The sequence below is a fragment of the Onychostruthus taczanowskii genome, unplaced genomic scaffold (genome assembly GCF_017590055.1).
Source record: "Onychostruthus taczanowskii isolate IOZ18803 unplaced genomic scaffold, ASM1759005v1 scaffold57, whole genome shotgun sequence".
NCBI classification, from domain to species: Eukaryota; Metazoa; Chordata; class Aves; order Passeriformes; family Passeridae; genus Onychostruthus; species Onychostruthus taczanowskii.
In genome coordinates this window covers 2626315-2770127 of record NW_024503346.1, presented here as the reverse complement: position 1 = coordinate 2770127, position 143813 = coordinate 2626315, and the positions used below count along the sequence as shown (strand labels likewise).

General features: G+C 44.2%; 4 protein-coding genes across 5 annotated transcripts in view; 1 reads left to right on the top strand and 3 right to left on the bottom strand.

Annotated features, from left to right (window-relative positions):
- Nucleotides 1–13225, bottom strand: part of RBM38 (RNA binding motif protein 38) — a 14881-nt gene extending 1656 nt beyond the window's left edge. The window contains exons 1-3 of the mRNA XM_041417759.1: nucleotides 12908–13225; nucleotides 12056–12179; nucleotides 11376–11430 (exon numbers count right to left, since the gene is read on the bottom strand). Coding sequence (XP_041273693.1) covers nucleotides 11376–11430; nucleotides 12056–12179; nucleotides 12908–13075 — 347 coding nt within the window. The 5' untranslated portion in view covers nucleotides 13076–13225. The remainder of the gene's footprint in view (nucleotides 1–11375; nucleotides 11431–12055; nucleotides 12180–12907) is intronic.
- Nucleotides 13226–25684: 12459 nt separating this feature from the next.
- RAE1 (ribonucleic acid export 1) lies at nucleotides 25685–33180 on the bottom strand. 2 transcript variants are annotated; one of them, XM_041417874.1, is made up of 12 exons: nucleotides 33073–33180; nucleotides 32594–32690; nucleotides 32358–32462; nucleotides 31702–31794; nucleotides 31222–31308; nucleotides 30710–30796; nucleotides 30401–30472; nucleotides 29793–29900; nucleotides 29384–29490; nucleotides 29203–29278; nucleotides 28486–28680; nucleotides 25685–27007 (listed from the first exon to the last, which is right to left on the bottom strand). In XM_041417874.1, exons 2-12 carry the CDS (start codon nucleotides 32681–32683, stop codon nucleotides 26921–26923), a joined length of 1107 nt encoding a protein of 368 aa, XP_041273808.1. In that variant the 5' UTR covers nucleotides 32684–32690; nucleotides 33073–33180; the 3' UTR covers nucleotides 25685–26920. The 2 variants fall into 2 exon arrangements, with proteins under 2 accessions (XP_041273808.1, XP_041273807.1); XM_041417873.1 differs by having other exon boundaries at nucleotides 33102–33176.
- Nucleotides 33181–34255: 1075 nt separating this feature from the next.
- SPO11 (SPO11 initiator of meiotic double stranded breaks) lies at nucleotides 34256–45230 on the bottom strand. The gene is made up of 13 exons (XM_041417872.1): nucleotides 45133–45230; nucleotides 42955–43068; nucleotides 40491–40579; nucleotides 39831–39897; nucleotides 39508–39616; nucleotides 38829–38915; nucleotides 37484–37520; nucleotides 37151–37260; nucleotides 36180–36279; nucleotides 35639–35676; nucleotides 34925–35001; nucleotides 34623–34734; nucleotides 34256–34375 (listed from the first exon to the last, which is right to left on the bottom strand). Exons 1-13 carry the CDS (start codon nucleotides 45228–45230, stop codon nucleotides 34256–34258), a joined length of 1158 nt encoding a protein of 385 aa, XP_041273806.1.
- Nucleotides 45231–69396: 24166 nt separating this feature from the next.
- On the top strand, nucleotides 69397–109374 carry BMP7 (bone morphogenetic protein 7). The gene is made up of 8 exons (XM_041417766.1): nucleotides 69397–69425; nucleotides 70218–70669; nucleotides 94235–94427; nucleotides 104294–104442; nucleotides 106020–106217; nucleotides 107451–107527; nucleotides 108178–108288; nucleotides 108791–109374. The coding sequence occupies exons 1-8, from the start codon at nucleotides 69397–69399 to the stop codon at nucleotides 108938–108940; spliced, it is 1359 nt and encodes a 452-aa protein (XP_041273700.1). The 3' UTR covers nucleotides 108941–109374.
- Nucleotides 109375–143813: the final 34439 nt, after the last annotated feature.

Below are 143813 nucleotides of genomic sequence, written 5' to 3'. Positions count from 1 at the left end.
ACAGCCCCTGGTCCCCACGGCTTGTATCCCCAGCTATCCAGGCTGCTGAAATCCAAAATAAGCTCTCTGGAAGGCCGTGACGCAGCCTCTGGCTCACCTCAGTTCCTCAGCCTCCACACACCCTGCCAGTCTTTCTGCCTACTGTATTCTCCATCCAAATTTGGGTGGAGGGTCCTGAGGAGCCACAGCCCCTGTGGGACATCTCCTGGCAGCAGGGACAACGTGTCACCCTCCCCGTGTCCCACCAGGAATGACCACTGACCCCAGGCCCTCCAGCCTGCCAGGTGTTATCAGTTACTACACACTTACTCCATGTTTCCACAACACTGCATGTTTAGGGAATGCTACAGGGTGTTTGTTGTAAAACACGAGATATTAATGCTGCTTTCCTCCCCCCAGTAGCTGGCAGGGCGGTGACACTCCTGTGTCCATGAGCTGTCACATCTGCCCCTGGCATCTCCGCTGCCCTTTCCATGAGGGCCCGAAAGTGCAGCTTGCCCCTGCCCTGAGGAGCTGTGCTGCTGAGAGGAACTTAACAATGTCACAGTCAATTAAAGTCCATAGATGGAGAGATCCTGGAGGTGATTAATGCAGGGGTGCCTACTAATTTGTTAGAAACTGCTAATGAGGAGGAAAGGGGAGGGGGGGGGGAAAAAGCATCAAAATGAAAGGGCTGTATTTTCCAAAGGGCTCATGTCAAGTCAGGTCTCAAACAAGGCAAAAATGGGGAATTTATGTGGCCTAAAGAGTGTGGCAGAGTGACACATCTGGGGTTTGTTTAAGAAATAGGGGGTGCAGGCTATCACCAGCAAATGGCCCAGTACCACAGGAAGATCAGAGCCACCTGCACCCCGGGGAGAAGGTCCCTTCGGCCACTGCTTGCTGAACTACATAAGGCCACAGATAAGGCAAAGCCATCTCCTAAAAACTTGTGCCACCCTGTCCCCAAACCCAACTCATTTTGGCCAATTAAAAAATCCCCAAGGCAAAACTCTGCAGAGAGATTATGCAGATTCAAATATTTTGGGGATTTTTGTGTGGATGTGTGTGACAGCACATTTTCAAACACAACCACTTTTAAAAGCCTCCCACATGCTCTTCACAAGGCACAGGGCTGTACATGGTTACCCCTCATTCCACCTGAGCATCCTAAATCTCAGCCACCACCTGCAGCATGCTGGGGTCCACTTGGGGCTGGTCCCTCCTCCCCAGCACCTACAGGGCTGTTCCCACTTGCTTTACAACCAGCACTGGATGGTTTAATCTGCTCTTCAGATAGGAGAAAGGCTTCTCACAAACAAGGGCTCATCTGAACCGCGTTTTCTCTCCTTTTCCCACTCCCATATGCAGTTTGTTTTTGCTTGTGACAATTTGCATGACAAGAGAATGACTGCTCTCCTCTCCCCACACAGCAACACTGCCTCTGAAATCAGGGTCCTTCCATATGCCCAGGGAGGATGGATGGTGGTGAGCAGCACCTCAACTTTTAATTCAGTGCAAGACCTTCTTCTGAGGCCAAGAGACACCCCTGACAGCAAGAGGGACCTCACAGTCCTTCAGCCCATAAGCACACCATAGCCAGCATCACCCTGTGGGTAACAGGAATGAGATGAGGCAGCAGAAATGCACAGAATCCCTTTTTGTTCAGCTCTGATCTAAACTGAGGCCAGCACAGCTGAATCAGAGCTGGAGCTTAGGCACCAGCTCAGCCCAAGGGCACTTCATGTCACACACTCACACCAGGCAGTGGCAGCCACCTCTTGGAGGAGCAGGGCTCAGTCCCACCCAGAGGTTCCTCACGCCTGTCACTGGGGGATTTTCTCTTTCATTTTGTTTTAAATAACTCTGAGGTGCAATGCTGCTCTCTGGGCCTGCCAGGGTCTGGGGAAAGGCTCTGCAGAGGCACCCCTAGGCCCTTGGGCATGACATGAGCAGGCTCAGTCCATGCTTACTGCTCCGGCCCTCGTAGATCAGCCAACATCCTGCATCCCAGACCGGGATGGATGCTCTGGCTGCTCCTCACTTCTACCTGCCCGTCACACCATGCCACCAGGCTTCCTGGTACTCCAGGGCCCAACAGAGTTAAAATCACTCCACAAATGCAACAAAAAAATGCACAATCCACTAAAAACCACCCGGTGGCAGAATCAGAGGAAGGGTCTGCACTTTTCCTGCCCACAGGAATTCCACCTGTGCTCACCAAAGAACCAGGACAGTTTGAGAGACTCCTGGCAATCCTGCCTGAGCAGCTCCTCTACGTCCCTTCTGCCACCCAACTGCTCTCCTGAGCTGGCACAGCACATGTGGGGGACGTGGTGCCATCAGGGTGAGTGGACATCCCCAGCTCATCCCAAGAAATTCCACACTGTTGGCTTTGTTTTCAAACATGGAGCTCCACAGTGGGCTCAGACTGCAAATCTGCAACATCCTGCACTACATTTTTCCTTCAGCAAGGAAAAACTACAGCTTTGCAGTGCTACTTGGAATAAAAAGCACCATTAGCTTGGAAGGCAGAGTGTACTCCTGGACCCTGCTCTCAGAAATCCATCCCACCAGCCCAGTGCATACTCAAGCATACATCACTCGCAATAGCTGGTACTGCACTAAAAAACCACACTCAGCAACTCCATGATCTGCTTCTAAAGGGAATGTAAATGTAAAAGGGAAGGTTCTTTTGGTCTGTAGGATTTCAATAATTCAGCTAGAAATTTCAATCAAGATATTATGCAATTTGGTCTTCTGAATTAGGTGGATAGATGGCAATTCATCAATCAAAACAAAACACACAACCCAAAGTAAGGTCACTTTGATGACTTGCAGCTACAAACAAAACAAACCAGTGCAGTAGGATGAAGTTCTCTTCTGGCTACATTTAGCATCCACAGAAAATCTTAAAATATTTCCCCCTCTTCCATTATTCCTGAACATGATTTTCAGGAGATCAACTTTTTTAAAAAGCAAGCTGTTCTGGAGTTCTCTTTCTAGAAAACAGCAAACTCTAATCTGAATTTCTACAGGATGAGTCACATCTGTGTTTTAAGATGCCTTTCCCTTCCTCCCTCCCTGCAGTTCTCCTCCATCCCCCACGATGGGCCCTGCCAGCCAGAAGAGAACTTCATCAAAAAACACACACGGTGTGATTATAAAACACCAACCAAGTGATCAGCCGTGGCCACCACACACCAAAGTCACCCTGTGAACAGCAGATGGACGAGATGCTGCTGGCACCACAACGAGCCACGGGCAAAGGCCACCCAGCACAAGGAGCACGGTCAAACCCAAGCCCAGAGGCAGCAGTGGCACAGGAGGGACAGCAGAAGGGACAGCAGGGACTGGTGCCAGCCCACGCTCCTGACCACGTGGCACCATGCCCCAGCAGCCAGAATTGAACCAGAACAGAGATGGTTACAGAGCCGCTGGCAGAGGGACACAGGCTCTGTCCTGCTTTGGTGGGGGACACAACTAAAGGGTGGTGCAGGCCTCGGTGGAGATGTTCAAACATGTCAGGGGAGGCACCCGTGGCTCCAGGCAGATGAAAATGTCCTTTTCAAAGCCTGCCATCACCCAGGTCTCCCCACCACATCAGCAGGGTGGGCTGGCTGAGGGGCAGCAAGAAAAAAGGGACAAGTCAGGAGGAAATGTGCACCACTTCTCTCCCCAAACACTGGGGAAGAGGAACAAGCTCTCATCAGCAGAGCTCATCTCAGAGACACTTCATGTATTTGACTATTTTGTATCAGATTTACACCTAAAATGTGCTTTAGCTGCACCTTCTCAGCTCTCTGCCATCCTGCAGGACTTCCTACACATGAAGCATGAGCCGTTCCTGCAAGCTGCCCCTGCACACTGCACGGGTTTGGGAGAGCAGCAAGGTGGGAGTTCCTGAGCCCTTGATCTCTGCCAGCCCTGCTGGGAGCTGGTTTTGTCAGCTCTGAAGAGGTGGAGACAGCTGCACCCCTCTGTCAGGAGGGACACGGCATCACACAAACATTTGGGAAACAAGGAGGGGCACAGGGCTCTTGGCAGCCTCACAGAGATCAGCACACAAATGCCACCACCACGACCAGCCTTTTATTCCTTGAAGAATAAAAGAAACAGAGCCCTTTGTGTCTGCCAGTGAAGGCACAAATTCTGGCATTTGACCCCAGGAATTTGGCCTCCATTTCCACTAGAGCTGACCCATTGGCTGCCACAGGGACACCCACACTGCCACAGCACGTGATGGCAGGAGGAGCTGAGCACAGTCCCTGGGGATGTGACACCTCCAGGTGACACTGTTGTATTTTCTGAAAAAATCCCTTTGCCAGGATTCTTCTCCTGGGAAGCTGAGAAACTTTAGAGAAAAAGGAAAATTATATTATCTTATTTGCTTCTCCTGTGTTTTGCTACTTTGGAATGTGGTTGGAGATTGTTTATCCAACAGGTAATTGTTTCATTGATTTTTGCTGTGAATTATTTTGACTTATTGGCCAACTGGGGCCAAGCTGTGTCAGACTCTGAAGAAAGAATCATGAATTTCATTAATATCTTTCTAGCTTTCTGTAAATAATCTGTAAATTTTTTTCTCTATTCTTTAGTACAGTTTAGTGTACAGTATAGTATTCTTTAATGTACTATAGATCATAAAACAATAAATTAACCTTCTGAAAACATGGAGTCAAATTCATCATTCCTTCATTTGTCTAAAAACCCCACAAATACAAGATCCAGGCACTGCCTGCAGGGCAGATCCAAAGGTGTATTTTGAGGTGGGCTCCTGAGTTTAAAGCTGCTCTGGGAAGCACACCCCACACTTGCACTGGCAGTGCCAGGGCACCACGGCACAGCTGGAGATGCAGGCACACATCCTGGTGCAATTCACACTCCAAGGAATCGTTCCTGAGGGACACTCCCAAGCCAGCAAGCACTCACCTCGAGGAGACACTCAGAAAACGTGTGTGGAGTGCAGGCAGGGCTGGCCACAGGTATCATACGGGCCCCAGCCACGATGACAGGCTGTGGAAATGTCAGAAATTCAGGTGCTGTTCCCAGTCCAGACATGAGGAGGAGGCTGCAGGATGTCCCTGCCTGCCCACCAAGACTCTCACTCCAGGAGGGGATCACAGTTTATCCACTCACACCTGGGTGCAGATCAGGACATTTGCTGTGCCCTGACCATCCCTCATCATTCCCTGACAGGGCTGGGTTCTAACCACAACACAACAAACCTCCAACTCCTGAAATGTCCCTACTAAAGCTGATTTAAAAATGCACTGAAATGTCAACAGCTTCTGCCTCATCAGCCAGCTATCCCAGCCAGCTCAAAGTCACACAAGGGTGAACTCTGCAGCTCCATGGGATTTATCATCACCTGCTGCAAGACCACACAAACACAAAACAGCAAAGCAGTCAAGACAATTTCTGCTCCTCTTGTAACCAGTTTGCCTGTCTGCCTTCTCCTCACCCTCCTCTGTCTCTCTGAGAAGATTTACACAGCAGCCTGTGCAAACAGGTACAGGACTGAGTCTCCTGCTTCCCTGCTGGGAGCAGATGTCACCACACCAGTGGCAATCACCAAGGCATGATGTGCCACAACAGACTGTCCCAGACTGCAGTCAGTGGGCAAAAAAACCAAAAAGGAGTAAAAAAAAAAAAAAAAAAAAAAAGGCTGCAGACTACAGATGGGAGTACATCTCCCAAAGATCTAATACTTTTTCTCAGCTCAACCAAAAGTCTGAGATCAACATGCTGAGCTCCATCATGAGTTACAGCCAGGCTCAATAGCTTTATCCTCTGCATCTTGCTTCCCCCACACCCAAAGGAAGAAGGAAAGAAAAAAAAAAAAGAAACCCATGATCCCAAACAAAGGCATGCTGGGCCAGACCAAAAATAGTTTTGGAGAGAAGCAGGCTGAAAAACACTCAGGTAGCAGGAGATAACATCTGCCTGAAACAAGAGCCATCTGGCACCAAGGAAAAAGCCACATGGAAGTTTATCCACAACTAGTCAGCTCTCCAGAGAAGGAAAAACCCCTCCCCTTTCCAGTTATCAGCACAGCCAAACCAGAAATTAACTGACAGAAGGAACAGGGACTGTTTCACACCAGTGCAGGACAGGAACCTGAGTCCTTCCACATCGTTGTGTAGGATGGTAGGGAAAACCAGGGTCTCCAACAGATCAACCCAGGAAGCCCCAAAATTCTGCCTTTGACTGAGCTTTCCAATTTTCTTCTGCAATTTAGAGAAAATCGATGGCAGAAACATCTCTGAAGTACCTGACAAGTTTTGGAATACACATTATCAGTGATTACTTTCAACAGGTTCCATTTTTAATGGACTTTCTTTCTTTCCACATGATCCCTTCCACTGACCTACAGTTAAAACCATCCACTCATTTGATTTATCTAAACCCCTTTCTTGGAGGGACAGAGTATTTTGAAGTAGAATGCTTCAGCTATGGAAAAAGCAATTAAGTATCTCTTTTTGATAAAAGAAGGCCTGCACTTGATAAATAATTAAGTAATTTCTCAGTCAAGAAAGAAATTCCATGTTAAGAGTTTGTGATCTCAGCTACCAGTTGTGCCTTTGTGGCAGTAGAACATTTAAGACATCTCAATCTAATCTCTTCACACCTTCCTGCAAGCTGGAATCTTGGGAATGCCTGGATGCAGCGTGGTTTTTCCAGCATATCTGCTTTGGTCAGGGCAGCTCAACTTTGACAGAGGAGAGCTAAAATGCTCAAAGCTGGTGACAGGGAAATTGCAGGGGACAGCACAACTCTGTTTACAGCACTTGGAGACTGAGAAACAGGAGACTGAGTTTTAACTCCGAGGTCCAGGACTTTTCATCTTTTGTGATCATGGAGTATATTTAGCTCTGGTATGCAGCTTGCTCCCATCCGTGGGGAACAAGTTCTTCATAAAAGTCGTATTTAGAAGTGACCCGGTGTCCTTGCTACCAAATTATCAGCACAACAACTGTCTGGTTCCCTGGCTGGTGCCCTCAGAGCCAGGGCAGGATGCCCAGGGCTGCATTCATCATTCGAATTACTGAGCATGTGCTTAATACTACGAGTTGGGGCCCATATGCCAACAGCTGCTCAAAGGAAACATGAGATCAAGCACAAGCTGAGCTGCTCTGCAAATTCAGACGTGTGCATCAATCTGCCACATTGGGACTCTGTGGCACCAGCCACAGCAGCACAGGTGAATTTTGGATCTGCCACTGCCCAGCTCCTGCACCCACGGGAAAGGACTCAGGTCTGCTGCTGAGGAGGATGGAGAGGAAATCCACCAGAGGCAACGGAATCACACAGAGAAGATGGCATGACTCAAGCCATGTGCTGTAAAAACAAAACTAGAGCCAGCTCAGGCTGTCTCTCCATCACACAAGCCCATGCCCTGACTGCCCAGGACTGGCTCAGATCCTTCACCCAGAGCCTGTCCCTTGCAACAGGTCTGAGCTCACTCATCATTCACATAGCCAAGGGTGAGGTCACTGTATCAGACCACGCTTTTGTATTGTTTTACAGGTAGAACATGAGCAAATTCTGCCCCAACCCAAAAAATAGGCACACCAAACCCTTGGGTCTGACCCCAGCATTTGGCACCCTGAAGTAGATGGTCAAGAAAATTCTCAAAGCTGTCTGAGCTGCTAATAAATACATGTTTACTCTTAAAAAACACAAAATAAAATAATAAAAAAAAAAACAAGAAAAGGATTTCTTTCCGACTGGCAAGGATTTGGTCTGAACAGCAGTCACCATGCATGAGAACCAGCAGCTGAAGCCGTTTGGAAAATGGATTTGGACATTTCTTAGGAAATGCCCCCTTTCCCCCCCAAGCTTTCATGTTCCTGGCACAGGATAACACCAGGTGCCGGGTGCTCCATCCACATGAGCCTGGCAGAGTGGGATGGGATCCTGCAGCCTCCAGCTCTGGGTAAGGGGGCAGTGGAAAGCTGGAGCAGGGGGATGCCAGCTGACAGAAGCTGGGCACAGCACGTGCCCTTTTTTAAGCATAACCACAGAAAAGATGAAAGTTTGTTGCCTTTTATTTTTAACCCAATAGAGAAATTTTAAGGATAAACAGCTGCAAGGGAGGCTGGGCTGACACAAAGAGAGACTTTCTTCACTTCCTAACTGCAGCAGCATCAACGCATGAAATTTTAAACTCAAAGAGATTTAACTCTTTGTGACGTTGCTGAGACCAAATGTGGGCCAGAGGCAGGGGGCCACCAAAACAAGTAACTACACATGGATGGGGTCTCTGGAGCAAGGACATCCAATGTGCAGCTATGGAAAGAGCTGGATCCTGCCACAAGAGACAGCTTCATGTTTGCAAGAGCTCAGTCACTTACTCAGTCACTGGTAGATCTCCCACACAGATAGCTCCTTCGCTGAGGCACAGCCACAGGAATGCATCTGCCATATGCTGTGTCCAGAGCAGCAAGCACAGAGGAGAACCAGGGAATCCCCACTCCCTGCACAGACTCAAACCTGCCTCCACCTCCAGAGTCCCAGAGGAGGGAACCACCAGGTGGGACCAAGTAGCTCTGCCACATCACCTGATCACATGAAGCATGGCAGCTGCAGGGACACACTGGCACTGCCAGGTGCCTCCAAGCAAAGCACAGTCTGCAAGCCCCAGGCTGAGCCCCAGGCCCAATGCTGCTTCTCTAAACTCAGCAGCCGGATCTCCAAGTCACAGACACGTCCTTTGCCTTGCATTACTGTTAAGATCTCTGGTTACAACAAGCTAGAAACTTCTTTTCCAAACAGGATTTACTACTGACTCCGTGCTGTCTGCTGTGCAAGCGCCTCCCCTGCCAGGACAGCAGGAGGAAGGAGAGAGGCTCCTCGTGGTTTCTCTTTCTGTTCCGCATAGCCCTGGCAATATTTACAGCTGCATTTAGGTGTCTGGGGCTGGGGGGGGAAGCTTTCAGTATATAAATAATCCTCTCTGGTGTTTGAGTAATTTTCATAGTTTCCATTCATTTCAGGTTTCACCAAAACCTGCGTTTTGCGGCTTGATAGCTGAGACATGACTGGCTGCTTGCTCTTCGTTAACTGCCCAGGAGTTAACGGCCCTTCATTCATTCCTGCCCTGCCAAGCCAGCTCGCTCACCAAAGCACCCTGTGCCCCGTGACAATCATCTTTTGGAAACCACAATGCCAACCCCTGGGCACAAACACTTTGCAGAGACAGGAACTGCAGGAGGGAGAGCCAGGCAACATCTCACACCAGGGGCAAAGCAGCCGAGCCACTGAGCTTGCTTTGGGAAAGGTCGGGACCCACCCGGCGTGGTGCAAACAGACAACAGCAATTCAGTGACAGATCCTGACAAACTCCTCATCTATCCTCATATCCAACTGAGGGCCAAGGAAATTGTGGGTCCAAGGGAATGCAGGAGTGGAGCTTGGCAGGCTCTTAGTTTTGTTGGTCTACTGAGGAGACAAAGATGAACTGGCAGCTGAGCTCTGCTGCTCAACTGAGCACCTGAGGCTTTGCTCAGAAGCCACAGAGCAGCCCCAGTTGTGGTGCTCAGGTAAAGGTGGTGCTCAGGTAAACACAATCTGCAAAACCCACATTTCCAGTGATTCTGCTGCAGCAATGACTGAATTCAATTAAATTCTTGTTTACTGATGCTTGCAAATAATGATATATAATCCCCTGCCTCCAGCCCTCCATTCTCCTGGTTCCTGTCTCTTGGCAACTGATAAATAATTTATAATGTTCTCCACTGTATGTGCTAACTGCAGCTCTGCTGGTTTAATGATGAAACCAATGCCTAAGAACTGCAACAGGAACTGTCTAGATCACAAGGAACATGTAATCAGTCGATCCCACACTCCTCTGGATGTGAAAAAGCAAACTGTTGGGAAAAAAAAAATGTTTTCAAGAGCTGCAAGGTAGGAAGGGCACCCAGAAAACTGCAGATAATCTGCAAGGTGCTCCTGCCAACAAGAGTTTTAACGGGCTTCACCATTTTGCTCTTTGCTCCTATGCGTGGCAGGACTCGCCAGAGGCTGCTTTTATTGGCAACTTCTCTCCTGCACTCCCATGCAAAAGTCTCCGGGTTCACATCTCAAGGAGCTGCTGCTTTGGGGGCTGTGAAAGCTCTTGCAGCCCCCATGCAAGGAGAACTATTAAAAAGCAGCATTTTGTCTATGCAGACTAATGTGGCTCTTGCCCCAGAAAAGGGGAGACTCTTCCTTTCATGGCAGATGTTTTTCAGGGCCTTCCAGCAGAGCTGTACCCGCTTGCGAGAAGCGGCGTGTTTGAACCACACACAGCACACGTACACTGGGCGTGCACTATTGTGGCAACACAGCCTCTTACATCCACAAACTCAGCAGAATGAGATTACCCAGGCAGTTGGCAACTGCGGCCATAAGGGAAGAGGAATGAAAGTTTTATTGTTAGCAGGTTTGTTTTTTTTTTTCTTAAAAAAAAAAAAAAAAGAAAAAAAACCCCAAAAAAACTAGCGGAGAGCAGGGAAGGGATGAAGTATTGCTGTTGACAAAGGCCAAAATCCCATCTATTTATATTAGAGTCACACAAAAACCACACCAGGGCAGTGCTCAAAAGCTTTAAAAAATGCACCTACTTTCTTAATGCTCTTAGAAAATAATAATAAAAAACCTTATCAATATTCACTTTCTGAAACGGTGTAAAAAAAGAGCTGCATCAATCATTAAACAGTTAAATGAGGGCAGTATGACAGTCACTATTGTTCTCGTGAAGCACACTTGTCTTTTGCCGAGCAGCTGCCAGATCCTATTAGATGTATAAAAAGAGGACTTTTCTAACCGAGTAGGGATGGTATAAGCCATTGAAAACAGCAGACAAAAGCCCACTTTTGCAGACTATTCAAGCCTTGTATAACATCTGTCCAAAATCAATTTTTGACCTAATGTTACTTTCATTAAGTAACAGACTTTGTTTCCAATGCAATTTGTTTTCTAGGATAAAACTGTATCCTAAGCGTTATTACGTGGGAAATGGCACAGAGGAAGCAGGATCTGATTTGAGAAACAGGAGAACAGAATTTGCTTAATTGTTTTGACACCTTAAGTACTATAATACAGAAACTATTTTCCATTTATTTGAATTCCTGTGAATTCTTGAAGCTGGCAAAACAGAGAGCAATGCACTGGGTTTATTATGACTAAGATTTACTGAGGATAAAGAAGGATCTTTGGGAATTACATTAAAGCTGACAAATGCACAAAACTTCTGAAATCTCCACCAGAAATAAAGTACTCTGAACATTAACAACAGCTGTTGAAACTGTCCACTCTTGATGGCGAAGGCTTTTTTCACACATTTTAAATAATGAGGAAGTTGATTTGTGAATCTGATTTCAAACAGACCGTTAGGAAACATTTCCACTTACCCAAAGGGTCTCTGAATGAAGGCTGGATGTAGCTGCTGCACACCTATGGTAAAACCTAAAAAAAAAAAAAAAAAAAAAAGTTCAGAAAAAAAAGAAATATTAATGAATGGCATCCATTGTACCATTCAACTCCTAACACACAGGCAGAATTACAGCACACGTCTTTGCATTTGATCTGCTATGCATGTGAGCAAATTCAGAGCCCCATTTAGAAACAAGTTAAATTTAACATGCATATGTGATATGCACGAGGAGCAGATGGGAATTCATGATGAAAGCCCAGTGTGAACGTGCTGTAATGGAACAGACAATGGGGTATAAAGCCTTATTTTACACACTGGGTACTGTGGTCATTAAACCAAAGGGAGAAATGACAAAGTGGATCTTACTGTTAATTCTCATGTAACAAAGAGGTTAACGGGCAAACAGATCTGCCGTGGAAGGAAACAGCTTTAACAGAGTAAAATTAACTTTTTTGAGTAACATTAGTGCAGCAGGGCTGAGGAAGAAGATACAGCAGAGAGGTAACTGGACCATGCAGTGTCCTCAGCCAACAATCAGAACTATGGGGGACAGATAAATGTGCATCGTCAGATCAGATGACTCCAGCCTGAGGAACTCGTTTCCTTGTCTTGCAAGTTATTCTAATACAGAGAGATGGGATCTCCCGGATGCCTCACCAGTTTGAATACTCCTTGGTTTTGCTCCCAAATACGCCAGGTTCACATTTGCTTTCCTGCCGTCAATGATGGGGTTTGGGTCTTTGCAAGCTCTTTCAGCAGCAGCTCTGTCTGCCATGGTCACCTGGAATCGAGCACAGCCTTGTTTGTAGCAACAGCGCTTTGTAAACACTCCAGCAACAGGCACTAAAGTGGAGTTTATTTATTGTTCTATTTTGAATCGGGAGCTGAACTCCCTTCGTGCAGCCTCGCTTGCACGGCGAGATGGGAAGGGCTGCCGGGACTCGATGGAAAAGCGGGCGCTCCCCCGCGCCCGGTTTCCCCGCTGGGCCGGTGCCAGCTGTTTTCCCCTGCCCCTCCACCTCCTCCCCGTGCCTTTTTTAAGAAGCCGGTGGAGCCCTTCCCGAAACCCCCGGCGCACTGCGGGCGGGATGCGGGGACCCGCACGGGCATCGGGAGGGGGGAGCAGGTGCTGAAACGAACGGCACGGCCTCGGCCAACACGGGGGGCTCCTCCCGGGTCCCCAGCGCAGCCTTTGTCCTGACCCGGCCCCTCGTTCCCGCAGCGGGCACAAGCTCGGCGGCAGCCACGGCACGGGCGGCGGCTCCGCAGCGCCCGGCACCGGGGGGGGGCCCGCCCGGCCACACCGGGACTTTGTGCGGGAGTTTGTCCGGCCACACCGGGACTTTGTGCGGGAGTTTGTCCGGCCACACCGGGACTTTGTGCGGGAGTTTGTCCGGCCACACCGGGACTCTGTCGCCAGCCCGGGGCTCCGCTGCCGGCCCGTTCCCCGGCGCTCGGGGGGCAGCGCCCGTCCCGCCGCGGAGCGGAGCAGACAGCAGCGGCACTTACAAAGCCGTATCCTCGGGATTTGCCGGTCTGCCGGTCCGTGATCACCACCGCCTCCTCGATGTCCCCGAAGACCTCGAAGTACTTCCTGAGGGAGGAGTCGGTGGTGTGGTAGGGCAGCCCCCCGACGAAGATCTTGGTGAAGGTGGTGTCCTTCTGCACGGTGTGCATGGTGCCGGCAGCGGCCGGCCCCGGCCGGCATCCACCCCGAGCAGAGCCGCGCCCCGCCGAGCCCCCCGCGGCGGCCGAAGGCAGCGGAGCGGCGGCGGGTCCCGGGGCCCTACAGGGGGCCCGCGGCCGGACCCTCGGGCTGGGCCCCGCGCACGCTGCGGCTCCCGGGGAGCAGGGCCCCGCGGGCGAGGGCAGCGCTCCGGCGGGAGCCCGCCAAAGATCCCGCCCGGGCAGCGGTGTCCCGCAGCCCCAGCCCGCTGCTGTTGCACAACCATCGCAACGGCGAGGGCTTGGTCCCTGCGAGGCTCGGGCACCGGGACAAAGGCGGCAGCCGGCAGCCTGTGTGGCGCGCAGGGTGGCAAAGGCGCGGTCCGAGGCAGGGCAGGAGGAAGGGCTGGCGTTGAACGGAATCGCCGAGGGGAAACAGCCAGGGACGGGGTCAAAGAGTGAACAAAGGCTCAGAACTGTCTTTATCTAGCAGGTTCTTAAGGCTCCTGCTTCTCCACTGGGCACCTGGATATGTACCTGTGCAGCCTCTCCGGGGACAGGGATGCGCCGGTCCCGTTCCCACGGTGTAGCCTGCAATGGGGTTTTCCTCCATCCTCCTTTTCAGTTTTGTTCCATGAAAGGACAGGTAGCTCCTGCTGTGAAGTGCCTCTGCCTATGACCTGACCTGCAGGTTTCTGCCCTGACCTGCGATTCAGACCTGGGAGAATTGTTACTACAGCACAGCCCCATATCTGCTGCATGTACCCCTTGGTCCATAACTGCAGGAAAACAAAAGCTGAAAAGCTGCTTGGTACTTCAGAACCCACCACTGGGGAACTCCAATGCAACGCTTTAATTCCTCCTCTCCAGCATCAGTTGGAGTTTGGCGTGTGGGAGAGGATCCCAAAAATCATTATTTGTTCATACTTTCCATCACTCAGAATCTCAAGAACTGCCCCTGTGCCTTAGGTTTATCATTTCTCAGAGAAAGAGATTTTTTGCAACATGATAAATGCAGAGATAACATTTTAGGGGCGGGGGGGGGGGGGAAGCCAGTGAAGTTCTAAATCATCATCTACTTTGGCTTCTATACAGCAGGTTCAGACTCTGCAGACACTTTTTTTTGTTACAGACCCCACAGAGAAAAGCCAATTATTTCAAGAGAAAGGAATGCATTAATGTCTGCACTCCATAGTTATTCATTAATATTTTTCTTGCATCGCTTCCATAGTTCTAAACACCCTATGCTTCATAAAAGAGAGAGGAGGAAAAAAAAGCCAAGGAAAGCCATTAAGCTTTCAGTCCTGAACCACCAGACTTCAAGACTAGGGTGCATTTCCTTTGATTACTGTGGAAGAAAGATGGAGCAGGGCCAGCAGCACCCAACATCACCGAAAAATTGACAGCAAATGGATGGTCCATGGAGCCTTTGTGAACTGTGAAGCCACCAGCTGTGCCTGGTCCATCCAAACAGCAAGCCTGGAACACACCTTTGGGCTGGGGCCTCTCCACCCCCGAGTCACCCCTTCTGTCTGCATGGCTTCCACCACAAACTGCACATCAGCTGCTTCCTGGGCTGCCCCAGCTAATGACAACCCAGCTGGCATTCAGTCACTGTCCTTTTACAGAGCTTCATTCTGCTCCAAATGATGGCAAAGATTCAAATCATCCAACCAGACTCTGGCAGAGTTCTCCAGAGAGACCAGCAGCATCTCTGTTCTCCGTGCTTGTCAGGGGGGGAAAAACAGCACAGGCCTTTTTGTTCTTCAAACACGAGCCCCACGTCTCTCAGAGGAGAAATCCCAGCTCCTCTTCTTCCCTCGAGGCAGGAACAGGAGTTTCTTACAGCGGAACAGAAGAAGGAAGGAGTTCAGGCTGAACCTGTGCTCGGTGAGCAGCACAAAGCCCCCGGTAGTGCTGGCCTGGCCTCGGTTCTGCCACATCCTGGAAAGCAGGAGGGGAAATGAAATCTCCTGTCTCATGGTGCAGCTATTGCAAACACAGCTCTAATGAGCTGTTACCACAAACACAGCAGGAAAGGGAAGAGAAAGTGAGTAGGGATAACTTTATGGAAGTTAATTAGTTTGCTTTTATTTTTTTCCGCCTCGTTCCTGTGAAAAGCACTCATCCTCCTCAAAACACCTACAGATAAAATCCAGCCATCAGATCAAAGCTGCAGGAGCTTGGCAGAGCCAGTTTGCTGACACATCCCTGTGCTTTTACTGCAACAATAGGAGTACCTGAGAAGAGAAGAATATATTTCAGCTTTCTTTGAGTTCTCTCAAAGATAACTCCTGTAAAGGTAAGCATATCTCAAAGTTTGAAGCAGCCTGGGGGAAGGCAGGACATTGCTTAGCACAAATCTAAGAGCAGACTGCAAGCAAGAAGAACACAGACCTGATATAAGCCATTGTAGGGGTGCATTTAGTCCTTTGTTATTAAATAAAACTACACAGGTCAGTCAGTGAGGAGGCTGGGAGAAAAGTCATCTTTTGCAGTGGGTGTACAACCATCCATATCCTTAATGTACAGGATTTGTATTGCACATCCAGAGCATCCTATTCTCATTCAGACTGGGAAGATTAATTTTATGATCATTCAACACAGTTAAGAGGACTCACTGGGTTTTTACTTACATTTTAATACATTCCTCAAGGCTTATGCAAAGTTGATACACAAAGGCTCCTTCTGGTGGACTTCAGCAGCCTTATCCAAGAGGTGGAATGGAAGAGCTGCAGGTCACCAAACCAATGTGCTGGATTCCACTGACAATCCTAGAGAAGGTGGCACTGCAAGATGATCCAGGTACAAATCCATATAGAAATGGTCCCTGCCTGAAGGATGAAAAACAGATTATAGTAGAAAGTTATACCTTTGGGAGCACAAGAAGAGGACAAAGGTGGGGAAAGAGCAGCAGGGAAAATGTCCCCTGTTCCTTGACCTCTGCAAATCCCTTCTGTTCTTGTCCCTCCTTGGCAGTGAAGCTCTGTGGTGCTCTCCTTGTAGACTTGTCTGAGCATTTTCCTTTCTTCCCCAGTGTCTTTGGGAAAAGGAAAGGAAAATGTTGATTTGAGACATCCCAGGTCTGATCTGCGAGCCATTGAAGAACCTGCCTCATTTCTTAGCAAACTGATGGGCTTTATTTCTAAAATGGAGCAGGGCTGCTGTGGAGCTCTGACCTTTTTTAGTTCCTGCTGTGCTTAGCCAAGACTTCATTGCTGTAGGGCAGTGCCCCTGGGTTTTGCCATGGATACCCGCTTATTGCAACAACAGCAGATGAAACATCCCCTTAGAAGCTCCACAGTTAAATAAGTTAACTGGAGAGCAAGGGACTTACTGTGGGAACTGTTTGGTTTGTTGGTTTTACTAATGCTCAGTCTGGATGCTGGCCACCAGCGAGGCTGTGAACAGGGAGATCTTGAGGGAGCTGCATTCAGTGGCATTTGGTTTAGGTTATCGCAGGGAATTCTGCATCTGGGCCCTCTCTCTCAGATTTTTTGGTTTGGTGCCCTGAGCACACCATAACAATTGCTTAACCCAGAGCTGCTGCTGCAACAAGAATTGAAAAATGAAAATCGTTCTTCTTTGGGCCACTTGTAACAAAATAGTTGAGCAGAGGAGGTTCTCAATCAGGGCTGCTTTTTGGCTTTGGTTTCTGTAGGAATCCTCCAACAGGACTGTTTCCTCTTCTGAATATTCCAGAACTGGGCATGCTGAGTGAACTCTTTTTCCTTTTGCTGACTACACTGGTTACACAGAAGCAGATCATCAGCTCTAGTGGGCATCTAGAGTGATCTGATTTAATGTTCCAGTAACCTGCATTAAAAAAATATATGGATATGGACATTGATAACTCTGGGACTGAGAGAACAACAAATGGATCACCTCACTCAATTCTGCTGGACCACAAGCATATGTTAGAATGTGGCTAAAGGAAATGTCATGAAAAACCTAATTCTACTTCCCCAAACTTTCCTGCCCTCCCATTTGATCTCCCTTCAGAAAATGAAAATTGCATATGTGTGCCATGACAAAGGACAAACAGAATCATGGTGATTGCAAATAAGATTCCTGAAAAAGAGGAGGCTTGGAGGAGACATTGCAGAGCCCAGAACTGCTTGGAGGAGCTTGCCACAGGAAGTGCACTGCAAGCCTTGGATAGAAGTATAGATGAAAATAAAGGCATAAAATATGGCCAAGGAAAGTAAGAGGCTGTGCCATCACATTGCTCATACCTCTGCAACTGCCAGCAGGGAGAATGTCTGATATTCAGGAATCTTGTGCTTTGCTCTTTGTGCCGCCATCACCATTTCCCAGGAGTTTCTCAGGGCACAGCTTGGCACTTTTCCTTCCACATGCCCTTGTGCCAGCCCTGTGTGTCAGGGGGAGGATGAAGCAGCTGTTTGGCACCAGCAAGGACTAGGTCAGCAAGGAAAGGTGCTTCAGTGGACCCTGTGGTGGTGTCCCCTCAGTGGTGAAGGTGTGCTGCAGTGGGCACACCTACATTTCTTGGTGCTTTTTACTCTGCCCTTGGGGAATTTCTCCTCTGGCATCCCCAGTTCACTGTTTATCCAGGTACAGCTCCTGGGAGCTGTGTGTACAGACTCTCCCCAGCCCTGGCAAAACACTCTGGGGAGCTGGAATGACACTGGGCTGGGGATTGTCACAGTGTGACAGCAGGGAGCTGGGCTGGCTCTCTGAGCAATCAAAATACTGCCCTTGATTAGGATGGTGCTTGTTTTCTGGCATTGCTGGCATCTCTGCCAAATAGTTTTGTCATCATCAGTATTGTAATGTCTTGGCCTAGAGCAATGGTAACCCTTGCCTTTCCTGTGACCTTGGGGATGATCTCTCTTTGCCCCCTCAGAGAGTGACTAATGAAAAGTGTAGATGTTCATACTGCAGCTAAATTATGCAACAAATTCAGGAAATCCTTCACTAGCTGGTGTTAGTTTCTTCTTTACTTCATAGAAGACAGGAAAGGGATGATAAAGGGTTAGAAGCAGAAAAGGACCAGGGCAAAGCAAACAGTTCATGGTTTCTGGAACAGAAATATCTCTCCAGATTTTCTACCACAACTCCTCCACTGGCAGTAAGCACTGGGGAGCAGGAGCTGTGAGATAGATCCAGAAAACATTTTCCTGCTATGACAGCATCTACATCTCAGCAGAACAGTAAATATGTAGGCCAAAATACTGCCTGTTTCTCCATGTTTGCCTTTGGTGATGTCATGGAGGAAGAGTCTCTGTATCCCCAGATCTGCAGGGCACTGGGAGAAGGGAGAGAAGGATAAGGAGATGAAACCACTTGTTATCACCTACTAAACACAACCTCCAATAAAGATTCTTTCCTTTCCTGAATTCCTGCACAGAAACTCTGTCTCTCTTTAGTGGAAATATCATCCCATCTCTCTCAGGCTGGGATTTAATCATCAGAAGGGTTTACCTCCCTCAAAAAGTTTTTTTAGAAAAAAACATTCCATTTGAGTCAAACATCCAAACTACATCTCAAAATAGTTAAACAAATATTTTTGCTATTTCAATTTTATGCTGTACTTTGGGAAAATATTAATTGTAACTTCATACTTCTGAAGTTTGAAAACCATAAAACTACATATTAAAATGAACAAGAAATCATTTAATATTCTTTAAAGGAAGGAAGCAGAAAAAGCAAGGCCTTTTGAAACAGCATTAATAATTATATTTTTTTCAAATATTTATGGAGTTATGTTAAAACTAAGTGGTATTTTCTGATTTAAAAAAAGAAAATGCCAGAGGGCTTCTAACAATCTCTGCCAAAGCTGCCAGGGCCACATCTCATGACCTTTTCATGGGAGTGCATGTGACACTGGTAGCACAAACTGAGCAGGAACTGTCCACCCACTCCAACCAGGGAACAGTCAGGACACAGAGGAGCATTAAACAGCTCTGGGATGTAGAGCACAGCTGTATGGACACAAATATTCTTAACAGCAAAAAACACAAGTGACTCCAGAGCTAGAGCACATCCATAGCATTGGGCAGACCCAATTTCTATCCCCCTTCCCACAGGTGAGCACAGCCAGGTCCCACCCATGGATCCCCTCCTTAACCCCATGGTCCTTTTCCCCTGGTTGCTGTATTTTAGTCCTCACTAATCCAGACTCTTCTGTCACATCACATCCAGTGAGATAAATAATCCATCTACTATGATATCACTTTTCCAGTTGTGATACTTCTAGAAATTATTTAATGCCCACGATGAAGCTGGCCAGAAGAACATACACAAAAAGAAAAAATATTATCATGGCAATTAACCTTCCTTAAAGGTTTTGTTTGAAACTCTTAGAGCCTTCTAGTTACCATGTCTACTCTATTTAAACACAAGGCAGTAAAGGTTGGTTGCAGTGGCTCTGAACAGGATATAAACACAATTGGAATGTCAAGACAACAAACCAACATATCAGCACTGGATGCAGAAGCTTTTGCCACGGAGCCTGGAAAGGTATTTAAAAAGAAAAACAGAGTTACCTGCACTGAAATCTGGGCAGGATGATTCCAGCTTCTGCATGATCTCAAAAAGTCCAAAATGGGCCTTTGACAAAACAAAAAGGATCAGTTATGATGGTGCCACAGCAGGGCAGCACAATCACTGACTGCTGGGGTCAGAGCTCACATGGGCTCCTGACAGTCCAACATCCACATCCAGTCTGCTGGAGCAGAGATTCCTGATGGGGAAAAGCCATCAACAGCTCAACAGGCAGCAGCACGATGTCCCCAACACTGCAGCAGGACAATGAATCAGCTGAGCATGACAAGAACAAAGGCAGGCCAGTTCCTGCTAAATCACACAGCCCAGTCAGTGCCCATCCTGCCTCTGGTTAGTGGGGAAGCACATAGAGAGAGGTGCAAGGCAAGGAGGAGGGCAGGTTTTGCATCCTCAGGAGAACAAAAAGGCTGATGGTATTTTGAAGTCAAGCTCGTGGACGAAGTGTGTGGATCAGTACTAAATCAGGAAATCCATTCTGCTGCTTGGAGTATGGTTTTGATTTTGCCAGTCCTGGGGTGCCAGGGCCAGTCTTACCTCAAAGGACATTTTCATCAGCCTACAAAGAGAAAAACCACTCCTCTGTTTCCTGACCAGAGGTGTGGCTGTGACAGCACCATCCCTGCTAAGTAGCAAGCAGGTCACTGGTGGGAAATGTTACCCTGGGCCAAGCCACATTCAGAACAGTTTGGAGAGTTTAATCACCCTCTCTCATCTCCCTGCTGCTGTTTGCAGGAGCACCAAAGAAAGGTGCCCAGATGCTGAACTGGATGAGCTCAGTCACTGTGGCAGACACTGCAGGTCAGCACTGCAGAATTGCTCCAACACACAGCCACTGGCTGAACAAAAGCTGGAAGAGCTCAATGACAAGGTTTGGCTAAGCTGTTCTCTTTAAATAGACTACCTTTCTGTGTTTTTTTGAAAGCTGTTTCAGCCCAGTTAAAGTGTTTCTGAAATGCTACATACTCGTGTTTGAAGCCTGACAATGTTCCTGACAAATGTAGATGTTCTTCTTTACAATTATATAGATACTGCTCTTTAAATTAAACATTAATGCCTAAACAACCAACTGCTGTCTGCAGCCCTGCTGCTACAGACCAGGCACGAACATTACTTAGGAAAGGGAGACCTCCAAGGAAAAGAGTCAGGTATCTGCAGAAAGCAATTACCTGTCAGTAAGTGATACCTGACTCCATATAAATCCCACTGTTACAGCAGGAGCATGGCAGACAGCTGTCCTTCCCAAGAAAAAAAAAGGTTGTAAAGATTGTATTTGAACTCCAGTTTAGTCATTTGAGAGTAGTTTGAGCTACTGCATTCTCTCTGCCCTTTACTGACTGCAATAATCATGGCATATTCTAAACCAAATGGATCTCCCTTTGCTGTAGATCAGTAGTGAGCTGCATTTTACAGGCAAGGGAAGGAAGGTGATTGAACCAGTTGGCAGTGGGTCAGAAAAGGACATTTGAGCTTACACCCTTCTGGGAGATGGCACAACTGTGAGGAGGTACCTTGGGAAGGGTTGAAGAAAATCCATTACCTGAGTTTTATTTCACAGTGTTCCCAGGAGCTGAACATTGCCCCTCTCCTTGTCTGTCCAGCAAACCAACAAGCTGCATTTAATAAACATGAATGGCAGAAAGCATTCCCTGTCAAACTACAAAGCATTTGTTATGCACCCCCAAGGACAGGCTTAGCTGACCTGGGTGTTTAACATGCAGTTTGCAGCATTTTCCCATCCCTACAACAAGCTCATTGTTGGATCTCAGCACATCCACATCTCCCACTATAAAGCAGTTACTGCCTGCAAAAGACACCCTGGGCAGCAAAGGGTAAACTTTCCCTACACCCCGGGAAGAGCATTACCTTAATCTCTTATCTGGGCCTGCTTGTCAGTGGCACTTGATACAGGAGCTGTACCAAACACTTCCTTGAAAACATAAAGCCAGGGATTGGGTTACACACAACTGGAGATCTGTGCCACCAGTAAGACAAAAGCTCCTGTATTACCTGGCACATGCCTGCTAAATTATTGAAGTGTCCCTTCAAACTGAATATATTCACTGCATAATTAGTCAACAGAAGAAAACGGTCTCTCTTTACACAGCTAATGCTGGCAGGTATTGTATCTTTTATGCACTGTAACAAAAAGCATTTGCAGAACTGATGCAACACAAACATTTGGAATTACTCTGTCCATGCACAAGTGTTCCCGAGGCACATGCTCCCCTTTGTGGTGCTGCCTCAGTCTCACGTTGCCTTGCAACCAAGACCTGAAAATGTGAAATACTTTTCCCAGGTGTAGCACCATCCCCATTTCAGAATCAGGTAAACGGTGCAAACACCTGAAGTTTGCTTTGCCCCTGAGGAAGGAGTGAGATCAGTTTGGCCATTCAGTCCCATTCTGCACCAAGGGGCTGTGCATCACTGCCACTCTCAGCTCTCACTGCTTGCAGCTGATGCCACTCCAGAGGCTCTGCTCTCCTGGGCTTGTTCCTGCTGCTGAGTTTTGGAGCACTGCTGCTCCACGTGCACACAGAGCACAGTGGCAGTCCCTGCACTTCTGCTGGAAGCACCACAGCAGCCAGCTGGTGTTGCTTCGTTTGTCCTGACCTGGCAAGGGAAGAACAGCAGCAGCTTCCTCTCATGGAAGGGCTGTGCTGCTGCTGAGAGCAGGATGGGCCCTGCACTGCAGTATATAAACCTAAGCTCACCTGGAAATGCAAAGAGATGGCTTCCAGCTGTTTGAACACCAGCTGCAGGATGAAATGCAGTTCTACCAACTCCAACCCGGAGCCCGAGGTGTGCAAAGACAACATTCTGTCAGTGAAAATTCTACCAGGTTTTCCCCCTTTGAATTACACCTGTTACACCTGACACTAAGGGGACAGATGGGTTCTTTTAGGAGTCTTTGGCAGAATAAAGACAGCACTAAACTGTAGTTACAATCAAGGTTTTCTCAGCAGGATATTCTGATTAGCATAGCACAGAATTTATTATTAGTATGGCACAAGATTTCTACAAGTAGCATCAATATGGTGCTGTAAATAACAATCTGTAAATAACACAATAGAGAATGTATCATTTCCTTATAGCCTGGACCCTCTGCAAGCCTGAGGATCCTAACACATGGTTTAGTAAATCAATGTAACAATCACATAGACTTGGAAATCATGTCACAGAATGAGCCACTGAGTCCTGAGGAAGCAGAGGACAGTGGAGGCACCCGTGGCCATGAGGGGTCACGGGTCACTGCCCAGCAGCAGTTTGGGTCCCAGCTCTCCCCTGAGGATTTCTAACTCCATAATTTTACAGACAGAGCCCTGGGTGCTCAGCAGCAGCACCAGGCTGGCCAGGAGCCTGGGAGCTTCAAGGCCAGCAAGGAAGGGAGGAAGGGGCCTGGAGCCCAGGAACCGTGAGGCCAGCAGCCAGGGGAAGAAGAAACTTGTTTGGCTGACTTGGTTCAGGGGACCTTCAGAGCCTGATAGTGAGAGAAGGGGAACAAATACATGACCTGCTCGGTCAGATGTCTCACTGAGCAGCTAAGAGAGCATTGCATAGCTCTAAAGACTTGGTTGATATGTATGGATACCAGGTACACTCCTGAAAAACTCAAAAATAGACATTCTTTCCATCTTCTTCTGAGCATTTTGGGATAACTTGCTTTTACAAGTAACTGTACCTTGTATTCCAGCAGCACTGCAGCTCCGTGCAGAGCCCCGGCTGCAGGGACAGCTCTGCTCAGGAGGCATCAGCACTGCCATCGCCTGGCACCACAGCAGAGTTACAGCAACGGCTGCAAACTGCTGCATTCCATGCATCCTGCAGCTGCCGGGGTGGAGAAAGTTGCTGGGGACTTGTTCCTGTTCTGAGTTTGTTCCAGTCGTTATTGTGTGCTGCAGCTCCAGGTGATGATGATCATCACCTGGCTGCTGAAGCTGAATAACCCAAGGGAAATGCTTTACACGGTGAATCTGCACCAGAGTTTTGTGAAATATATCAGTCTTACCCAAATGACTGCAAGTGGCACTTAATTAGCCAATCTGGAGATTTAAAAATTAACAGCCGTTTCATTTTGCTCAGGTTCGTCTCTGCAGAAAGCAAACAAATTGGAAATCTGTGATTTCTATCATTTCAAAGGCTGGGGAGTGTAAAACCTCGTGACAGGGATCTGACACAATTCCTTGCCCAGACACCTCATCTGCAAACAGCTCTTCCTCACCATTAAACTGAGCCAGGCCAAAGCAAGGGCTTTGTTGAAATATCCCATGCACACCTAATCCCACCTGGACCTCAAATCCACTCCCCTCTGCAGAACAACTCAGTGACCAGTTTTTCTGGCCTAGGAGCTAAGCTGGAGTACTCACCAATTCAAGGCTGCATTTCCTGTGGCAGATGGTAAATCAATACTCTGCCTGCCATTGTGCAAACATGTCTTGTTTCACCTGTGAAAGGCTTCAGCAGACAAACTTTGCCAATTATTTCGTTTTCTGAAATACATTTCATGAAACCAATGTGCAAAACCACTGACACGTGAGAGCAGCAGCAGGAAACTCATCTGAAAATGTAAAATGTTCCCCTTTTGAGGGGTTTAACTGGGCTGCTCTTTATGCCAAAGATTATTTGCCTGCAATAAAACACATTGACAGCAAACTTTCAGAAAACTAAAAAGTTTTTTTATAAATCATATGAAGCATTCCTATGGTTAGCTTTGGGTACATGCTATCATTTTACATTATTCACTCAGTTTTTTTGGACAGGTAACTGCCACAGAATAGCAAGTTAATACATTTCCAGAAATGCAGTAACACTTTAAAGGGTGTGAATAAACTCTCATTTTTGATGCTTGAAGGGATACAGCTGTGTGTACTTTACAACAGAACCTCACAGTAGTTCCAGGGAAGAGCAAATTGCCAATGTGCTCTCTTAACTTGGGTAATGGAAAACAATTCAGTTCAAAGCCTGACTCTCCTCCCAGCTGAACACATCTGATGTGCACAGCAACATAATGGAAACTATGTCCTTCTAAAATTAGTCTGAACAAGTAGCAAGTGATGATTCAATAATCCTGACAAAGAAAGTTCTCACTGACAAAGAAATTCAGTCCAGCAGAGTAAGTACTCAACATATTAACACATAATGTGTTATGAAACCAGACTCACCAGTGCTGGCCTCAGTGGCCACTGCAGCAGGTGCAGCTCCACTGCATCCCAGAGAAATGCACCTGCTGAACTCATCTCTTTTCTCTCACTCATTCACACTGTTAGGTATTTAAACACAACGAGATTTTTTTAAAGCAGGAAACAATGACACATTCCATTCTTCCCTGTTTACTCCAGTGGGAGTCCTGCACACTTCAGTGATCACTTACACCTGATCTTGAGCCTGCAGTTGCTTGGTGGCTTTCAGTTGACTGGGAAGTCTGGAAAAATGTGCTAACAACCAAGATTGCTGGATAACAATCACAACCTTAGGGAAAAAAAATCAACAGAAACCAAAGAAATGTTTGAGCAAATGATCAGCTACTGATTGAAGTGCTGGGAACTCTTTCCTACCTTAAAGAAAACAAATTGTGCATGAATGTGAAATCGAAAACTATGTAAAACATAGAGATAGCAGAAAAAAAACCAAACTATCTTGAGAAATAAACCAGAAAATCCCTTAACAAAGCAGAGTTGGGTGTATTTAAAGGATTTTCCTCCATACCAAACAAGAAATACCCATCCAGCAAAAAACTGATGAGCACAGGGGAGAGTCTGGAGTGAAAAAGACAGTGGGCTGGAGAGTCTGGTTCATCTGTACTCCCCATGTCAGGTGCCTGGCTGCTGAAATAGCAATGAACTCGATTAATCTCAGAACAAAAGGCCTTTCACACCACTTCTCCCCATTCTTTGAGGCAAAAACACAGGAATCATTCGTAGTGGAACAGAAGTTGGAAAATGCATTGGATTCTCAGCTTAAGCAGCTGGAGGAAAAGGAGCTGACTGTCAGCAAATGTCCCTGAATTACAGTGAAAGGCCAAGAAGCTGCTTTGAAACAGGAAGCACATTGCCTTGCCCACATTATTAGAACAGAACTTCTGAATATAAAAAAGCATTTAGTAAAAATTTTATTTGAAACTCAGCATGAATCCGTAACCACCAGCATTAAACCATAACAGTTTTACAGAGAATTTGTACAATATGCCATGTAATTTCTATACATGCTCCCCCCAGCCCCTTTGTATTCAGTCATTATCAAACAAACAATAGTTAGACAGGAATAATAAGCATTCACTTCCAAAAAGAAAACTTTGGCATGTATACAACTGGCTAGTTAAAAGTAAACAGTGGTAGATTCAAGTCAGAAAGAGACCCACTCATTTTGTTTCACAGCATTTTTGATCAGGATGAAGCTTCCCAGCTTCTACTTTCTAGATAATACAAAAAAGAGTAATTTTTTTCAGTCCTGAACACCCTCTTACAGGACAAAACCATGTTGAAGTTCTCAGCTTACAACTCTAAAAGGTGTCAGCTTCAAAGAAGCTTAGGTCAAAGGGATTTTCACACATTGGTTTGGTCATGAATAAAACCTTTAAAGGTTTGCTCGTGTTCCTGAACTCTGAGCTATTTCACCACTTGGCACCACTGCAACTTCTCCTTTGAACTAGAAAAAGCAGTTTGTTCAGAAGTCATGTCCACTGCAGGAGTTAGAAAAATCTGAAGTTTGCACTGGGCCCATCTTCTGCCTCGAGCTTCTGTCACTGCTCTTGGCCCCCTACATACCTTCCCAGTCATCTAAAAAAGGAGGGAAAACTATTTGCAAGGCATTTCTTCCTGGCATACAGCAGACAATGCTTCCATTTCAAAAACCAGAAAGCAATGAAAGAACCCCTGAATTATTAATAAGAAAAAAAACAAGCCTCCTTTGAGAAGATTTACTGGTGATTCTCCAAGTACTTACAAAAAATACAGTATTTATACAACTTCTCCAGAACGATTATAATTAACATATTTTAATGTAATACTAACAAAATAAATCCAGAGATACAAATGGTTGCACTTCAAAGCAGGAATATCCACCCCAGATGTTGATTTTGCTGCAATTTCATTATTGCTGTGGAACAGAGAGTGGTTAAGTCATGTCAATACGAGCCTTTCTTTCTTATACACATCAGAATATCTAATTTGGAAAGTGTTCTCCAGCAAGTCAGAATACATTTACTGCCATTTTTACAGTTCCTGCTAAATGTTTGTGATCCAAAGTTGACTGAACCATGGTGCAACAGGGCACAAATGGCCAAAGAGCAGAGGCAGGAAGGGCAGAACAAGAGAGGAGTTCAAGTCAGACTCACTACTTCTTATTCCTGGGCTTCAGCTCTTCTGCTGCATTTCGCAGAAAAATGTAATTTTTCTTCTGTGGATTATAGAATTCATGACCCTAAAGACAAAAATAATCTACATTTACTCCCTTTAAAGAAAAAAATATCAGCATTACTTAAAATGTAAGAATATGAATATTCCATTAGTTTGGTTTATTAAGATTTCATCTTAAAACCTCTAAGACCAGATATTGGACCACACTGGTGGATTAGGAACAGCTTAATTGAACAAGCAATTACAAGAACTATACATATAAAGTAAAATTTAAGAGACTTTTACCCATTTTTAAAGTATAAATAGTTTTAATTTAAAAAAATAACCACATATGTCTAAGTTCTACTTTACAAATACAGCCTAGGAACTCAGTATGATTTCTTCTAAATGTCATTTGAGGCAGAGAAAAAAGGAAACCTTTAATGGCCACCCAGCTTCACTTTTTATTTTCTGTCTTTTAAATGACATAAGGTCACATTTTTTCCAAGTGAAGCCCAAGTTCTACAGGCAACTACAGAGTTTTCTGTTCCTCAGCTGCAGATGCAAATGTCCTGTTTTGCATATCATTTTCATCCACATTACCAAATTAATACCCAAGTATGCAAATCAGGGAGAGTAAACACTAATAAAGCTACTGAGGTCCAACATGCAAGTTGGAAATTACCAACGCCGTGGACAAGAAATGGCTTTGGGAAGGAAGGTGAGTGCTTAGCACCAATTGATTTTACCATTTAATACTGGTTTACAGATCTGAAAGGAACCACTGCAGTCCACCCAGGCAGCAGAACTGAAGAATCCATCTGCCCTGGCACCAACAAATATTTTAATGTGGGCAGAGGACTAAAAACAATGCAGTGAATTAAAATTTAGCTCTCTGTGGCATGCAATTGAGTTAATCTATGTGATTTCTGCATTCATTTCACTCAAAACCACAAGGAACATTATCCTCCAAGCACCATGAAAATTAGTTATGTTCCAAGCTTGCTACCCTCCCTCCTTAAACTATTAGGAAGTATTGATTTTCCACAGATCATGGTTTGCTGTGGTTCTGCTGCATCCGTATTGTTAATTGTGGAAGAGAAATGCATAACTAAGCACCATCAAAAGCCTCACTAAATGGCAGTAAAAATTTAATAGAGAGCATTCAAGCACTGGGTAAGTGTTTATAATCACAGTGACAGCTTTTTTCCCTGCACCAGCAGCAGAGATGTGCATTTCACAAGCTCTGTGGGAAGCTGTCAGGGTGCCACACTGCCCTGTGACACTGCCCACGGCACAACGTGTGTGAGCAACCATAGCAACCTCTGAGTCAGGGAATTTACAGTTTGCTCATCCACATTTGTAAACCAGCATCATTTAGCAATCTTGTCCAGCTGGAGCTGAAACACCACAAATTCACAGCTTCAATGGTAAATTTCATCAGGTGGCTAAAATGGCCATTTAAGTTCCCCTAATATTTATAAAAACCAGCCAAAGGCCTCACAAGTAGAAGAGTCTTGGTTGTCAACTGGAAGCATGAACACGAGTCTAAAGCCTTCTTACCTTTGACCAATCATAGCTGGAAGCATAAGCAAATATATTGCCATTGTGGTTGAAACAACAAGCAGATATTGGCTGGTCCAGCTGCTCTGAGGTTTTTAGCTTTGTCCGTGCATCTTTATCCCAAAAGCTGAATCTCCCATCAGACCCTACTGTGGCCAGAGTCCCATGGACAGGGTGGAATGCAATCCCATTAACCTGCAGAGCCACACAGAACGCCGTGTGAAACACCACACAACAGGGCATGGACACACTCACACGTGTGCTGAAGTCTATGAGAGTAAATACATTACATTTCAACTAGATACAGCTCTTCTTTAAAATTTCTTTGGAGAAAAAAATCCCCAAAAACAACGAAAGAAAAACCACCAAAGCAACAAGAATAACTCCATCTTTTTGGCTTGGTACCTAATAATTCAATGCATAATGCCATTACACAGCTATTGTTCCAATATCTGCAGAATCAACAAGTGTCAACTCCACTTGTTGACAAGCAGATTCAATGAAAGGCTGATCTAGTGCTTGTTTTATGGGAGTATAATTGTTTTTTTATAGATATAAAAATTGTTTTTTCTATTTTTCCTCTTAAAGAATGACTATGACAGGTCTTTAATGTGTCTAAGACAGCCTAAGGCAAGACAAAAGGTCAAGGAGAACAATTCAGAGCCAATTTTACATGAGGAGTGTACAGTGTGTATCTGATACATGTTGGATACTCACAGCATAGATGTCCTGAGGTGCTGATGTGTTTGTTCCATTGGAGCGATGGCATTTAAAAGTGAAATTATCTTTTGCACTGGAAAGGAAATTAAAAAGTTAAAAATATTTTGAAAAAAAAAGCTTTTTATTTCCATCACTGTGGCCTGAGCAACAGAGAGAGGATGTTTTATTGGATACTTACGGGTTTGGGGGGTTGATATAATGAATAGCTACTCTGCCTTCAATGCTTCCAAGGGCAAATCCAGTTGGTTTGTTCACTTTGTCTTTGAAAATTGCAACACAGCGATGCTGAATTTGAGGAAGATACAGAGGAGTTTTAGACAGAGACATCTTTCCACAAGGACACAAAACTTCCAAGTCATCAATGCAAGGTAAAGCAAAATCACTAGCAAGGTCAAGAGCTCAAACTCTGTTGAGAATTTGAGCAACAGTTTAAATTTCTAAATCCTTGTGAAGATGAGCAACAGATCACTGGAAAACCAGGCCAGTGCCATGCTAAGATAACTTGGTTCTGAAACACTGTGTTTTCACAAAAAAATGTCAAGCCCACAATGTCAATGACCTGTATAAATACAAATATTATTATTTACCTGGTGTTTCAGAGGAGATTCTATTCTTCTGAATTCAGAAGGTTGGTTCTCTAACTGATAAACTATCAAACCCCTTTCTGCAGTGGCCACAGCTGCCATAGGATGAACCTGGATAAGGTTGTAAAACAGGTTGGAAGAGAGACACTTGTGTTAATTGCATGGCAGAGCACCCTGAAGAACTGAAAGGAATGAGAGAGAGGGAAGTAGGAAGCAGATAAATAAAAAAGTTCATTTATTCACATATCTTCAAAACAAACAGTCAGTTTTTCCCTGCCACTGAGAAATTTAACACACCAAAAACCTTCTAATTATGAGGTGATTCTTCCAGTGTGAAGTGCAATGGTGGTTTACAAACTTGTCCAGAACTGAGGGTAGCTCAGTCCTCATGCTGATTTTTGTGATGTTAAAAGGACACCAGGTGTGTTTTGTAGGATGAAAATCCCTACTTTCCAGGGCCTGATCAAGAAGATCACTTTATGTTCCAGTACTACAATCACACAGACATCAAACACTAACAGTATTGAAATCCTGCCCCACAGAAGCCCCTAAAACTTATTCCTATTCCCAGTTATCCAGCTGGCACCAGTTTGCCACAAATCCTGACTTACCACATCTGCACAGTAACACCTTTCAGGGAGCTGCAGGGTCATCATAGGAGTTGGTGAACGGGTATCCCAGAACTGGAACAGAGTAAAAAACAAACTTACCCCTGGAGCTCAGGATACACCTCAAATTACTACAGGACAGAGAATGCAACTGTTTCATTCTTGTTACAGTCAGAACACTGCAACTCCCTGTGAAGTGAGGCTATTCCATTAATTACTAGAGCTTAATAAAATACTTTCACTTCATGTAAATATTTTTAAACACAAATTACTAGCACACTTTGTGTCCATTTGTTCAGGTAAAAATTATACCTTCAAAGTTTTATCCCAGCTTCCTGTCATCACACAGCTGTAATTGGGTGCTTTAATCCAATGGATGGTCTTCACAGGAGCATCATGCTGGAGAAGGAAAGGACAAACACACATGCAGGAAGCAACCATTAAAGAGAACAACTCTTCTTAAATTACAATTTTAGTCACCATAACTGCATATTCTACAAACAGACATTAACTTCTAATTTGAGAATGTAAATTGTAATTCTGTTGTTGTTGCAGTAAAAAGCTGGTACTTGTGAAGTTAATTTAATGACTTCTTAAAAATATTTTTTCCCCTCTAATGCATCAGGGTTACTCAGTGAGATCACTGCAGCAGTGGGAAGAGCTCCCTCAAGTAAAACAGAGGAAACAGATGCACAGGGTTTTTAAACCACTTTGATCACCAGTTCAAGTGCACTTCACTATCACAAAAGTATAAAAATTAGAAAGGTATTTTTTAATAAAAACAGAAAAAGAAAAAAACATTTACTGCTTTGGGCTTTACTCACTTGTGCAATCTGAATTGCTTGATTACTGTTGAGATCCCACATTTTGGCAGTTTTATCACATGAAGCAGTAAATACTTTACTCCCATCCTAAAAAATAAGAAAAAAACCCAAGAGATTAGTGAATGGGAAAACTGTCAAGTGTTATTCTCTTCTAGAAACAGTGTAACATCAATGTAACAGCTACAGGGATTGCAAGACAAAGAAGAAACGTAAATTCAAATTTATGCATTACTGTGTCATAAAAGAACAAACGGTGCTACTTTTATCTAGCTTTTAATACACTCCTAACTTTCAATGCTCACTTTTAGCCTTCTTACACCCATCCCACTAGGACACACTCAGCACACACTCACAGCAATTTCAGTCTGTGCAACAACCATGGGCTGCAGCTTCATATGGCACTATCTGCCTGCAAACCACACACCAATTTATTTGGAATTTAGGTAAAAAACGTGCATTTGTTTATAAACAACAACATACATCACTCCAGCAGGCATCGAGTACAGGCCCTGTGTGCATCTGCTGAGCCTTTGGAATTGTCTGTCCATTATCCTGAACCTCCCAGCAGCGAACCTGCAACAGGAGAAACAATTGCAGATAAACCACACTAACAGGAGCTTGAGAAGACTTGTCCTGAGACCCCAGCCCCAGTTGATCCAACAAAAAGTATGGCTATAAATACCAAACTCTGGGTTTTTCAGAACTACTGAAACCTTATTTTATTTTTTTGCTTATGTTCCTTTCACCTGTAGAGCCAAAACCCCACCCCACACTTCAATTCCACCTCAAGAGTGCCTTGCAAACCTGGAACCCCTCACCACACTGTGCTGGATGGCCCTGAACCCTCAGCTGGGCAGAACACAATTAAAAACATGCCCACATTTGTCTTCCCTCCCTGCCTGAGCCAGCTGGGATCTCATCCTTCAAAAAAGACTTGCTGTAACTTAATCAATAACTTAATCTTTTTGGGTTTGTGATGATTTATCAGCTTTGTTAAACCTAGTGCCTTGGTACCAGACATAAATTTTACAGCTCTTCAACAAGTTTGGTTTTCAGGTGCACTGCACAAGCTTTTAGGATCCCATTTTGCAGTTTAGGCACTTGATTAATCTGCATGTCTAAATGAGAACACTTACATCATTTGCCCATGATCCTGCAATGAGGAAATTACCCGGCAGCGTTGGTGGACTAAACGCCAAACAAGATATGCTGTCATCAGGTGGAGATGTTACCTCAATATCCTACGAAGGACAGGAGACAGAACAGCTTTTGAAAACTGTGATCTGAGCTCTTATTCCTTCTCCAGAATGAGTCAGTGGGTCGTGCTGTGACAAACTGACACACCCAGCAGCACAGGGGCTGGCACACGTACCTTCATCGGGTTGTGGTTATCGGCTGCCGTGCTGCCGAACATGCTGGTACCGCCGGTACCGAACCCCGACGTTGACCCGAAGAGACTCATCCTTGCCCTGCGAACGAGTGAAAGGTTCAGCCCTGCAAGGCCCTCAGCGCAGCCACCACAGCAGCACGGCCCTGCGAGGCACCCGGGGATATACACATACACCGAACAAAATACGGTAACATTAAATAAATCAATAATAAGACACTTCTGCTGTAGGATCCCCACAGCTCCCGGCTGTGGCCCTGGCAGAGCCAACCCCGCCGTGCCCCTCGCTGGCACCCGGGGAGCCCAAACCCGAGCCGGGCCGGGAGTGCTGCTCCTCTGGCGCACACCGCAGCCGGGGCTCTCCGCCCACCCCCCAGGCCGCTCCTCTGCCTGGCCGGCAGCACCAGCACAGGCAAGGGGAAAGCCCCCTGTCTTTGCCGCGGCCCGGGGCCGCCCTCACGCACCGCTCCGGCCCGGGGCCGCCCTCACGCACCGCTGCGGGCCCGCTCCGGCCCGGGACCTGCGACGCGACCGGCGGCGAGCGCGGGACGGGCCGCGCCTCCTGCGCAGGCGCCGCGGGCGGGGCCGCGGCTGCGCCCTGCGTGGAGAGGCGGGCGGGGGCCCCGCCCCAGCGAGAAGCGAATCCCGATTTCCTTCCCGGAGGAAGGGGTCGCGTGTCGGGGTTTTTGGGGATGTCCCCGAGCCGCAGGTTGGCCTGATCCTCCTGAGCTACAGCGGCTGCTGCACCGGCCCTGGAATTCCATTCCCTGTAATTCCCTGGGGTTGCAGCGCCTGCTGGGACTCTGCCACTGCTCTGTGAATAAAAAGGACGTTTCATTCCAGTCTAATACTGGTGGGGCAGCCGTAAAAAAACCCAGCTAAATAAAGCTACTGAAAATATCGTCTGCAAGATCCATGCTGGTGGCTGTGGAGATCAATTTTGGAGGCATTTTCTATGCGGTCTGACTCCATCACATAAAAATTAATGTATGCTTTAATCACCACAGTTTTCTGCTTCTCTTTACTGTTTTACAAAGAAAACAAAATTAACAATGGATTCTGTTTTGATGTGCATTATTAACAGCATTGTTTATTAAATTCTTAGTCAGTAACATCTATTTTTTTATCTGTTCATTGAAAACAAATACTAATTTGATTGCTGGAAGTTTTATAGCTGCTTGAGATATGCAGTAATCAGGAATTATTTCTGGCTTTTAAGTCCGATTTTACAGTAAACACAAAACCTAAAATAATTTCCAAAAAGAGGCACATATAATAAATTCTTAAGGGAGTCTTTCACTCCCTTCAGCTACAAAAAGCTTGGTACAGCATCATGCAGTGCTTTAAGACAGAAGGCAAAGTGGATACATTTTTGAACTTGGCATTTTTCTGGCCAGAAAGAACATATTTCATTATCTCTTCTATGTGTACTATTGCATATGGCACTTTTTCACAGCAGAAACCACAGAATGGGAGTAGCAGTAGTCTGCAAAAATCATAATTACTCTTATAGCTTGAACAAAGGAAGAGAGAAGATGATACTCTAGGTACAGAGAGAAAGAAACTGAACAAAAGCACTTCTTTTTTTCTTAAGTGCAGTCAAATGAAATCAATATGTAGGAAAACATTTGATTTGCAGAGCAGCATTCACAGCCATCCACCAAACTGCAGTTTGTTTGGTAAATAGACTCTGGACAGGTAATCTGATGAGACAGAAGTTAAAACCTGAATTTCAGCCTTCAGTTTAGATGCTGCCATAATTTCCAGCTACAAGAGGGAAAAAAAAAAAAAAAGAGGGAAAATTAATGTGTGTAGAAAGTTAAGAAAATTCCATCCACTCATGGTATGTGCATGCAGAGCTGCAAAGTGGTTCAGAGGGACATTCCAGGCTTTCTAAATCCTGCCTTTTTTTAGGGCTACAAAACCTGGCTGGTTCTGCTATCCTAAAATCTTGTCAGATGCAGGATCTGTCCCGTGGGGAGTAAGAAATAGAAAACAGCAGGTTTATACAAACCTCTTTTTTCCACAGTGGCTGACAAGCAATGTAAGGTCTCTTCTGAATACTTGCTAATTTATTTTCATCTTGCTTTGTAAATGGAATCAAAGCATCTTTGCATATGTTTAATCTGGAAAGAAAATAAAATTCTTACATTTTCTCACACACTAAAAAACATATTTGTCCATCTTATTTCCTTATATTAAGCAAAAAATGCATGGAAAGAGTAATGGGTTTAAATGGATTTTTGTGTAGTAAAATTGCATTTCCTGTCTGTGAAGGAGAAGGATACTTCTTTTTCTTCTGAGGAAATAACTCACCTCTCAAGATCAGATGGAAGGAGACCAAGCCACTTGACAGAGGGAACAGTGAGATGATGGGCCTCAAAGGACATTGACTGAAATGACAAAGGTCAGCTGTGACATTCAGTGATCTGTGGTTTAACTTGGGATGTTCTTTTTCCATTTCTCTCCTGAACAGTTCACCCATCATGCCCTCTGCCTCCACCCATGTCTGCCTGCCTTCCACGTAGTGTGTCCATACCTTGTCTGTAGCCATATAACATAATACTTGTTCCTCTTTACTTTTTCCATAATGTTCCACATCAACACAAGTATCCCTAAGCAAATTCTCAGTCCAGAATAAAATCTTTACCAATGTAACATTATTTTGTAGAGAATCATCCATCTCACAATTAGGTTCTCCTTCTCCCAAGGTCCCTCCAGCCTTCATTCCTCTTCTAAGGCAGAAACAAATCTAAATGGTGAACCCTTTTCTATTTGGAAACTGCCTGTGCAGCAGAGAAAAACTGAAATATGGTTAAATGAAACACCTGGCATTACTATCCAGTTTCTTTTTGTTGCAGGAAGAAGTTGTTTCTGCAGACACACAAGGCCTAAAAATCACCTCTTTGTGTTGAATCAAAATGGTAAAAGGCAGCACCCATTCTGACAAAGGCTGTAGCATTTCATGCATTCCAGCTTCCAGGCTGGGCTATAAAACAAGGTATTTAAAGAGGAAAAAAATATACTCACCACAGATCCATATTTGTAGACACACATTATTTCTACACCTGGGTTGCAGAATAGCAAAAGTCAAGTGTCTGTTTGTCTGCACAATGGGCATGTTTAAGGAGACTGTTTAAAAAATCAGTTTCATGGCACAACAGTTATGGCTTTATGATTAGTGAGGTTCTAATGGTTTACATATTTTTAGATTATGTCAAAACAATCAGAATCTCAGCATGTCACCTTCATGTTGTTAAATGTTTCACATTATCTGTGTGCAGTCAATTCAAACCCAAGGATAATCAGCTCTTTTACACATTGTCCAACATCTCTTATTAAAAGTGTCTTTCTTTATCCTGTGTAATTCATATCTCTTAATACTATTTATTTGAGCAGCTGCTCCTCACTTTGCAGTAATCTCCCTAATTTCAGGTGGGATCAATGTAGATACATCACCTTCTGATTGGGTTGGATTTTTGAGATCTCAGAACCTTCTCATAAGAGTGAGAAAGGACATTCTAAACAAATTGTGCTTTCCTTTTATGCCTTTGAGCCTCTACAGATTTACCATGTGGATCTGCATCCATAAGGGTGAAAATAGGAATTTGAAAAGAATCCCACAGCTTCCTGACCAAAAGTCGTGTATTAAGATCTGGTATGCCTCTTCCCTAAAGAAATAAAAGAAAAGCAGACAGTTTTTTATTAACTGAAACAACATCTGGCTACATATGTGTTTATATTTGCCATTTAAAAGCAAGCAAACAAACAAAATGCTGGCAGAAACATTTCTCCAGCAGCTGTTTTGCAGGGAAAGTTCTATGCTCCTATTTTGGCTTTGTGCAGAAGGAGGCCAGACTGGGAGCAGCTGGGCAGGTGTTCTGGATTATGGGCACTGCAGGAGCATCAGACATTCCTCTTTTCAAGGAGTTAATTTATAAGGTCTGGGAGTTCATACATAGATGTAGCCTGCTGTCTGCATAGGCTGGTGTAAGAAGGCCACTTTTTTATCTTAAACTAATATTTATTGCACTAATGGAGTGCTATAAAACAAGTTCTTGCTATGACTGACTGAAGCTGGACCATTTGTGGCATAGCATAGTAGGAGTGCTTATCTCTCTTAGGAATGGTGAAATGTTTTTTCCTCACTGTATGCATATTTCGTTTACACATTCCTGTTCATTCCCCCGGCTTCACAGCTCTTTCAAAACAGTCCAAAATCAACCAATTCTGTTTCATTTGGGTTTGCAAAACCTCAGGTCCTGAAGGACAAAAGGTCACTGAACAGCTGAGCCTTTCTGAGACTGAGCAGCAACTTTGCAGCAGCACAGGAAGCTGATAAGCTACCAAGCTCTGAGGAGATGTTTGGAGGAAATAAGTCTTTAGAGCATGCATTTCATATTTCTATGAGGATAATTAAATTTTAAATATGTTTCATATTAATTTTATTATGGCCTTTTGCCCAAGTTTGAGCAGTTCTACAATGCTAAAGTATTCCTTAAATTAGGTGTAGCTGGAGGATATGAAATACAAGGTGCATACCGTGATCATGATACATGGGGACACTTTATTGAAGAAGTCATCATCCAGGAGTCTCTGGAAAGTTGCATCTTTTTCTACAATTAATATAAATTTGGCATGTGAGGTTAAATCTTTTGTGTTAAGGCCAGCTGCTTGTAAAATGATCCGTCACACCAATCAATTAAAACTAGCAGCTCTAAAATACCTGTTCTGGAGCCAAGAGCAGTGATCATGACTCAATTTCAGAGCCAACAAGGAAAGCAAAAATTACCAAAATGCTGTTTAACTTGGAATATTTCTTGTTTTTACTTTCTTTTTTTCCGTCTATGATTAGAGTTCTTGCTCAAAGGATACTTTTAATTCCTTGAACATTAGATGGCACAGTGACTGCCTAAAACAACAAAAATGAGATTAATCATTTTAAATAGAGAAAATGATATATTTTAAAATAACAACATTAGGTAATGAAGGACACAATTTCATCATGAAACCACCATTCCTCCTCTATATGATCTATATAAGATAATTTCTGACATTTTCACGTCTTTACAAGTGTATTCAACCATTCATATGCACTATTGTGTCTAGGAGTCCTCCTGTCATAACAAGATACTTTTCAAAAGTATTTGTGCCACTGTTGCACAATTGTTCATCCTATAGGCATGATGGAGGTAATAATACCCTGATTAATGTTTTATCTGTCTTAGCCAGAAAAAAAAAGTCTGCTTGGTGTGAAGATTGCAAATTTAATACAGACTTAAAACACTTAAACATTCTTTTTGTAAGACCTTTAAATTGATTCTTTTACTGGCCTCTAACCTGATTTTGTGAGTATTTTTGAGCAAAAATTTGAAGACATGGTGCTGTTTGCTTTACATCTTCAGTTAGGGTTTGCTGAATCTGGCAAGCATATGGATGAGAAAACAGGAACTGGGGGAAGAACTTGGTCAAAGAGAATGTATATATGGAAGTGTGTGGTCTGTTTTAACTCCTGACTGTAAATCACCCCCAGTGCCAGGGTGGGACAACTCAGCAAATACAAATATGGAGAACAGTAACAGGGAACTTAATGCTTACAAACAAGTGGAATGGACAGCTAAGGTTACCCTTCAATTTTGAAATCACCAACTAAGGCTTACAATGAACACATTTTTCAGAAAATTGTGACAGTAGTCAGCAAATCTGAGTTTTATTTCTGCTTTCATTCTCTGCACTGTTGTAGAAAATCTTTCAGGACTAGGCCAATTGAATCTCCTCCCATTAAACCAATTTTGATTGTTTTTTCTCTCTGCCAAAATTCAATTTGCTGTGACAGAAATGCTCTATGTTCAGAATTCCCAGGATTCTTTGTTTCAAGAGCACTCATTCAACAGAACACTGTAATATAAAGCCTAAGATATGTAACATACACACCTTCCTCTGCAAGGATCCCATGGCAGAAGGTAGTGCTAAAAACCATATCCAAATATTTATTCTTGGTGACTCTAGCTCAGAATTACAATACAGAGTCTAAGCTCCAGAATTACAGTACAGTTAAGCAATATTTTCATGTGTTTTATTCACTCAGGTTGTAATGCCTCAATTTGTCCCAAGCAGAGGTTTGTGTAATAAATGTACACAGTAACCTGAGCTACAAGGAGTGCAGGTTATCTTGTGCAGGCAGATGCTATGGGTTGTGTTTGTGGTTTATAATACATACTGTTGCACTGCAGGTACAATTCACCTTTGTACCATCTTCCTCAGTGTAACTTAAATTACCAGCAACAAAACCTTTAGTTGTAGACAGCTGGAAAAAATAAAAGTTGTACAGAGTAAATGGGAAGTTACTATATTGTACAGACAAAGCAAGAAATCTCTGAAAAGAATTCCCACTGGTACAAAGCAGTGATTCAGTGCCATCAGCCTTTTAAACACTAAGCAATGTTTTGTCCTCATGGACAAAAGGGCTTACAAGAAATAATTTTAGGTTTGAAGGAACCCTTGCAAGATATGAGTCAATTTAACAGATAGTGACATTTCTGATGTACTTTAAACTTTCATTTAACCCCCAAATTATCAACTCATGTGAGTAGAAACTTGTAAACAGATGTCTTGCACTCTGAAGTTTAAGCACTGCCTTCTCTAGGCCATAACAAAAGCTCCTGTGATTTTAGCTGGCAGTTTGTCCCAAACCCTTTAGAAAAAGCAAACTATGAATTTTCTGTGAAGAGAAAAAAAACCTTTTGAGTGCCACAATAAAGCATAGCTAGATTTCATTAGCACCAATGAGACTTTTTATTTTAACTATTTAATTCTAGCTGACAACTTTTTGTGATGTTTCCCCTTGCAGTAATAAGATTTGGAAATGATGACAAAAATATTGACAAGAAGCCACTTACTACGTGTAGACTTCTCCGAGGTATCTTAAGCATGCAAGAAATGTCATTGATGATCTGGTCCACTACACTTTGGCTACCAAACAGTAGAGTATCTGAGTAATATATATCTCTATCAAGACAAAATATTGTATTGGTAATTATAATCCTGAAACAGCTGCAGGCTCATAGAATTTTATAAAGAACATGGTTAACCAGATAAACCTATTTATATAATCCCATTCTGTGTACAGGAATCCTGCAGGTTTGTGTCCTACAGGCTGATTTTCACAAAAACATACTTAAAACACAGCTTTATTTGAAATTGCAGAAATTGGCTCTGTTACCTTTTAGTTGCATAAGTGTTGCTCTGCACCATCTTATAGATCATTGATAATATTTTGAGCATCAAAGCTGAAAAAAATACATTTTACAAAATATTCTATCTATTTTTCAGAAATGTGTATACAATAATTGGTCTTTATATAAGACCATATTTGTGTCCCATAAAAAAAGTTTGAAATGTACTGTGAAAATACAGAGAGATTGTACTATTCAATAGGCTCATTAATTTCTAGCATAATGAGAAAAAATATGAGGGGGTTAAGTGAGGGAACGTATGCACTAATGTCCAGGCCAAGAAATGAAATGACTGAGTTAGAAAAAGAAATGAGCTTATTGTCTGTATTCCAAGATTCCTTTCCTGGCCAGCTTTTTGAAGAAGGGTGATGTTTTTACATCAAGACTTATTGAATAAGCCTGTAGTTGATATCCATTAAGGGAGGGGAGAAACTCTAAGAAAATTGTATTAATTTCACTGTCACTCACTATAATTTAATAGAGGAAAAAAAAAGAAAAGCTGAAAGGCTGATCATAGTATCAGCTTATATCAGCCACACACTTCCAAACTGTAGTGCATAATATTTTAATTTTGGATGTGTTTTAGGAAGTTGGGAACTAAGGGGAAAAAAAGAAAAGCCCAGGAACTCCACTTTTTTTAAACTTACCAAATCTTCTTGCTGATTGAGGGCAGTCACTTCTTATTTGTTTTGTAGTGCAACCTGGTATCATCTGTAGACCTACAGAATCTTTAAATCTGATGTAATGCAAACAAACACAATAAACTGCAAACTCCCTGAGTACAGGTGAATTGTTCTCTGTAACTCAGACTCAGAAACCCCTTTCCTATCAGCAAATAGAGCTGTGCTATTTTCAGACTCAGCAGAGAAACCATCAGCTTGGGTGGGCTTGGATTGGCCAAAGGAAAAAGGCAGCAAAGAGTTTCTCAGGAAGATGCTTCAAGACTGAATTAAAGTATAAAGAAGATAAGTTTCCAGATAGAAATAGAAGAAAATAATTTTATACATGTTTAGAACTGTTAATGTATCAGCATCAGTAATTACTTAGTATGAAAACAAAGGAAGAAATAAGAAGAAAAAATCTGAATCATTATTAAAATAAAAATCATCTGACACAAGTGACTTCCTGATGCAGACTCTATGAAAAACTGTTACTATTTCAGAATACAATAATACTATCTAAATTATGCCCTTAAATTATTATCAGGATAACTTAATTGTATTCTAAGTGTTGGAAACAAAAAGGGGCTGTATCTAAACAGTTGTTTAACCTAAAGGAGCTCCAGTATTTCATGCTTCACCATTTCACATCTGAAGGTGCACATTTCACTGAAAGAATCAGTTATTTTCTTGAGGACACTCCATTATTTTACTTTAAAGTAATTTAGTGCCTTATGATCCTGCCTTTAAAGCATTCTTTTTCATATCTGAGTTTTGCACGTCCATTTTAAAAGTGTTGATGGTTTAATGGCTATCATTTTATCCCCAAACCACACCGTGTTTCCAAATTCGTTTGTGCAAGGTTTTGCTCGGTGTGTCCTTTGGGTGGCAGAGCGCGCACGCTGCACAAACCCGCAGGGACAGCCCGTGTAGCATCTGCCTGACAGCTTTAAAGTAACTTTATTGCCTTTGTCTTGCAACATTTTAAAGTTATTTGTGCTTTTTGCTTGCCTGTTCCCGACATTGTAACTGAAAAGGAGGAAAAGTGTAATCAAGACTACCCTGAATTACTCTTAGGTTAAACCTGGATCACCCCCATTCTTCCCAGGATTGTGCTTACTCCAGCAGGGTAGTTTTCTGTAAGACCTGTCTGAGATTACACTTCTCCACCAGAAACAATGGTTCTGCTTTTTTTGATGTGATTGATGACTCTTATTTTTAACATACTGTGATCTTAACTCCTTTTAATTTGAACATTTTCCTCCATATGTGTTCAGATGGTAACTAACAGCTCACATTTGTTTTTCTAGCATGGAATGCCATTTCCCCAAAGACTGCCAAAAATTGCAAAACTTTGTAAGAGTATTTTAATTTTACAGACATCTGAGTGAAACATTTTTGTCAAACTATCAAGACACAAACCATTAAATTCCCTGGAACCTACAAGCTTTTCAGTTAACTGATTACCTTCAGGCCCCTCAGGTTTTTTGATTGGCAGAAGTTTATTGTTCTCATTAAATGAGTATTCCACCAGAGTGTTACGCCTGGAAAGTTTGCTGTGCTTCCTCAGCCTTAAGTGTTTGTAATGTGTCCATGTACAGCAAGCACCTCTGCAGCCTTATCAAGCTGAATATCCTTTAACCTGTCCAAAGCTCTTACAAGGCCAGAGACAGATTTGTGTCTTCCTTTATTCTTTTGCTAATGTATTGTAGATATCAGCTAATCTCTCAGGTTTGATGATTTTCAGTTTAAATGAACTCCTTGGAAAAACACTGTTGCACCAGCAACTTCTACAAATGACAGAATGTGCTATAAAGGAGGACAGGCTTCTTTTTCTCTGATCCTGTCTAGGTCAGCTGGCAGAAGATGTGAAATTTAGAGAACATACTGGAAACTTGGTTTGCTTTATTTTGCTGGTAGTGAACTTAGCACACCAGTAAGACACACAGCTGGGAGAGGTGAGATGCACCTTCTCTGAAGAATAAAAGGATGTGTTTATCACTATCATTTTGAGAAATAGGATACCATGAGGAAAAGCAGAGGAAAAGAAAGTAGGAAGCACTCAAAGGGTTTGAAGAAGAGAATTGCCAGTAATTTCTTCCAGCCTAAACCAGGTTTTTTCACTCTAACACAACCCATCATTTCTGGTTTCTACTGCTTCCAGAAAAGGATTGTTTATAGGACCTCCCTTTCCTTTCCAACCCCTATTACAGTAGTTTTACATTTCCCTTTGTGCTGTGGTCTGCTATTACTTAATACATGATGATGCCTGTTCAGAGTGGTTACTAAGCATTACTTTTTATTTGTCCATTACTTTTTAAAATTATTTCTTGATTCTAATGCTTGTAGAATGATTATGTATGATTAACTTTTTTGGAAGTTACATAATCAAATTCATATTCATGGCATTTTTATTGATAGAAGGCAGGACTTTTAAATATTTACTACTTACTCTATGTTCCTCCAGTCTGTTCTGTTAGCCACTGTGAGAACAGGTGCTTTTTTTTGGGCCAGGCTTTGGAGTACACCTTGGATAACATTTTCTATTGCTTCAAGAACCTCAGAACTGAAACAAAGAGAATTAAGAACACAGATCATATGACAAAATCTAGTTCTACTTTTCGTTTTATCAACTATCCCCACTCTTTCAAAAATCATGTAAACCAAAACTGCTTACAGCATACTTAAGGTTCAGAAATGTGGAGAAACACTTTCATTTTTTAATTTTGTTTTGCTCAGTTTCCCTAATACCTTTGCCTTTCCCTTGCAAATGTAAGAATAGAGGACACAATTGAAAGTATATTTCTGTTCAATCCTGTAACCATCAAATTTTTCACCAGCTGAACTTCTAGACCAACTGGTTGGTTTGTGACTAATGATTAATGTTTTACTATAAATGAGGTAATATTGGCTTTGGCCATGATTTTGGCAAAGTTGTTTTTAAATGCTATAAATTTAAAAAGTGTTCAGGACTACAAATACTTCCTGTTGTACCATTGCACATTAACCTTTTGATCTGCTGCCCTGAACTAACTGCTAAGGATTTTAATTACATGAAGGCTCAGTCTCAACAGACACACCATGGAAAGAATCAAACCTGTATCTTTCACCTAAAAAGACAAAGCAGCCTTGCAGCAGATCCCTTACAGTAAAACTCCAGGCTGGTTTGAGTGTTATGACAGATGCTTTTTATTTTCATAAGCAATCTGACTCCAGCATTTCAGCTGTCCTTACAATTACAAGTGGACTCTGCACTATCCTAAGTCTAGGTAGGAATTAAAGAATTCATGGAATTTATTTTAGCTCGAAGTTTTATCAGCAAAGTCCAATTCTGTCATTAAGTAATATACAGAGAAAAGGTGAGTGAATACCAGCGCATGCCACACAAAATTAATTATCTCAGATCAGCAAGAATGATGTTTTAAATTAAGCAGAGTGTCCTTAAACAATAATGAGCTGTCATTAATGCTCCCTTCTATCATCTAATATGCTTCTTCCATTTTATAGCTCAGCCTCCACACTCTCTCCACATTGCTGAAACTAGATTATAATTTTTTTTAGAGCAATTTAAAGTTCCAGAAGAACAAAAATTATTGTTGAAGACAATAAAAATCTGTATGGGCAGATGGGTGAAAGAACAGATAAGTAGAAATTCTAAATCCTGTCATTACTTTGATACTCATAAATATTTTACTTATTCACTTTATTCTGCCCACTGTAACTATCTTAATATTCCAGATGTATTTCAGAGTGTGCTGCAGAATTTGCAAGTTCAGGTTTGTGTTCCATTCCCAAGTTCCCCTTTTGCTAGCCAACAGAAATTGGAAATGTAATATGTAAAATGCAAAATAGGAGGAAGAGGACAGGAAGTCTCCGTGCACCCCCTGCTGATATTCTGTCTCTTTTTGCAGAGATTATCTGAATTTTAATAAGCAAGTATGTGACACTGGCCAAGTATGCCTACTTGAAATTCACTGTGGTTTAGTTAACAATGACATCTGAGCTGAGAAAGGGAAGGTGCTGCACAGCTCACGGGGTTTGCCTGATCATTTCTAACAGATTGCAGCAGAGTGGACACTTGTTTCTATATAGAAGGAGAACAGATCTTCAACATCAACAGCACAAAATATTAATATTATAGCATCTTTAGCAAGCTAACAAGATACACAAAATAAACAGTTACAAATGAAAATCTGCAGTGTAAGAAACTAGCACACTTCAAAACTTAGGCCTGTGTATCGCTGAAGTCATGAGCCAGAAACCAAGAAATCTCTAAATAATGTTAATATTATTCTTTTATTTTTAAAATACCTTCTCGACACTCCCAGACTGTTCTAGCTGCTGAGGCTGATGTTACTGTGTGCAGAAAGACTCTAAAAATTGACAAGGGTTTTTTGTTGCTGTAATTCAGTATGCTCATTTTGTCACAGTTTTCTGTATTTCTGTAGCCACAGACTTTTTGGAGAGGTCTGAGAGAATGAAGATGCTGTTTGCAATCCAAGACCCCATTTGTTTTTGTATTGGATTATGTTTCTGCTTCAGCATGAGCCTATTTGGTGCAATAGTGTCCTACCTACTTAAGCATTACCACAGAAAGAGAGTGGAGGTGCTATTTTTTACATTTTTTTACCTGGGGACCTGGCTCTCCTGACCAGACAGACTTGTTTCCCTGAAGCTGGCCTTGTTCCCAGCTGGAATTTCAGTGGGACACAGACCATGCTCCTCCATTAAAGCTGGTACAGGCCAGTCCAGCTTCTCTGGGTAGGGAAGAAGCCCTGTTAAAAAGAGACAAAAAGAGTTTAACACAGAAATCACAAAAAGGAAATCACACAAATGGCCTTTCTGCTTGGTAGATGTAGAACACATGACGTGAGCTCAAACCACAGGGTCACAGAGAAAAGGCAGAAATTTGCTGTAGAAACTAAAGTCAAGGTTTTCCCATCCCCTTGACTGACCATCACCCTCCCTTTGTAAAGAGCAGGAGCTGGCACACGCTCTTCTGACCATCTGAGGGCTTTTTCCACCCACCCTCTCTGACTGAGGGCTTTTCCTGACCAACTTAGAGCTTCTCCCACCCTTCCAGACCAACCAAGGCCTTTTTCTTCTCTTCCCAACCAACCATGGGATCCTCCCACTCTTCTTAATTGACCAAGGACTTTTCCTGCCATTCCAGAATAACCAAGGGCCGTTTTTGGCCTTTCTGACTGACTGAGGGTTTTTCCCACCCTTTCTGAGCAGCTGAGGCTTTTCCCACCCTTCCTGACCGGCTGAGGCTTTTCCTACCCTGACTGACCATCTGAGGCTTTTCCCACCCTTCCTGACCAACTGAGGGCTTTTCCGATCCTGACTAACCAACTGATTTTCCCATCCTGACTAACCAACTGAGAGATTTTCCCATCCTGACTGGCCAACGGAGAGATTTTCCCACTCTTCTTAACCTACCAATGGTTTTCCCCACCCTTGCTGACCTGCCAAGGCCTTTTCCCTGCTCTCTTGGCTGGCCAAGGCCACTCCTGCTGGTTCGGATTCCTGAGGGCTTTTCCCGCCCTTTTCTGACTGACAGGCGGTGGCCCCGCCCACCCTGCCAGGCCATGGCCAGCGCTGGACGCTGGCCCTCAGGCCCGTCCATGGAGCTGATGGCTGACCACAAACTTCACAGCATGCCTGTTTCTGGAATAAACCCAGCCAGGCTGGCTTGGAAGTGGCCAAACAGCTGATCCATCCAGCCGCCATCTTCATCATCCAGCCGTTTTCCTCATCCAGCCATTTTCCTCTTCCTGTAATCTCAAATGTCTGCTCCTGAATGGCGGGAAGCTGAGGGAGATGGAACTCCAGTACAGCTCCTGCTGTTGAAAAATCCACATCCTTCCCCAAAGTGGAATTAAACTTCTACTGAAGTTGAACTAAAGAGTTAGTGCTACTTTTTACCATTTGCCTTCAGCTTTCCGAAGGTTTACGACAGTCTTGTGATATGTTGTCAAATCTTTCTCAATACGCTGTTAAAGTCTTGTATTCTGAACAAACAATAAACCCCAATTCTAAGAGTCATGAATCACTGGCTTCCAGGGAAGCTGAAATTTAAGAAAAGAATGCTAAATTTTGTAAGGGTTATGGCTGAACTGGGATTGTTGTTATTCATGCGGCGTTCCTGGCCAGAGGGCAGCGCTGCATGATGGGTGACACAGGCAGCCATAGACGGTGAATTTGGGAAGAAACCCCACACATTGAGTATTTTGGTGCATTTCACCTTTAGACGCTCAGCTTTTCCTACAAAAAATCCTGTCTGTCACTTCAGAATGTTTAAATTCATGGTGATTGCAAAGAGAAAATGCAGCGCTCCTGGGAATCCTGGTGCAGGCCAGAGGAGCAGCCCCTGGTCGCCCTTGGCACTCTCTGGTTCTGCAGTGCTTTTGTGTGCAGAGATCAGGGCTCCTGCTCCAGCAGCTCAGTGGCAAAAAAAACCCCAAATAACACAAACTTTAACTGCTCTTACCTTTGCAGCTACCATATGCCAAGTTGTATTTTTAGCTCATAACTGTGTCATCGTAATTGATTCCTCATTAGAAGTCTCTCTGAGAGTGTTAGAAGTTACTTAGGAGATAAATATCATAAGGCTTGTCCTTTCTAGGGAAAAATTTTCAAAGCTTGCTGTTGATAACATCACGTTTAGTGCACAGCAGTCAGCAGTATTGCAAGCTGTGCTCAATCCAGCTCACAGCCAACAGCATTTCAAAGGTGGTGATGCTTGGACTTGTTAGCAAATTAGATGATGTAGCTTTTAAAATGTTGCTCCATTAGCTACTACCACTGAACTTTTCTTCTTTGGTACTCGTATGAGTGAGCAATCCAAGTCCAGCCTGGGTAGGTAATTAAAAAATTCATGCATTGATTTATTCAAGGAAAACCTCAGGCTATGATGATATGAGCACAAGGTGCTTCAATTAACAAAGGGAAGCCAAAGAAAAGGGAAATAATAAACTGAAATTTTCAGAGCTTTCATCTTAAGTCTTTGGCCTTTAGGTATCTTGAGATCATTCCGGAAATATTTATGTAAAATCTCTGTAGCTCTTTCCAACAACTCTACATCAAAATCAACAGACTTTTTTTGATATAGAACTGCCAAAATTACACCATGCCCCCAGCAACAGATTGCAAACAGAACTAAATACACCAACTTATAAGAAGCCAATTTAACTACTTACTTTTTCTTCACAGCATCAAACAGCAATCATAAAAAAAAACCCAACTAAAATACTTAGTGTTTATATCTGAGTTAACAAAAACAAGTAACAATAACAAAAATTTCCACACTTCCAACTTAATACTGCACACATATATGTAAATATAAATATCTCTAACCAGATAAATTTGTATCCAGAACATGATAAGTAAATTAACTACAATCAAGAAATTAACTAGCAGAGTCTTTTTCTAGAGTCCTCTTTCTTTTATTTTCCCTTTTAAAAATCTTCTTTTCAAAAAACCCACCAAAATTAAATTCCAAATATTGACTGCATGTTTAAAAAATTATAGAAATATGCTTCTATATGCATTTATAGATAAATGTGCATAAATATACACTCTAATATGTATTTGTATAGATTTATCTATGTGTGTAAGAAGGAAAATTACTAGGAAAACAAATGAGGAACCATTTTTGAATGTTAAGATGGGAAGGAAGGAGTGAAGGCAGCAGTGGAGGGATGCAGTTCTCTTGTCCTGCCTCTACCAAGCTGTGCAGTAGATGGCACCACAGTTGCCAGAGAAAGTTTTACCACCCAGAAACTGTTAAATTTAACACTGTGATGAAACAGGAGCAACATCTATTACCTGCCAATTGCATGAAAAGTTACTGATCTATTTCTGATGAGCAACGCCCAGAGAAACAGGAGATGAAATGTCATTCACTGCTAACAGCTCACAACTTCAAATGGGATATCTCCTTCCAAATAACTTTGGTGGTTAAAAAGAACAACCCAAAAATAATGCACGTGTGCAGTCTACCTGGCTCCAGAGTGAGAAACACCTGCAAAGTATTTATTCTGTGGTGAGTCAAATCACTGTAAGAGGAAGTGGGTTTTGTTCCCATCCCTTCTTTTGGTATTTTATCTTTCAGCCAAAAAGAACCTCTACAGACCATTCTTAAAAGGAAAAGTACATTTCATCTACCCTCTGTCAATTTTGAGATCCACATTTTCTTATGGTTTTTGGGATAATAAAGTATTTTTGGTGGCAGGGCAAAATAGGTGTTTGAGACAAAGAAACACAAAATAAATTAAATAAAATATTACTTTTTAATAATATAGCATAAATCCCACATGCACTCATAGTAGTTAAGCTACAAACAGGCAGCTCTGTGTGACTGAACATTTGAACACATAATTTTTACATGCTGAGAAGGCTGAGCTTGTCCAGCACTAACTTAGTAACTATTCCTCCCTCTCTCCTGAACTGGTCTCACACTAAGATAGGACACTCCTCCAGCCTATTAGGAAAAATTCTGATTAAAAAAACGTGTTGAAGGGGAAATATGTTGAAACAAACAAATGAAAGATATTTGTACTAAAATATAACTGGAAAGCAGGAATGGTTTCTATTCCATGCTCATATGACAGCTTGAAAATAGCAATCTTGAAAACAGCTGCACCATTTCTTCTGGCTTCCAAAAAGTAAACTGTCTAATTTTCTGTTTTCCTTTTGCTGGCAAAATCCTAGAAAGCATGAACACTCAGGTGTGGTTTTACTCTTTAAGTACAAAAATGCCACCTGCTGTACATTAAAACTATTTGAACCTAAATCTGCTGCATTTATGGGAATGCTACACTAGTGGTGTCACGACCCCAGATTTCTGCCAACAGGTAAAACTTGGGGTGGACTTCAGACAGTTGTTATTAACTATTTAATAAACCCTGGGGAAAATGAAGTCAGAGGATGATGTAGGAGCTCTGACACTGAGTGCTGTGGGCCATATAAATAGTGGGTGGGGCAGTTGATTAACATTCTACTTCATTTTTGGAAGTCGATTAAAATCAACCTTATGTCATTCTTTAAAATGCATTTGGTGATTTTAATTGAGCTACTAATGTTAATTGGTCCACACCACAAAAATGCCAGGGGCACTGTGATGTAATTTTGGATAAATGGCAACCTTTGCTTTTGAGAATTTTAAGAGTCAGTATAAAGTATATCAAATGGAAGTTAGCATGGATGTCTTATCTTGGTTTTTTTGTTTTTTTTTTTTTTTTTTTTTTTTCCTACTGGAGAAGAGAAAAACCATGATTCAAATACAAACACAAATTCAGCCTAAAGCATGTCTTACCAAGCTGCTCACAAGCAGTGCTGGATGCAGTGAGATTGCTGGTCAGCCTTCAGTGAAAACTCTGTGCTGCTTTTTCAGGATACAATTTTAACCCATTCAAACATTTTTCAAATTCTTTCTGCACAGACCACTCTTGACTCAGTTCTCAGTGCAAACTCAAAGTGTCAGCTGGATGTCACTGCTGTGACCCATCCCTGTACCTGGGCATGGAGGATGGGATGACATTTTGCCCTGTTTTCCTTGTCCCACTGCTGCTGGCCAGGACAGCCACCAAACACCCTGGGTTTGGTTTGATGGATCTTCTTCCAGGCAACCTTCTGCCTGCTGCTTTAGGGATCTAGGAGGCACTGGAACAGAGGAATCACCCAGATGTCCCACAGCCAAAAGTGTGTACAGCTCACAGCCACAGGAAGGTGTTAATGAAATGTGTAATAAAACCATGGAGTCTGTGCACATAAATACAAACTCCTATAACATAAAGTTCTCCCTGACTGATCTCACATATTGTTCCCAAAGCGAGTTCAGTGCAGAATTCGGGCCTTAAAGAATTGAATAGAACAGATTTACATTATTCTCCAAAGAGAAAAATCTTTTGGCAGAAGCAGGAGTTTGAAGCTGTTGACTAAGGACTTTTCTACACTGGAAAGTGGACTGGAATTGCTATTGCAGGATCAGCTATTCTACAATGACTTATTTGACCCATGACTTTTCCAGACTAGAATATCCACACAGGGATCTGTTATGGATAGTTTATTCAGAAATAACTATTTTGGTCACTTTTCCCACATGGAGAAATGCACAGTGTCCATGCATAGCTGCATTAAGCATGGTTTATTTTTTACAGAAAAATACTTTTTTGTCTGATATATAACATATGGCAAAATGGGAAAGTAGAAAGGGAATTTCGAATAAGATCATGATACAATTGATTAAGATCCTTCATTTAATTTACTAATATAAGATATATTATTATAATTTACTATGATGACTTACATACTAAGAACATCTTTACATCTGCAAGGTTATGTCCATTACAGGATGTTGCATCAGTTTAACTAAATCATTAAAAAAACCCTCATTTCTAATTAAGTCAGTGCAAAAATATTAACAAAATTACTTGCTGTAGTCTCTGCTGGATCTCACATCTCAGTCATCAGCCTTGTAGTAACATCATACACATTAGAAAGAAATATACAACAGTTCTGTGCTTCTGCAAAATTCAGGCTTTTTTTGGTGTTAGCACATTAATTTTAATAAACAATAAATGAACAAGAAGTAGCCACTTGCTGCCAGCAGTACCTCTGCTAGGTTGGGAATTCCTGTTTGTGCCTTGCATGACAAGTGGGTCTAGCACTTGTTAACAGAGTTCCTTTCTGAAAATCTGATGTAGTGTTAGTTTATTATTTCAACATGTTTCTGCATGTCCTCTACTCTGTAATGTTACAGGGTCTCTCATGCATTGTACTGGAATGCTACCATGTCTGGATCCATTTGTGAGGAGTTTTGAGTGCCAGGAATGCAAGATTAGGACCCTAGCATGTCAAGAAGAAATAAAAAATATAGAAATGACCTTGCTTAAGATACCATCAACCATCCATTAGTCCTAAGAAAATAATATCTAAAGGTTTTTTTTATAAATTAAACTGAAGATTGTCTTTCAGCTTTTTAGTGAAGTTTGATACTTCATCAGAACGAAAATTAACATGCTCATCAACCAGTGCAGATTCCTAGGTAGTGTGGAGAGCTGGATGAGATCATATCCTCAGCAAAATTATGGAATACTAGGAAGTAAATCAGGAGAGCCAATTCCTAACTCTCATTTTAATGATGGGGTGCCTCATGTTAGTCATGAAATGTAAGAAAATAATAGGTGTTGCTGAACAGCTGCTCTCACACTATATTGGCTCTTCCCTCTGAAAGATTCAAGCAGGAGAGAACCATTCCTTTAAAAACATTGATTTTCTACATATGTCAGCTGTTTTGTGATGGCAAATACATCAAAAAACTTCATTTTTGAATGCATTTTTAAGAACAAGGGCAAAGCATTCAAATTCAGAGACTGGAGGATGACTGACCAGGTTGTGTTGCAGCAAATCATTCCTTTTTCTGTTTGAGAGCTAAACTGAAAGTGAACTTTTACTCTGAAATTATACACTTCAGTGTTTTATACGACACTCTTGTAATAAACATATTAAATTATATACTGTGATGCTAAAGCATTGTAATAAAAGTACTTGCTGCTGAGTGCTTGAGAAATTATGGAACAATTGTTTTCAAGTTCTCATAACTGTAAAATCCCCAAATGGACTTGATGTTTGAGAGACATTTCTGTGTAGCACAAATGCATAATTTCCAAAAGCAAAACCTGTAAGTTTTGCCAACTGACCTCCTAGGTAGAGCCTTGCCCATAAATGCAGCGAGGCAGATTGGTGCTAACGATATGTAAAGTTCATCTTTGTACTCCATTCATTCTCACTTCATTACTGGCAAGATTAGTAATAGCCAATTTGCATTGATTTATACCAGCTATTTACAGTCCCCAGGGCACAGAAGTTATTCATCCATGGAAAAACCTGTCATACTCTCCTTTTTTTCTAGTCATGCCTCTATCTATGTGGTAATAGAGGGATGGAGTTTCTGCCTCTAGTGTGTCCTGCACAGAAGCCAGTGTCTCCAAAGCCAAGCACAACAGAAAAACATGGCTCTGCCAATAGCTGGGATGGAGACCTAAAGATTACAATGAGAAAAAAGCTAAAGTTCTCAAACCCTCTTTTACACTGATTTGAACAGGCACGAGCAGCTCCAAGACACCTCTGTGTACCAATCTGGCAAGGAAAAAGGCAGTGAGGAGCAGAGCAGGGACCTGGCAGGGAGGCTGGACAAACCCAGATAGGTGGGGCTGGTTATGCTGTGCCCAGTTTTGGCTCCCCCAGTCCTAGAGCAGTGTGGAGAATCGACAGGAGGTTCAGTGCTGGATACTCCAGGTCAAGAGCACAGGGGTGAAATGGAGGGACTGAAGGTGCTGGGCTTGCTTGTCCTGGCAAAACAGAGGCCAGGGACTGGGCTGTGCCTGCACAGCAGTTTCAGAGATGACAGCCAAGTTCGGGGTAGGTAGTGTCATAGCACAGAACAAGGAGCAGTGGCCATAAATCACAGCGTGGGAGGTTCAGCTGAAAATTAGGAAAAAATGTTACTCATTTTTCAGGCATTCTTTGAAAAGCAAAAACAAAACTCCCTCAAAACCTACAAAATCAACACCCAAGTATGAGTACAGCTGAAAAAACCAATAGAAAACAAAAAATTGCCATCCTCTTGTTTCTTATTGTTTCAGATATCTCCTACATTTAATATTATACAGATTACAGTATTACACACATTTAATCTTACAGGCATGTTGCATGCAGGTGTTACCTGATGTTGTTTAAAATTCTTTGTATGCAATTAGTAGTTGACAGAATGTCATTTTTTTGTTGAGGAATGAATTCTTTTTCTACAAGGAAACCCCAATAGTGCTTAATTTGCAATGCAATATTGACTATCATCTCTGAATCAAAAATTAGATCTTCACAATGAATTCATTCAATTGTTTGGGCACTATTGCATCACTATGTCCAATGGGATTAAAAAGAAAAGTTGAAAAAAAACTCAGTTGAAAGGAAACTGCAAAACTCCATTGGCCCAAAAACCATGAGCAAGCTAATTAACTAGAGGCAGTTACTTGAATAATCAAGACAGGTTTTTTCTTGTATTTATTACCTGCACTTTCAGGTATTTGTTACATCAGCTGTGATATTTATCTAAGCATTGGTTTACCATATGTGTGTGAAAATAAAGGGGTTAATTTTGATCACTTAAACTACAGATATTCCATTTAAGGCTCTTTGTGACACCAGCAAGTTTTCACCTTTCCCTCAGGATTTTAAATCCACTAGCACTTTTCAGATGGCTTACAGCAATTTTAGTGCTTCCCAAACACAGTTCCAACCATTCAGCTGTTCAGTACCCACTGAGAAAATTGGTTTCCTTTCCTTTGCAACTTTTCAGTTTCCACAGACCAGTGGTGAATATTTTCAATACAGGCTCTCTATTCAAGAAACACAAAATGTTTACAACATGGGTGACATAATTATCTCTATACTGTTAAAACTCAAGGCATGGATTTGCCTACAGGGAACTAAGGCTTTCTCCACAGAAAATTTGTAATTGTAAATATACTGTCTGGAAATATATAAATATAGATTTATGCTTTATTACACTGATTAGTGTTTGAAAATTTTCTTTTTTTGAACCGACTCCTGAGAGTTTACCCCTGTTGTACTGAGTCCATCAGTTTGGATCTGATTTAACAATGTCTCTGTGCTTCAGCATACTGCTGCAAGGACTCATGTGCCCACACATAAATTTTCTTGATGAGAGAAGCTTTTGTATGAACTTCTTGAAACAGTTGGCAACAAAATATAAGAAACATCTACCGCACTTCACTGGATTGGATTAAGGGATGAAAAAGTAAGAGGAGAGCAAACACCACAACACTTTGTAGTCCTGTTTGACAACCAAGGGATAAATTGCATCCTGCCCTCTATTCTTAATAAAAAGCATAAGACCTATTATACTTGTTAATCCAAAGTCCACCTAGACTAATATTCTCCTTCTGACAGCAAGAAATACTGGACATCATGAGAAGAGTACAAAACCAGTGTTCAGTGATGTATTCCCAACATGTTTATGACTCAAAGACTTCTGGAATAACTGGTGGGACTTCGTATTCAAGGACTTCTGGTGGTGTCTTTGTATTCATCAGGGGTTTTTTAATGGATTTCATGCACATTTTTAACATAACACATCCTGTGACAGGGAGTTCCACAGGTTAAATACTCATTCTCCAAGATGTGTGTTCTTGAACCTAACATCTCCTAATTAGTTATGATGCTCCTTACTCATGATGCTGAACCAGACAGTGAATAATCAGCCTTTTTCCACCTTTGCCATGCCACTAGGTTGAGGTTTTGGTGGGTTTTTTTCCCAAATTTTAATGTATTTCCACACTGCTTCCCCTGATTCCTATTGTCATGGACTATGGAAGGAGGAAAAGAAAAAGAAAGAAAAAGAAAAAAAAGAAAAGAAAGAAAAGAAAGAAAGAAAGAAAGAAAGAAAGAAAGAAAGAAAGAAAGAAAGAAAGAAAGAAAGAAAGAAAGAAAGAAAAGAGAAGAGGGTGAAAAATGGGAAAAAAACAGACTCACTTAGGAACCTGAAGCAAGATGGAGAGAATGCAGTGCTCAGGATGTTTGCATCTCTGTCTGGGGCAGAGGGGGAGAGCAGGAAAATAGGCTGGGCCCAAACAGAGGAAGGACAGTGGAAATCCCCAAATGACAGGAACAGGTGACAACTTGAGGCAAAACCCTTTGTCTTGTTTTGATGATACAGATATTGAGATTCAAAAGGAATTTTGGCCATCAGAACTTGGCTGGAAGCTACACATTCTCTCTGTTCCTTCCTTTCCTCTGTATTTGTCAAGTCCACAATCAAATTTTAAAAATCCAGTTTTACATTCCTTAACATCTGGGTGTACACAGGCAGGTTTTACCTCCTTTATATCCCTGCAGTCCTGCTAATATTTCAGCCCATGAGAACCTGAGATCATAGTTTGGCTTCAAGGAAATTCAATGTACTGAAGTACACTAAGGAGATACACCATCCTCTCTCACCACTGGAGGGAATATTTTTGCCCTTGACAAAGAACTTGGGTGTCATTAAGATAAAATAGATTATGGAGAATTTGATATAGGTGTAAATGCTTCCAGATATTTAATCAATGGGGAAGCAGTGGAACAGGTTTAGGCAGCCTACAGGTTGATGACCTGTTCTGATAAAACCCGGCTGGACTATTGAAGTCATTCAATATCCATTCCTGCTGCAGTTTCTCATGGCCAGCTACTTACATGGAGCACAGATTCCTGATTTTATTACCTTTTAACTTGCCACCCTCGTACAGGTCATTGGAATAGGATATAAGAAAGGCATTTGAAAGCAACGCTGAAGTTTTACCTATCCAAAAATCTCTCAAAAAACCTCAACAATAAACAGCCCCCCAAAAAATGCTCAAAAACCCCCCAAGAACATAACCAAAATATATATATCCAGACTGGGATGGAGAGGAGGAAACTGTAGGAAATATTGGCTATGAGTCCTACCATATGCATAGACATGAAATTTTGGCTGCCCACTCTATGAGCTAAAAGGTTGGATAGTAACAGTGCTCTAGAAAAGATTGAACCCTGGGGCTTACTGCGAGGCAGTGATGGATTTAATGAGCTGGGTGTGACTGGAGGGAATGAAGGAGATTCTTCTCAGGACGTGCCTGCACTTGAAACTCTGTGGATTTTGTGCATCTGTGTTAAATGATTTGAAAAACTGTTGTGTGGTGCACACACACACACCTCCTCACAACACTGCCCTGAATGCATGATATTCTTATTTCTGTCATTACAATTCCTCCTGCAATCACAACAGGCTTTTTAGGAGCTTAGTTTAATTTCTCATCTTGTTTAAACTCCTTTAGTGTTTTGTGTTATTTACCACATGTTCAGATGTGAACCGTTTTACCCCTTTCCTGTTACAAATAGAAAGAAACCTGGCAGATTAGCATGCAACTAAAGCAAAAATGCTCAGTGAAAAGGCTAATTCTATGGTTTTGCCTCTGAGCAGCAGGCTGCATTAAAAAGCACATTTCCATTTACGCAATAGAAGATTTTGTTAGTCAATAAATCCCTGCAATCTCAGAGGAAAGAATTAATCTTACATAATTGGAGTTTTGTTTCAGGAAATGAATTTATACTAAGAGATTCAATCTCTTAATTAAAAAGATTTAGTGTGTTTGTGTTCCACTTAGCAGTTTTATTTGTTCTTTAATTTGCAGGAGTCCATACTGGGAAATAATTGAATGAAAATGCCAGGAGGAATGAGATGTGCATACCAGGTCTGTGTGCAGACAAGAACCAGGATCTCTTGAGCTCTGCTACTAGTTTTGACTTTTAAAGACCTCAGAAAATCTCTGCACATGTCAGTTCTCTGTCAGTAAAATGAAATTCAGCAGTGGGTTATCTCAAAAGGCTGCTGTTAGTGCTGGAATCCAAAGAAGGAGCAGTTGGTAAATGCACTACTGGTATTACCAATGTAACAAAATCAAAGAGAGCAGGATAAGATTTCACGGATGGGAAACAGAGCCTTAACAAGAGCCTTTTTCAAATGTCTTCCTCTCCTGACAAAAGATGAGGAAATTACCTGTAAATGCATTAAATTGTATTATATGCGGGGGAAAAAACCAAGCTGCCACCTTTATATTCTGCCAGGAGGAGAAAACCCCCACTGAGCTTTACTAGGTACAAAAATGTTTGTATATTGAAAGTGATCCTGTGCCGAATTCCTGTCTCAGTGTGGGAATTTTGTTTGCAAAAGAGCTGCTGGGATTGTTCTGCAAAGAGCATCCAAGCCTCTGGACTCGCCTGCCCTTCCCAGGAACTCTGGCTGCTTGGCTTACTCTTTGTGGTTGGGAAGTCTGAAAAGAGTTCACACAGGAGCAACAGGATCAGAATTCCCCTCTCACCTCAGAAAAAGAAAAAGGTTTTGATCCAGTCAAAAAACTGAACTGAACCACAAACAAGCCCATTACACTCACAAAACCATTGCCTTCCTAACTACCGGAATAAACATTGCTAAACTTGTTGTTTTCAACCAAATATAGCCAAATGTCTTTTAGACCTAATTAAAGATTGCTCTGGAACTATCATTTGCTATGGCTTAGGTAAGTATTCCATAGTTTCCATTGAAAACCGATGTAAGGAACCCTCACCCATGGACACAGGCACATATTTCATCCAACCCACCAGTACCAGTTCCAGGTCATGCTGATTAATGCTTTTCACATAAACACAGTTCTTATTTCAAATGTTAATGCCTTCTTAGTGCAAGGTGAAAGTCTATCCAATGATAGAATCCCTTAAGAGTGTTAATTAAACAGGACAATAATAATCCACTGGTGATTTATAGTGAGGTGGATTACTAGAGCATAGTGGTTGGTCTGATAGGCATTTATTGCCTACTTAACCATTTAAGTATAACAAAAAAAAAAAATCATTGTGGGACAAAAGGTGATGAATGTTTCTGCTAAAACAGTCCATTAAGATGATTCATTAACATTACAAAGAGGTCTGCAGCCTGTGTGCCACTTGGAGCCTTTAAAAGTCTGGGAAAGTGAGAGGCATTACCATAGGAAATGCTTTATGCTAAATGTGCGCCGATAGAATCTAAAGTCCACTTTCTGCAGATAACATCACTTTTTACATTTTGCACTACAAGGTCTGAGGATGCTTTGTACTTCTCAGCTCCTCGAGAATGTATCTTCCTAACAGAGGAGAGGAGCAATAAAAGTCGCAATGCTCTGGCATACATTGGCGTCCCTCTCGCTTCCCTTTGAACTGATGGGCCTGGAATGCTGAATCGCTGGTTGCACCACTGCGGAATGACATGGGAGCCATGAGTTATAGTCACAACAGCTACAGCTTTATTAAATGCACAGCAAATAAAGCTCCTATAATGATCTTTTCAGGTCAAATAACAGCAGATGCCTGCTGTGTAACAGCAAGGTGGTGTACCAGCCCTGACTGCTGCAGGAATTGTAGGAGGGTTAAATCAGCGTGTAAATGCATCCAAAACAGCAAAATAAAGTCTTCAGTATTTTCCTAACAAATTATTCCCTGAAAGTGAAGCTAATGAAGCTTGTTTACTCATGGATTTATGTTGCTGCTCTTACATCTCCCTATTGGAATAACCCCAGGTGTCCTTCACCATATCCCACTCCAATCCCTCCAGCCTCCTTCATCCCTCACCTCCCCCTGCAAGACCATAAGCAGGCTCCTTTATTCCCTGGGGAATACCCCAGCATGCCTTGGCATCTTCTCCCAGCCATTCCTTGACTTTTGTTTTTGATTTGGCAGCTGAATGAAGCAGTGTTTTCACCAAGGAATATCAGAGCAATGTGCAAATCAGTCGAGAGCCTTGCTGCTGTCAAACACAATGAACAATTGCTGAACTCTCTCTTCTCCCTCAGTGGGAGAATTAATAAGGATTCCTTCCTCTCCTTAGATGCTAATTCTTGCAAAACTGGTACGGACAACTGGTAAGTGTCTCCAAATCATCTACATAACCTGTGACAAATGTGTCAGCATCTTGGAAACTGGGTCAGACAAATAATTAGATTGTGTAAGTGATTTCCCTAGGGAACCAGACTAAGAGGTGTGATAGGATCTGCACTGACCAGAAGTCAGTAGAATCTTGTTTATAGTGTGTGCAGCACTTGTCCAGACTACCTGCATGGTCTCAAAAACAAGCTGGACCAGGTTCTAGGAGCACAACAAGACACTTGCATCAGACCTAATAAATTCTGCCTCTCAGTAGATAATTACCCTGGTTTATGTCTCAGTCAGCGAATTAGCACAGCTACACCAAATCCTGGGCTGGAGATGACTGAGATAGATTTGTTGTCCCTGCATGGCATGAATTTTCACTTCCAGATAGTTCAGTTAAAAGTGAAACACTAGAGATACTTAATCTGGACAGGGGAATGGAGCTAAGGGACACATGTGACATCAAACACAGCTCCCCCCAGAACTGTTCAATATCTTCTAACTGCCTGGGGAGTTGGGCAAGCAACATTTAATGTCTGGTGACAAATATTGATTCTTCTAGGAAAAAAGGCACTGACTGCATTCATGATCTGTGACCAGGCTGTGTTACAAAGTGTCCTGCACTGCACCAGCCTCATCTGTAGAAACGGGATAACTGTTTCCAAGCAGGGCCATTAGCCCAGTAACCCAAAAACCAGCCTCAGACTGGCAAACATCTTTCAGATGAGCTCTGCTGATTAATGAACAGAGGGTGCTGCGGTGTGGAGCTGTGCCCGGTGAAACTCATGCTCCCCACCTCTGCAAACTCCTTTAGGGTCCCCTGGGACACTTGCAAGTCTCAGTTCTTAGTCAAGAATGCCCAGGGGTGCCCAGCTCTGGGGAAGAGCCTTTGTGGGAGGATCAGGCCTGGGTGTCAGACAGAAGGAAGGAAGGAAGGAATACAAACCAGTGGGAGGCTGGCAGGAGCACAGGCTAAACCAGAAAGAGAAGCTGAGCATGTGTGTCCAGTGGCTTGATGAGATTCAGAGTGGGAACAAGGATGAAAGGATTGGATTGAAAGATCCCTGTTTGCAAAGCAAAGGAGAAGGCTTGAAATTTGCACTTTTCAACACATTTTGTGATTTGCCCCCTCACACGTTGAATTTAAACTAATTTCAGTAAGAGCTGAGACAGTCACCAATATCTTCTTGTATTTTGCTGTAGATATTCCTTACAAAGTTTCCACAAACTTACCCACCAGATTTCATCACCCCAGAGCCCACTTCACTTATGATCTCTTCTTCAACCTACAAAAATACTGAAGGTAAACACCTCATGTTTGTCAAACACAGAGAAAGATCTCACCTCAAAAACCTGGCTGAGAATTTTTAGACAAAATGCTTTTTTCTATCATAAAACGCTAACTTGCAAAAAAAATTATATTTTTGCTGATTTCCATGGAAATACAGTTAGGTAGGTTCAGATATTTCCATGAGAAAAATCTGTTCTGAATGAGAATGGACTAGAAAAGTGAGGGGTGATTTATAAGATTCCCAAAGCCAGAAGTAGACCAAATATATGCTAGCACCCTACCAAACACAACAGAATAACTGTCTGTTCTCCATGCAGCTATTTTATTTTCTTTTTAAAAATAAATAAATAAAATTCCCCAGGCTGAAGAGAAACTGCCTGATGAAACAGCTGGTGACTAAGTCTCACCTACAAAGCACAGGACTCCAAGCAAGCTCTTTTTCAACCCACTACAGAGCCCAGATTTCAGTCTGACAAAAATAATGTTGAAAACATTATGTCAAATGTCTGCTCCAAATCCCATAAAGCACTCCTTGGACAGGGCCCAAGTAAATACCCTAGCCACTGGATGTTGGCTATTCTGGGATGTCTCATTCTTTCTATTCATGTTTTGTTTTTTAAATCATTCTGTGACAAATCTAAAACAAATGTCAAAACCATTAATTTTTTTATATACTAGATTTTTTTTTCTGTTTCTGGTCAACTCTAATTCTCAGTGCACCACCCTTAACTCTTCAATTCATTTCTTCTCTTCTAACTTGGTCCAACTTGCTGGCCTTTAGAAGAGTGAGACATACTTAGCTCTTGCATAGGGAAAATTAATTTGATTTGTGCATTCTGTATTGTCCTATATCACTGATTTTTAAAATTACTTCACAGGCCTTTGGGGCCCATAAGCTGCTTTTACAGGGATCCAAAAAGGTAAATAAGACACATTGCTTTGGCATGACATAAAGAATTGGCTGCCACCAAAGTCTGCAAATTAGAAAACATTAAAGATCACTGCTTTATACAGATGTACCTGTGTCCTACTGCTGTTAGTGTAGGTTGAAAGCTTGCAATAAGCTTTTATTTGCACTGGGATAAAAAAAACTATTAACATTATTAAAAACTAAGTGAATCACAACATTTTTTGGAAGAGAGTAAGAAGAATACTTTGGCTCAGGAGATGCATGTATAACCAGATCCATCACTTTCAAGAGAAAGCAATTTTAAAGCAGTCAAAGTTAATATAAAGTTCATGTTGTTACTTTTGCTTCATGTACCCATATGAAAACTGGACAAAATTATCATTTTGACACACTTGTTTTTCATTATTAAAAGTTATCCCATCTCTAATGTGATCCCTAAGCATGTGAGTGGCTAATCAAATGCTAATTGAAATCTGCTTCATGTGGCATTAAACAGTTAAAAATCCATGTAATTTTCTTTCCTGATTGATCTATTAATTCCCATAAACTTATTTAGCTAGATTAAAAAATCACATTTTTTCTTTTGTCTATCCACTTCGACTTCTCTGAGGCAGCGAATTTTAGTCAGATACAGTTAATATCTTGTTCCTAGAAATTTTCAGTAAAAACTGTCTTCAAATGTGTATTTTTGAGAAAAGATATGACAAAATGAGTACTGTCCTTTCATGCTACCACATTGCAGTTACCATATTTAATCCTGAAAATTAGAGCTACCACACTCTGGATCATGCCTACATGCATACAAACAGGAAAAATGAAATCAGATTCATGGAAACACAGGAATGTGTTCACGGATCTCGGCAGTGCTGCTGTGAAAACAGCATTTTCACAAAAGGCAGGGTCTTGTCTCAGCTGCTCCTCCTCAGCACTGTCCTTTACCAGGAGCATTTTCTCTACCCCCAGCACAACAACCAGTCAGGAGACAATGAGGCTCTGCAGTTTACGAGCTCCCTCGATGGCCAAAGCTCTCTTCCATACCTACCAAATATAGCAAACAGTAAATGCTCAGCTTTTTGTTCTTGCCTCAAGGCTTAGAAACAACTTGCAAATCCTCTCAATTCGCTTTGCGTCCCCATTCCTTCCATTAGACTTGCTAACAGTATCTTTCACAAAGATTCTTTTGTTTCTGCTGGAAATCTCTTAGAGATTTCTTTGACATTTCTCTTTCTCTCAGTATCCTGTCACAGGGCACTGGACCTTCATCCTGAGACTTACCCAAATCCTTCCTTTTTCCAGGACGCACTAAAACCTTCCATCCCACACTTTACAAAGGAAGAGTGTAGGCACTATCCCTATCCAAAAAATCAAAACCTTAGAGCTATGAACTGCTGAACTCCTCCCAAAAATGGCAGAGTGCCCTCAGACCCACATCACACCATGGACTTTTTAAGATGTTCTGAATATTCTTACTTTTCTCCATAATTTAGCCTTTACTCAATATGTACTTTCTGTCTTAATGGATGTTCTTCTCTCTTCTCCTTCCTCAATTTCTCCCTGCTTCCAAATAAAGCAGTAGCCTATGCTTTAAGTTAGAAATACCCTTATTAAATCTGATATTAAAACACAAACCCCAACTTCTTTCAAACTGGCATTTCTACTTGCAAATGTAGCCAGTGTAAATTCCCAAACCGTCCAAATTAGGGATGTTTGCTGTCTGACTTGTCATCATTTCCCAATTACAGACAGTAAGATGCTCTGTAAACAGGTTTTTGTTGAAGTGGAAGGTCTCCTGTGCTGTTCTCCTCATGTATTCAGGACATGGAAATAGGGACAGGAATAATCAGGAAGTGATTCAAAATCTCCATAGCCCTCATCTGTGTGAGGACACTGCCTGTGCTGCACGTATCCTGCAGTTACTCAGCTGGAAGAACAGGAGTTTGGTCCTGGGTGGTTTCAGTTTATCATCATAACTTCAATTTCTGTACACATTAAACAACTGAAGCCTTTCCCCTGCTCATGATAAACATGTTATTCACGAAGATGGTTTTTACCCCCAAAACAAATGTGAGGATCTTTCTGGAATGGACAAATTTTAACTTCTCTGGATTTTACATTTTCATGAGCTTAACAGACAGCAGCTTATCCCAAGGAAATAAGTTAAATTTTTATATGCAACTCTAAATAGTCTATTTTGTAGCTCCTTGATTTAAACAAACAAAACAACAAACATACAAACTGCTTCCTTCTGCTCTTTCCCCGACAACCCAAATATTTAGTAGTCTTTATAGGATGCAAACTGTGGAAATCCATGCTTTTAAATTATGCTTTTTGGGTGCCTTGAACAACAAAAACAACAGATTCTCTCTTGCGGTCGGACCACCAGAGCGGAGTAAAGTGCAGCAACTCGGAGAGTTTCTGCCCCATGTTCTGCTCTGCTTGTCCTTTTGAAAGGGGGCTCAATGAAGAGCCTTGTTGAGACCTCCGCTGGTGCCACTGTTTATAGAGGGGGTCATTAGGAACAGTTTAGTCAGAACAAAAGGGGTTTTGTTTCTATTGTCCCGCTTGCAGTTTGACGATGTCTTAACTGAAAAATTATCTTAATAGTCTAACAGTATATATTCGCCTATGGGGCTCAGACAACTGCAGAAAGGGCTTTGGATGAATGCTGAAAAGATGCACTTGACAAAGCCAACTCAGTGCACGCTGAGCACCATTTAGGAAGCTCATTTGTTCTGGCTGAAAACTTAGAAGCGCCAGTTTATCTCGGAAAGATAAACTCCTGCAGCACTGCACTTAGAGCCGAAGCACCCTGGGCAAAAGGGACAGCGGGGACACCGAGCGCTCCACCGCAGCCCCGGGGAGCTCCTGGCTGGCTGCAAACACCAACACACACCGGCAGAGCAAACTGCCTCTTCAGATTATTTTAAAATCCTCCCGATTCACGATTTTGTGCTGCTGAAGGTCTGGGAGATTGCTTCACGCAGCCACTCGTAATGTGGCAAACCTCGGGAGCTGGAACCTTCCCCCAGCCCTGCAGAGCTGGGCCAAGCCCAGGGCTTGGGATTTCTGTGGCCAGGCCTTTGGAGAATCAATCTCCAGCTTCCATCTTCCTCCAGAATGGTTCAGAAATGCTGCTATAAATCACCGCAGATATAAAGAAAGTTATTTTAGAGGCAGAACCAGAAACAAAAAAATGCACATTGTGTCTCTGCAGCCCCATGCAGCTTGGAATTGGCAGCTCAAAACTTCCAGTTGGGGTGGCTCTAATGTGTATTCAAAATAAAGTGTGAAAATAATTGTTCCTATGGAAATGAAATATAAATAAAAGTAGGAGCTGAGACCATATAAGATAATGCTGGAGCAAATTCTGTTTCCTGCTTATTGAAATGCACAAGATAAGCCTCAACAGGAGAGAAGCTGCTGGGTGCAGCTGTTGTATATAATCCTGCTTCCTTCAGACCTGTAAAACCAGCAGTCTCCAAAGATCTCTCTGCTCCAGCAACACGAGTTTTATGATTCAGGGGCATGGTACATATGGTTTAGCATACACACCCCAATTTTCCATGCAACCTCCCCTGTTAGGATTACTAATACTTGTGGCATGAGTAGTTTGTACAGCAGCTGTGCAAGGGTTATGCAAGCATTTATGTACACATTGGAATAAAGGCACAAAATAATGGTTCTTTTGAGGTGTTACTCTGCACCTGCCTGGAGAGGAAAAGTAAAGCCATCCAAAATCATCCCATTGCATTCACAGGTTGGGATCAGTTTTTTTGTTCCCTTTTTAAAAAATGAATATGTTTTACGTGCTTTTGTTCAGTATGAAAAAATAGCAAACATCCCTGCCTTTAGTGAATGCAAACAGCAGAAAACTGAAAAAGGCATAAATATATGTAAATAAGAAGAATCCTGAATGCCTGTAGGAGCAAAGATCACCATGTATTGTAAGAAAATGTAACAGCTAAGCAGATTTTCAGAGGCACATTTCCAAGGTGCTGCAGCACAACTCAAATCCGCTCCCAGCAGTGACGTCCGAGCTCGTGCTCAGCTTAGCTTTTCACAAATACAAGCCTGAGATCTCAGACGTTCAGATTACAACGTTACCAACCAAGGAAATACCTGGGCTTGTGCCAAAAGCGTCAACCAAATCAAGTGTGCACGCAATAATTTAATAGTGCAAAATTAAATTCCGTTCTCTTCGAGCTGCTTTGGCAATACTGGAGTCTACATTAAACAATACTCCCATGCCTGTATCTATGCTGCAGAAATAGATTAGTTACATAAAGTTTAAAGAGCTTATAGAAGTACACTGGTGTATGTATGCATGCTTATATATATATAAACATATACAGAAAATACAGCACATGGCAGTATTCAAATTGTAGATAAATGTGTATACTGCAAAAATTTCAGTAACATGAAGTAATTTCTAATGTTCTCTGAAGTAAATAGCAATAAAAGGATCCCCGTGGTGATCCAGTTTTAGGAAGTGAAGGGCTGAACTGTGAAGGACTGAACTATGTCCATCTTTCCCAGCTGATGAACATTAAATTCAGTGCCATAGCCCCATTTCATAAATCCCAAAATTCTATTTTAGCTTTCACTGGCATCCTCAGAAGCCATAATGCTTTTTTCACAGCCCAAGACACAGATTTCATTTCTGACTCTCCTCTGATCAGTAGCATTGAGAATCAACACTTAATTTTTATAACGTGATCAGCATTGTCCAACAGAGCACAGCTCAACCCAAATCTGTTCAAATTCCTGGATTAGAGCTAATATAATGGCTTTATCCATAATGTGATTAACTCCATGTTGGTGAATATGTTCTCAGAAATAATGCTGGAGAGATGATTAGAAACCTTTGATAAGAATGATCCAACACAACGTAAAAAAATACGTGAGCTAATTATGCATTATTATACAAATAATAGTGCTATTATTTTTGCTGTATAAATGTTTTTCATGCAAAGGGCATAGACAAGCAGTTCAAAGTTCCCCAAACACATGGTAGTTTAGTGGGGCTATTTGGAAGGAGAAAAAAGTTTGCTATAATTTAGGAGTTGCACTTTGTTCAAGACAAATGAGAGAAGATGCAAAACAGAATGGAAAAGAACCATGGTTAAAGTTAAAAAGAGGACATCAAAGTAGGAAGACAAGGAGCTTGAGACTGAATCAGCAGAAAAGAGGACAAAATGCTTTGTGTCTAATTTTTGAAAAGTCATTAAATGAATTTCTGAGCGGAACCCACACTTTTTACTGCCCGTTGGGTAAAACTGAATGCAAATAGCCAAATTCTGCCCCTGGCATATGCCTCACATGGGTTCATGAGGATGACAAATTCACCAAGCACAAATGTGCACGTTTTTGTGCATTTCATGTTTTTAAATCAGCCCCTTAATTTATCTCCTAAATACACACTTTCAAATATTCTGTCTTCCACGCAAAAAAATGGCAGCAGTTGGTACTAAACTCAGGTAAGAGCGTGCACACAAAGCTCACAGAGATCAAAAAGTTACTCAGTTGGTAATGTAGCTTGTGCAGAACACCAGAAACACTGGAAGTCTGTTTTTATAGAAAATGGCAGCAGTTGGTACTAAACTCAGGTAAGAGCGTGCACACAAAGCTCACAGAGATCAAAAAGTTACTCAATTACCCATTACATTGGTAATGTAGCTTGTGCAGAACCCCAGAAACATTGGAAGTCTGTTTTTATAGACATTATCTGAAGCAGCAAGTGCCACCAAACAGGGATTACTTCATCACAAGCATTTAGTTTTCCTTCTCAAGAAGAGGAGGCTACACAAAAGAAGCAGAGAAGGCTAAGAGGAAAAACTGGTTCCTTAACTGATCCAGGAAGGAGGAGGAAAAAGACAGTGACATGAAGGTGCCAATATTTCAGCAACCTGTGTGGAACTGATCCTACAGGAAGCAGGATAGGGTTTACACAGCAGGCAGGAAAGGAGGGAAGAGAAAGACGTTGTCCATGAAAAAAGGTACAAACTGGATTGCCTTTCTGTTTGAAAGGTATTTGAAATTCAAGCTCAGATCTGAGGGCTGAACCACTGCAGTTTGAGCTGCATCATCCTTTATTGTATCCAGCAGAATAAATGCTGCCCTTTGTGTCCCAAAGCAAGAGCTGGGGACTTCACATCAAAAAGTTACCCTTTAACAAACTCACTTTCTCATCCCATGCTGCTGGCATGGTTTTGTTATGCTTTTTAAAGTACCCCCATTGCAAACTATCATGCATTTATTAAAAGATGTACACGTGCAGCAGGATCATAGAAAATACTGTACAAAACTTTCCCAACTGTTGCTATAAAAGCACAGGATACAGTTGCAACATTGCCCCTCTTTTAAGAGCATATCCTGCATTTAATCAGAATATAGCTAAATTTGGCCTAAACCAGACCACATAGATAAAACAAGAAGGAAATAGTTTCAAACATCACTTTTTCAAGAAATTTGTCAAACCAAGAGTTTTCAAGTTTTTGTTCTCTGCTCTTTCTCCAGTGACACCTACAGCTCCAAGAGCAGTTACCTAAGGTGTTAACAAGTGAGCAGAGAAACCTCCCACACTTTTCCTTTTCTTTCTTTCAGAGCACAACACCGACCTGAAGTTTAGTCAGTTTTTAAATGAGAGTTACAAGCAATTCCAGTACAAGTAATTTAGGCAGCAGAGACACCTGCTCTCCAGCCCACTGTTCCATCCTTGCAGACTTTTTCATCTCATATCCATGCCAAAGGCAAGGCTCCTTGTCCTACTGCTGCTTGATGAAAAGCCAACACTCACAACTCTGGAAAAACAGTCTACAAGGAACAAAAAAGGAAGAGAAATCAAGTTGTCTGCAGCTGAAAGGGAGAGCAGAGAGATCCCAAATCATCTCCCTACAGCAGCCTGACCCAGACATCCTCTCCTTGCCCCCAGCTGTGCATTCCTGTGGCCTCCCTGCTTCCACCACAACACGGAGTCAGTCAGAACAAGAGGCTGATCCAGCAGAATATTACTTCAGCAAAAGCAAATCCACAAATGGGTTAAAAAGAAATTATTTTAAAAACAGAATCAGCTTTCTGACCTGTGTGTAAGTGTTGGTACCAGCATTGCAGAGGGGTGGGGTTGCACAGCTGAAGGTCCGGGCTGGGGTGGGATGAGAAAACAAAAATCTTTCTCAGGGGGAGCCTGGCTTTAAATCAGCTTAAATTGATCTAGAAACCACACCCTCGGCAAGGAAGAAATTTAGGCAAATTCATGCGTGGTGAAGAGCAGGTTAGTGCTGCTCATCAGGAAGTACAAAAGATGCTGGAGAGTTTGATCTGAACTGGGCAGCCAAAATCCAGCTGCTGGGTGCTGGTGTTTCCATCCGTGGGGAGCACTGGGAATGCAGCTACAGGGGGGATTTCTGAGCAGCACCAGTGAGTGTGGCAAGTGCTTTCTTGTTACCTAAGGTGGATGCAGCTCCACAACCTCTCTGCCCCCTCCATCCTGCCAGAGCTTGAGCCATTCCTAAACATATGTTAGGTCTGAACTGAGGGTTTAGTGCTGGTTCCACCTCTATTTCAATAGTGCCATGAGTGAGTAATTTCTATGTGATGCCTCAGTTTCCCTGTTATTAAGAGGGGCACATGCATGCATACAAACACACTCTATCATTCATCATGATTCCCGTGTAGTTTTTTGACTGGCTACCTGCTGTTCACACCAAGATTTGAAACATAAAGAACTAAAAGAAGTGCTGAATATTAGTTTCCAAAGGAGTTGCAGGATCTGGTGCTGGATACTACCAGATGTTGCTTGTCTGAAAATATAACAGAACAATCTATCAAAAACACCCTCAAAACCAATGACCTGCTTTAGTCTCCACCCCTCTTCTCTCTCCTTTGCCCAAGGAATTAATGTCAGCAAAAACTTAATGTATATATATATGATTTCTGGGGTTACCTCAGGCTTGATTCAGTGACCCACATACACCATCCTGGCTTCCCCTTCTTTCCAAGTAAGATTTGGAAAGCATTAGTTTACATCTGTCATCTGATATTACTATTATTATTAATTACTGTTGTAGCAGACAGCTACCTGGGCTAATTGGGACTGGAGCTGCTTTACTGTAGATGTTGCATCCACTGAGTTAAAAAAAGTCATTGCTTTAAGAAGCTGACAATCTGTTTCAAGGCAATATCCCAAAAATGGCATGTACCAGGAGCAGAAGGAGAAGGGAAGGCAAGGGTGTGGGGTAATGGAATGGCATTAACCACCCGTGTGCACAGGTTGATAGTTTCATTTCAAGTGAATGTTCCCGGTTTTACCATTCATAGAGAATATCTCCCCCTTCGGATTTCTAACGCTTCTCCATTAACTCTCCCCACTGCCAGCTGGAAAAAGTGAGCCGGGGCTCTGTGCACAGAGACACACATTCGTGTCTATGTAGGTGAATTTATAATCATCACGTTTTAAATTATTTAATGGAGTTTGTTTTGTCACGGGAAGTCTCTTCTAATCCGAACTTCTTAAAGAAAAAGAGAAAAGAGCAGGCAGGAAAAAGAAGCGTGTACTCGTGCTTGTGCAGACAGCCGATGTACTCGCATCTATAATGTCTGTGGGAGTTTGGGCCCCTTCCTTATACATAAACCGCCCTCTCTCCTGGGCTGTCTTCTCCTTAATGACGTTCACGGCAATTTAGGCGCTGGGGACCGGCTCAGCCTCTCGCCGAGCCCGCAGCCTCCACAAACATCCTGAAAAGCAACCTGAGCAGACGTCCCTCCTCGAGGCAGTTCCAGGGATTTTCTCTCCCGAGCGGCTTGCAGCGGGCGAGCGAGAGAGAGCGCTTGGGTTCAGCTGCCTGCTCCTCCCACCAGAGACACCCTCCCGCCGCTCCCCGCCGAGCCGCGCCGCTCACACGGCTCCGCCGCGGCGTGCGGGACGCGGGCAGAGCGCTCCGCTCCCGCTGCCGGGGAAAGCGCCTCGGGCCGCCGCCGCCGCCGCCCCGTCCATGGGCCGGTGCCGCTGACGCAGCCGCCGCCGCCGCGCCGCGATGCCGGTGGCGGGGCGCGGGCAGCCCGCCTCCTGGCTGCTGGTGCTGGGCGCCGCCGCGCCCGCCCTCTGGCTGCGCTGCGTGCTCGCCGACTTCACGGTGGACAACGAGGTGCACTCCAGCTTCATCCACCGGCGGCTGCGCGGCCCCGAGCGCCGCGAGATGCAGCGGGAGATCCTCTCCATCCTCGGCCTGCCGCACCGCCCGCGGCCGCACCTCCACGGCAAGCACAACTCGGCCCCCATGTTCATGCTGGACCTTTACAATGCCATGTCCGTGGAGGAGGGGGCGGCGGGGGCCGCCGCCGAGGACGGCGAGGGCTTCTCTTACCCCTACAAGCCCATCTTCAGCACCCAGGGGCCGCCTCTGGCCAGCCTGCAGGACAGCAACTTCCTCACCGAAGCTGACATGGTCATGAGCTTCGTCAATTTGGGTGAGTGCCGCTCTCGGCGGGGCTGGGTCCGGGGCAACCGGGCATGGAACCGTGCCAGGGAGAGGCTGGAGCGGGGACCTGGCCACCGACGGGAGGACAGGGGCTGGTGGCGCAGGTGGCCCCGGCTGGGAGCTGTTTCCCAGCGGGTCAGGTGGCTGACAGCCCACCTGGGCAAGGAAGGGCAGGTAGCGGCCCTCGGCTGCTTTGCCAGGCGGTAACTGAGTGGCATCGACGGGGAGAGGGCTCTGAGTTCCCCTCACAGCATTTGGACAGCCACGAGCTCTCCCCACGCTCCACGCTGAGGTCTTTGTCGTCTGCTCCCTTTGATAGTTGCTGCGCGTCAGAAGTGGGATTTGCAGGTAGGAGTTAAACAGGACGATTAGCAGGTCTGCTCCACATCCCACACCGCCGAGGAAGACGCCAAACCCCGGCAGGAGCAGGGCACGGGTCCCGCACAGCTCCCGGTGCCGGGCTGCGGCTCCTGCGGGATGCGGAGCCACCGGGGCCGCGGGGACGGATGGCTGGGACGGTTCCCTGCGGCATCCCAGCGCCGCGCTCCCTCGGCCGGAGGGGCTGAGCTGCTCGCACATGTTTTCCTAATGGCTTGGGAGGGATTCCACAGTAAATCCTTATTTACTCCTGCAGCTTTTCCTGTTGACCCCGGTTTATGCCGCTAACTCGCCTCTTTCCACAAGCACATGTGGATGGGTTTATGCAAACGATACGAGAGCTGGCACGCTTTGTATGCGGCTCACTAGGCCTCTCTAATTGGATGCCACGGCCCAATCTGATTTCTATTTGCTCGCTGTAGATTGCACACCCGTGTGGACTGACTGGGCCGGATTTGAGTGAAACATTGTCAGGGTGCACATTCTATTTTAAATGTATAATTATAGACCTGGCTCGCTCTATCCGTTTTTAGACCTCATCATGTGCGGCTCTCAAACCACACGCGTACAGATTGGGTGCCTGCAAGTTCACGGCAGAACCTGAATTGTATTTCCAAAACAAGATCAGCTCAGACTTTGTCCCAAACAAAGGGAAACGCAAAGTGCAAGAGGAGCACACCTCTGGCACATAACCTGCCAGGAATTACAGATCCCCGAGATCTCCAATAAATCCATTAACACCTTTATGGATGTCCCTGTTCTGGACACTTCCACTGTCTGGAACTTCAGAAGCAGCAAAGATGAAATCACCACCTAAACCACCACCTCTCTAATCCCAGCACTTTAACTAACTTGAAAAAAGCTCAGCAGCTGTAAAGGCTCTGTGACACACGTTAATAATTATTAGACACGGTAGCCATCCCGGCACAATTCTTGCATGATAAGGAGCCACGGGACGCTGTGGGAGAGCTCTAGTTTGCATGAGCTGCGCCTCCTTATTAACTGCCATAAGCTTCACAGTGGGAAGCTCGGAATTACATCTGGCCCGGGGGCTGTGCTCTGTGAGGGCTGGTGCTTTCCATTCGGAATTACAGTGTTTGTCTAGTCACTGCTGGATGCTTAAGCCGATGAGCAATGATACATTTAAAATCAAATATTTGAGCAGTCAAAAGTACCAATAGCAGTCAAATATTTGACTTTAAAGATAAGGGTGACCTTGCTAACACTGTTCTCCGTGGTTCTTGGGTCCTACACCGAGTGCAAGGAGAGTCCTGAGCAGAAGACAAAAGATGTTCAAATAACAATAGCGAAATTCACTCTTTGCTTTCCATTTCAGTAGAGAGGAAAGAACCTTATGAAACATGTAAGTACATAATGGGAGGGAGTTTAGCTCTGCTCCTCAGGTGTAGTAATTTACTGAATCATCAGTGAAACTGCAGCGCTCCCGTCACACAGTGCCAATGTAAGGAAGAGTCTCCTTGTCAGCTCATGTAAGAGTTATAAGAAAGAATTAATATTTAGGCCACTGATGGGTTTGAATACAAAGGAATGGAATCGATCCATAAATGTGAAATAAAAGTTACATTTTGGATATGTCTGTGTCTATGTGAGAGCTTTGTATGGAGCAGGTTTCACCTGTATAAGCCATAACCCCCCCATAATTGACACCCTGGTGCATTTTGGTGCCTGCAGTGGATTTATTCATTCATTTCAACCCACCAGGGTTTTTTGTTAGCTTAGAAATGCAAGAGTGTTCTTTCTGCAAACTCCTAAATGATTATTTTATTTAATTGCTGTCAGCATGGTCAGGGAGTAGTAAGAGCACAAGCAAAGCTACTAAAAGCACAAGCAAAGCTACAAAACCACTAAAAGTAGTTTTAAGGACAGGTGGAATTACGACCAGCAAGGCACTTTTTGGAGGTTTATCTGTGCTGTTTTGTTCCCTTGTCAACAGTGCATGCCAGGACGAGTTTAAAAAGGACAGAGATCTATAATAGCTTTCTTCATCGCTGTGCACACCTTTCATCCCATTATAGTCATTGCTCTTTCATCTTGATAGGACAAAGGCAGGCTTGTTTATGGAGGTTTTAATGAATTAGAGCAGCCACTCACTCCATATATAATCAAACACAACACCTGCTTTGAGACGTACAGTTTTCTATGACATTCAGGGAAAATTAGAAGATCTATTGTAGAACTGAATTTTTGTGGAGACTTTCTACAATGATCCCTTTTAAAGCAGAGCTGAATTCCTAAATGCAGACTGTAGTAAACTGTGTCCTACTTTTGTAAGAGATACTCTGTGAGCATTGCATTTCACAGGTAGGCTTTTATTACTATACCAGAGCCATCACAATGAGGAAGTGTCACAGCATAATAAAGTTTCATTTTAGAATGGAGGAAGTAAAAGCGAGTAAAGAAATAATACTTTGAAATTTCAGTCAATAAAAAACGGTAATTCCAGGCTTCCAAATGCTAATCTACAAAAGCACTTTTTTTTGCCTTATTCACATTCTTCATCCATCTAGTTGTACAATTTTAGAGGGAATAGTATTTTTTTAAAAACTACATTGCAAGATTTACTGGGCTACACAGTAAAAATCCCAACAACAAACCCCACACACATTGATTTCTATGGAGATACTGTTTATATTTAGTGCAGAAAATTTATGCTGGGTATTGGTAGGGAGGAACCAGAATACAGGTGCTCCGTTTTAGGGAGCTTTGTACTAAGCAAAGTTTTACTTACTGTAAAATCCTGACAACTAATTAGATTTAGATTTATAACCAGTTAATTTACAGGCTACATTTTGTCTTAGCTTACACCTGTGCTAAGATGAATGGGGAATGGAGTTGTGTCAAGAATGAAGTTATTTGTAAATTAAAAGAGAATTTAGCCACAGTGGTCTGACTAAGTTAGCCAGTTAATTACTGGCTAATTTTGTAAAATTTATTACTGTAATTTTAGCATTTGGAATTTAATTTCAGATCCTGTCCAATACAGTTTACAAACTGATCCATTTTAGGAACTGAAAAAATGCAAAGCATTTTCTGCACAAGTTTAATTTCAAGTTTATAAACAGCAGCTGAGGAGTAAACATCCTCTAGATGACTTAGGCCTTCTCTTCTAAAAATAATTGCGTTGTCCTTATGCTGGTAAACTTGCCTTGGTAAACAGACTTGCTTAGAATATTTTTAAAAGAGTCGGCACAAGTGATACGCAATTTGTTAATTTGTCTCGTGGTTGATTATAAAATGAACAACGTTGTTTAATCCTGGCAAAAAAGAAGTGGGGGGGGGAATTAGTCATTCTTGGAAGGAGCACTTGAAAGTGGCTTTTGTTAATATAAATCAAGAAGCTGAAGAGCCCCCAAGTTTCCTTTTATTTCATACCATCTGGCTATCCTTTTTGTTGACAAGTGTTTGGCATAGAGAACCATCTCTTTCCCCTTTAATAACAGGCTTTAACACTGTAGGGTATTAGAAAAAGATTCTATAACAGTTAAAAAATTTCCTTCGGGGAATACTTTATAAAGTGAGCACGGGCTGCAGGCATTTGCAGCTGTAACCTGGCTTGTGTTAAAATTTGGAAGGGGCTGCCTTGCATTCCAGCTCACTACAGGCCTTCATTGGTGTACAGCCAAAGGTTAATATAGATGTCACACAGTTTTTCTTTGGAGAGCCTCAGATATAAGAGTACGAGTACAGCTGTGTTTTTAGTAACCCTTTCATAATCACTTCTTTTAAACCTCATTTTCCTGCTTGTATAAATCAAAGATTTTCAAGGATATTTGACCTGGATTTGAACTTATTTGATCTTCACATATTTCCCACTTGAAACAAAGCAGATTAAAAGTTAGCCCTGGATGCCTGGTCCCGATCACATGGTGTGTCCATACATTAGGCCAAGCCCTCGGCTCTTTTTCCTTCTCTTCCACCTAACGCTGTTAAAAGCTCTCAAGCCTGGACAGGTACATCCCATAATTGTTTTGGGCAGCGTGGATATGTGCAGCCCTAGGTGGTGTAACACTGGCTAAGGCAGAAAGCTCGCAGCCAAGTCAGGGTATGAAGGACCATGCAGCAAGTGACCAGCAGGTATTCCCTGAATGTGCAGACCCACCCCAGAGAGAATTTAATTATTTTCTAATTTCCAGATGTAAGAGAACAGAGCAGGACAGGAACTATTTACCTCTGCCACGGGGGTGTGCTGGTAGCAGAGAAAGGAGCAGCCAAGGACAGATGTCCTTATGCAAGGAAAAAGGACCTGGAAATTGTCCCCAGGTCTGAAATTAAATTCCAAATGTTAAAATTGACCCGCCCCCAGAGCAGGGTCTTTTCTCTGTTCCCACACAGGCTGTCCTGGGGGGGTGAATCCCCCTCTGTGAGCTGCACTTTAGAAACCAAAACACAACAGCCCTTAAAGGGCTTTGAAGGAGACAAGCCTTGATGGCCAGGTCTTGTGATGCTGGAAACAGGAGCTGGGCACCAGTGGAGCGTGCAGGACCTGCTCCCAGTGCCCCCAGTTGTGCCATGCCTGTGTCTCTGTGTGTGTCCCAGCACTCCCCCTGCAAAGGAGCTTTAATGGCCTCTGGACAGGCAGCACAAAACCAGGCACTGCATTCCCTGGAAATAAGCCTGAAACACATTTTCGGGTCGGCGGGGAGAGACGTGTGAGAGAAGGTTACACAAGTGGTTGGAAACATTAATTAAAAAAAAGATTATAACTATTAAAGCCCAGTCAGAGCCGTTGACAGGCTCCTTTTAAATAGGACACTGTGATGTTTTAGTTTAATACATTCTGGCAGTGTCACTGGGGTTAAGGCTAATACTGGGATGTGTGGATCCTGTCATGTTATTGTCAGGAGGAATGCAGGGATTAGGTTTGAGAGTGGCGGTGGGTGAGTGCTGCAGCTGTGTACACTTATTATAAAAGATTTAAGTCCCACTGGTAAAATCAATATATTAAATTGCAAGAGCCCCTGTTTTTAATTAGTTTAAATCAAATATACGGTTAGTGCCATTAGGGCTGCTATCCTTGAACCAAGTGAGGAAATGCTAATATTTATGTGGAAACTGTTAATTTGTGGTTAAAATGATAACACATTTAGTTTTATGCCTCTAAATTGTCCTAACTGGATGAATACCAGTGAGAAGTTGCAATGATGGATGAAGTCATCTGAGCAAGAACACAAGTAAGCAAATTTTGATAGCAGGCCAGATAAGGAGACTACCTGTTGATATACAGCATTAAGAGACCAGGATATTTTAAACCCTTTCCAGTCCTCCTCTCTAGGGCCTACATCAAAGTACTTTTATGAATTAACTACATATATATATATCAAAAATATATACCATTACTATATATGAATAAAATATGCTATTTTATATATGTATATTACTTCTCTAAATGGAAGAAACTTCTCAAGAAATGAGAGAGCTGTTTAAATTAGTTTCAGGATGAAGATTTTCCTGCTCAACTGTTTGAAATAAACGAGACTACACACAAGGACTAATCACATGGATAAAGTTCTGCACATGCTTAAGTTTGGAAAAATGGAAACCCAAGAGAAAATTCTTGGCTAGGTCTTCATTGGTGTAAATTGTCAAATTTCTACTGAAGCTGGCCCTGTGGTCTCATTTATACAACTCTACGTCCAAAGTAATTCCCATAAACTCCCTCTTGATTTGCATGAGCACCACTGAGAGCAGAATTGGGCCAAAGAAGTGCCCCTGTGTTGAAATAATGAGCATGCAGTAGTTTCTGCTTGAGCTTCACAGAGTTTTCTCTCCTAATCTTGAAATTGTTTCTGAGGGTAGTTTCCTTTGCTGCAAACAATCAAAACATGAACCAGCTCCTATTAGTCACTGCTTATCATTATTATTAGCCCGATCCATGTTGTTGAACTACAGCTGAATTCCCATCCTTGCAACAAACAGAATTTAGCAAATAATGTTTGACAAAAATGTGAAACTGATATTTCTTAATACAAGACATATTTCATATGGAGAAACTTCAGTGCTGAAAGATTCCTGGTATCAAAATATCTGAATCACAGTACAAATAAACAGCGCCTTGTAAAGGCTGCGGGGCCAAATTCCGTGCTGGAGTAATTCCACTGAAGTTAGTGGAATTGTGCCAGGAGATAAACTGCCATCTAGATTTTTTTGGTGTTGAAGATTTTGTCAGTAAAAATCTTTGCCACAAAAGAGGTTGCAGGTAGCAAAGATGGAACTGATTCTAATTAAAAAAGCCCTTTTGGAAATCCTTGTTTCGTTGATGAGGACCACAAAGTTTGCTGAGCCCTGCCCCGTATTTGGGTGTATGTTCTACAATTCCATTATTTATACATAAATATACCTGATTTACAGCAGGTAACAGAGAAGCCATCGTGGGTGTAATCCCCACCACACTGTGCCTTACCCCTTTTTTAAACATTTGTGCCATCTACATCTCAGAGTCTGTGAAAATCCTTCAGTGATCCAGGCTGAGTGGACTGAATCAATGGCAACTTTGAGACTACAAGTTTTAGAGTAATTGCTTTATTGTTTTGGAACCAAGATGCTTACAATCCAGTTCCTGTGCAAACATGTTTAACGTGTGTTAATGTGTTTCAAAACCAGACCCTCTCCGCAAAATTCTGCTTTTCATTAATTGACATCAGTAGCATGGTACAGTATTTCAAAGCACTGGCCAAATATAAACTGTGTTTCTAATTTCCTTACTTTCCTGTGTTTGGAATGCCAATGTTAATTTGTTCCCATGGAAGAGTGAGAGCTGCCAACCACAGTTTCATATAAATGGCTTTACAGTGCAGGGCTGCCAACATTAAATGATACTTAGGAATTTTCATGACATTTTGTATTTAATGCTGTGTGTGTGAGAGAGAGAAATTGAGGGAGATGTATGGCATGTTGAACAGCACAAGCTCTGGTGATCAAGGCAAAAGTTTGAAGAAATTTATCCTTTGAGAAACTGTTACTTAATGTTTCTTCTTATTTAGAATGTTTTAATAAACTGTCAGATATTACACAGCATATTCCTTGTGCCCAGCAAAAAGCTGTTTTGCAGAGAACTTTGTTGCTAACAATCCAAACAATTTCCCCCCACATCCCCCAATAATTTTAGTTATTTATTAATAGATGAGCAGATGGACTTTAGTTTATGTTGTTCCTCTGAAGTAGATTGTCAGAAGGTGATATTACTCAACGTGAGAAAATGCAAAAGCAAAAAAAGCTGCCACTGCTAAGGAACAGGGGAATTAACTGATTTTAGTTTAACTGCCAACAGTTAATTTTTCTTTAGCAGAATAGTAGCAGCTAGATAAAATAATTTGCCTTTCTTAAAGAAAATCAAGCATTATCATAACTTCTTTAGTGGTATGTCTGCCTTTGTACATAAACCAAATGTGAAGCTCCCTTTAAACAAAGTTTATTTTAAACTGATAACGGTAAAAACAAAGTCTGTTTATGTATTTCTCCTTTTATTCCTGGAAGATATTCAAAATACAGATTGTTCATGTTTCAGTAGATTCCCCTTAATGAGTGCTATGGTTTATCTCTGCATTTCCCCAGTTTATTGGAACAGGTGCAGTGTCTGCCATCGGTGCCAGCCCCGTGCTATACCAACAAACAAAGTGTTGTTTTGGTTCACTGGATTTAAAAGTCTCCTGAGAGTAAAGAAATGAAAGAGAAAGAATTTAGAAAGTGCCTAGTGAAGGAAAGGCACTTCAAGTAATGTGCTTTGTCACTCAAGTCTTCCCGTAAATTACCTTAAACTATTTCTAAGCAGTTTGAAAAATATTATGCATGGAGGATTAAGTTTCTGTTGCATTTCGGAGGTTCCACACTATTCTTTATCATCTTATCCTACCACAGTAGCTTCCAAGTTAGAGTATTTTGTTGTCAGGTTGATTTAAATTTTACAGGAGTAAAAACTCCTTTTTTCCTTCTCTTAAAGTGGAAGAACTGTGAATTTTCTTTTTTCCTCCCTCCCCCCCCAGTGTTTCTGCTTCCACCTCATTTAAGAGATACTGCAAATAGCCATCCAAGTTTAAACAAGATTATGTTGTAATTAGACAGACAAACTCATAATTATTTAAGGGCTAAACCAACAACAACAACCCTTTCAGGTTCGTTTTGACAGTGTTTATCCAGTGTATCTGGAAAGGCTTACAATTAAAGTGCCTGAAGGGTGGGGATGAGATTTTTCAGCATGCAGTCAGTGCTATCGGGTCCACCTGGCCTGGGAAACTATGCAGGCTTTGTAGTAGAGAAAATCCCTTAACTTAGATCTTCATGGCAAGCTCTTAAAAGCTACCTTCCTTAAAAAAAAAAAACAAAACCAAAAACAAACAAAAAAAAAAAAACAAGGAAAAGGAGGGCAGAGGGAAGGCAGCTTCCCCCTAAGCAATAATTAAAGCGAGCAGGAGCTCTCAGTGCTGGGGCAGCAGCAGATGAGCTGATAATCAGCAGAGCATCGCCCTGGAAGGTTTTCCTGCTGCACACCAGAGCTTCTCAAAGGAAAGCAGAGTTCCTGTGCTGCTGCCACAGCCTCTCCCCGTGCTGGGCAATGCTGGGCTGAATCACAGCTCCTCACAGCCCCACTGGTGTCACCCCAGCCCCACTGGTGTCACCCCAGCTCCTCACAGCCCCACTGGTGTCACCCCAGCCCCACTGATGTCACCCCAGCCCCACTGGTGTCACCCCAGCCCCACTGATGTCACCCCAGCCCCACTGGTGTCACCCCAGCCCCACTGATGTCACCACAGCCCCACTGGTGCCACCCCAGCTCCCCACTCAGCTGCAGCAGCCTGGCCCCAGGCCACCCTGGCGGTGAAGTCACCAGCCCTGCCACCCCCCGAGGAGCTGGCACGCTGTCCTGTGCCCAGCCTGGGGGCTGTAAATCAGCCTCTGGCCCTGCAGCCCCTGGGCAAATCCTGCCTTTGGCCACTGCCTTGGCACTGGGGGGGCCCCCTCGGCTTCACCAATTGTTCTTCCCACAGCTCAGTGGCTGTAAAACATTTTAAAAGAGACCAGAAGAGCTCTGGGAGAAGTACTAAAAAATGCTCATAAAATAATGCAGTATTAGGAGCTGGGAGTTTTAGTTCTGATGGAGAGAAGGGTTTCTTCCTGGCTGAGGACTGGGGATGGGGCTGGTTGTGTTTCTGTGTCGGTGCCTGGAGCACCCACTGCCTGTACTGAGTCCTTTGGCACCACAAGGGAAAGCAAATTCAGGTCTGTCATTTAAACAGAAGGTTAAAAATTACTGTAATTTAGAAATTCTGGTGAATTCTGGTGCTTACATGTGAGTACTGTTCTTCTGTATCCATATTTTAACTATTTATTTGTATAAGACAATTATCTGTAATGCCATGAATGATAACCTGTCATCACTAAGGGGAATCCATTCCTAATTGTATTTGTTCTACCCACAAGCTGCTCTTCCCTTGGTTCTCAAGGTTAAAACTTATTGCTTTTTCCATCACTAAAAATATTCTGAACAATTTAATCTTGCTACTTTTATTTGTTTATTACTCTGCAGTCATTATAATCCCACAGGAACTTTTTAGATGTTAATAAAGAGTGCTGCACATCACTTTTCCTGAAGCTTGTGTGGCACTATAAACATTATGCTGAGTTTAAGTTCCTCTTTCTGACCATATCCTTAAAAAATTCAGCATTTGTTAAGAGAATGGAGGGGATTTTTTTTTTCTTTTCTTTTTAACAAAAAGAAATAAAAGGGAGGGGAAAAAAAAGTAACTTTAGCCTCAATCTGCTCGCTACATAAAACAGTAAATGTTCAGCTGAGGCAGGGGAAAACCAGAACTCCTAGAGACTGGTTGTTTCCTTTTGGAGGAAACAATAAATGTGCCCACTTGTATTTTAACAACATTACTACTGGGCCCCCTAATTACACAAATAATCTTGTAATAAAGTGCAGGAGAGAAGAACTGAAAAAGAATCATTCATCACAGATCTTTCCCCTCAGCTCAAGAGGAAACTTTTGGGTAACTACTTTTAAATCTTGGCCCAAATCAGGAGATGAAGATATTTCAGCACTATGTGATGAATCATTTGTCTCCTGGGACAGGTGAAAAGGAGAAGCAAATCAGACATGTGGTGTAAAAACTTCTCTCACTGGTGTGGACACAACTTTGACCTCTGCATACAACAGTTCCTGCAATCCATGGCATGCACTGTAATCAAATTACCAGAATATTAGAGCCCATATCCACAGAAATCTCTGACAGTTCTGCTGCATTAAAGCCTGACACAGGGAATACAGAAACACACAAAAGATTCCGGGACGAGGCAGAAACACATCCAAGCAAACCCCAAATTTTTCTCCAGCAAACAGTAACTGTCATTTTGCTCATTAATCCACAGCTGTGAGATGAGAGCTGCCTCACTGAAAATCCTGCAGAGGAGGGAGGTAAATCCAAGTGTGTCTGACACCCTGAGAGTCTCTCTTCCCTGGGCTGGCAGCTGTAGCCAAGTGAGCATTAGACAACCCACAACCAGCACAGCCCAACAAGTGAGCAGAGCCTGGCAGGCAGGACAGCGAGCTGGAGAAGAGTGCTCTGTGCTCCTGCTCCTTCAGAGACGCTTCCACAGGCCCCACACACTCACTTCTGTGCTATTTTTGCCACTTGCACGCAACGGGACGTGAGCTGTGCTCCCTCCATTCATGCCAGGCCCATGCGGGGACACCAGGGTGGATTTCAACAGCTGGTCTTTTACCCCAGAACTGCAATTGCAAAATTGCGTTTGAAGACACACAAAAACCAAAACAAAACAGAAAATGCTGTTGTTAGGGGCTGACTCAGGAGGCCTGCATGGCCCAGCCCTGGTGAGAGGCTCGGTGTCAGGAATCCAGCAGGGCTATGGTATGCAGGGCTAGGTGCTGCTGATGTCACTGATGGGCTTATCTTGTACCAAAAGAAAATTCCTCTTGTATAAAAGGGATCGTGGGTGGGAATTAAACTGCAAATAAATCTTTGCCTCACCCTCAGATGCCGTTATGCCTGGGGCATGGGCCACCAACGTTTAGAGTGTAAAGGGGACAGACACGTGGCCATGCCCTGCACGTGAATATATCATGTTTATCTTCCTGAGGACATGCCTGAAATAACAGTTCAAACTTGCCATCACTCTGAGACACTAGCATTTTACATCTGCAAACAGGAGTCTATGTGGATGTCAGCTAGCCCCAGGTTTTCAATGTTCATAGCTCTGAGGGCTGTATAGAGTTAATAAAGAGCAAACAGCCGCCTGCCTATTTCTCAATAAAATAAATGTGTTGCACAGCAAATGTTCCTAGAAAGCAAAAAGCTCCTGTGCATGAGCTATGAGTCCCATCACAGGCTAAAGGACAGTGAGAGGGTGTGTGGTGCTGGAGGGAGGGTCATTCCAGGCAGTGACCTCCTCTCCAGGTCCCATGTCCCAAACCCAGTGCCCCACCTGAGCTCGCCTCTCTTGGCAGCACAGAGGAAACATGATGATCTCAAAGAAAAATGTGAACTAGGTCATGAAGTCAACTTGCATGAGGAAGGGCACTCCACAGTGTCTTTGTAAGCACTAACTGAAGTTTCTAATGGTTATTTTCCAAAACATGCCTCCAAATACTTTGTTTCTGTTTAATAATTATAAACTGTGTTAATACCCCTGGACCTCCCACATACAGAACACCTGAGAAAGAGGCAGTGGCTGCTTCAGCCTGGGTGCAAGGAGAGCACTGCTCTGGCAGGGATTTCCCCTCTGGGCAGCAGGACCTTTCCCCTCAATATTTTGTTGTCCCCTAATCTCCCAGCTCTCCTGGCCCAGAGCTGCAGATGTTTGTCAGTGCACAGACAAGCTCGAAAGGCCCAGCTGGTCGTGGTCTGGGGGCACAGCTCAGTGTGTACATTCCAAGCTGAGATTTTGCTGATCACAATCAAAGGCTGAGATCCTTATCTGATGGCCTCATGCCTGATATCTGCTGCTTATTTTGTAATATCCCAAAAACTGCTCTCCCAACAGCACCAGAATCTGGGATTTCAGCTGAGAAATCCAGCAAGTCGTATGGCTTCAGACCTGGGAAACAGGTTTTTAATTATTTTCCTTTTATCCCAGTAAACCACAAGAAAGGCTGGATTCCCTGCGACTCCTGCCATGCTCCTCCCAGGCAGCCTGTGCAGGTGTAGGCCCACACTCCTGAGCATTTGGGGGGATGCTGGAGTTGTTGTGGCAATACAATATTAAAGGAGGATTAATTAGATTTATGCTATTTATTTGGGCAGCTGTTCAGTAGATGAAAGGAAGTCTAATGCAAATGAAATGAATAAGCCTTAAGAGGCCAATGTCCAGTCACTTCTCCACTCGTGTCCCTCAGCACAGCTGGTGCAGAAATGGGCACATTCTTTTGGCAAAAATGAGGCATTTGAAGATTCCATCAGCTGAGCTTTCCCTTTCAAGTGTTGCCAGTAGATGCACAACATATACATGTGCTTTTAAAAGACTTTTATTTTGAACTCAAGATGTGAATCTATGGCATTAAGAAAAGCAGAACAATCCTTTATTTAGCTGCACCTGCACCTTAATGCCTAATGAGTTTAGTCTGATGGAATCCAGACCTCAGGAAGGATTATAAATTCTCATTTGATTTCATTTACTTCTAAAATACCTTAAACCAGCTGTACCAGTCCAGAATCCAGTCCTCCTTTCTCTATCAGTTTTCCAAGTGTTGAATCTTTTGCTATCTTAAGCAACTTTATGCTACATAGTGATATTGCAATAGTAATAAAAAACAGAGAGCAGCTTAGAAAAAATCATGTTGTAGAAGATAATTAACATATAAGCATCTTAACTTCAAAGTATCACATTATGAGCACAAAAGTTTCATGAAGTCCTTTTGGCCCTGGAGGGAAGATTTGGAGCTCACTCTCCAGACACCAGAGGTTCCTTTAGCCATTTCTGTCTGTTTTGTGTAAACACATCAGAGATGCTCAGGCAGTGACCTTCCCAAAATTACTGACTCAGGCTGCTTATTTTGAATAGTAGCTAATTAATCAAATAAGACTTATTTACCTCAGTGTAGGTACTGGAATGCAAGGGGAAAAATTGATCCTGTTACATCTCTGCATGATCAAATCATTGTATTGAAGAATTAGTATAACAAGATTTAGTTTTAATTTGCATGTCCTCTGATCATGCCAGATTGAGGTGCCTGTGCCCCCAGCAGGTTCTCATTTTCCTTTAAGTCCTTCCCCTGTGAGCTTTTTTCCCCCATTTTAGGTTTGCCTGTAGCAGTCTCTCACACTGCCTCTTATCTCCCCTGGCTGAATACACTTCATTTCTGACCAGATCTGCTCAGCTCTGTCTCTCCTTCCTCGGGCCTGGGGATGTTTCCATTTGCTCCGTGTGTACATTCAGGGCAGGCTGCTGGTTTTTGCATCAGTGATATTTTGAGACCTGCTCAGTCTCAGAGCAGGTTGCAGGAAGCACCTTGGGCCCCATTTGTCAAGAGTCTGGTCTGGGGGATTATTTTTCTCAATAAACCTTATTGCCACTTAACTTTTCTCCCTCTTTGTGCTCTGCAGCCTCTTCCCCCTTGAGACACCCATCACCCTCCTGCTTTCTCCTCCTCCCTTTTCTGTGCTGTGGCTGCCACCTCAGCCTGATCCTCATCAGGAATCCTCCCCAGACTGCCACTATCTCCATGACCCTCGGATGCCCTGGCAAAATGTGTGACTTGCAATTCACACCTCAGGCTGGCACAGCTTTCCTGGGAAGTTGGCCTGGCCAGATGCAGCTCCCTGATTCCACAGCACCAGGGAAGCAGCCTTGCTGACCCCTGAATTACAGTCAGTGAGCAGTGTGATGTAGCCATCATCTCTGCTCTAAGGGGGGAAAGAAAAATGTACTCCTGCATCTTCACATACCTCCCAGAGGATCTGGGGATGTGTGAGGCAGCAGCATGCCTCTGCTTTCAGGCTGTGTCTTTCCACGTTGTGCAGACAGAGAAAAGAAAGCAGCAGCAATGATGAGCTTCTGCCTGTCCTTTTGCTCACTGCTCAGTTTGGCTGCAGGGACATTTCTAGGGCAGGGTGTGGAGCAGGGCTGAGACTGCTGTGCACTCACCCCAGCCTGCCCTGTGCACCCAGGTCCCTGCAGGAGCTGCAGGAGCCCCTGGCTTGGAGCTGCTGGCCACGTGCATCCCCTCTTCCAGGTACACAGAGACACAACAGCCCTGCTCTGACAGGGGTGAACACCAGCCTGGGTTAACCCTGCTCCCAGAGCCAGCACGAGACATCTGTGATGGCCACAACGCTGGCCAGCTGGGGGGACACAGGATTTGCAGCATCACTACAGTCCCCAGCTTGTCTCTCTGGAAAACAGCCACCCACAAGGTTTTGGGAATGGGAGAGCTGGTGGGGTGAATCCCCAGGTCAGCACTTTCCCTTTGCTGTGAAAGGAGGAAGAGAAACAGGATCTGAGAGCCTGGAGAGGGAGATTCTGCAGGAGATCTCCTTATAGTGGATTCCAGGAGGATGAAGGTAGAAATAGAGGGAGTCTGTCAAAAGGAACAACTTCATGAACTCCCATTTTTTTTCTTTTCCCTGTCACCCCTCCCTGAATTCTCCATTCCCTCACACTACTCAAATCCCACAGCAACCCTCAGTGCATTACAGCAGCTGCAGATGGATTGCAGCTCCATGTGCTGCTGTGTTTCACGTGACAGGGCTGTGAATAAGGTATTCTGTAGAAACACAACTCTTCCTTGCTTATTTAACTTTGCTTTCCCCAGATACACATGCAGACACAGCAAACAGCACCAGGAGTCACACCACCATCAGTCTGTTTACTATTAGGAGGGTTTGGTGTTCTCAGAGCAGTCCCACGTGTAAATTTTTCACAACAGCTTTCATCTCGTCTGACTCTGCTTTCAGCAGAGAAACCACAGCCTGAGCGGGCACCCATCAGGGTACACTCGGGAAGGAAAATGGATTACCTGTGCTTAACCTGCCCAGATACTTCATGCACGTTCTTTAAAAAGAAATGGTTTTACCATCCAGCATTGCCTTGGATTGTCTGCAGAGAAATCCCAGCAGGGAATGTCTCTGAATTCAGCCGGCAGCATGCACGATTCTCTGTCCCTTCCTTCCCCGTGACTGTTTCCCCCTTTGCCATCGATCATACTTGGGAATTTTAACTTGAAGGACTCCTGGGTGACACATGGGGCGAGAGGATGTGGTGACTCACAGCATCCTCTGGTCCTCACAGCGCATTCCATGGTGGCACGTGGCTCCTGGGGAAGCAGGTGTCTCCCGCACCGCGCTTGAATCCCTGCCTGCCCTGGGTACAACACTAACCCCTGCACTGGAAGAACACCAACTTCGGAACACCAGGAAGGGAGAAACACCAATTTCTGTCCTGAGCAGCCCTTGCTAGCTGAAGTTTGACTTAGTCAGGAAGAACTTGCTGCTGTTTGGGAGATAATTAAACCCATCTTCCCTCGCCCGGCTGTTTGCACACGCACAATGATACCATTGTTCAGAGTCATGCAACACATATGCTGACATTAAAGTGTTTAATCTTGTACTACAGTATTCCATTATTTTTTTGACATCTGTACATGATAGAAAGGCTATGTATTAAGGGATTTGTTGACAAAGAAATGGCTAATGCTGATACATGTGTGGACTGAAAGGATCTTTCCAAGTTGTGTTCTGCAGTAGGGAGGCTGCTGCTTCCCAGGCCTGAAGCCTGGCACAGATGTGATATGCACTGTTGCTATTACCACTTTTCAATTTATAACAAGGAGTCAGTGTTCAGAAGAATTTTGGAAGCTCCCTGCTGGGTTTGTGGCTAGGTGGTCTTGCTGGCAATACCAGCTCCATGCTGAAAGCTAAAAAAATGAAGTGATGGCTAAAGGGAGAATATTAACTACAGAGGGTTTTTTTTTTTTTTTTTTTTTTCCCTTTCGAAGCAAAAATGCTTACCCCAGATCACTTTGCAGAGTGAGCACTAAAGAATTTCCAACCTCTGAGTCTGGGGATAGGGATTTATGGAGCCTGGTTTTCATCTTCTTTGAAATTAGTGCATTAATTCTGCTCTCCACCCATGGATGGGGCAGGACTTTGCCCTGGCATACGCTGAATTTACCATGCAAGAAACAGTTTATCACCTTCTCCTCCCTGTACCTGGCTGTAAAATGGGTCCCTGAGCAGGGAGCAGCTGGGTGCAGGTTCCCTCCTGCTGAGCTCTGCCCTGGCTCAGAGCAGCCCCTTCAGCAAAGGGCACACGGGGACAAGGTATCAGGGCAGGGCTTGGGCAGATGAGCCCAGAGCCCCCCAAATATCTGGGGGTACTGAGCCTGTGGCTCAAGGACAGGCTGTGTTTTCAGAAGTGGCAGGATGGCAGCAAGTCCTCATGATGGGATGCATTAATGAGTTGTAGAAAAACCACAGGCTATTTTTCTGCTAAGCTTATGTCACAGATCAGAAAATCGTCTGTATTTGTTTTTCCTTAGGTTTCTCCAAAAACCTGCACTAGCTTCTAGATGACTTGGAGAGCTGCAGCTATTCCATGTAAAAGGCCTGCCAAATACTGTTTTTATCACTCTTTAAAAAAAATTTAAAAATATATCCCATCGCACACCCCAGGACATTTGCTCTACTCCATTTATAGAACTCCCAATTTATATTCTTCAACTATTTCTTCAATTATTTCTGTAACTGCTGCTTTAGCTGCCTAATGTCAGCATGTAAATCATGAAGCCAAGAGAATGAAACAGATGAAAACCAATCACAGAACTTTGCATTCCCAAATTCTTGCCATTATAAATTTCCTGCCACTGCCCCTGTAACTCTTGCTGTCAAGCACAATGAAGAGGGAAACATGTGCCTTCGCAGACTGTGGCCTGGCATGACATTATTGCAATAATCTTTATTATAGTCCCCCTTTTCCTCAGAAAAATATAAGGACTGACCTCGCATTTCTTGCTCAATCAGGCGTCCTGCTGAGCCCAGTAGGCTCTTTCAGCTGCAGAGACCGCTGGATCCTTCCCCTAATTGGTTTCCTCCTTCTTGAACCTCAGCAACATAAGGAGAAAAGGCCTATATTTCATAAGTGCCATGGTTTTATCCACCAATTTAGAGACAAATAAGTGCAATTTATAGAGGGAACATTTAATGCCTGTTAATTAGAAGCCCATCAAGAGGTCTCGAATTTGGCATCCCGAAAATTTACAGCTCAATTTCACAAGCCCCAGGCCCAAGGGGTGGCCCTGGCCTCCCTCCCGCCGTGCTGGGAGGTCCCTGGTCCTCCTGCCACGCTGCTCTGGGGCATGTGGGGAGCTGGGACAGGACAGGATCCACCCAAAAAGGTCATCTGGGAAAGGGGAAATTTGTTTCCAGTTGAATACACTTCCCAAGGGAGACAGGAGGGTGAGGCAGGAGGTGGGAGTGGAGCTTCCCTTTGAGGAAGGGCTGGTGGGGCCCAGGTGGAGCGGGTCCCAGGGCAGCTGGTTTCTGGCAGTCTCTGCACTGAAATGATGCCACAGAGCTTCTGAGGCTTTGGCTTCGGTCTCAGGGGGTGGTGACAGAGGGAAGGAAAGGTAAATTTTCTTGGAGAATTCAAATAAGACTCTGCTGGATCTCAGGACAACCCAGGCGGCCCTCGGCCACCTCTGAAGGAACAGGGCCCATTTTCTGTAGCTCTGCAGCTGCTGGAGAGAAAGCAGATAAAGACTCTCCTACCCTCTAAACTCACCATGCAGGTGGCTCTGAAAACCTGCCTGACCTTAATGCCAGAGCGTGGCAGACTTTTTTTTGGCATCCAAATCTCTGAGGGGTTTCTGAGGCGACTGCTGATGGCTCAGCAGCAGCCTGGCTGAGAGGCTGAGGCAAGGGGGTGTTGTCTTTTGGAATCTATTTTCCTTTGACTTATCTTTCAGTCTCAGGAATTCAGGACCTTTAATCTATTTGAGATTAAAGTCCTTTACAAATCCCTTCTGGCCTTTTTTGGGAGTGAAGAAGTTACAGACACCCTACTGCACATTCCTTCTGGTGCCTTTTTCCATTGTAAATGAGAAACAAGTAGCTCTAATTGTTGTAAGCACTACAATAAATGAGACAACTGCTCTCAAAGTGCCTTATAAAAACAATTAACATATTATCAGGTAAAAGCGTTTACAAGAAAATTTAATTTTTACTTGTTTATTATATTCAAAGTATATTCTAAGTGCATCACCCAAATGTGCCAGGGAGGAAGAGGTGTGGAATTACCAAAGCTTTCCCAGTTTGGCAACCTGAGAACAGAGTCTATTCGTCTGATGCTGAGTTTCTTTCTGCAAAGCAGTTTTTTGCATCTTCAGAAAACAAGAGAGTGAAAATACCTAAGCAGGGAGATTGGCCTCCCGTGAAATCCATTGAAATTAGTGAAAAGATTTCTATTGACCTTCCTGGCATTTAGATAAGCTCTTTAATGCTTCAATAATAATTATTTTTAACACAGTCACTCTTGGAAAAGAGTCTTGCTGTGATTCACCAGTCCTTTGCTCAACACCTGCGGCTGGTGGCTGGCATGGTGCTGCTGTGCTGAATCCCAGGGCTGAGCTGGGATGTGTGGGGAGAAATAAAAACCCTGCAGGCTGTGCCCCACCATAATCCTTGTGTCACGAGCCAGGCCTGTCCACCAGCAACCCCTGACACCAACCCAAAGGTCCAGCCAGGACTTGCAGAATTAGCTCAGGGTGGCTTTGCACTGGCCAGCAGAGATTTACAAAGGAGCTGCAAAGAGTTTGAGTTAGTTTATTTCTAACCTCAACATACTTTGCTGTGAAAATGACCAAACATGGGATCAATTGGGGTTTCCAGCTTTATGCTGATGTGTCATTTGCTTTGGAAGTTTGGGTACCTGGGCTGTTAAATAAGGACCTCAAGCTTTTCAGTCCAGCATTATTCTTTTGGTACTGGCTTTGACTGCATTGCTGCAAGTTGTAAATATCACCAGCCACACAGTTTCATCCCTGTCTGCTAATGTTTTCAAGTTCTGTATCTTCAGCACACGCCAGAACAAGCACCCAGTATTTGTTGACATTTTATCTCCAGCTTTCCCATATTTTTGGATCTGATACCTGGCTGCTTCACACCTGAGCACATGTACCCATCCTGTTTGCTTTTAACCATCCCTGTCAGTTGCACAACTGTGTCCTGCCCCCTGTTGCATCACCATCAGGCCACAACAGAGGCTTGGAGAGACAAAGGACTTCAGAGAGCTGGGAGCCCTCTCTGTCAGATAGAGCAGCACTCAGATGCTGCTCAGATAGGCAAGGCCAGACGTTCAAAGGTGCTGATCTGACTTGCATATTTGTGACAGGTGTGGCCAAGCTACTGATAACCACCAGCCCCCGAGATATTCCTTGTTTTGGCTGCATCTCCTTGATTGTTCCCCCATGATTTTTGGTGTCTTGCTTATTTTCTCATGCATCTGATGGCCTCCTCCATCCCACAGCTCCCAGCTGCCGTCATCGCCACCTTTCCCAAGGACTATGCCAGAGGGAGTGCCTGATGATCCTCACCCACCATAGCTCCAATTAACTGCCACTCTCACCATGCCAAGGGTTATTTTACACCAGCAATTTTTGAGCCCTGTGTTAAATTAGGCCTTCTTAGTTAAGCCAGATTAAGCCCTCTGTTAAATAAGGCCAAATTAAGCTAGAATTTGTCTGCAATGGTTGTGCCTCCAAAATGCAATACTGCTTCTGAGAATGAGGAGAGGCTCATGTTTACACAGGCATCACCTGTGAGTGACTTTGGATTGTTGTTTAAGGAGAGGAAATGCCCTGTTTTCCCACAGTCAAGGCACACAGTCTGTTTCTAGCAGAATTATTTTTCAAGGGTGTTCTTCCTTTTCCTATTTTACAACCTTTGATTGCACATCCAGAGCTTTGGCTTCCTCTCCAAGCAGCTGCCTTGCCAAGGCATTTAAATTGTGAGCTGGAATTTCCAATGTTTGAAATTAGCATCTGGGCTAAAACCATTCACCAAAGACTTTGGGTAGCAGATTTGTGAGAACTATGAGCCTAGGACAAAGATGAGTTGGAGTTCTGTGGGCAGAAGGGCTGTAAAGCATATCCAGCAAACATTCAAAATGCTTGATGTGTTTTAAGGGAGCATTTAACATTAATTTAACATTAAGGATGAACAAACAGCTGAGATTAAGTCCTTCAAGGATGACCAAAAGGTTCTTATGGTCATTGTGTCAATAGGGATCATGGATTTTATAAATCCAATGGAGGAACCACAGTCACATCTGAAGAGCTGCAGCAATTCTCTTGAATCTTGTTTCAGTGAACACTTAAAATACCACTATTCCCCCTTGCCTTTTTTTAAGCTCTTCCCCCACTCTCCCCCTTCCAGCTCCTCAGGTAATTAACTGGAAACGACCCAGTTGCAGCATTGTCAAAGGTCTAACACCCATCAAACCCAGGAAACTCAGGCTCCTTGAATGCTCCCCTGCTTACCCCGTGCTGTTGTGCCTAAAGTATTACAGGGGTCTGTGAAAAGTGCTTGATCAGATACACTGTACCACATGTTCCCAAGCACCAACACACAGCAGCATGACTTAGGGATAGGATTTCAGCCTTCATAATGAAGAGTCTTGCTTTTATGAGTTCGAGTCAGACCCTTAACGTAATTTTAACATAGATTTTGGTGTTTAATTATGTAATAAGATTTACTGCAGTCATCTAACAGATGTTGATTCAGGGTCAGTGTTTCTCATAAATTAGTTCTGAAAGGATTTGTTACTTCTGGGTCAGCAGATAGGTCCAGAGTGCAAAGAAAAAGGGGAAAAACAATAAACACTGAGTTGAAGGGTTTCTTGGGATTCTTTCTTCAGTTACATATCCACATATTTTCATGATCTTAATGACTATAGCCACAGGAATGTTTGCTTTAACACTAAAGATGGCTCAGGCCAAAACCCTATACCCAAACATCTGCAAAGCATGGGAAAGTTCAAACTTTGGGGCTCTTTATTTTATGACCCTGGCTGTTAATTTTTCATACTAACATGACACATTTTTCCTAGGGCTCAGCAGTGGGAATTGCTGTGAACTTTAGCAGCACCCCAAAAAGTTTCATCTTCATGTGCTTGTTGTCAGACCTTGTGTATAAAGTGCAGCTAAAGGCCAGTGTTGGTTGATGTAGTTGTCATCACACACGTACTGAAAAACTGCACCCACCTTCCTCTGGAAATTCAGCCTTCCCATGTCTTTGGAAGCAAATCATGTTTGTACATCCTACTGCTAACAGCTGCAACTAAACCCACACAGCATTATACTCATTCTTCTACATTTGTGGTTAAAGGAGGGATTCCATATTAAAGTATTTTTCATTCCATTTTAATTTAGTTGCAGATAAATTCCTTTAAAACTGAAATTATGCTCTTTATATCTTATTCTGTTAGGAGTACTTTGGAGGAAAGGGATTGAGGCTTGTCTAATAGTGTTGCTAGCATGTCCAGGGTAGTTGTAGCCTGCCAAGTCTTTCACAAACACTGGTGAATATCCACAATATTCCTCCACATCAGGGTATGAGACACTAAATGTTGCCCCTGAGATGTTTTAGTAGAGGTGCAACAGAGACTGCTCAACACATAAAACCATTCGCTAAACTTAACCACCTTTGTCTTGGAAAGCTTAGAGGTTTCATACCTAAAATACTCCTCTAGGATGAATCCCAGCCATGAGTAAGAGCTCTGAAGCATTTCCCTGAGCAGCAATCACACAGTGGCAAACTGGACTCCTCACAGAAGGGATGTGAGAGAGGAGGAAGAGTCCATGGCCAGCAGCTGAGCCTCAGCCAGCAAAGCAGCACTGAACCTGCTCCGTGCTTGGACACAGCCCTGCTTCCAGAGCCTCCCCACGCTCTGTCCCTGCCATGGGGACACCCTGGCCAGGGCTGCTCTGTGTTCGTACCATGCAGAGCTGTAAATTTAAACAGCATTTTCCAGACCCAGGGTTGAAACTCCTCTTTTTCAGGAGTAATTCCCTTTAAGTCAATGGATTTACACAATGGATTTGCTGCTGCCAGAAGAAAATCAGGCCTGTAGAAAGACACACATTCTTCGCCAAGGAAATCTCAGAGCTAACTACTTGAATTGTGCAGTCAAGCTGCAGAGGGGTCAAGTGGACAGACGACAGGACTGGGACATATAGGAAGTCCCTGGTTCAAACCTCAGCTCTTAAAATGTCATGCGTTGTGACCTCAGGCAGTCAGTTCAGCCCCTTATACCTCCATTTCCCCCTTTTCCTTTGTCTGACTTGTCTGTTTAATTTGGAATTTGTTCCAAGAAGGGTGCCTTGCCTCATGTGTTGGGCTGGGGCACTGACACCTCTCCTCCCCCTTGCTGGAGGACAGGCTTGAAGTCTTTGTTTGCTCCCAACACTGACCCCTGCTTCCGTCCCACGAGCAGGGTGACACGGGACCACCGGATGTCCATCAGGAGACAGGCAGGCCTGTCACCCCGTGGGATGTCACACATCCCAGCACCAACCTGGGAGGATCTGGCACTTGTTATTTCACAGGCAGGGCTGGGAGGTGGAAGGAAGTCCTCACTTTGGACAGTTTCTTCACAGCCCTGATCACTAAAGATCCTTTAAAACGAAAGATTTGACCCTACAGAGCCGAGCCATGAGTGTGTGATGAGTTCAGCTGGCACCAAATGTGGGTCACTGGCATGAAAAGCCTCAAGGGCTGGAATTTGTGTCTGTAGTGTGTGGGTATGTGTGTGTGTGATTGTCAGGAGCAGAGCCAGGCCAAGAACCAGCACTCCTGAAAAGCCCCATCTGTTTGTCTCAGCTCCTTCCCACAGCAGCTCGGTCGTTATCGGTGGCAAATGTCCAGAGTCGCTTGTCAAGCACAAAGCTGCCAAAAATAATTAAAACACAATGGCCCCCTGTGCCAGCCAACTGTAAAACTGCTCCAAAGGGAGCCTGATAAACACACGTATGCCCATAATAGCCCAGATAGAGGCAGGTATTTCCTCTGTGCTGTAGTGATCTGAGCAGCCCCTGAGATGCTGCCATCAGATATTCCCGCCCTTTTCTGTTGTGGCAGCTCTTGAGCGTGTTTGATGGCGAGGGGAAGGGGAACAAAGCAGGTGCCTAATGGGCTGTTTTCTGTTTCAGTGGAGCATGACAGAGAGTTTCACCACCAGCGCTGCCACTACCGAGAGTTCAGGTTTGATCTCTCGCGGATCCCGGAGGGGGAGGCGGTGACGGCGGCTGAGTTCCGCATTTACAAGGATTACATCCGCGAGCGCTTCGACAACGAAACCTTCCAGATCAGCGTCTACCAGGTCCTGCAGGAGCACCCGGGAAGGTGAGGGACCCACAGGGAGACCCTGCTGGGGGCACAACTCCCTGTTCCCACAGGGAGTTACAGCCAGTGCTCCCAGAGGTCTTGGTGCCACCAGCACGAGCGGCTGCGTTTGGCACTGGGGCGTGCAGGGGATGCCAGCGATGCTGCTGCAGCAGCTCCTGTGTGTTGTGACATGGGCACAGGTGCCCTGGGAGCCTCCCCGTGGCCCAGGGAGCATCCTCAGCACTCCTGCTCTGGCCTCTGGGAGCACTCAGTAGCCTGGCCATGTGCTAGTGCAGAAAAAGTATCATAAACCAGGAATATTTCAAGATTTCTGGAAGTACTCCCCCCTTCCTCCTGCCTCTGATGGATCCTGAGGTGGCAAACCCAAATGCTTCCTTTGGAATTGCAGCTTAATTACTAGCCCTTATTATCAAAGGCATTTGAGCTCCCTAATTAACAAAGACAGATGACACCATGCTTTTTATATTGACTGATTGTTTTGCATGTGCAAAACTACAAGATGAGCTATTAAATCCCTTCCAAGCAATTATTAATGTATGCCAAGCTCCCTGACAAATCCTCCAGGGAACTTGAATAAGAACATATGTTCAATTTTCTCATCTGGTTTTAGTTCCAATTAATCAGCAATCCCAAACCACTTATCAAAGGCACTTAGTTTCATTTGCACATATTTCTTTCACATACAAATCCTACCAAAAGTGAGATTGCATTTTTTTATGTGAAAAGAATTTACAATCACGTTCAAGTCAGAAGTTATTCTTTAGGACTACTAAATATGGGCTAATAATACTACAGTTCTAGTTTAGGTTTATGAAAAGAGAAACACTAGGGATTTAAAAAGTGGAAAGTCCAAAAGGGTAAGAAAAAAAAGTATAATCAGGACTCTGGCTTTATAGTTTTATAAGAGCTAATAAAAATGCAGAAAAAATTGAAATATGTCAGGAAACCTTGTCAACTTTTTTTTAATGGTGAGAATTTCTGCTGGCTTTGCTGGATGGTAAAAATATTTAACCACTGGCGTGTTTTCTTCTACATCTGAAATTCTGATTTTATAGCTTAAAACTCATGGTTCACCTGGCATTTCTAATTATGCAATCATTTGCAGTGTTTGGGAACTGTGCTAAAATGAATCTATTCTTATCAAACAGTGGTAATTCCAACTGTGCATTTTAACCAGGTCTTCCTAAAAGGAGAAGGCAACAAGCCAGAGGTGTGCACAGGACCCATCAGATGTCCCGCTTACCCTAAGCATTTCATTTCATTCCCTCTTAGGCCATTCCAGAGGCAGCAGCCTCCCTGTGCTGCATTTCTCCAGTGGTTTATTTAGGTACCAGCCTGCAGGGATGACTTTCCAGTCTTGGGAAGAGCAGAAACTGTAGATGTGCTGGCAGAGGAGGAGGCACCAACCTGTGTGCCAGGGCACTGGGGAACTGCCAGGAGCCTGCTCTGGAGTGAATGACCTTCCTCATCAGATGCCAGGGAAGTTCCTCCTCAGGTCCTGATGAGTGAGGTGCCCATTTGGGATCTTACTGACAGAGTCAGAACCAGATCTGATATCTTAGTTTTACAGTGGTGCATCCAAAATGTTGTTACAGCTTTGTTTAGAGAGGATGGGAAGGTACTGCTGGGGAGAGTTGTGAGTGGAGCAGCAAATGCTTCTGCAAACTGTCTCCTCCACTAATTCCTATTCCTAAAGGAAAAAAATAATGTATGCAAAGGGTGGGCATGTACATCAACCACTGTCTGCAAGAGGTGAGGAATCCTGCTAATTATACAGATGTTCCAGTCACTAGACTAGAGGCAATTTTACTGCATCATATTCATCACAGCAACACTATTTTTAATGACTGTTCATGCATATTCCCCTTTTGCATACATTTTGGCACAGGCAATGGCGAGTTTTGAACAGCTTGTCCTGAAAAAAATATTCCTGTTGGTTTGGATTGACCAAAGGTAAAAATATTGTCACTACCATTTGTAAAAATATTTGCTCTTTTTCTGCATTTTTCCACTGACATTTTCCACCCGGCTCTGTCACAGCCCAGTCATCCAAGTCAGTGTGTCATTGGGCAAGTGGAGAAAGAAAACAAACTCTCTCCAGTGTTGATCAAAAAACACCCATTGACTTTGATGCTTCCTTGGCTGTTTGTCTCATCCTGAGCTGCTGGAAAGTCAGCCCCATCTGACGTTGTTAGCAACAAGAGCAAAACAAAGCCAAACCCTCCCCCCCACGCAGGCAGGGAAACCTCTGCTGCCTTCGGGTTTCCTTCTCCCAGGGCTCTCCTGACACAGAAGCACTGCTGGAATTGCCTTTTGAGACCTGAACCTGAAATTCTCCAGGCTGTGCAGTGCCCGAGGCACGGCAGCTCCTGCCAGGCTGCCGGGGGCAGCTCAGCATCCTCTCACACACAGCAGAGAGCAGGACAGCTCCCGGAGCCACACTCAGCACAGGGCGAGCTGGAAGGCTCAGGCTGAGGGGGACTGGAGAGATTTTCCTCTGTGAGATGTGCTGGAGGCAGGATTTTTAGTGAAACCACACAAGAGCCTCCAGTTTGGAGGGTGTGATGGTGCCCTCAGCTCACATAAAGCAGAGGTATGAGCAGTTAATGACTTCACGAGTTCAGACAGGTCGGAGGTATCTAACCAGCAACATCTCTTGTGTGCACTTCATTGTCAGTGAAAAATACAGGCTTAGGTGTTTCCAGAGCAACAGCTGCACCCCCCAGCAGACCATTCCTGAAATCCTGCCCCTCAACAGCTCAAGTGTTTGCAGGGTAGAACCTCTCCCCCATCCACCTGCTCAACCTAACAACCCTGGCAGCAAAAAGGAGGGCCCAGCCCTTCCTTTGCAGCAGATGAGATGTCACTTGACTTTAGACTGCCAGAAATTACATCTCTGTCAGACTGAAGATATTATTACAGGTGTTTGTAGGAAATCAGGCTAATGATCAAATATTCTTTCTGAATTTCCAAATCTTTCCTTGCAAGGCAAGCTCTTCAAACTGGCAACATCTCCTCCATAAAAAGGCGTGCACAGCATTCTTTAGGCACACAGCATCAGTTATTCACTTTAGGCAAGCAAGTACATTCATGAACAAAAATGTCCCAAACATCACAAACACTGATGATGTTTTAATTGGTATAACATGCCTCAAAGCTTTCAAGTGCATAGCTCAAAGTCCAGTGACTCATGTCCAACTTCTTTTTGGACTTTGTGGCTCACTCTCCTAAAAGCCTGGGAAGGTGTTCTACAAAGCAGTGCCTGACTTGAGCAGGGTGAGAGCAGCAGGACATCCAGTCCAGGTTTGTGCTGACAAACCCTCCTCAGTGGGAGCTGAAGGTGGCTCAATTCTGCTCCCCCTGGAAAAGGAGGGAGAGCAAAGCAGATCCCAGTGCTCAGCCAGGGCATCCCCCTCAGTTTATTAACCTGGAGCTGCAGAAAAAATGCAAACTGTAGAGCAGCACTAAAGCTCAGAGCTCGATCCTGCTTTTCTCTCTGCACCTTTTGAAGCTGAAATACCTCATCCCAGAGTTACATCTCCTATTTCATTGGACCCAGCTCTTGCACTGCAGAGTGAATCCCAACCCCTTTGAAGTCGATGGGAGTTTTGTTACTGGAGAGAATAAAACCAGGTACTTGACCAGCCTTTGGTAATTGAAATGTAGTTGTTACATGTCCACTTTGTGGCCATTATGGATTTCACGGGCTTCAAAGGCAGTGATTTGAATGCTCATGTTACCAGCCCTACAGAAAAATCAGATCCTGCAGGATGCATTCCTGGGTTTGACTTGCAGCTGGAACGCTTTAGCTTGAGCTTCAAACTACACCACTGCTGCAGCAGATCAAACCTGAGCCCCTCTCCAGACCCCTTTCTGCCATTCACTGGAGTCTGCTTCCATGTTGTGGGTTGAAACATGTAATTCAAGTGCCTAAGAAAGCCTTAGGCCCACCCAACCCATAAAGCAGATGTGCCTTCTTTTTGGGGCTTTTTTAAGTACCAGTGTGATCGTTCTGAGATGGTGTAGCACAGCACAGTTGGATTTAATGATGTGCCCCAGCACCATGACAGTATCTACAAATACAGACAATAACTTTAATTATAATTTTTTGGTGACTTATCTGCAACTCAGTCAATAACTACACTTATCTCTCAGCAAGCAGCAAGAGAACTTGAGCACAGAGGTCCTGCAGCTCTCCAAGAACAGAGCTGTATCTGGTTTTCTCCTTCAGACCATTCCTAAAAGCCACTGCAGCCTGCAAAACCTTTGACAAATCTTGAACTTACCAAGGCACAATTCTTCACAGGCACTTGAGGAGCTGCAGGAGGCATTTTGCATACCCCAGTGGGTCCTTGGGTCAGTGATGCCCTGATCAACAGCCCTTCAATGCTGAGCAGAAACAGCTGTACAGAAAGTGTCAGAGATGTGTGTATAACCTCATTTCTCCCAGCACTGTTTTTACAACAGGCTTCAGGTTTAGGAGACTTGTTGCATCTCAGTAACAAACTGCCATTGCCACTTTTAATCAGCCTTTGAGATCTAGATCTTACCTTCTCCTACACTATCTAAGAAAGGCAACACAGCTACTAGAAGCACACAAAGCAGAATTAAGGATCTGCTGCAATTTTAAAGTTAATTTAATTTTCCCCTAGATTCAGCAGAATTTACACAGATCTGTTTCACTACCAGTACAGCTAGTTTTCAGGCCAATCCTTGGAAATCACCTCTAGCAAACTGAATTCCTGCTGTGGACATCCCTTCACCTGGCAGAGCCCCCCGGGCTGTGTTTGGCTGGTGGCTCCTGCCTGGGGGCATGGGGAGAGCTTTTATCAGTGGGGAGAACTTTTATCAGAGGGGAGGGAGAGGGAAGGATAAGCAAGGGATAGCAGGCACAGGGAAGGGAAGGTGTGGGAGGAGGGCTGCATCAGGTCTGTGTACAGAGGGTGTTGCAAACGTGCCAGGGAGAGGCCCAGGGAGATCCTGGGGCCCTCTTAAAGTAGGAAAGTCTGAAAAATATTTTCCTAAGTTTGTCTTTGGACAGCTGCAGCTGACTTTAAGCAATGACACCAAGCAAACTGGAATCTGGATACGGCAGGTTTTTAATCCAAACAGATGTCTTCTAACCCCACATCTCCTCTCACCCTGCCAGGATGCCCTTTTTGCCTCCTCCTCCCTCCACCTGCTCAAACCTGGACGTGAATAACCCCCTTCCTCCTTGCCAGCTCTGTCCTTGGGCTGCCTGCTGGAAAACTTGCCCTGTGCCTGTGACCCAAACAGCCCCTCTAGGGTTAGAATGTGAGTTGAGAGGAGAGGATTGTGCTCCTGCCTTAGACACTGTGCTTTACATGCTGAATCAATAAGAATTCAACATATCCATGCCTCAGGTGTTTCCTACTTTAAAACAGAAGCAGGAGGGTTAACCCACCTTTGTAAAGCCATCCAAAGGCTGTTGCAAGGTGTCTCTGTATGGTTACTGTTTAAAGCACTGATATTGGAATTCCTGCAGGCAGAGGGAGGGATCAGGGCAGCCCAGCTGCCAGGGGTGTTATCTTTGGGTGAGGGATTCCCTGTCCCTGATGCAGGCAGGGGCAGCAGGAGCCTGGGCTGCTCCCAACACAGAGTGCTGGCTGGTCACAGAAATCACCTTGCCTTACAGTGCAATGGAAATTGCCAAGAGTCACCTCCACTGCTGCTGCCTGTCCTTTTTCCCATTTATTTTTGTCCCACTTGGAAGTGCTCATTAGTGTTTACTACCACTTGTCAACCAGCAGCTTGAAATAACAGGGCTGACGAGCGGGATGGGGACAGTGAGTGAAGAAAACAGACATAAAAGCAGGGACTGTTTGGCAGGAGGACTGTCCTAAAATAGTGTAGACCTTACAGCATTATAGTCTATAAATGCAGAGTTTTATCTCCTGATCCCTTGCCAATGCAGAATTTTTGTCTCTCATGTTTTCATCCATGTTCTCCTCGTGCCACAGCTCACCAAGGCAAGTGATTGGGGCAGATGCAGCACTTCTCATTTTTGGGTATATTTCTAGTGTTTATGGCTTCAAACCAAACTGCATCCCTGGGACTGAAAAAGCACCCCAGCAAAAATCAAAGAAACCATACATCACATTTTCACGAAGCTTCATGGTTGTTAATTCTTTCTCTTATTTTAGAATTGTCATGTTGCAACAATTCCCTTTATCCTACACCTTCCCTGCCTTATCTGTACTTTTTTTTCTCTTATTTCTGCACTCACCCCCACAATCCTCACTTCTTCCAGCCCTTTTCTCTTCACTAAATATTTGTGATCCCTTTCCTCACCACCATCAGCCCTTTGGCAGGTCAGCCCTTCTACCTCCATAGCTCCAGCTGCTTCCCAGACACGATCTCACATGCATCCTGCCCAGCCACCCTCACGCTGCAGTGCTTGTTACTCACCCCTGAGCCCAGAAAACAAGTTCACTCAGGAAGTTTCACAGACCACACAGCACTTACATGACCTGTAGACAAATTTTTGGGAGTGCTTTCTAACAGGAGGTGACTCTCCTGTCTGGCATCCAGTGTGAGACACTACCAAAGGCATCAGCAGGCAAATGCCAACCTCCTGTCTTCATCTCAGGCTCCACTGAGAGCCTGATGCTTGAGACAAGCGAGCAGAAAGCCCCAAATTTTATCATTGCTAAAAGCTCTGACACTCCCGCTGATGTCAGTTCTTTGAACGCTGAGCCATTTTGATGTGGTCTCAACAGAACATACTTGTGGTCTGGATCCAGACTTTGTAATTTATGTAACTCTAATCTAGACATTAACATTTCCATGTCCCAGCTTAATTTTCCTGTAAAAGGAGGATCATGTGCCTTTCCTATCTCTTGCTCTGGAAAAAGGCATGGTACAGTTTCTTGCATGCACTGAAATTCTAAAATGAAGGAACTGAATGCAGGGCCAAGGAACCAAAGGGGTTTTTTGCCTCCTTGCTGCAGAGCCATCACCCACATTGCTCCAGGAACGTGCTCTGTGAGTACACAGTTGGAAGGTGAGGTACAGGAGTGAGATGTGCACTAGAAAGCTTTTCTCTTTGGGCTCAGGTCTTCATCTCTCAGCTAAAACCCAAAGCAGCCACATCAGTTAGACTTAACCAGCACTACCTTCTGTGACAAGTCATTAGATGGGAGCCCTCAGAATAAATGATGTTTAAGTTGTAGCAGAACAACATTTCTTTGCTGTGTTTACTGTGTCTTGTCCAACAAGGATATCTCGAGGGCTGGCTGCCTATTAGCTGGTGATTTAATGCTGTTTGCCTGTCTTTGGAGAGCAGGACATTCCACTTAAAGGAGGTTTTCTTTTTGAAAGGAATGAGAGGTTTCTTTTCATCTGAACAGGAGCCACATCTCAGGAGCCTGCAACACCAGTGATGTTCTGCATCCCACCCCTGGCCACTGCTGGTGGGCCAGGGCAGAAAGCACTAACCCAGGAGTGCTTGAACTCCTCCAAAGGGCATCTGACACTGGGCTTTTTTGGGGTCCAAATGTTCCAAGTGTGTGTGGGAAGGACATTTCCCTTCAGTGGGTCTCTTTGATCTCTCTCACTTCGGGCTTCCCCTCCAGGCCTATTGTTTGCACATTGCTGTAACTACAGGAAAACAAACGCATTATACAATTTCCCAGACTGACTCACCCTGGTACTTGATGCCTCTTGTAGTCTGCTTACCCTGATTGCATCATGTCAGCATGGGAAGCTTAAAGGCTGTTTTTTCTGAGTAATAATACTGCAGTTGAGCAGTAGCTAAAACCAAAAAAAAAAAAGATTATCATGATTGCTACTGATCGCAACCTGCAAACTACAAGGGGAGAAAACCAAGCAAGCCAAGTCCCTGTTAACTAAACCTTGTGTGAATCATGAGTTCCAGTCAGGGGCCATGCTTAAATAATGGACTATGTGAATAAAACACCCTTTTCTCCTGGAAACTTGGCCTCAGCCACTGGAACGGGCCAATCCATGCAACTCCCTCATCCCTGGCCCCTCTGGGATGTGTTTGGTTCAGTGTGCTGTAAACAGGGAAGGGTGGGAGGTGTCCTGTGCTGTGGGAACGGGGCCACTGCTCCTGGGTGGGGATGAAACCCCAGGAGATTTGTCCCCTGGTTGGAGTTCAAGCTTCTTGCACTGCTGTAACTAATGTGACAGGGATTATCCATCCTGTTTAACTTCAGATTTCCTGGGAGCAAAGCTGACTGAGCTCCCAGCACCTACCTAGAGCCTCGGCATTGCTGCACCACAGCCCTTCCTGAGCCACCCCCTTTGGCTCCCAAACATCCACTGGAACACTCCCACAGGATCCCCTCTGCCTTGGCAAGGAGGTGTTGCAGCAAGTCCAGCTCTGCAGGGCTTCCACAAATCAGAGCTTTGCTTAAAAGCAAGTTCTAATTGTACCCCCAGCATCACTGGCGGCGTATGGGGTACCCAAATGGGGTACCCAAATCTGTCCTGCTTTGGGGAGGAAACACAGAATCCTTTCCCTGCACAGCCTGAGCTCTGCAGGAACTCATTTCAGAAATTTAATTCCATGTAAGCCAGCACAGTCAGAGGTGGGTGGTGACACCCCTTAGCTCACAGAGGAAAGCACCATCTCTTACACACTCTGCCCCATTGAGGTTGAAAGGAAAGATGAATAGTAAAAACATTGCAAAAACCCCTCCATTCCTGTTCTGTGTGGGACAAAAGCTTCTAATTTCTTGGTATGTCAAAGGGGAAAGAATCACTAAAAGCTGTGAGTCAAAAGCCTTTATGCCAACAGCTCTCCTCAGATTCATTGCTGATAAATTCATGTTTCATGCAAACAAGAGGCACTGTGTAAACCAAGCTGAATATACATATGTGCACTGACAAATCTATAGTGACCAAATTCATAAGGCCTTTTAAAGCTTTGAGCATGTGATTAAAGGGTTTTTCAAGGATAGCTCTTCATTCAAAAGGATATAATTACTCTTGAACAAGTTATCATGTTTGTTCACTGTAGGTACAAAAGCAGCTCTTACAGGACTTGTCTAGACACTTCCACCACGTGTCTTTGTTCTTCTTTTAAAGTATTTTTTTTATAAAACAACTGCAACAGCATCAATTTTTTTTTTTAATTTGAGTTTGATCTTTTTGTTCTGATAAGACTCCTTCTTTTACAGAACCTGTATTTTCTCAAATTTCAGTTTCTCAGAAACTTGCCAAGAAATGTCTTGTAAATCTGAAATAATGTCACCTTTTTCAAAAGAACAGAATCTCTCTATTTAGGACCTTTTCAATTTTCTGATATTATTTCTTCAGCTAGAGTAACCCAACAGTAGCCTTTAAAAAAAACACCAAAGCAATGAATTGGAAAAAGGTTGTGACCCATAGCACTGCAGAGCTGTGACTGTGCAGAGGGTTATTGCCTCAATCAGTGATCTGTAACCTCAGATGAGCAAATTTTTAAAAAAACCTATTACATATGTTAATGTATGCACACCAGTGTTCCAGCTGGCTTGCACCAACACTACAGTTATGCATAAAAGTCAGGAAATTGTGCGTGGAAAGGCTAATGAGCAGCACTGTCTGCCCAATTATGGGATTTGCATGTGCAAACAGTAATTCTGCAGATCTGGGCCTGGCAAGTGTTTTTTTGAAGTTGCATCAGGAGCTCAAGGTTGACAGCAAAGTAACCCCAAACCAGCTCAGCTCTGCTTCAACCCATCCTTGAGGAGAGGAAGAGGAAGAGGAGAGAAAAGAGGAGTTTCACCTGAGGGTGATCGGAGGGGAATACAGACCAGCCCAGCTCTGCCTAAAGGATGTTTGTGGAGACTCCAGTGGAAATCCTGGCTAACTGAGAATTCTGCTTTTCATTTCAGGGATTCAGATTTGTTCCTGCTGGACTCCAGGACGATCTGGGCTGCAGAGGAAGGGTGGCTGGTGTTCGACATAACCGCGACCAGTAACCACTGGGTGGTGAATCCCCAGCACAACCTTGGCCTGCAGCTCTCCGTGGAAGGCATTGATGGTGAGTGTCACACCCCAGCAGAAATCAGGGACTCTGTTTCATGATTCCCAGCCAGGGGAAGCACTGAATATCATATGATGTAAACACAGCAGGATTTTGATGCAACACTTTATGCCTGGGCAATCCTCAAGGCTTTAAGTGAAGTCAAATACCAAAATATATCAACCCCCAACCTTCCTCTGTATCTGCTGTTGCATGATCTGTAATCATTAAGCAAATACAGTCTATTTTTAAAGAATCATACAAAATAAATGAACTGAGAGTCCTTCTGCCACTCTCCCTGGCTGGGTAGCCTTGCAGGACTTCTCCAGGACAGTGTCAGCTGTCCTTTGGCTGCTTCATTTGTGGCTGACAAGGCACAGCTGGCCTGCAGCTCTCCGTGGAAGGCATTGATGGTGAGTGTCACACCCCAGCAGAAATCAGGGACTCTGTTTCATGATTCCCAGCCAGGGGAAGCACTGAATATCATATGATGTAAACACAGCAGGATTTTGATGCAACACTTTATGCCTGGGCAATCCTCAAGGCTTTAAGTGAAGTCAAATACCAAAATATATCAACCCCCAACCTTCCTCTGTATCTGCTGTTGCATGATCTGTAATCATTAAGCAAATACAGTCTATTTTTAAAGAATCATACAAAATAAATGAACTGAGAGTCCTTCTCCCACTCTCCCTGGCCAGGTAGCCTTGCAGGGCTTCTACAGAACAGTGTCAGCTATCCTTTGACATGCTTCATTTGTGGATGACAAGGCACAGCCCTGGCCTTAGCAAAAGGATCACACAACCATAACTTGGATTTAGCAGCAGCACTCAGTATCTTGGGACAGAATAATCCTGGATATCAGCTCTGCATTGCACAGCAGCATCCAGACATCCTTTGACAGCAACAAGGAGAAACATTAAATTTCCCACTGCCACCCTCTCCTTGCCCTTTTTATAAATAATTGATTGAATTCTACAGAGAAACCTACTAATTGTCTTTTACTAAAAATCAAATTATTTTAGAACCCAAGATGAAGGATGATGATGAAATCATGATGATTATCATGGATGATAATCAGAGTTTTGTACAAAGTTATCAGGTATAGTGGTGGCAAGATGCAGCAATAAGCAAAATGCCTCTAAACATTTGTTTCTCTCAGCTGAGGTGTATCTGGAACTCTGTCAGCATTTCATGCAAGGCATTTTTATTTTAAGTTAATAACCTTCCAGTGGGAATTTAGTGTTCCTATGGGCTGAGTTTTATGGTTCCTTTTATAGGATCACTTCAAATTATAGGTTGGTGAACTTGAAGAAACCCCTCTAAAGAATGCAGGAAAAGCTCATGCTAAGCGGATTTGGGGAAAAACAATTATATGTAGGAGAAATTAATGCAACTTTCACACACAGATATAAAATGAAGCTAGCTGTGCTGAGCTGCTCTTGCCAGAAGCAGCTTTGCCCATTAAGCCCAGCTCTTTGGAGGGCGGATGGCATTCCCAGGAGCGCCCTGAGCAGGCAGCAGCTCTGCCCTGTGCTGTCCTGGCTGCTGCCAAAGCTGCTGCAGGCCTTCTCACCGGTGTGCCGTGCTTGCAGGACAAAGCATCAACCCCAAGCTGGCGGGGCTGATCGGGAGGCACGGCCCCCAGAACAAGCAGCCCTTCACCGTGGCCTTCTTCAAGGCCACCGAGGTGCACCTGCGCAGCATCCGCTCCACGGGGGGCAAGCAGAGGAGCCAGAACCGATCCAAAACACCAAAGAACCAGGAGGCATTCCGGGTCTCCAACATTGCAGGTACAGCACTGCTGGCTGGGGCCACGTTTCTGGCTCTGGGATGATGCTGGGAATGGTTTTTATTTGTTTTGGTCCACCCCTGGTTTGAACGGTGTGGGGTTAGGGTTGTTCCAAAAGTGGCAGGGGAAAGAATGTTTGTTTGAAGCCGTGTTGGACTGAGGGATTTCTTAATTCAAATTTTAGAAAATACCCCAAGCACCTAACCAGAAAAACTCCGTTTCTCCCATATGAAATAAATTCTCATTTTGAAATGGAAGATAATTATGTTAAAACAATCAGTAATCAGTGATAAGTGATCAGTGTATTTAAATCCCAATGCTGTTCATTTTCAGGGCTAATGATTTTAAGTTCAGCCCCTAAAAAGCATAGTAGTCCCAAAATTCTTGCACAGAAGAGGAAAACCCATTCATTCTCAGGAAAACCACGGCTATTCTGGGGGGAACTGTGCTTCCTAATTTGGAAGAAAACTCCATCAGGCATTTGAAATAGAAATGTGGCTTAATTATGTGATAGCTCAGAGGAATGGGCCCTTGATGAGGATCCCAGCAGGAGCCACAGCTCAGGGCTGGCTCTGCTGAGGCAGCAGCAAATTCCAGCTGCTTCTGGGAGTGCCTCACTGAGTGGAAGGAGAGGTTGTGAGGAGCAAAAGGAAAAGGAAAATAGAGATTCCAATCATATTTTTATAGAATCATTAAGGTTGGAAAAGGCCTCCAAGATCATCAAGTCCAACCTTTGACCAACTCCCACCTTGTTAACCAGCCCAGAGCAGTGAGGGCCACGTCCCTTGAGCACCTCCAGAGATGGGGACTCCAGTGCATTCCTGGCAGCTCCTTCCAGTGCCTGACCACCCTTTCTGTGATGAAATTCTTCCTGAGCCATTCTTTCTGCTTGGGCCTTCAGCTCAGGCTAGAGGTCCAGGATGGACAAAACTTTAAAACTGCACCGATTCTCCTTTTATGTATAGGCAATAGAGTGAGCTGTGTGTTGCTATTAGGAAGTCAGAGGAAGTCCAGGGGAAAAAAATAAAGATAAAAAACCTACTTTCCCAGGCCTTTATTGGCTTTGCACTAAAAAGCCAGAAATGCATTTCATATATGTTGAACCCAGCCACTAGAAAATGACTAAAACAGCTAAAAAACCAGCTGTAAGTGCACCAGATGAGCAGCAATGCCTCACTCCCCGCTGAGGGAGCTGGGGCTGCCCAGCCTCATGGCCACCATTGTCCCCTCACAGAGAACAGCAGCAGTGACCAGCGACAGGCCTGCAAGAAACACGAGCTCTACGTCAGCTTCAGGGACCTGGGGTGGCAGGTAAGGGCTGGGGGTGGCCAGGCTGGGGCTGGGGTGCCTTTTGCCATCATTTATCAGCTGCAGCAGTGAGATCCAGCCACTAACAGGTTTTTTGTTTTAAATCCTGAAGGGGGAAAAAATATTGTTTACAGCCTTTAGCGTGCTTAAATGCTTCTGCTAAGTTGGGTATACAAATATTTAGTGTGAGGCTGGCTGGAAGCTCAACACAGTCAGGTCCTTTTGAGGGACTGTGGCCCTGCAGATCCTCTGGCAGTGCTGAAGGCACAAATGGCTCTCCATTTTCACCTACCTGGTTTTTCTAGACCTGGTTAAAGCAATTTTCCTTTCTGAAAGCTTGTGTCTGCATTGTGTTGCTGGGTGAAGTGATCCTCGTGGACAGCCAGGACGCTGCTGAATGGATAAACAACTGAACCAGATGTTCAGCTGCTCTGTGGGCACATCTGCAGTGTGGGGTGTGTCCCTGCAGGAAGAGCAGGCACTTTAGAGGCCTGTAAGAGAGCTTTAGAAAGGCCAGGGGGCCAGATTTTTATTTTGCAGGCCACTCTAACTGTGCATGGAGGTATGAATGTTTACATTTATGTGCTGGTTGGCTTTTTGTTTCTCTGCATTTCTGTCCTTCTCCACAATCTAATGGCTCCAATTTGATCAAGGACTGGATCATCGCTCCGGAGGGCTACGCTGCCTATTACTGTGAAGGAGAATGTGCTTTCCCCCTGAATTCCTACATGAATGCTACCAACCATGCCATTGTACAGACACTGGTAGGTGCTATCTCCTAGCACGGGCTCACATCTGACAGGTGCTACTCAGAAATAAATTGATACACAGTGGGTCCCTGAGCTGACAGGGGAAGGAGGAGCTGCCTTAGCTCTCAAGGAGCCTGCAGCACCTGGCCCCATGTCTGGCCTGAATTAGTACCTGGCCAGAAATGACCCTGTCTTTGCTGCAGGCAGTGGCAGGCTCTCTCTGGTTTGAAATGGCCCTGTGACAGACATTGCAGTGGGGGTTTAGTCCCACTGCATGGGAAGGGAGGAGCAAGACAAGACCCACTGTCAGCATCTCTTGGGGAAACTCTGTAAGGATCCACTCGGTGCTGCCACCAAAAGTGGATTTGGGGTCAGGCTGAGAATCAGTGGATCCCAAAGTTACACAACTCAGCTGAGTGAGGGTATGGGACAGGCAGAAGGTTGCCCAGGAAAGAAGACTATGGGAGGAGGAGAAGGGAGAAGTAAATCTTAACATTCCTCTATTCTCATTCCCCAGGTTCACTTTATAAACCCAGAGACTGTGCCGAAACCCTGCTGTGCTCCTACACAACTCAACGCCATCTCAGTGCTCTATTTTGATGACAGCTCCAATGTTATCTTAAAAAAATACAGGAACATGGTGGTACGAGCATGTGGCTGCCACTAGATCTGTAGGACAGAGAAAGAGAGAGGAGTTATTTGTAAAGAGTGGGTTTGTGTGGCTGTGTGGGGTTGGGGGAAAAGTTGATGCTCCAGCCATGGGTTTAAAAAAGTCCCAAACCATTTTAGGACCAGGCCTCTGAAAGTTCAGACAATGGAACAGTTTCTGGATCTAAAGAGGCATTTGAACACATTTTGTTTTAGTTTATTACAGACAATGAGCTTGTAAACTGAAACAAGCCAGAGAAACCATTTAAAACCAAATCTGCTTTCAAAATTGGCTCCTACAGTACATACTTTTGCAAATGAGTCTTTCTGGAGATTGCAAACTCACCAGTGTTGATTGTGAGTAAAACAGTAATAATCTATCCAAGGTGAGACTGTGCTGTGACTAATAAGTGTGTGTAGTTCCTGTAACACGGTTTGCAATAAAATAAGTGAACAAAATATACCTGGAGTGAACAGGTATTTTGTTAGAGAATTATTGCTTCCATCCCTCTGCTTCAATTTCATAAGCAAAACCAAGGATGAATTACATGCAACTTCCAGTTTTAAACTACAGTAGCAAAAGCTGGATGTGGATTGACACAAATTCAAAGGACAGATTAGGCTAAGAAAAAAAAAAATCAATTGGCAAGCAAAAGAGCTGAAGAAAAGTGCTTCACAGAGTGAGAATTTTGGGGTGTACTTTTTTCTGTCAACAAGGAAGGAAATTTCCTCTAGCAGCCAGAAGGTGTTTCAATTTGCTATGAACTTGAAACAGGAAAGCAGCAAAATGCTGAGAAAGAGGGATTAAACCTGACGTTTAGCTAGGGTGTCCTAAGCAGTTACTGTAAAGCTGTAACTAAAGATCCTGCTGCTGTGTGGAAAATGTCCACTGACTTCCCTGAGGGAACAAGTTCCAGCCCTTTTCCAAGAACATGGAGACTCAAGTCAGAAGGTGCTGTGAGTTGGGATGTACACCCAGCCCCACACAGACTGGGAACCTTCCTTCCTGGGGCCAGTGCTTCTGATGAACCCCCTGCTCTCTTGGCTTCACCTCAAAAAACCCACAACAATCCCCTTCAAGGGCCACCAAGAAGCTGGAACCAGAAGCAAGAAAATGTCCCCTCCAGGGTTTTCCTTTTCTTTCTTTTAAAGTCACAGGTTACACAAACATCACACTTAAGTAATTAAGGCTCAATTAAAGTTGTTGCAAAGAAGAATACAGAGTTGCAGCAACCAATCACAAACCAATCCCCTGCTTTGGCACGCACCGAAGTAGGATTGGTATAAATTTCACCAGGGAGATAAAAAGAAAATAATGCCCAATAAAACACCATGTCCAGCACACCCAGCTCTAAATCTCCAAACTTCAGAAAGCTAAACCTCCAACAGATGGGTCCAGGATATCATAAATTCCTGGAGATGGGTCTCTGCTCAATGAGCAGATGGGGCCATGCAGCCACAGTAGGGACTTGGCTCCATGTCTTGCCTTAGAGGAGAGTTAGAGAAAGAAGATAAATGAAATTCTGGACTTCACTCGCTGCTCTTCTCCCTTTAAGTCACAGATCAAATCCAGACCAGATGCCTCACTTTAAAAAGAATAAGCAAAGGAAGAAAAAAACCCCTACTGTCTATGAAATAAATTGGAAACTTGTTTCTGATGGCCTAATTCTCATCTCATTTCAGTCAATTGGTGTTTTCCCAGCAGTTCTCTCAGTAGCAGGATTAGGCTGATGGGAAAGGGGAAGCCCATCCATGACAGTGGTAGGTTTTGGATGGGGGCCTTGCTGAGCAGCTGTCACATTGCTAGATGTGCCTGGCATCCCCCTAGACCTCTCCAACATCTGCAGGAGCAGCCTGGCTGCAGCAGGCACACGCCACAGGCAGGACTGCAGCAAACCTCCCCACGGGGAGACTTTGGGCAAACACAGCCACACGGCAGGACAACCGCTGAAGCCAAAAATCCACCTCTCATGGAGCCTGCAGACAGCACCATCCACCACAACCAGGCAAAGCTGCCCTCAGTGCATCCCTGGTTAGAGTGAGGAACTGAAATCACACAGAGAGGAAGCATCTTTTGACACTGCATACATATACCCACCAGTGCTTCTGTAAACCTCCTAAAGGAGGTGAAGGTGCTGCCTAGAAAGTTAAAAGCTAATCATGTCTGAACTTCCCCTATTTAGTAGCCAAGGATTAGTTTTCTCTTGCGGGTGTTTCAGTGTTGGTGGTCACTGCGTTGGTGTATTGCGTTTTTAACTTGGACCACGGTGTCTTGCTGTATAGGACTCATATATTAAATATTATGTGGGGATTGTTTCTGTTTTGGTTTTTTGTTGTTGTTTTTAAGCATAATAACAGGATTTCTGTTGCTAGGCTCAACATCAGCTTCACTGTTTGTACATTTTTGTGTAAATAGTTGTCACAAACGGAAGAAGAATTATTTATTTCCATCTCTGAATTCCTTTTCAATCACATGCAGGAAAAATGATTCTGGGTTCCTAAACACATTTGTTTCCTTATTTAAGAAGATATTTATTAACAGTTGGCAAAAATGCATACACATTTCTGGTTCTTTTCATAGAGCAGTTGTCAGAAGCCTTTTTGTACAAACTAGTAAAATAAATCATTGCAACTTTACAAAAGATATCCCGACGACATTGTGTATCTGTGTGGTTATTCTCCTTTTATTCAGAGAACCTTTTTGGCTGGACAATGTTTCATCTCGAGCCTCTGTTTTCATGCAGCTCAGTCTCTATGTACTGGCAAAACTGCCACATGTCATTATTTGGGGCAGCTCCTTCGGTCCAAATACAACAGGGAGGGAAGAATAGCAAAAATATGGATGTGTTTTGCAGTCTGTGCTGCAAAGATCCATGATTGAATTACAGTGCAGCTGTCAGCAGCTGTTTCAAAGAAGCAGGGGGTAAATTAGTTCTGTTTACTGCTAACATAGTTCAGAGATTTAGTCATCCCAATAAAATTATAGAGGCACAAGAAAGGAAGAAAGAAACTCCAAAGAAACATCAGCCAAGAAGCTGACATTTTCTAATTTAGATTGTTTTAGCATATTTGAGAGATGCTGCTGGCATGAGGTTTCCTACTGTGGATACCACACTGCATTGGTATGGAGGCAGCTAAAAAAAAATAATGGTCTAAATCCCTCTATTAACTGAGCATTATATCTTCAGGGCACAACAGCAATTTTGGGGTTCTTGTTTTCTTTGAACTGTGAGCAGAGTTGTGCCGGCTTACATAGATATATTTTGCTAGGCCAAAGGATTAAATCATCAGCATTTGGGAGTTAATCTGCCATCTTCCATGAGCAATTACAAATTCTTAAGTAAATTTGCTTTGTGCACTGCTCTGAGAGTTCAGGAAAACATCAGTGGAAAGACCTGAGACCTACTCAGCTTCTGCAGGCCTGGACTAAATTTAGAAGGAGGATCCTCTGGTATTTCTCATTATGGTCCCAGTTCTCTTCATTTAGGTGTAAGGCAGGGGTGGTGCCAGCAAAGGGCAGAAAGAATAAAATAAATATTTTTGCTTTGCAGGGCCAGTCCTGCAGCCAACTGCAGCTTTACCATGGGTTCAACACGCCCAGCCATGAAATATCTGCTGGTTTCCAGTTCTGCCACAAATCCACACAACTTGCTGGATGTGCTTTGGAGCAGCTTTCCCAGCCTAGGAGCCAAAACTCCATTCCCAAGCTGGTTGCAGCCTCCCCTTGGTCTGCAGCACTCCTGTGGCTTTGTCTCCTCATCTACTGTTCTGGAAGAGGAATTCTTGACATGAATACATCCACTGCCATAAACTGGCAGGGCCATAAAACCCTGGTGAACGAGCTTCCAAACAGCTAGATTTATCTGAGTAATGACATTTTAAAGCACATTTAAAACATTTTATAGAACAGTTATTTTAGCTTCCTTTCAGGCCAAACTTTGAGGATGTTATGTTTGCTTAATTGAGCTGTTTCAGATCTGTTCCAGTACTGACAAAAAAAATCCTTTTGTTCCTATGCAGGAAACTGCCTCTGTTGCTGCCAGTGTTCATATAATAAAAAATAATGATTTAAATAAGCCTTAATGCAATTTGAAGATTCCTGATTGTTATGGAAGTGTCAGCTGTAAAGCCTAAAACCAGAGAGAGACAGCAGAGCTTGCACAAACACAGCTCAGGGCATGGCCAGGATTCCCTGTGCTGCTGGATTCAGTCCCTCAGCTCTGCCTGCAATGGGAACAGATACTTCTGGATAAAAATCCCCACAGAATCATCTTTTGAGTTCAGAGTTTACATCCTCTGTACGAAAATCCTTTTGTCCCTATGCAGGAAACTGCCTCTGTTGCTGCCAGTGTTCATATAATAAAAAATAATGATTTAAATAAGCCTTAATGCAATTTGAAGATTCCTGATTGTTATGGAAGTGTCAGCTGTAAAGCCTAAAACCAGAGAGAGACAGCAGAGCTTGCACAAACACAGCTCAGGGCATGGCCAGGATTCCCTGTGCTGCTGGATTCAGTCCCTCAGCTCTGCCTGCAATGGGAACAGATACTTCTGGATAAAAATCCCCACAGAGTTCAGAGTTTGCATCCTCTGTACACTTCCATCCAGATACTCTGCCTGCTGACTTCCACTGCTGCCACAAACACATTATTCTCAGTATCCAACCTTCCTTCAGAGAGAAATTCTGCCCAATTAAGCTAAAAGGAACCAGTTTGAAGTCTTTATTTATCAGGTAATGATTGACAAGACCTCGAGGCAAAAACTAGGAACACTTTATACTACAGTCACTCATTACCCAAGCACGAAAGCAACAGAAATGGGTTATTATGGCCACTTTGAGTTACTCTGTTTTAAATAAAAATATCTATTCCCTTTTTCTGCTTAATGCTGTGGAATCTGTGTTCCTAAATCAGCAGCTGAGAAAGACCAGAAGTTTAGGATAGCAAGTTTAACACACTGATTTGTTTCCTAGCTGGTTTTCCAAGGGTCCATTTACCAAGCAATGTGAACAGACTTTTTAGTTTTAAAAATTGGAAAGTTGTTTCTTGGTATTGTGAGGTTTACCACTTTGGGATAAATCTGCTGTTTTCTCCAACACAATCCTCGTGTATGAATTGATTCCATAAATGAAGAGAGCACAATCTTTACACAGCTTAAGTTTGGCTTTGCAATTAAAAGAAAAATAGGACAAGCCATAGACAGATTCATCAGCTTCACACTTTTCTCCCCCCAGTGAAAGGTACTGGGAATGCTGGGGGAAAAAAGAGGGCTCAGCCTCAGCCCCACAAACCCTTAGAAAGACAACTTTGCACTTGACCAGCTTTTGCAGGCATGGTTAAAGCTAAAGGCTAAAGCCCTACACGGGACTGCTTGAACTAAACTCATCCTCAAAGAACTGCCTTGCTTGTCTGCAGTAAAACCCAATCCCAGGCCAGCCAGCAGTGATTTGGGGAGGGGAGCAGCTGTGTCTGGGGTGAGTGGCTGTGCCCAGTGCAGCCCCATGCCCGTAATTAAAACCAGCTCAGAGCTGAGGTGACTCCTGAGTGAGCAGCTCTGTGCTGCTGATAACTTGGCCCTAATGGGCTTATTTTAAGAAGCTCTTAAGAAGAAAGGAGGGGATGCCAGGGGCTCAGTGGATCTGGTGTGCTTTAGTGTGTCAGCACCCGGGGCTCCAGCCCAGCACGTTGGGGTTGTGCTCAATTTCCTGAGCAGATCTACAGGTTTGGGATGTCACTGTGGCTGTGGAGTGCAAAAAGGACCACAGAGGCTTTTTGACCTGGCTCCCCACCTTCCCTTCCCTTGCATGATCTCTTCACAAAGGTCCAGAGTGGACAGTAGCCCCAGGAGTGGCCAAACACTGATGGTGACACCAGCCAGGTGACCTTTGGCTTGGCTAATGAAGGAGAACTGTTGCAGGCTGCTGGATTTATTCCCATGCTATTTGTTGCTGCTGTGTCAGGTGCTTCATATAAAATATGTGGAAGCAGAGACATTGAGTGTCTGGATTCAGTTATGAGGGGTCAGAGCTCAAAGATATCATTTCTCAGGTCCAAACAATTTAAGTCATTTTGCTCAGTGTTTAAAACAAGCTGTAGACAAGAGCAGAGCAGTCAGTGTCTCTACATCTTCCACCTCAGACTCTTTAAAAAGAGAGATTAGGGCAGCTGCTTAATGGGAACAAATTCCTCATTTTAGCTTCTATCTTAGGCTACATACTAAGCCCAAAAGAAAGGAAGACAAACCAACACATCAGCTGATCCAAAGCTGACATGTGAGGAGCTTTGCTTCCGATTTGTTTATCCATTTCTCACAATGATCTACTGCCACTGCTGACCTGTATTTGGCTCCTGAAGTGAGAAACCAGCTCTTAAATCCACTGAAATGAGTTGTTCTTCCTTAACAGGGAATGACCTGGCTGAACTGCAGTTTCAGGAGTTGATTACTCCAAAATTAATTACTCCAAAGACGGATTTCGTGACACCTCAGGGGTAAGTTTTAGAGGAGACAGTGAGTAGAGTTAGCACCAGGCCTTTGTAAGAAGAAAAAGTGCAGCTACTGCCTTTTCCATTGTACATCCAAGTTCTGAAATCCATCTTGCAGGATTCCCCTGGAAACCCAGCCAATGATTCTGGGGAGAAGGAACATGACACTCAGAGACTGGGCCACCATCAGCTTGGAGCAACTTGAACCAGGAGATCTTTTTCCCCTAACACCAAGGCAGACTTTTTTTTTATTCTAAATCAGAAAAATGCACAAGTGATTCCAAGTTCAGCCCATGAGTTGTTTTGGTTTCACATGACTACTGAGAAATCAACTGTAAAAGCTGGTGCAGTTACATAGACACATACCATGCACAGAATGTGAACTGTAAATACTGGCAGGGAGTCTGGTTTAAGAAGCTGCAGTTAGTGTTGTGTCAGAACAGCCCTTGGAACCCCCATTTCCAGAGACTTATAGTGCAGGGGGTGGGGAGGGAATAAATCTGATTTTGCTGGAGCTTTGCCTACAACTTCTCAGCCATAAAGCCTTTATTTATGGCTGTTACACAGCATGAAGGATTCAATTTGTTCTTTGTTATGAATTTCAGTGGATCATGTAACTGTTTATTTCCAGATATTTAAAAAAAAAATTGGTATTTTTGGTTTGCAGGAAAAAACAAAGCTCCTCATAGTCTACATTAGTGGGGATGTGCTTAGACCACACTTGACAGAGGCAGGGGGTCCCAAAGCCCTGAAATTTCCTCCTTGGCCAGGAATGGCAGCAGCCCCCTCCAAGAGCTGCTGGAGGCACTTCTTCTTGGGAGTAGGTGGAAAAGCATAACCAATTCAAGGCACAAACTGGATCAGCTCTTCACAGCTTTGAGGGATTTCCTGCTTCTAGTAGCAGCTGAGAACAACATGCTCAATTAAAAAAAAAAAAAAAAATCACAGCCAAAAAGAGACTTCAGTGACTCAGTGCACTTTGCAGTGGCAATGTGGAGTCACAATGACAGTCCTATTAATTAACACTTGCTAAGCATTTCCTCTTCAAAGAGTTTTCATTGATGACAGTTAAAAAGGAAGATGCTTGTATTTTGCATTCAGTTATTTCATGTTTCTCATCTGGCTCAAGAACAAGCCTTGAGAAACCTGTTTTTTGGGCAAGAGGTAACAGCCTCAAGTTAAAAGGAGATGGAGGCTCCTTCCTGGGAGCTGGGGGAGATTGACAGCAAATTAAGCCCACGGGTCAAATATTATGTTCTCCAGATGGGAGTGACAGTCTTTGAGGAAGCAGATCTGGTTTTCTGCTGCAGCACCTCTCAGAAAATGAAAAGAAAAACATCTCTGCTAGCACTGCAGGATACTGGAGTGGCTTTTGCTTCATTTCCAGCCCACGTGTCAGACATACCCTGGTGTCTCCTCAAGTGTCCTCCTTCCCTTGATCAACAGAGGTGGAAGACCAGGGAAGGATCCAGTCTGTCCTTCACCTGCCTCCTCTTGAAACACTCCCAGCAAATGGAGAGGTGGGACAGATCCCAAGCATTGTCACCATCTAGGTCAGACCCTGGCATACCAGAGACTGCATTTACTGCTCCTACAGCTTAAAAAACAAATTATTTGGGCTGATTTGTTGCCAGTATGAGAATAGGTAACTCAGGGGCTTGTTCTAGGCTCAGGATCCCCCAGTTCTGTCAGCCTCTGGTTGAAAACACACAGGTTAATTGGGCAGAGGCATGGAAAACCCTCCCCAGCTCTGTTCCCTGCCTCTGCAGGGAGTGTGAATGAACAACATGCCAGAGGTCACACACGCATTTGCAGAGAAGTTTACATTTAATCAACATCTGTCCCTCCCACCCAGCACATATGAGAATCTTCTGGGAAAAACAACTGTTAATCAATTCACAAAAATATTGAGCTATAACTCTTCCCTCCTCAGTCAAATTAAAGACCTTTTGTGTGCAGTGACAGCTGAGAAACACTGTGCCCAGTACTTCAGGTCCTCATTGCTGGTGTCTGCCTTAATTGCTGCTTCCCATTTGCTTTGGCCCCTTCTCAAAGGAGGCAGCACATCTAATTGCACATGGAGGGAGATGTCTGCCTCTGATCTGCCTGAGCAGCTTCTCCCTCAAGTAATTTAGAAGTGTCTCTGTTACTCTAAACCAGTAAATGAGAGCAGCTTTGGGATGCAGCCATCTCCCCCAAACTAAAGGGTTTTCCCTGTTCAGTAGGATGTTGTCACATTTGGCTGCCAAAACTGCTTATTGTGCTGTGAGTTGTCAGCCAAAATGAAGCTCCACTGCTGCCTGAAGTTGTTTTTGTTGAGGCCTCCTCATCTTGGAGAGGAAACTGCCATATCCCCCCTCCCCACTCCATTTTCTCCTGCCATTTACTCAATTGCATTAACAGCAGCAGCAACATCAGAAAGTTTGTGGTGATGGCACTGGAATTCCTCAGTGGAGTTTGTCTTAACACATCCAGAATACCAGATATCTACTGAGCTATATATAGAGATAGGGCTACATCTCTGAAAAATTAAAAAAAAAAAGACCTATACTTCTGAAAGCCACAAGGCCACAAAGATAGATTATGTGAATTACTGTCATTACCAAAATTGCTGGTTAAAGAACTTCTAAGCACCCTGCGTTGCTCTAGAAGTTTGACTATAGGAACCACTGTAATTACAAAGTATTTTAAATCGTGCCAGTACAAACACGATCTGGAAATGGAAAATACCATGCTAGTCATTGCATCTGGAAATTAATGGTTGGCATGGAAAAGCGTGGAACTGGTTACTCATGCTGAGCAGTGGCACGGTGAAGTCATGTCCACCACCACTCCTGGCTACCTTGGACTACAGGCAAAGGTTATTTCCACTCTCACCCACACTTCTGGCAGCCCCCAGGTCCAAGGGCTGCTGCTCACAGAGAGCTGGCATCACTGGCAGGGGACTGAGCTGTCAGCTCACAACATGCCCAGGTGTCCAGAAAGGTGTGACACACAGAGGGCCACACAAGCAACATCACCCTCTATCACAAGATCAAATCAACATTTAAGTCAAAAAAGCATTCTAATGAGTTTATTTGGAATAATAAATGTTAAGAACTTCTTGCTAAAAAACCATGAGAGAGGACTTTGTAACCAAGCAATTTCCACTAAAGAAGGGGAAAAGCCAACCAACCAAAAAAATCTTTAGAGCAGCTTCCAGAGTCAGCTCACAGGTTTTACTGGCAAGAACAGCTTTTCTCCCCATCCCCTGCCCAATGAGGGAATGGTGGGGGCACAGCAGAGAAGGACAAAGCAGAAACTCATCCATTTCCATCCCACCTGAACCCTGGAACACAGCAGACAGGTCCCTTCCCCACCCCTGTCCCAGCTGCAGGTGGGAGGGCTCGCCTGCTGCACAACATCCTGGGCACTAATCTCCAGCTCCATCAGCCTGGAGAGTGCCTGTCCTTACCCACTGCACAGCAGCTGCTGTGGCTTCTGTCTGCCAGATCAAAGGACAGCTTATTCCAACAAGCCAGAGTCACTCTGGGATGGAGCTCAGAGTCCCTCCAGCCAGAGCTGCAGGCTGAGCTCTGCTGTCCTCAGGACAAGAGCAAACCAGCTTTCAAAGGCAAAGCATTCTTTGTTTCTGCACCCCTGGTTCCAAGCAACGCTTTTGGTTCCCAACCTGGAAAGAGCAACATCCACTCTTCCCTGCAGATCAAGCTACAGCAGCAAAATTCACAATTTCAAGATTATTTTGCCTGCAGAGTGAGAAGAACTTGCAGGAACCACCCCCAACCCTGTCAGTGTGGGGGGTAGCAGCAGAGCAGGGCACAACACACAGAGCCAGCAGACAAATTTTGCCAGCTACAACAAGTGAGGACACTGCTTAAATTGCTTCTGTCACAACCAGCCCCAGTCCTGGTCATGACCAAAAAGAAGGCAAAGCCAGGGCAAATAAATCATTAGAATAATAATTAAAATAACATAACTCTAAAAACATGACACAGAATCTCCTCTACCAGGATTCACACACTATTCAAGCTGCAGCCTGTTCAGTGATCAATCCAAACAGCTGTTTCTCAGACACTGCAAACCACTACATCATTTCATTTAGGACAACAAAAGATAATTCTTACCTCTCCAGTATCAGAGGTCACTTTTTTTTGTTTCCTCCACACACTCTTCTCAAGAGAAGTAGGCTGTGGCACCAAGGCAGCACCAGCATTTTGTCCTTCCAGGGAAAAGAGAACTTGCTCCTTTGTGAGGTCACCAAAATACCAGAGACCACAAGACCCTTCCCCTCCCTAGGACAAACTCTGGCCTCTCTAACCAAGCCCCAGAACCAAACTCCCAGCTCAGCTCCTCAGTGACAGGTTTAAAACCCTACAACTCACTCCTTTCTGGGAACTTCTGATTTTCACCTCATTTGGTGATAATTTACCCATCAGCTTTTCAATTAGGAGGCAGGGTTGTCTCTCCCCCATGTGCTATGGGTTAAGAGTGGAGAAGCCTCTCTGTGCCCCTCTCCCAGGCTCCAGCCCCCAGGACCTCACTAATTAGTCAATCACCCGTGCTGCTGATCACCTTCACCTCTGGGTTGTGGTCTCACACAGCCTGTCTGAGTCCCCTGATGGCCACGAGAAGCCACCCACACACCTGGCCCCTCTGCAAGGGGACTTTCTACCCCACATCACTGTGGGGACTTGGCAGAACCTGCCTCTGTCTTGCCTCCCTCTCCCTGCCCAGAGAATCAGGGTGTCCAAGCAGGTTCTGGGCTGTTTCACAAGTCCAGCTGGGCAGTGAGGAGTTCCTAGTGAAATCACTGGTTCCATGGAAAGCCTGGGCTAACACAGGTGGATTTTTCACATCTCATGGCTCATTTTAGCAAGGATTTCTCCCAAAACAGTCCTCTCCCAAGCTGCTGCAGAAGGTTGGGGGGCCCCACATCTGCAGAGGGGTTGGGAGCCCTGCCCACGTGTGTGGGTGTGCAGCAGGGTCTCAGATGCCCAAGGCTGCACACAAGGAGGTTTGGTAGAGACACAGAAACCTTGCTCCCCTCACATGTGCCTTGCAAAAGCCACTTCTGGCTGTGCTGTCTGTCCCCAGTCCTGTGTCAGCCTCCCAGGCACTTCTGCATCTTCCTCAGAGCCACAGCTCGGGTGATCAGCACCACTTTCATGTGGTCTTTGTTCCCTCTGCATCTGGGTCCCACATTTAGGAATCCAGCACTTTGCAGTGCAGCAGAGATTGGGTGACAGTGCCCCAGCCACTTAACTGGTTGTTTGCCAGTCCCCCCTTCTCTGCAGGGAGATCTTGCTCCAGTTCAGATGGATGGGCAGCACCTCCCACACCTGCACAGGGGGGCTGTGAGTCCAAGGACTGCAGCAAACCACACCATGGCTTAACACAGCCCTTACTGTAAATTAACTGACTTACACATCGGAGAATTTCAGAGCCTACTCTGGCAAAAGTTCCTATACTGAATATTGACAATTTCCACTCTCATTTCTGTCCTGTAACAAGGCATAACTCAGTATGACATGGAAGGAGCTGGACCTGGAGTCTTGATTTCTCTTTCACACCATTCACTGCATAACTCTGTCCAGGAGGCCTCACCCACCAGTGCCACAGTTTCCCCGTCTGTAAAATTTTAATTTTGCAGGATTTTGGAAGGAATGGCTATGATGGGATGGGCTGTAAAGGACAGAAAGCACTGCATGCAGGGGGCAGAGGTTGTGGTGAGGAGTGTGGAGTGACCACAGGAACGAGGGCAACCAGACTGCCTGGAATGGGTCACCTCCAAAGCAGGAGCTGGGAAATCACACAGGAGGTCAAAAAATGGGGAAGTGTTTGGCCCCCATCCACCTGTCCTCATGCAGGCAAGGCAGGGGCCTCCCTGATACTTTGTTCAATGGACAATTTATCCTCTCCAGATATTTGTGATGTGTCACATCTCTCAGCCTGCTGCACACACGGATCTGCCAGCTGAGGGTTTTATGGGCCCCGCAGGGAGAGGAGCAGAGTGAGCTGATCCCATCGCCATGGAGAAATAATTAAGAGGTTTTGTTGAGTAAGGCTTGGGAAACAAAAAGTGGAAATGACTAAGGGTCTTAATTGAAATATATTTCAAATTTACAGTTTCATCAATAATTTCCTTTTTCTCGACTGAAAAACACCTCTGGAATAATAATTAAAAAACCTCAATGAAAAAAGGTGTTGTATAAATAATGTACAGATGTCAGACATAGGGAAGAATTATTTTAGGTTTAAACTTGCAGCACAGTTTGAAGGAAGGCTGCGTGAAGAATTTTTAAAAATACAAAAATACATTCATTTTTATTAGAACTTTATGTTTGCCATTTTCCAGCCTGTTCCTCATAAAAAGAGCAAATTTGAGCTTCTCTGGAAGTGTGGTTTCCATAAGCCAGGTTTAAGTGTAGGCACTAGACAATCCCTACAAGGGGAGGGAGCTGGATCTGGGAAAGGCTCTTGCAAACTAGAGTCAGGTTAAAAACAAAATGTGTATTTGTCTGGCTGTAGGGATGGAAGAAGATTTTTGGCTCACTCATGAGCTGTTTAATTAATCCACAGAAAATAGTGGAGCTACACAGCCCAGAAAGTTGGGAATTGTGGGGATCCCTGCTGGCTGTGGGCACAGCTCTGAGGATGGAGCTGGAGTACCTGGAGTATCTGGCAAAATCAGGAGCAAGGATGGCTGAAGAGGTTGTGGGTGTTGTTGGGGACATCTGGGGACCCATGGGACTTCTCTGTGCCTCCTTCCTGTGTTTGCACACCAGGCACTTGGGGCAGACCTGACCAATCCACGTGGATCCTCTGCAGCTCACGTTTCCCAAAGAAAGTCGAGGCTCCTTTGAAAGCTCATCTTGTTTTCTCTAATTCGATCCGGAAAAGAGTCATATTAATACCAACAGATACTGCCCACACACAAATCAGAAAAATTAAAGGGCATTGCAAAAGTGCCTGTTTCCAGTGGTCAGATGAGCTGCAGACGGAAGCAATTGGAGCTGCATTAAAACTAACAGGCTGTAATTGTCCAGAGGCATTGTCTCACAGTGCAACACTTCTCTTTGGCTCTTCCCAGAGATTTCTTGGAATTTTTTCAATCGCTTTTCTGCTTGAAGTATATGCTACATTTCAGATCTTTCTTTTCCATGTCACAAGAGAATGAGCTAAAAGTTCATCAACAGCCTATGGCAACATCTCAGTGGAGAAAGTTGAAGTCATTTCTTAATGCCATTTCTTATTAGCTATCATCATTGTGCAAATGCTGCAAGTACAAGAGTGCAGGAGGTCTGCTGTTAATCATTATGAACCTTGGTTTCTCCCTGCCTAGCAGTTAAACCTTCAGAATCATTTCATTTCTTTAAAATATACAGAAAACTGGCTTCTCCCAGACCCTTGGGTGTTCTAGTGAATAATACCGTGGACTCAGTTCCCAACCAGCTTTCTGTAGTTAGTTAGTTAGATAGATCTTCTATTTAAAGATAAGTTCCATCCCACCCCTCTGCAATCTGGTTATGATTACTGGTTACTGCCACCCGCAGACTGATAAACTTATAACAGCTGCATTGCAGGAAATCACCTCCAATTCAACCCTGATGTTGTAGGGATGTCTTTAGTTAGCTTAAATAGGCTTTTAACATTCATTTTTTTGTGTGCAAAACACCTATCATTAATTTTGACTCGAGAGATCAAACAGTTAACAATGTGTTGATCCTAGCTTACTTTTAAGTGATGTATTGTATCATTTCTGAGAGTTATGAGGGGTTGATATTTTCTTTTACTAATGCATCAAAGTCGATAAGTGAGCGGGGCAAACCCGCGTCCTGGGAAAGGAAGCTATTAACAGCTCTGCTCGGAAGGTTCTGAGGGCCACATTGCGTCATAGCCCTCGAGTTTATTGAATGTTAACTCTTTTTTTTTTTCCCCCCCCTAACCAAAGGAAATGAGTTTCTATAATCCTCTGCTTTGAGCTGCATCCTCAGTGGGGTAATGAAAAATGACCCACGCCATCCGATAGCGCGCTGCTTTGCACACAATAGATCTTCACAAGGGCAGGCACAATGCTGCTCCAGCTCCAGCTCTTTCTCCTTGTTGAAACACACAATGAATTTATTTATTGCTGATCTAAAAGGCACTCGAACAGAACGGGCACAGCGGGGGAATCGCCCGAGTTTAACTTGGCAGGGTAAGAAAGCAGCCCCGGAGAAAATGGCCCATGTGCAGACTTGGGAGAGCAGAACACTTTTATAAGGAGGTTCTTGAAATGGTGGGTTCGTGCACACGCAGAGAGCAAGGCAAATTGGTTCCACGAACAAGGCATCTGCTTCCTTGAAAACTTTTTTTTTTTTTTTTGGCAGAATTTGTATGTGAGTTGGGCATGTTGAGTGATTTATGGGGCCATTAAACATACACTAAATCAATCTCTATTAGGGGGGGAAAAAAAAAAAGCACCATGTACTTAAAAAAGGCCCTGGAGCGAGATTGCTGAACCCAAGGTCTGATGTTGTGAGGCAGAATGGTCACTGGCAATTTGGAGATGTAACATGAACTCAGTCAGTCAATTTGGATATGATAGTTTTTAATGTTCCATGAATCCAGCAAAATGTGTATCCAATTAACTACTACTAAAGGACCTTATTTATAAAATAATACTTTTGTGGTCAGGTTGCACTTTTTTCCACTCATTTCTGCGCACAGTTCAGGTTGCACATTTTGTGTGTTTGATTAATACGGACAAACATCCGTTTTGGGCTGGCTGCTCCTGGCAGGGCTGGGCAGAGAAGAGGCTTTGTCCCCATCACCACAGATTTAGGCTGGGAATGGAGGCAGGAGAAGGATTTTCTGCTGGAACTAAGCAGCAGGAATTAAAGCAAGAGGTTGTCCTTTGCTGAGGGATCTCTTCAACAGGAAGATCCAAGTGCTGGAAACACTGAGTTGGCAAAGCCCTCAGCTGTTTACTCAGTGATGTTTTCAAGCTGAAGAAATTTGCAGGTGGTACAAACATGGCCTTCAGTGCACAGGAAAATCATCCTCCTTAGAAAATACATCTGAGTTATTTAAAGGATATGTGCAAAACGTATGCATCCCAAAACAGCCCCTTTTCCAACTCAATTTCATTTTAAGACCGTGCAGTGGGCAGACATTCACAAATTCAGGAAAAACAAGGTTTTAAGAACTCCCCTCTGAATTGCCTATGCAAACAAGCATAACGTTGAAATGGAAACAGGCCAAAAGTGTTTTGTGAATAGAGCATTAAGATATTTTCTTCTTGACTTGGTAAGGGATGGAAAATCTGTAGCAAAGCCCTACAGCTTGTCAGAGAAAATTCTCCTGTGTATGTGTGTGCACACACACACCTAAGTGCAGGAGAGTGACATATAAAGTTTCTGACATGCCACAAGATGGGATGGGGGAACTCAGGAATGCTCTGTGAATCTAACATTTCTCACCCAAGTTCAGCATTTTGTGCCCAGCTTTTCTCCAGTATTGTTTTCGGTCAATTTTTTTTTTCTTTTCTGTTTTCAAAACGAAAATATTTTAAGTGTGAAATGTTAAGAGTTTCAAAAATGAATAAACTATTTTGTTAAAAATTAAAGGCTTTTCTCCAGTATTGTTTTCGGTCAATTTTTTTTTTCTTTTCTGTTTTCAAAACGAAAATATTTTAAGTGTGAAATGTTAGAGTTTCAAAAATGAATAGACGATTTTGTTAAAAATTAAAGAAAAAAAAAAAAAAAAAGGGCGATCCAAAGTGCTCAGGGAAAACAGAATGAAAAGGCAAAGGAATGAGATTGTGGCAGGAGCTGACATGGATACAAGAGAGGACATGGAAGTGATGAGGCTTTGACTTGCACTGGAGCCCTGTTCCTTCCTCCACGAGGAGCCCTGGAGCCCCACCACAGCCCAGCACCTCCTGCAGCTCAGGGATCATCTGGAGAGGTGTGTGCAACAGAGAATCAATCTTTTTGATGGAAAAGAGGCAATGGGATTCAAGTTTTGGACCCCACTCTCACGGCTCTAGGGTTCAAGGGCAGTGACAGCTGAAGAAACAATTAATGTAACAAATGTAAACCAGGTAATTTGGTGATACAGCCTAATTGCAAGGACAACTGGATTTCTCTGAGTACAGGGAGGTTGCATGCAGTGTTTTCTGGTATTCTGGCAACCAAGTGCACACTCCTGAGACTCACATTTCCAGAAAATCCAGAAGCAGATCATCTCTCCAAAGACCAGGAAAACTGCAACAGCAGCAACATTTGATAGAAGACACCCCAGGCAGCTCAGTGGATTATAGGGATGTACAAGAGGGTTCTCCCCAAACTGCAGCTGATAAATTTTGCAGCAGCCCTTGCTCAGAGCACGCACTTGATGGGGACAAAAGCCCTGGGGTGTCCTTGGCTTGGGAACTCTGCCCTTTTTGGAGCTCCAGGGTCTCCTTGCGCCCGAGCCTTGCTGCCACTGCAGTTCAGCCTGTCCTGGGGCACTCCTCACCAAACCACATTTTTTCCCCCTCTCCTGCTTGCACAGTCAGTGAAATACCCAAACCTGCCTCGCACATTCTCCTTGGCTTTTCTCCTCTTTTTCATTTGCATTAAAAAGAAGCAAAACAAAGCTTCTCCCCCCAACTCAAAACAAACCCCTTTTCTTCCTTTCATTCACGGCAGAAGAAAAACCAACATAAACAAAGAAACAACTGCCTTCCCTCCTCCCTCCTCAAACCCTCGGGGGCAGTGTGGAGGTAGAATGCCCTTTCTAATTTCACTGACAGTGCTGTTGATATATAGGGTAATTTTATCTTAACAACCTGTAACAAAGGATAAGACAGTAGTCGTCCTGCATTCCAGACAGTAGGAGATGTTTACTCATTCTCCCAGCAGACTCTCTCATCATTCATCTAGACTTTATTGGGATGCCAGGAAATGGGAAACCTATAATTTGAGAAATGTATCACACAGAGAAACTTCTTCTGTTTGGTAAATAAAAGGTAGCTGAGGATCTGAGGTTAATTTGCTTTTTAAAACCTGTTCTCACTCACCAGTTTTCTCATTTCTTCCCAAAACTTTACTTTGAGCTAAACCTTTACAGAGTGTGGTATTGAGGAAAAACAATCACTGGGCACCTCAGGAAGGACTGGGATGTGTCCTAACCCAGGGCTCTGGAATCCTATGCTGTTTTTTGAGCTGCCAGGTGTGGCTCAGCCTTCAGAGCATGAAATGTGTCTGTGGCAGGGATGGTTTTGTCTTTATCTTTGGAAGCATCACACTGTACATGCTGGAAACACTCTGAGCAATCTCCTTCCCTGGGGCCAAGAGGACGGGAAGGCAGAGAGAAGAAAGCAACATTTGGTAGCAAACATTCTTACGGGTTTTTGCTCCTTAAGTGACTTTCACATGAGTGTTTATTCCTGTTTACGTAGCTCGACATGAATGCCTGGCTTTGATTTGAGGACAAACTGCCCCATAAACTCGTGAATGTCTGAATTTAACCTTCACCTTTCCCCCCTAACCTTCACTCTTGCTTTCCCCTCCATAATTGGTGACATTCTCACAGCCAAATTTAATAAAATACGTGTTACTGAGAGTGAACTAGCCTGTGAGCACAGATGGAGGCAGGCAGGGATGGTGTGTGATGCTGGTCAGTGCAGGGGAGAAAACTGCTAAAACCGAGTACCAGGACAGAATTCCTGCTGTTCAGGACCAGGATTCCCAGTGGCCAGAAAACCATTAACAACTGAATGAGCCCAGTCCTCCTCTACCCGTCAACCACAGCTTGGCTTCTCCCTCTGACAAGTCAAACAAACACCCAAATCCATCAATTCCACCTTCCCTAAGTGCCACTGCCTATGGATCAGGGCTCCTGCCACACCACCCACCCATGCTGGCTGCTGTGGGAGCTGATCAGCCTCTCGCAGGCACAGCATGCTCGTCCTGGAAGGAAGCAGCCATCCCTCCTGGACACCCATCAAAGAAACCTTTCTGCTTTCAGCTGTGCTCCAGCCTCTCAGCCAGGAGCAGGGCTTGCTCTGGCATCCTCCTGACAGCTGCCACTGCAGCTGTGTGGGCTGCACAGGCTTCATCTCTGCTTAGATTTGGGCCCTGTGGTTTTGAGGCTTCTCACCCCATGACAGATTCCCGAAGAGTGTGGTCGTTGTCATCTTCCCAGTAGCCATTAAAGGCAGAGTTGAAGTCAAGGTTATGTTGCACCACAAACCTTTGAAGAGCTTCTTTGCCTGCTCTGCAAAGCAAGCCCAGAAGGCCACTGATGTTCTTTCCTGGGTCCAATCCACCTCTGCTGTGAGCTCCACCTACTCCTGGGAGTGACTGCAGGGTGAATGTGGTCAGCCCTGTGGTCATTAAAGGCCTCTCATACTTGGACATATCTGATCATAGCTGTTTGACTGCATGGCACAGAAAAGACATTTTTTTTTCTCTCATTTTGTACATGAAGTCCACTTGGAAATGGACCTCAGCAGCTGCAGCTTGCTGGAGGCAGTAATGGATGGAGGTCATTTATCCTGGGTATTTTTTTTACCCTGAAAGGAAATTTACTTTTTAAATGCAGTCATTGTGGGGTAAGAAGAGAAGGAGGAGGGAACTGAGAGAGGATAAGAGGCGTGCCTTTAATGACAGGAAAAGAAAAAATCTGTGAGCTCAAACTAATGCAGCTCCCAAACTCAAATAGATGTCACCATGGTGACAAAGCCTCAGACTTCATAAATTTTTTCCTCTTCCCGTTTGTGGTGAGCTCTGGTACCCTGTTAAATACATCCAAAGCCTTTTAAAGACTCATTGGAAGCATCTGATCCAGTAGAAGATTTCCTCATAATAACACTCATTAGATATGGGGAGAAACCACATCTCAAGCTGCCTTCCTGTCTCTGAACACTAAAGACATGAACTTTGGAGCTAGAATTCATTGCCTATATGAGGCTCACTTGCATAAATATGATTTCCAGCCCAAAAATTCCAGGGGGGAGGCCTGTGGTAGGGTAACAATCCCCAAGATCCCCTTCACCTCAAGATCTGTTAATCAAAACCCAGGGATTATACATGTGTCAGTAAATAATATTTAATACCAATCCAGTGATGAACTGGAACTTGAATCAGGCTGGTTTGCACAGCCCCAGCCCATTTAACCTTTCCAGACAGATTTAGCTCATCACACACGTGTCCTTACAGCTCAGTCAAAGCACATCCCAGCACTCCAGAGCCACCACCAGCTCAGGACTGTTTGGAGACCAGTGTGAAACCTCCTGGCAATCACTGTAGACAGCAGCAAATAAAACCAGCATTTCATCACCTGACCTGAAAGATCTCTTTGAATGCATCTGATGCCCCCCAAACCTGAGACTCACAGCAGGTTCTTCTGTGAAATCCAGCCAGTTTTGGGCCCCAGTGTTGACCAGATATACCTCACTCAGCATTTGCCAGCTACAAAAATGTCATGGGCCTGAATATTTCAGGATTTACAGCTGCAGAAAACTCTCCAGTGTCACCTTTCTCCCCTTTTATGGCTCAGCCATAATCTTAAATTCAGCTGAATACAAAGAGCTGCCTGTAGACAGCTAATCCTAAAGACAGAGCTTTGTGTGAAACTTGGAGGGAGAAAAAGAAGGAAAAAGAAAAAAAAAATCACTGAGAGCGATTGGCAGGAAAGACAAATATTTTTGGCTAATTTTTGCTAGTATCCTTCTACCCTGGTGGGGCTGAACTGAGAGGCTCCTCTTTTGCCCATTCTCACACCATGTGCTCACCAAAGCAGAAAATTCAGCACACAGCAAACACCAGTGGGGTGGGAGGGGATGCTGAGCTGGGGAGGAGCAGCAGCCTCTGCTGTCACACGGGTGAGGATTATCCTGGGGATCAGCAGCGAAACCCGGGGCTGATAATGCTGAGGTAATGCTGATAATTACACAGCAAAGCCAGCCTGTAACCCAAGTCCTAATTGCATTTAAAGAGCTCTCCTTGCCTCCAGGGAGGTGCTGGCTTTGGATCTTCCTTGGGAAGCTGAGTGCTCCTGGCTGTCCCAGACTCCCCAGGCACTGGGGACCTGCTCCTGTCCAGAGCTGGAGCAATACCTGCCCAAGCTGCTCAAATTTGTGCAGAATTTCCAGCTGTGCTGACCTTTATTTACACAGGCCGTGATCCAATTCTTTGTCAGAGTAGCCTGAGGCACATCAGGTCCTTCCACCTTTTGGCCCTGGTCTTTCCACCAGGGTCAGCAGAGTTGTTCCAAGCACCTTGAAAGTCACCTGACATTTTCCTTGCCATGCCTTTCCTCAACACAGAAATGCTGCCTTCAGCCACCAATGGATTCCCACAGGTATTGGGAGGCAGAGGAATAAATTTAACCTTACAAAAAAATTCTGTAACCACCACTGAATTTCACATAGTGACGAAAACCCTCCCTAAATAGAGACCACCCTGCACATGGGAAGACAGTGACCTCCATTCCAGTTTGAGAAACCACCAAACAAGGGGAATCTCCATAAAAAATACACTGCATGTTCTTCCTGCCTGCATGGAATTGTCTGCCCACATTGCTGCTCACCTGCATCAGGAAGGAAAACGTGAAGGATCCTGAAAACAAGCTAAAACAGCTGAAAGCTAGACAAATACATAAACAATAAATAGCATTTTTCTCTCCTATTGTATTACTACAGTGTGTGTACATAAACAAAAATGGGTTTATAGGGTTTTTTCCCTTCATGTGTTAATCACTTAGCAAGAAGCTTAATTTTTGTATTATTTTGGGAATTAGTATTATTAGGGGAATGAGGAATGTCACCCATATGAAGGATGCTGAGAGGAAAGCAGAAGTGCCCTGTTGCTCTCTGGCCCTACCTCACAGTGTGTGCAGGAGCTCGATAGGAACCCAGGGAGGCTTTCCAGGGAGCAGGAATCCCTCCCTCCCAGCACTCAGCACCCTCAGCTCCTGGCTCCCAGGGACACCCACGGAGGAGCTTCAGGATGACTCCAGTCTCCTTTTGATGCTTACAACTCCATTTTGCAATCACTGCCCAGGACAGCTTGTGAAACCAAAGAGGGATGATGCAGCTTTTATTGGGAGAGTTTTTACCCACTGGCAGCTGCAGGATGCTGTTTTACAGTCTGTGCCTCTTTGATATCTGACACAAGCTGCTGTGTGGCTGCTTACCTGCTGAAACTGTTTTGATTTGTCCTGCTTCTTTCTTGTCTGCATATGGTTTGTGTCTAGGTATACTTTGCTAATCTCTCATGGCATTTTTTAAGTAGCCCAAGTGTTTTTGCCCATGCTATTTTTGGTATGCTGAGTCTAATTGCTACCTTGCAATAAAAAGAATCCAAGTGAAAAATATATTCCCTACTTTAGTTATGATCAACTCTTTAACACAGTATTTAAAATATTAACACACATCACAGAGCTCTCTGCAGTCATTATAAAAGTGCTTCTGAGGGAGAAAATGAGTGTTTTGTTACAGTATTTATCTAAATGTATCAAAGTAATGTACAAATCTGAGATTAAAACCTTTAAGGCAGAATCTGCAAATTTTATAATATCATATAATTGGATAATATTAAATTAATAACAAAAACCAGCACATTTCAATATCCTTCCACAAAAAAAAGTAATTGTATCCCCATGCTAAACATGCTAAAACAAGGACCTAAGACACAATACCAGATTCCCAGGAAATAAATGCTTTACCCAGGAGGCAGCTGAGCTGTGCTCATTTATATCCCCTGAGAATGTGCCTTGATCAAAACACTTGGTCAATGTTGCAGGACAGAGAGGAAACAGGAAAAGATGTTGAGTGCTGCTTTTGTGATTTATCCATCACACAATGTTTCCTCACTTTGCACGGAGATGGGCAATGCAGCACACTTGACCTCAGAAGAGAAAACTCATTAATTTTTAGGTGTGGTTTTGGTTTCTCTGAAGGGATCAGCCTTGCCTCCACACAGGTGCCAAAAGACAGCCTCACTCACCTCATCCTCACCCCTGTCTGGGTGGGACCAGCTGGGATCTGGCTCTGCACAAGAGGGAAGGACCTGTGGATATTCCTTCTGGCTGAGAAGAGGCTGTGGAATGCCCCCTGTGCCAGGGGGGCAGCCTGGGCACAGCTCAACCAGCGCCACTGCAAGAGCTCTGCTAAGCCCTGGCCTCAGGAAATCCTGATTTCCAGGAATAAAAGTCTCTTTCATCTTATGGGCCACTCCTTCCCCATGCTTTAGAGTGAGAGGACCACATAATCCTGTTTTTCTGTGGGGATGTTTGTAACCCAGGGACAATGTGAAATCCTGCTGCAATCAGTCCAAAACTCTTGGAGGAGAATCAAGGGATGCTGTTATTTGTTATTTCCAAGGGAGAGGCTGGTGAGCAGTGTCCCAGAGAGCTGAGGGAGAACATCAATAGCTCCCACTCCTGTTCCTCCTTACATCACCTTTTGTTTCAGAAATCCAGCAGGAATAAGTGTTCGGACCCCTTGTTGTTGTGATCTAAATTTCTTCCCCATAGCACAAGTCTTTATCTCTGCTGAACTTTTCCAAACCAAAATTGCTCATTCCGATTGCCAGAGCTAGAACTAAATTAGAGACAGAGAAAATCTGGTGCACCAGAATTCCACTCTTGGCTGAGGAATCACTGTGGGTGAAAGGAGGAAGAAGCTGCCATTGCTGCCACTCACACAGACCATCTCACTGGGTAATACCAGAATTTGCTCTGCTGAGGTAAAATCATCTCACCCATTAGGCTAAATGTGCTTTTACTGATTGTCTTAACAAACTGCATTGAGCCAAACTGTTCTTACCTCCTGGAGATGTGCCTGGAATGGAATCATTTCACATTGCTCACAGAGTGAGGCTGCAGGAGCTGAAGACCCATAATTTTAGTCCAATTTAAGCAGCTGTTAAATTATATATAAAATACATATTAATAATATATATTATATTAATAATATAATATAATATAATATAATATAATATATAATGTTATATTCTATTATGTTCTATTATATAATGTTATGTTATGTTATATTATATTATATTATATTATATTTTATTATATTATATTATATTATATTATATTTCTAAATGAATAATTGAAATCTTAGCCAGAAGAATTTGTCACCCATGGACAGGAGTAAAGTGCCTTGGAATAGATGCGAATTTCATATTGGACAAAAGCAACAACTTAAAGAAGGGCAAGAGGAAGAGGGCATTAAACATGCTCTAGAGAGAACAGTACTGGAGGGACCCTGGCAGGACCGGAGATGCCCCGGAGGGGTCCCGGCGGTACCGGGACGTACCAGGAGGTACCGGGGTGTCCCGGAGGCGGGTGTCCCCATGGTACCGGGATGCTCCCGGGTGCTACAGGGGTGTCCTGGGATGTCCCGGGACAGCGGGATGGTCCCGGCGGCGATGGAAATGCCCGTCCGCTCTCTGGCGGCAGAAGAGCGGAACGGCAGCGCCGCAGCATCCCCGGGACGGGAAATCCCGGGGAGAGAGAGCGAGCGGAGACACGGACAGCGGGAGCGGCTCCGAGGGGACCCGCACCGAGAATGGGCTCTCGGCTCCTTGCTCCTGCTCTGCGGGAGCCGCTGGAAAGCCAGGAGCTCCTGGGGAGGACCAGCAAGGTACAAGGTGTTAAAGGGAAGGGTGAGGAATGGGGAGTGCAGGGCACAGAAAGAGCAGATCAGGCACCTCTGCCGTCCCTGGCACGCCGAGCCCTCCTGGCTCCGCACTCCTCCATCCCCTCCCTCAGCCCACACACGCTGCTCTCCGAAAAAACAAAGCTGCGTTCCTGCAGCAGGTGCTCACTGAGCTCCCAGGCTGGGTTTTGCAGCAGCAGGGCTCTGTAAGTCACCCACAAAATAAAGGCACCCCAAACCATGCTCTGTGTGGTGTGCACTGGGGCCACTCGAGGAGATGAGGGTTGGGGGGTCAGATCTCAGCACTCTGAGTCTGAACCAGCTGTGCAGGGTCAGCCCTGCTCCTGGAAGGCAAAACCCCGTGAAAACAGCAGCTGCAGAGGCTCCCAGGGCCTGTGCTCACCCTCTGCACCGGGCCTGGGCGTGGGGTCACTGCTTTCTGGTTTGGGGCACAAGGCAAAGCAGTACCCCGAGTGCCAGGGAGGGAACCTGCACCAGCACGGCCACACTGGCAGCTTTTAGCCAAGTGTGTTTGTTACCTTCCTTATAAGAACATTTTCCAACTATTCCACTTTGCGAGGCCGAGCTAACTTCTGTGGCATTTCTATACTGCACACAAGCCAGGAGTGCAAACAATGACTGTGCTCCTAAACTGGACAGAGCTGCACGTGCCAGATGTATCCCATGGAAATGCTCCTGCACTGATGGAGCATAGCCAGAAACAATTACAGAACCAAAACTTACCTAGCCTCACCATAAATGGTCCTGCTTTAACTTAAAAATAGACATTTAATCACATTTTATGTGGGTGCTGGACTTCTTTTACCTTGCCATCCAACACAGTGTCTGACATCACTGAGGGCACCAGTCTGGTTCATGGCTCCTCTCCTTTAGGCTGCTGGTCCTTCCAGGTAAATGGAAATTATATTTCCATTTACACATCCATCCATATTTCCATTTACACATCTATCTATCTATCTATCTATCTATCTATCTATCTATCTATCTATCTATCTATCTATATCTCGATATATGGTTTTTTTCATTGCTGTCAGCCCTCTTCCCTCCTCCCAGCAGCAGGATCCCCAAACCACACCTGAGCTGTGGCTTTGTCCTCACCCACCTCCCAGTGGGAGCCCACAAACCTTTCCCCCCACTGAAATGCCGTTCCTGGGTAAATGTTTTCCCGTGAGTATGGTGCGGATGCTCCAGATGCCAATTTCGCTCTCTGATGGTTCCGTGGCTGGTGAGGGAGCGAGGGGCACAAGTGGAGCAGCCCCGCTGTGCTGTGGGCACTCGGGAACGATTGTCCTCACCCACCTGTCCCCTCCTCAGGGCGGTATGTGCTGGATGGACATAAAAAACTCCCAAACACCTGCGTTTTTCCCGAGTTTGCCGTCAGCGGGCAGAGAGTGCCGCGCGATGCCGGGAGGCGGCGCTGGCGCCGCGCCGGGAGCCGGGAATGGGCTGGGAACGGGCTGGGAATGGGGATGGGAACAGGGCTGGAATGGGGCAGGGAACGGGCCGGGAATGGGGCAGGGAACGGGGCTGGGAACGGGGCAGAGAATGGGGCAGGGAACAGGGCTGGAATGGGGATGGGAACGGGCAGGGAATGGGGCTGGGATGGGCCAGGAATGGGGCAGGGAACGGGGCTGGAATGGGGATGGAATGGGGCAGGGAATGGGACTGGAACGGGGCTGGAATGGGGCAGGGAATGGGGCAGGGAATGGGCCACCTGTCCCCTCCTCAGGGCGGTATGTGCTGGATGGACATAAAAAACTCCCAAACACCTGCGTTTTTCCCGAGTTTGCCGTCAGCGGGCAGAGAGTGCCGCGCGATGCCGGGAGGCGGCGCTGGCGCCGCGCCGGGAGCCGGGAATGGGCTGGGAACGGGCTGGGAATGGGGATGGGAACAGGGCTGGAATGGGGCAGGGAACGGGCCGGGAATAGGGCAGGGAACGGGGCTGGGATGGGCAGGGAACGGGGCTGGAATGGGGATGGGAACAGGGCTGGAATGGGGCAGGGAACGGGCCGGGAATGGGGCAGGGAACGGGGCTGGGAACGGGGCAGAGAATGGGGCAGGGAACAGGGCTGGAATGGGGATGGAATGGGGCAGGGAATGGGACTGGAACGGGGCTGGAATGGGGCAGGGAATGGGCTATTCCAGCCCCATTCCCGGATCCCGGTCCCCGTGTGCCGCTGCAAACCGCAGCGAACGGGACACGCAAACACCGGCAGCCCAGCCCGGGTGCCAGGCAGGGCCCCCCAAGCCCAGGACAGTGAATTGTTGTTATTTGGGAGGGCGGCTGGCTCCTGGAGCCGAGGTGCCCCCGCCGAGCCGGGCATTCCCGGAGACACGGACCCGCTGTGCTGGCAGTGCCACCCGGGCTCCGAGCGCTGCCAGCAGCTCAGGATTCCCTTCCAGTGAGGAGCCCCGGGGATGACCCCCTTTTATGCTTTGCTCAAAGGTTTACGTGTCAGAATGAAATGAAAATTTAGTTTCAAAGACAAGCATCTCAAACTTTTCTTGGAGCACCGAAGAGTACCCTCACAGTGACCCCTGAGCCCATCTCAGCACCACTGCGAAAGGATTCTCTGCTGGGTTTCTCTCTGAGCTTTTTAACAACTGGTTAGCACCTTCTCTGGGAGGAACAGGGCCTTGCTCACATAGAAACCATTCCTTGGGGCTGGCAATTTTATCATATCAATAAATACAGATAAATACTTCAGAGTACTCTTCAAGCTTCTTCTGAGTTAATAAAACAATAGCAACAAGGCTGGTTTATGACTTCTGATATCTTCCCAAACACATCCTTTAGAAGAGTAACTGCTATGGTGCTGATTTAGCATTCCCAAATTGTTAACATTTCTATTTTAGCACCACAGAAGCCTAAATGCTGTGCAAGGAGTTCCAGTTACAAAATTCTCTCATACTCCCAGGATTCTTAATTCCTGAAATTGTATTTTATTGCCTTTGTTTTGCAAATGGCAAAAATACAATGGCTCCCATTATGAAGTTTTGCACTTTTTGAGTGAAGTTATGCAGTGTCTGAGTTTGCTACACAGAATATTTTGAAATAGTCTTTGGATAGATCTCTTTGGGATCTAGCAGATCTCTGATCTACTGCATGACAACTTGCCCTCACCTGTGCATCATCCTGGTCTCTCCATTCCCAACAAACAGCTCCATCCCTGGCAAAATAGCACCACAAATGCTCAGTTTTCCCTCTAAATCTTGCACCTATTTAGAGGAGTTTCCCTTCTCATTTCCAAAGCTCTGCATAACTTTGTTCCAGGCTTCCCCTCTCCCTCATGTCCCAGGTTTATCCCTGCCTGCTGCTGCTGCCTCTGCTGCCTGTGCTGCATTTCTCCCTGCTTTTACACTATTCCAGTTGCCTGGAATAACCTTCTTATCAAAATGCAACAAGCTGTCTCCAGCTCCTTTGCAGACCATATGAACATCCACCTGCTCCCCTGACAGTAACCATATGCCTCTGGATTTGTTCTGGAGCGTGGGAGGCTGCTTTGTGCAATTTGGGCAAGATCCAGCTCCCACTGAAATTAAGGATAAAATTCCTATTGATTCCATGGCTCTTGCACCAAAGGCTCAGATTGGAAATTTCACGGGATGCTTTCCTCATGTTTTAATTATTGCAGCACACCGGGCACATTTGGGATTCTGAATGCCAGCAACGATTATCACTAAATTGGGGTGATATAACACCAGGCAAAGAGGTAAGGCCGGGCTTGCCATCTCAGAAGGGCAGCACAGAATCACTGTAAAGTGATTTGTATAAAACCTCTTCACATGGCAGAGTTTAAAACACAGCACACACGGAGATAGAGGCACCTAAAGATCCAGACTCAGCTGGGGGCAAATCCTCCCAAGCGCAGCTCTCCTCGGTGATCCAAGCACACAAACTATCTCTGTATCAAAAGAACTCTGTCAACACTATTTGTGCAGAATCATAAACATAATAAATCTTGCCAACTCCTCCGTGAACTGGCTATTTATTGCGCTCGTCTCTGAGGCTTTCTGATGCCGGAGCTGGAGGCTGCAAACATAAATACTGAAATGATGTGTTGCATATGCCGAGGCTTAATTTGCTGTGTTTGATTTGAGGCTTAGTTTTGGAAGCCCCTCAGTGTGTAGCCTGCAGTGCTCCCTGCTCAGGCTGAGAGATAACAGAGATAACAGAGCCCAACAAACCTCGTCAGCCTCCCTGACAGATGCAGGAGTCAAAGCGATGGCGTGAGAGTGGCAGCACTGTGAACTTCCACAGCACAGCTGGACCAGCATGAAGGGCAAACACAGACAATCCAACCCAGAGCAGAGAAAAATCCTGAGAGCACAGAAGGTGGGCAAAACCTGTCTCACCCTCACCATCTGCTGGTGGTGGTGGGAGACCTCCAGTGTGGGTCTGTCTGTCTTGCAGGAGTGCTCAGGATTTTCTTCAACCCCGAAATCAAACCTGGCAGCTGATTTGTGCTAAGAACTAGATCTAGGCAAGCCCTGTTTTTTCATTAAAAATGCCATTTCTGCAATTTCAAACAAAAGAAGTCTTGCCCAGATGGGTGTCCCCCACCCAGGGAGATGATTCCCTGTTCCTGGAGGTCAGTGATTAGAGCAGGCACAAGGAAGGGGCACATCCAGCCTCAGAGTGCTGGGTGGATGTAGAAATCCACCTTTTGTCATCTCCCCCTGATTCAGTGACCATTTCAGGGAGTGATTTAGTGGAACAGTTCCAACAGGAGCTGTTGGAACTCCTGGGAAAGACAGAAATAACCTGATGACAAAGGTGGCTTCTGAGGTCCAGGATCTTGCTTGCTCATTGATTTGTTTCCAAAAGAGAACAGAGAGATGGAGCTGAATGCAGCTCCCCAGCATCCCTCTTACCCTGAATTTTGGAGCAGACAAGAAGACATTGGCACCTCTAGCTGTGGGTCAGTGATTCCTGATGCTGGGCTTACATTTTGGCCATTTCTTTTCTTTTCAATTGTCGTGTGGAAGATTCCACATGACAATTCTCATCTGAAAGAGCTAACAAATTTCAGCAAGAACAGAAATGCCAAATTCCTGCTTCCAGTGAGAAAATAAATGTATTTACCCTGGTTTTATCTGAAAAAGGCCTTCTTTCTCCCTCCTTTCCTCACACATTTTAATTGCTACTTGTAATCTGGATAAAATACTATAAAACTGAAGCAATATTTCCTAATATATCTTATAATGCCCACAGGAATTCAAAGAGGGACTTTGTATGAAGTCACTTGCACAGTTTTGTGTCTACTTACATGATGCATCCAGCTGGAAGTTAAATGCCAGGTGAGGAAATGGAGAAGGATGATGCAAGTTGAACTTGTCTTTATAACCCTGGGATGCAGGAACTGATGATCTGTCTGATAAACCTGAAAGAAGAACAGATAAATTCATCCAGCATTCTGGGGGGAATGGTCTGCACGCCTCTTGCAGTGGTGTTCTTTTCATGTGAAATTCTTCCCTGCTTTCTGCTGCTGCTGTTTGGCATCTCCTGTGCTTGAAGGACAGGGAGAGTTTTTAGGAAAGCAGAGGGAGGTTGCTTGAATGAGGCACAGGGTGTTCAAGCTGCCCAGTTTTAACAAAAGTCACTCATGATTTTGGGTGCTGGATCTGACTCACCCAAAAGAGGCTGCTTGTGCAGTAAGGTAAAGACAGGATGCACTCTTTTGGATAAAACAAGAAGTGACTTCAACTTTGATGGCAACTGAAACCAAACCTGACAGCACATTTAAACATTCTGTTAATTTAGAAGAGAAAAAAAGGCAAAATGAAAATCCACTTTAGTGATCTTTTCCCTGGGCACGAGGGAGAACCAAACCCTCCCACCAAAGCTGAAGCTGAGCTGTGTGATGGTTAAACCTCCACCTCTACCTGTCAGTCACCACTGCCTCGTGCATCTGGGCTGAACAAATCATTATTGGCTCAACTTCTGCAGTCCCTCCATGGGAAATTATTGACTGCATGGAAAACATCAGTGGGGCAGATTCATGTGCAGGGCTGGCTTTTCCTCTGGATCAGTCCTGCTCCCCATCCCATTCACTCAGCACATCAAAATTTGCAAAATTATTCACTACATATATATACATATATTAACATACGTATAGGAACCTCCCCTCTAGCTGCAATAAAGTGGTTAAACAGAATTTAAACTGTCATTAGCATACCATGAAATCCCCTATTAAAACCTGGGAAAGGATGTATAATACTTCAAATATACTTTTATTAGATTTTTGAGTGAAATGTTGTTTCCAAATCAGAACAAATTAAGATGTTTGTTTTACATAATTGGTGTAATTGGTAACTTAAAATACAGCCTAGTGCAGGATTATCTACTTTTTATCTCTGGCAATTTCCATGTTACAAGATCACAGTCTGTATTTTACCTTTTCATAAAATCATTCATTACCTCCTGATCTACATTAGGTATTCCTAAAAGTTCAAAACACTGGTTCTAAAATAATGAACCTTCCAAAGATTTTTTGTAATCAGTTCAATTCCACCTGTGGACACAGCAGAGGGCTGAGAGTTAATCTCCTTGCCACTGCTGTTTCCCTTTTTTGTTTTCTTGTTCCCTGCTTAAACTCCTGACAGCCAAAGGGCTGTTCTTGGGCTCAGACCACACGAGGAAACATCAGCTCCAAGGAGGATTTTCAAACAGAGGAATTGTCTTCCTGTGTCCAAAGTCAGGTCTGTGAGGACACGTTCACAATCAGAAGAGGCACATCCTCCCTCTCCTGGCCCAGAGAACACACACAGCATCTAAATCTCCCACCCTGAACTCTGGTTTGGGATTCATTCAGTGCTTCCAGGTAAGATATCAGTGTTATTTTATCAACAAACCCCAACCAAAGGTCCCCTACAGAGCTGTGTGTTACAGAGGCACACTGGAGATGGATTTTACACGAATATCCCGAAAGCTCTGCAGCTTTGCCTCGTTCAGCTCTGCCTATTCCCAGTGTCTGAGGATGGGTGGCAAAGGGAATGCATTTAACAAGAAGAAGACGACATTAAACATCAAACATCCCTTTGCTTCTGACAATTAATTGAGAAGAAAACCCCATAATCAGTTGCAGACTCTCTGTGCGTCGTGAGCGTGACTCCGCTCAATTACCGCGGTCCAGAGCGAGGGCTTGGTTCTCATCTTCGTGAGGATGGGGAGGCAGCAGACAGAGCTGAGGGGTTAAAGGTGGCAGGAGGAGGTCACCGAGGGTGTCACTGTCTCTGAGTTAGCCATAAATAACAGGAACCAGTGTGGTCTTTGGTTTATAGTGCAGCTTTAAACCCTGGCTGTCAGGGAGGTGCTGGGCACACGGAGATGCCCCGCACCAAGGCAGGGCTGACGGGGCTGATGGGAGCAGGACACATCCCAAAAAAGGGCTGCCCAGGGAAATTTGGCTGTCCGTTCCCTGGATGTGTTCAAGGCCAGGTTGGACAGGGCTTTGAGCAACCTGGCCTAGCAAAGCTGCCCCTCAGTCTGTAGGTTATGTTTGCTTTCACCTGAAAGCAAAAAATCTTACAAGGAAGCACGCAGTGCTCTAATCTTTTAGGACAGCACTTGCATAAAAGCAAGTGTTTATATAAATGATGCCACTCACTTCAGGCTGATTTTAATCATCAAAGGAGAAAAAGCACATTTTGTTTGGTCTTTTACTAGTCAAAAATGGCTGGTATTTAATAAGCCCTGGAGCCAGATCTCAGTAGGACAGGCTTTTTATGGGCCAGAGGCACCTACTATACTGTCCTTTGCACACACAACCACTGACCTGTGTCCAGCTGATTTGAATTTACTTCCTAAATCTGATGCTTCACCCAGTTAGATCAAAACAAGAAGAAAAAAAAGAGAGAAACATGGCATTTCTAGACCACAGTTCTTGGTGTCACTACACATTACTGATAATTTAGGAATGCTACAGAACATCTCAAGTTTAAAGTACTTTCATGGTTCCAACGGAGAGCTAAAACAGATGGGGTTTCAGCATGACCTTTCAACCCACCAGACACTGTTGACCCAGATTATAGTTCAACAAAGCTGCTCCTGGGTTCATGTTACATTTTGGGAGAAACACCAGGGTTACAGTGAGAATGGATATGCTGCCCAGAGGCAGCTCGGGTGGCAGCTCAGGTAGCCACGGGATGGGAATGGTGTGTCAGTCCTACTCCCTGTGCAGATATCTTTATATCTCTTTTGGAGAGAGCCTCTGCTCTCTGCCACAAAATGCTGAGAAAATAATTCAGGAATGGGAGAAAGAACAGTGATTTTACTGGGAAGTCAAAGAGAGGATAGAAAATCAGTAAAATGGTTGAAGCGCTGCAGTTGAAAACACTCTTTTTCCAAGCTCAGGCTTCACACCAGAAAGCTGGAGCTGAAGATCTGGTGGTGCTCAAAGACAGCAGGTTTTACCACAGAGGTGGCTGCATCCCAGCACTGGGGAGGGATTGCTGGTCCTGCCCACCCAGGATCCCCTGGATTCATCTCTCTGAGCTCAGCCAGTTGGGAACTGGAGTGGCACCATAAACCACCAAGCACTGTGGCTTCCTTTTGCATCTGAGGGAGTTCCTGTCAATGTGCTATTATTTTAGACATTGCAGCACTAAAAATAGTGCCTGTATTTTTTTTTTAGCAAGCTTGTTGTTTTCAGGAGCTCTGAAAATATAAAGAGTTCCATAAGTGCTCAGAACAAGCTTGTGAAATAGCTGGAATACAAAACCACTTGAAAATGCTGTTTGTTACATTTCCCGATGAGCTCAACAATAAGATTATGCTATGCAGACCATTTTGCTAAAACACTGGGCTCTCTACTTAAAATGTATTTTACTGTAAGAAAATCTGGGATGTCTACCTAGTTTTTCTTTATTCCATATGGCAGCAAAAAAATCTGCATTCTCACAGAATCTTCCCAAAATGCTATCACTATGCCAAAAGCCTCTTCAATCTCCTTGCCCCCATGACAAAATGTTGATGATCCAGACCTTAATGATGTCTGCTAGTAAAAACACCACCCAACAAACAAACCTTATGTCCTTCAAGTGGAGATCAGCTGCACGAGAAGGACCAGGCTGCCTTAATCCTCCAAAGACTGACATCTGTCCTAATTGTGAAATCCAAACAGCCTTTTTAAAGCAGCTTTTGAAGGTGCTGCCCACGTGTGTTGGTGTTTGTTGGAGCTCTGCTGGAGCCTTTGCCCTGACAGCAGCAGAGCCCCTGTGGGGGCAGTGCCCCTTCCCTCCTGTCCAGCACAAAACCCTTGGGATAAAACCCGAGGTACCAGTGGGGGATTTCCTAATGCATCATCCCAAAAGAGCTGGATGCTGAACAAGTAGCAGCTTATCACCAGGTCGCTGCTCTGTAGCTGAAATGGATGATGATGTGCTGGTAACTTGCCAACATTTGGTGATGCAACATTTTTACAGATTATCCCCTATGATAAAGCCTCTGCATTTAATGAGTTTTGCCAGCTCAGTCGTGGTTTGCACATGGTGAGTTTTGGGCTGGACTTAGCAGTCCCTTTCATCCAAATTTTCAAAGTGACTCGTCCATATTGGTCAGGTCTCAGAGGTGCCTTGTGAAATACCTGTTTAAGCCCCCTAAGAGCATCAGGAGTGGATGTAGGGATCCCAGCTGAAGGTCTGGAGCAGCCCCTGGCAGTGGGCAGTGACAGCTGCCCTGCCTGGTGGGGAGCCTGGGAATGCTGTTGGGTGACTTTAATTTGCTGAATTTTGAACCCAAGTTTCAGAGTGACCCCTAGCAGGAGTCTATAGATTAAATACAGAACACCTTAAGAAGGATCTCATTCTCCTTACTCTGAATCTGCCACCTGCTCATTTAATTTTGATACCCTTTTGTTGCTTTCTTGGAAGAGACATTCAAGAACAAAAAAATACTTTTTAAGACTGACTCAAAGTGTCTGACACCCAATACTCACCCTGGATTTATCTGAGCTATACCTTCCTGCTTTGACTAACACACACCCGCACAGAAATCAGATCTTACATGGCAAAGCAATAATCTACTCAGGTTGTAGACATGAATTAATAAAACTGACACTAATTGCTAGATTTGTTGCTTCTCCAGGCCTGCACTGCCCTGTTGCCAGGGGACATGGAAGGATGGGGAGAGGCAGAGATCAGCATCCAAAAATAGAAGAAGTTTGTATTTAGATGACTGTGAATACACACAGGTACTCCTTGCTCATCTTCCTTCACTGTTTATTTTCTGGTTTTAATTACTTTAAAACCCCTCATTTTAAAAGACCATTCTTTTCAAAGACCATTATTTTTTAATCAATCTTTTTCTCCCACCCCCAAACGCAGGTTTAACGTTACAGCAACGGCTGCAAGTCCAAAGGAGACAGATTTTCTGTCCCCACCCATGAAGAACAGTTGATTCACTCCCAGCCTTGCCAAGGCCATATGCAAATTGTGCTAATAGGAGCAGCTGCTGGCTGCACAGCCCAGGGGATAAACACAAGTTATGTTCATGCTGCTGCCCCAGCTCCCATCCCCAGCATCACGCTTGGCTGGATGGAAAGCACCGTCCCTGTGAGCTCTCTGCAGCCCTGGCAGGTAACTGTGAGAGAGATGTTGAGCTGGGGACACAGCTCAGGCAGCAGCAGGGAAGCCTGAGCAGGAAAATGTGTAGGAAAATGTGTCTGGGCTCTCCCACAGCAGACTGGCACTGTCCTGGGGTGGCCGTGCCAGGCTGCAGCACATTAAGGTTTGGCCTGTGCTTTCTGTCC

Excerpts from the sequence above, each read along its gene's own strand:
- RAE1 (XM_041417874.1), bottom strand. The coding sequence starts at position 32,683 with ATGAGTCTCTTCGGGTCAACGTCGGGGTTCGGTACCGGCGGTACCAGC. Across the intron at positions 32,463-32,593 it reads ATAACCACAACCCGATGAAG|GATATTGAGGTAACATCTCC; the intron begins GTACGTGTGCCA and ends TGTCCTTCGTAG. Across the intron at positions 27,008-28,485 it reads CCAGCTATGATTGGTCAAAG|GGTCATGAATTCTATAATCC; the intron begins GTAAGAAGGCTT and ends TTTTGTCTTTAG.
- SPO11 (XM_041417872.1), bottom strand. The coding sequence starts at position 45,230 with ATGGAGGAGCATGGTCTGTGTCCCACTGAAATTCCAGCTGGGAACAAG. Across the intron at positions 38,916-39,507 it reads CTCGGAGAAGTCTACACGTA|CTGTCTACAACTAAAGGTTT; the intron begins GTAAGTGGCTTC and ends TATTTTTTCCAG. Across the intron at positions 35,002-35,638 it reads TCTACAAATATGGATCTGTG|TCAATGTCCTTTGAGGCCCA; the intron begins GTGAGTATATTT and ends TTGTCATTTCAG.
- BMP7 (XM_041417766.1), top strand. The coding sequence starts at position 69,397 with ATGTACCAGGAGCAGAAGGAGAAGGGAAG. Across the intron at positions 69,426-70,217 it reads GAGCAGAAGGAGAAGGGAAG|CCGCCGCCGCCGCGCCGCGA; the intron begins GCAAGGGTGTGG and ends CCGCTGACGCAG. Across the intron at positions 70,670-94,234 it reads CATGAGCTTCGTCAATTTGG|TGGAGCATGACAGAGAGTTT; the intron begins GTGAGTGCCGCT and ends TTTCTGTTTCAG.